The sequence below is a fragment of the Nyctereutes procyonoides genome, unplaced genomic scaffold, assembly GCF_905146905.1.
Source record: "Nyctereutes procyonoides isolate TBG_1078 unplaced genomic scaffold, NYPRO_anot_genome, whole genome shotgun sequence".
Classification (NCBI taxonomy): domain Eukaryota; kingdom Metazoa; phylum Chordata; class Mammalia; order Carnivora; family Canidae; genus Nyctereutes; species Nyctereutes procyonoides.
The window spans coordinates 19,544,467-19,659,793 of NW_026575125.1; the positions used below are offsets into that span (position 1 = coordinate 19,544,467).

The 115,327-nt window shown below is 40.1% G+C and overlaps 2 protein-coding genes across 3 annotated transcripts; one reads left to right on the top strand and one right to left on the bottom strand.

Annotated features, from left to right (window-relative positions):
- Nucleotides 1–1,641: 1,641 nt before the first annotated feature.
- Nucleotides 1,642–55,870, bottom strand: APOO (apolipoprotein O). Of its 2 annotated transcripts, XM_055338639.1 has the most exons (9): nt 55,628–55,870; nt 35,386–35,493; nt 34,182–34,301; nt 31,610–31,664; nt 28,485–28,580; nt 20,632–20,723; nt 16,537–16,617; nt 6,044–6,109; nt 1,642–1,902 (listed from the first exon to the last, which is right to left on the bottom strand). In XM_055338639.1, exons 1-8 carry the CDS (start codon nt 55,634–55,636, stop codon nt 6,074–6,076), a joined length of 597 nt encoding a protein of 198 aa, XP_055194614.1. In that variant the 5' UTR covers nt 55,637–55,870; the 3' UTR covers nt 1,642–1,902; nt 6,044–6,073. The 2 variants fall into 2 exon arrangements, with proteins under 2 accessions (XP_055194614.1, XP_055194615.1); XM_055338640.1 differs by lacking the exon at nt 6,044–6,109.
- Nucleotides 55,871–56,373: 503 nt separating this feature from the next.
- On the top strand, nt 56,374–81,473 carry CUNHXorf58 (chromosome unknown CXorf58 homolog). Its single transcript, XM_055338803.1, has 9 exons — nt 56,374–56,451; nt 59,194–59,329; nt 62,391–62,481; nt 64,971–65,065; nt 65,857–65,968; nt 73,014–73,145; nt 78,150–78,379; nt 80,521–80,683; nt 81,231–81,473. The coding sequence occupies exons 2-9, from the start codon at nt 59,214–59,216 to the stop codon at nt 81,405–81,407; spliced, it is 1,116 nt and encodes a 371-aa protein (XP_055194778.1). The 5' UTR covers nt 56,374–56,451; nt 59,194–59,213; the 3' UTR covers nt 81,408–81,473.
- The last annotated feature ends 33,854 nt before the right edge of the window (nt 81,474–115,327 follow it).

Below are 115,327 nucleotides of genomic sequence, written 5' to 3' on the forward strand. Positions count from 1 at the left end.
GAGTCCCGCGTCAGGCTCCTGGTGTGGAGCCTGCTTCTCCCTCTGCCTGTGTCTCTGCCTCTCTCTCTCTCTATCATAAATAAATAAATAAATCTTTAAAAAAAAACAATAAAAAGTATAAACATAAAAACAGAGTACAGATGTACTGATGTCAGGAATAAGCCAAGGAAGGAAAGATATAAACTAGTACTGTGAAAACTAGAAAGAGCTGGAAAAATGCAAGATCTTATAATATGCAAATTTTTTATTTTCTACAGTTCAGGGTTCATGGAAGGCAAGCAAAAAGTGATAAATGTAAAAGGTAGGCAGCATTGGATAAAAATCACCAGATAAGGAAAAGATTATATAGTATAAAGAGCAACTGAGTTAGCCTGGTTGGAAAGTGATGACCTTGCTGACCTAAACAGAGACCACATATTGCTCCGAGCCGGCTCTGTGACCCCCACCCCCATTCCCCCCACTTGGAGGATTTAAGAGGTTTTAAGGCAATGTTTCAGTATCATCTAAAGGATTAAAAATGGAAGTAATACTTTACAGTTAGGAGGCACTCAAATACCTTTTGATTAATGATCTCAAGAGCAATTTCTTCTCTAGATAAGCAATCTCAAGAACGAGGAAACTTGGGGAGTTTCTACTTTCTGTGGGTGATATAGGAAGCCAAGCCAATGGGAAAAGCCTGAAATAATAATAATATATTTATGAGATATTAAATTTTGGGCACAGTAACACAAAAGTATCTCAGCAATAAAAAGAAATACAGACTTCTGGGTCACTATGGGGATTATTCTAGGGACAAATTTGCTTCACCTCATTAGTCCGGTGATAATGCTGGAAACATTCTTTGCCATTTTGGCTCTATCATATGTATTTAACATTAACACGAGCACATTCCATTTGTGTACTGCTATCGTACCAAATGCTATCAAATCTGGAAGGTCAACAATTAGGGATTAAATTGACACTACAAGAATACAAAGGTACCTTTTAACTTCCAATCTCATTTCAATTCGGAAATTCTCAATTTTGCTTCAGAGGCCCCTCCCTGGCCATCGTCCCTTGCTGGCTGACATGTCAAAAGGGGCTCCTGCTGTTCCCATTGGCACTGAAAATACAAAGCTTAATAAGCTGCGCATTCAGGGGTCACAAAAGTGAATACACGGCCTACATACACAAAATCAACACACATGACCACATGTCATTCCTCCGCTGGCAGAGGACAGAGACTACTTCATTACGTATCTCCCACTGGCATTCAAGAAGTACAAGATCTGTATAAGCTGGGAGGCAACAGAATGCAACCAGGGGTCACGGTTACTGTTTTCTTTTGTATGTCTTCTAATCACCGTCAGGCCAACTATTACTTACAAGTTATGTTCTCGTGCTGGCCATTGAAGCATTGTCTGTCAACTCTAGAGCCACTCTGCTTGACTCCACACTTGTGGGGCTTGGATCTGGGGCTTGGACTGTGCAGACTGCCAGCTGGTGCTCCCCTGAGGGGAGTTAACGGTTTTCTTTAACACACACCCACATCACCCACATACATGTACAGGGAGACATAACACATGTACAACCATGCATACATACCACACACATGGGCACCAGATATGCTTAAACTGTCACTCAATAATACATATTAACAAAAACCAGAACAACTTTTTTTTAATTCAGAATTTTAATTATGTACATAAATAGCAACATGAGAACCAGGAGTTCTAATGCTGGACATTATCTCTAGGTGAAAGGATTTCCGATTAGTCCACTGGTAGTATGGTATCACCCAAGATAACAAAGAAGCCTGGTATAGTTTTTCCTGAAGAAGAAAGCCAATTTACTACATTCAGTACTGACTTCTCTGCCATTTTTCTGTAGAAAATGCATGGAGTTTCCAATGTTTACCTATAACTAAAAGAAAAAGAAAACCATAAGTAAATTGCCAGGAAAAAAAAAAGACTTTAAAATTTGGCTTTTTAAAAATTCACTAGGGTTAAATTGAGAAACCATATCAAATATTTACATTACCATTATATGACCATGAGGATCATAATGAGCCATAAAAAAACTTATTTCCATTTTACAGACACTTAAACTACAAAGCAGAAAGGTTTTGTGCTTCATCCAAAGTACATTCAGATTCTCAACTGGCTATGTACCTGAGCATAATTAAACAGATGGATGGATGAATAAATAAAAAATAAATGCTTAAATGGCATAGCACACACCACATGTCTCCCCTTCTGAAAAACCAAAAAACTACATTTCCGTCCATCTGCTGAAGGAGAACGTGATTATATCTCCGTCCATCTGACGTATGTATACCTTTCTTCATATCATCCCATTATTCTTCTCTGGAATGCAACACACATCATCCAAAGACACATCAAAGACAAACTGATTATTTTTTCCTGCCCCACCCCCTAACAAACTGATTCTTCTTCAGATTGCTTTTTCCCCCTAATATGTAAGTAATCTATTTAGCAGTTAGAGATTTTAGAGATATATTTTTAGACATAAATATATCTTCTATTTTTTTAAAGGTTTTTATTTTATTTATTCATGAAAGACACAGGGAGAGACAGAGAGAGAGAGAGAGTCAGAGACATAGGCAGAGAGAGAAGCAGGCTCCACGCAGGAAGCCCGACGTGGGACTCGATCCCATGGACTCCAGGATCACGCCCTGGGCCAAAGGCAGGAGCTAAACCGCTGAGCCACCCAGGGATTCCCAAATATATCTTTTAATATAAAACCAAAACTTAAGTTAAACATATACACCTCTAGCTTACCTTTTCCATCTCAGTTTATTGATCTGTTTTGGACTTATCTAAGAATCCAATACATTTACTGAATTGTTAAAACTGCAAAATGGAAATGACCAAGTTGATAAGGATTCAATAGGCCATGGTAGTCCATATTAGGAAGTTATTAAGTGGCTAAGAGGAGGAATGAGATAGATCTCTAAATACTATGAGAAAAAGCAGCACATAATATATTAAGTGAAAAAAGGCAAGTTACTTCATTTGTTCAACACAGCTAAACATAGCACTGTCTATGAAGTATCCTTACCAAAACTAAACCTAAATCTGATCGGATCTATCATCTTATGGGAAATGCAGAGAAGAGAAGAACCAAGAGATAAACAGAATGACACTAAATGGATGCCCTCAGCCAGCCAGAATATGGGATCTTCTAATGAATAGGCCTGTTTTTTAAAAAAAATAATGACAGGGGGGAAATGAAGGAGAAGGAACTATTACCGTTTATTTTTTTAAGATTTTATTTATTTACTCATGAGAGACAGAGAGAGACAGAGATGCAGAGACACAGGCAGAGGGAGAAGCAGGCTCCATACAGGGAACCCGACATGGGACTCGATCCCGGGTCTCCAGGATCACACCCTGGGCTGGAGGTGGTGCTAAACCACTGAGCCACCTGGGCTGCCCCACTGTTACAGTTTAAAAGGGACTTCAGAGACCTTTGGTCAACTGTAATGGGTAGATCTTGTTTGGATCCAGATTCAAATAAACCAAGTGCAAAAAGACAATCAGGGAAATCTGCATACTACCTGAATATGAAAATATTAGACAATTAGTGTTAATTTCTTTAGGTGTGATAATAAAATTGTGATATGTTCCTTCATGGAGGTTTCAGTGTACTTGCAAAACAATTCAAGAAATATGAGCTCATTCTGTCAAAAAAACAAAAGCAGGTATGGATGTGCACACATTTATTTACATAGAGAAAAAAAGTCAAATGGTATGCCAAACTATTAATAGAAATTAACCATGGAAAAGGAATAGAGGATAAGACAAATTTTTAAAATATTTACCTAAGAAAATTTTTTTCTTAAAGATTTTATTATTTATTTGAGAGAGAGAGAGAGAGAGAGAGAGCGCGCGCGCATAAGTAGGGGGAGGGGCAAAGCAGACTCCCTGCTGAGCAGGGAGCTGGACTTGGGGCTCAATCCCAGGACCCTGAGATCATGACTTGAGCCAAAGTGAGACACTTAACCAACTGAGCCACCCAGGCACCCGTAAACAAATTTCTTTACAGCAAATATGTATCACTTTTACAGATGAAAACTCCATCTCCGATAGAGAGATAAAAAAATAATCAAGAAATCAAGGTTGTGCATACAGTAAGCTGAAGTTTGGCCCAGAGTATTTTGGAAAGATGAAAGAGATATTTAAGTAGTTTCCCTATATTCCAAGTTTCATGGTTCCTGAAGAGAAACATAATATATTCAATGTCAAGTTTCTGGAGGACAATGTTGTTTCCTGGCTGCTCGTGTTCTAGTCTCTCTTCCAATAGCAGATCCATCCAGTGCACATCTGGCCCTGCTCTCCAGAGATGCTGGGGATTCTTGGGTGGGGCTTAGGCCTCTTTTAACAAGCTCCTGCGGTAATTTGTTTGTATAATAAAATTTGGGAAGTACAACTTGGGGTTACCATATGAAGGGCTGTGATGTGAAAGAGGATCTGTGTTTGTTTTCTGTGACCTCTACAGCAGGATCAGAAACACTGCACAGGAGTTAAAAAGAGACATATTTTTGCTTAGTGTAGCAAAGTGATTAGTAACGCTTACTGATTCCGAAAAATCAGAAGCGTCCCAAGATGGCTGCCCTGTGGGGTGAGCTGCCTATCAGTGAAGATGAAAGGTGAGACCACACAGGGCTACAGGGTATTTATGCTTGAGGCTTGCTAGGGGGCCAGATGACCCCTCTCAAATTCTAAGAGTATATGACTCTGCATCTCTAAAAATATGGAGAAAGCTTGAAAAAGAAAGACTTCACAACTGAGTGCTTTCATGGACTGTAAATAGCAGTCATGATTTATAATAAATATAGTGGTGATTTTAAAAAAAGACTATAAAAGAAAATTCATATTTGCTGCAGAAAATTTTAAAACATAGGACTTTACATAGAAGAAAAACTATTTTAAAAATCCATAATTCTACCATCCCAAGATATATACTTAAATTTTTTGTTGTATTTCCTGGTCTTTATCCTCTCTAAAAACGTATCATACTACCTTTTTTTTTCATTTAACAAGTTTCCATGCAATTAAGTATTACTGAAACATAGTAACATTCTTCTTCATGGATATACCAGAATTAAGCCACTTTTTAAGAAGATTTTTATTTATTTATTCATAAGAGACAGAGAGAGAGAGAGATGCAGAGACACAGGCAGAGGGAGAAGTAGGCTCCATGCAAGGAGCCCAATATGGGGCTTGAACCCGGGAATCTGGAATCACGCCCTAGGACAAAGGCAGGCGCTCAATCACTGAGCTACTCAGGCGTCCCAAATTAAGCCACTTTCTGCAGCTAAATATTTAGATTGTTTCCAAACTCAATATAATCTTATATAATGAAGAAATCACAAGTGCCATTATATAATTTTTAATATATAAAAACCAATATTAATATAACTAGGGTTTTGTACTTAGCTGGTACTCATGAGTAAATATTGAATAAATGAATGAAAATAGTGAATTGAGTGTGAGAAGGAATAATACTGATTTTTCTGACTTCATCTGGTATCCTAAATTTCTCTAGCCTCAGGTTACTCAATTTTTAAAGAAAGAATAATTATACCTATGAATTCCCTATGGCACTTATAATAATATTTCTATATAATCTTGAGCTTCTCTACAACCATCATTCATTCAATAAATGTTTATTTAATGACTATCAGATGAATACAAGGGTACCTACTATAGTAAAGTGCTATTAAAAAAAAACCATAAACCTAAGAAATAATGACACTTTTCAATTGTTTGAAACAGTTTTGTAGACAAATCCCAACTGCCAAGTTCTAGCTTGTCTAAAAAAAAATAAAAACAAAAAACCCAGGTGCTTAAGAATGAACACAAACAAGTGAAGGCACTTAAGTCCACAAATTAAGGATGGAATGAAACATCAACCCAGCCCTTTTATGTATCTACATGAGGCTGAAACTGATATAATTAATTAAGTTAAATTAAGGACAAGTCATTTCAGCTGATGCTAACAATACTAAAAATGACTATAGCGTTCTCTTGTTCTTTACCTGATTAAAATGGGCAGAGCATGAAGCATTCTACTTATTTCCAGGTGAATTCTTCACATTTCCTGGCTTGTAAGACAAAAAGTAAGAATATTAATACAGTTTAAAAAGGAAATAGTGAAACTTCTAAAGAAAGAGTGGAATGTCTCAAAGTGCCCATCTTTAGTATTTGGCTGAATACAACATTAAATATTCTTATAATGCAACCTGACCTACTTCTTAGTTAACTAAAGGAATTACTAGGGTTCCCTGGGGGCTCCACTGTAGACAGTGACTTAGGCTTGGAGTAGAGCTGGGACTAAAGCTTCATTAATCCTCACCACAGAGATTCAGCCTAACAGCTGATTCTATAAAAAAATCAAGAGTGAAAAGATCTCTTTACTATTTCATGCTGCTACCATTGTTCAAGTATAAAAAAATAAAGAATAAAGCTGTTCTGTGTGCATCATCCGCCATAGGGGTCAAATCACAAAACACGTTTACAATGAAAGTGGTTATAATTGGACCACACCCATTCCACCTGGCCGCATCTGGGAATGTATAATTAGGTCATGTCATCTACCAGAAGTGATGTAGGAAAGTTTCTAGTAGGAAAATTACATGTGCCAGATGTTTAAGGCTTTACTTCCTATATGTTTTCAATACTCTATTTGCGAAAACATGTTGGTAAGAACTGATATCCACCATGGACGTGAACGCTCATGACATGGCAACTGCAAACAGTAGGCTGCAAGTGAGTGGTCAATGGGGCTGGAATTCTGGAGTCTAGACTGGGCGCAGATTCTCTTGGTGGCCTTCTCGCAGTTATCCATGGGTGAAGGAGCAGGGGGAGTGAGAATGCAAGAATACATAACTAACCCCGTAATTTCAGAGCATGGTTTCTAAGCAACTCCAGGCTTACTGAAGTGATTGAAAACTGGTCTCTCAACACAGTGATCATATATCCCGGCTTGCCAAGTTATACTGGTTTATACCCACTGTCCTAGCATAATTAATAGCACCCCCCTTCACTTTCAAGCCTATCCTGACTTGGATGATAAATTATATGGTTACCCTATTCTACAGACCACATCCATTTGATGATGAACTTCTGGGCAACAAGGCCTTATGTATTACTTGGTGGATCATCATACAACACCCATGTCTACTTATTGCTCTGAACAGAGCTCTACAGAACTCAGTACTGTGTGCCTTGCTGTATTCTTTGAGAGCCACAATCACACAAACACAAACACACACCCAGAGGCCTTCTTGCTGTTGCTTTTCCAACCTGCCAAGCTCTTTCCTAGGATGAGAACTTAGCAAAATGTATCTCTTGACCTAGATTGGTCAATCTCAATTTCTGCCTAGCTAAATGCTATTCATCCTCTAGATCAAGGCTGTCACATGTCCTTCAATTTACGTGAGAACCTTTTATTCACATTCACAGCATCATATGCTTCCTGATTTGTATAATTCTTCCATTCATTTACTAATACATAAGTTGAATCATTTACTAATATATAGGCTTCATGAGGGCACAATATTCCTAGGACCTCCTAGCACATGGTACTTAAACATCTGTTGAATAAACAAATTAAATGCAGTACAACCTAGAGATCTGATGAGGTTAAAAAAATGTTTGGGTATGTAATTAATGAAGAAAAGAAATAAAAAAAAAGAGGCTTCATTTACGAAGCTAAGTGAGATAACCACGTCTGGCAGTGGGGTCTGTCATAAAAACCATGGAGTTCTCTACCTAGTTAAATATATTTTAGGTGTGAACTACCTTATGTAATGCTTGCCAAGTACTTCTAGTGATAGTCTTATATATTCTACTATCTATACTTGCCAGCATCTCAATCTCAAAAATATAATTCATAAGTTTTTTTATCTTTTGGACATTAAGAAAATGAGCACATGAAATATTCTGGTTGAGGAAAACAACTCTGTTGCTAGGAAATTTTTCTTGTTTGGTTATGTATCACTTATAGTATAACAAAACATGACAGTCAAATATCTCACTAGAGAAATATTGAGCCCATCCACCCTATTACAAATCAGATCTCTCTTGGCATAAACTGACATGATCTCAGAAAAAAAATAACATTCTCCAACTTCAAAAGACAGATTGTGATTTAGTACAAGCCAGAAATTATTTTTTTTGCATTTTTCAGACAGCTGTATTTGAAATATTTTATAACTGATTCTCCTTATAATTTAATTTTGATACCTATAAGGTTTCATTGTTTTTTTTTTAAGATTTATTTATTTAGGGGTGCCCTGGTAGGGCGCCTGTTCTCAGATTTATTTATTTTAGAGAGAGACCACACACATGACTGGGGGGGGTGGAGAGGGAGAGAATCTTAAGCAGACTCCCCACTGAGTGCAGTCTGACACAGGGCTCAATCCCAGGGCCCTGAGACCATGACCTGAGACAAAATCAAGAGTCCGAAGCTCAATTGACTAAGCCACTGAGGTGCCCAGGTTTCATAATTTTTAAGCAATTATTATATTTTATTTAACCCAACATATCTAAAATACTATTATTTTAACATATCAGTATAAAAATGAGATAGTTTACATTCTTTTTATTTGTACCATGTCTTCTAAATTTGCTGTGAATTTATACTTACAGCACACACCTCAATTCACACTAGCTATACTTCCAGTCCTCAATAGCTCATGGCTGCCATATTGGACTATATAGGGCTAGAGGAATAAGCTAAATAGCACTGTTATGGTTAGTTTGATGTGTCAACTTGGCTAGGCTAGAAAAGAAAATTTATTTCCTTACCACATCCATGAACATGAATGATCATTTCTATTAGCAAAATCAAAACATTTGTTTTAGTCTAAACATTTATTCCTAATTAGTATGCACTGCCATGTAAAGAGGGATTTCTGGACAAATCTCTGAGGTATAGCATCCCACTGAAATGTCTGAGCCCCTCACTAGTTGATTATTTTAATTACTTAACTTCCCCAAATGCAGTTTCCTCATTTGTAAAATGGGGATAATAACAGAACCTGCCTCAGAGACTCTTCGTGAACAAAGAGTTTAGTACCCAGGGCCAAGCTCACAGCAAGTGCTCGATAAACATTACTTATCCTATGTAAAAAGTCACTTAACTTTTTGACGAGGAAACAAAAGGTACAGATAAACAATCTGTTAAAGACCCCAATGAAATCCCAGTTCACTGATACTGTCAGCAGAATACTGCCTCCCCCAAAGATGTCTGCATCCTAATCCTGGAAACTGTGACTCTGTTACTTTACCTGGCAAAGGAGAGTTTATGTGGCATGGGGATTTGGGTTGGTAATCAGCTGACTTTCCAACAGGGAGATTAGTTTGGATTGTTACATGGGTTCCTATAGTCAAAGAGGGAGGCAGAAGACAGGGGCAGAGAAATGGGACATGAAAAGAATTTAACTTGCAGTGGCCGGCTTTGAAGATGGAGGAAGAGGGCTGTGAGCCAATGAAAGCTGCAGCCTCTAGAAGCTAGGAACAGCCCTCCGCTGGCAGCCAGCAAAACAGACCTTGACCCTACAACCACAGGAACTGAAATGAATTCTGTCAACAACCTGCATGAGGGGGGAAATGGATTCTCCCCTGGAGCCGCCAGAAAGGAATGCAGCCTTGCTGACACCTTGATTTAGCGCCAGACTTCTGACCTACTGAGTCTAAGATAATATAAATTTGTATTACTTTCAGCCACTAAATTTGTGGTCATTTGTTATGGCAGGATAGGAGACTAAAACACGGGGGGCAGGACTCTTGACTAATGGATATAAGCCCTATGGTTCCATTTCCCATCAGAGGATGTTATCTTCTCAAGCAGAAGCAAAACTGTGCAGTGTCCTGTGACATCTGTCATGGCTCTTGTGTGCTAGAGTCTGTCCATTTTATAAGTTTCTTACAAGGATAAACTCATTTAGTCCTCAAAGCAGCCCCTGAGGTCCTACACGCATTTCCCAGAGTGCCAGAGCAATTTCCCAAGGTTTCATGGTTTGTAAGAAGTGGGGACGGGGCGGGGTGGGGCGGAGCCTGGAGCACTCATTCCAGAGTCCAGTCTCTTGGCCATCAGGCTATGCTGCATTCTGCTTGGTCCACCTTTTCTGATACGAAAGCTTTATGCCTTTCGAAAAAGGAGATGCTCCCCACTGCCCCACTGCCCAGAATTTTTAACTTTTTATTTTGCTAAGTAATGATGTTAAAAAAAAAAAAGAAAAATCATTGCCTAGGACCTTGATTTTTTAAACAGCTAAAACTGGAAAGGGCACAAATTCAGAACAAATTTAGCTTTATGGAAAACCCACCACATTGTCCTTATGTTTATTTTTATTTTATTGGGTTAAGAACACTTAATATGAGATTTACTCTCCTGACAAATTTTTAAGTGTATGCTTTACAGTACTATTGACTTACAGGCACTATGCTGTACAGCAGATCTCTAGAACACATTCATCTTCCATGACTGAGACTTTACACCCATTGTACAGGAACTCCCCAATCCCCTTCCCTGTAGCCCCTGGCAACCAGCATTCCTCTTTCTGTTCCTATGACTTTGACTCTGTCAGATACTTCATATAAGGTGAATTATGCAGTATTTCTCCATTTGTGATAGAAATATCCGAGAGGATCACTTTGAAACCACGTAACTTATGGAGAGCTAAACTTGAGTGTGTTTAGCAAGCTGAGGAATTTGGAATGGAGGAAGAGAAAGCAGGGCATATTTACTCAGGGTGGTGGCTGCTGCTTCCCTTTCATTTTCCTGCTGAGCCAGCAGGGGCCTGAACACAACTATTAAAAGCCCAGCTTTAGAAGTTCTGCTCAGTTTTCACGTTAGTAACAGGTTTATATTTCTTCATGGATTTTCTTGCCCTTTAAAGACTTATTAAGATTTTGCTTTTTAGTTATTGTTGGCCTTTAAGAGTCATTCTGCAATTCTTTCAATAGTAACTTGTTATATTTTTTTAAAACCTAGTGAAAACTAAACATGCCATTTATCGAGACACTGCTGTGTTTGGCTAATTATAGGACAACTCCAAAAGAGCCATCTGTGACCCTGGGGCCCCACGCCCACAACTGGCTTCCATCTCAGATACTCCGACGTTGGGCTGATACTATTGTGAAAGGGTTTCAGATTAGCAATGGACAATCAGTAAATAGTTTCAGGCTTTTATTAAGCTCCTAGACTCAGAGTGAAAACCATAATGGAAAAAAATCAATAAAACCAACTACAATAAGAACTTCTGATGGTCAAAAGACACCCAAACTGAAAAGAAGCCATCTGCCAACACATGATGAACAATATTAGCATCTAGGAAAAAAAATAAAGAACCTTTATAAATTATTAAGGAACGAACAAATTACTCATGCAAAAAATGGCCAAAAAAAACCATGAGTAGGCGTTTCAAGGAGGAGAAACCAATAAACACGTGAAAAGATTTTCAACCTCATTAGTGATCAAGGAAATCTACATTACAACTACAATGAGAAATTCTGAGACTGTTGTGACATGCTAGATAGCAAGGAAACTATCATATTTAGGTCATGTCAAAAGGACTCAAAGACAACTTCTATCAGCCAAAGTGTGACAATCTGAATTTTAATAAGGAGTAAGAATCATGAAACATTCAAATCCAAATATGTATAAATCTACAAATTCATAGCTATATTTAAAAAACTAACTAGTGACCTTCTGAGGATGAGAGGGAACCAATCCATTATTTTGAAAACTGGATACATAGGAGAAAAAATAAAGCATCTATCCTGTCTCTCCTCTAACTGAATGAGTAAATAGTAGATGAGGGGAAGTGGTTCCTTATTAAAGTATTCCAGGTAATATGTGAAAAATGACATGACAGAGGTAGAATATAACCATTTTCTAACTCTCAGTGAATTAATGGATCTGGGCACTGGGCATCAATAACCACTAACCCCAAAACAGCAAAGTAAAAACCAGACTTAGGTGCCTACATAGATCTACAGCCTTGCCAAAAGGATCAAACACAAACCTCATCAAACAGTCATCTGAACCCAGCTGCCAATCTGCAGGAAATGCAGAGAAGAGAGGAACATGGTCAACTGCATCTTAAGTGTGCCATCAGCAAAGCTCAAACTAACAGAAAGTCTCTAGGTCCAATATGCTGGGTTCTTTTAACAAATACATTGTAAGGAAAATAAAAAGATAGAAGAAGAAACTATAGATTAAAAGTGACTTAAAAAGGGTGAAGGGAGACTTAAAAGGCATCTAAAGTCAGAAATAATAAGAGGAAATACTCAAGCGACAGGGATAAATATTTGGGTGAAAATAAAGAAAAATAAGGCTATTACTATAGAAGTCAGGGTAGTAGGTAATTTTGGATGGAGGGAGAGAACTGTAATTGGAGTAGGCTACATGGAACGGGTTCTGGGAAGGCTGGCAAAATTCTGTTTTTGTCCTTAGATGATGGTCATGAAGGAGTTTGCCTTATTCTAATTCATTAACTATAAAAAAATGAATTAAGAACTGGGGAAACCTGAATATGGACTGCATACAAGGTAATGTTTATATAAACAAGGAAATGTTACTTTTCCCTGATGTGATAATGGTATTGTGATAATAGTGTCTGCATTCTTTGGAAATACATGCTGAATTGCGTATGTGTAGAAATCACAATGATGCCTACAACTAAGTCTCACATAGTTCAGTAAAAGAAAATACATTGTGTGTATAAGCACCCACACATGTGTAAAATAAGGCAAAGCAAATGTAGAAAATGTTAACTGGTGAATCCAAGTGAAAAGGATAGTAACTGTGTACTATTTCTGCAACTTTCTGTAGTTTTGAAATTTTTTCAAAATAAAAATTGAAGAATAAAGCAAAACCACACACACACACACAAACACACACCTCATAGTGAAAAACTATTTTAAAACTACCAGAATGGCAAAATTAGAAATAACCACTTATTAAGTAAGACTATTTAACATCACCTAGTAAAACTGATGTGCAGACCCTATGAACCAGGGATCCTGCCCTAGGAACACTCTTAATAAAACAACTAGTCATCAACATGGCTAATTTCCCACAAAGGAATATTTTATAGGAGTGAAAAGGAATCAACCATAGACATATGTGGCCCATAAACATGTTAACAGGACAAAATGAGTTACAGAATAGTACAGATAGACTCTATCTAGATAAAAATCTTTATATGTGTATTTGATATGTTTATTTATATTTTCAAGACAAAAACCAGGCAAGCTCAACTACAATGTTTTAGAAGAACAAGGAAATGAGAAACTAAATTCTGGACAGTAGTTCCCTCTGGGGAGACAGAGGCGGGAGGAGGAGGGCATGAAGAATTTGGAAGGCACTGGTAATTTCCTATCTTTTATTTTTTATTTTTTTTAAATTTTTATTTATTTATGATAGTCACAGAGAGAGAGGCAGAGACACAGGCAGAAGGAGAAGCAGGCTCCATGCACCAGGAGCCCGACGTGGGATTTGATCCCGGGTCTCCAGGATTGCGCCCTGGGCCAAAGACAGGCACTAAACCGCTGCGCCACCCAGGGATCCCCAATTTCCTATCTTTTAAAGGTGGATGGATGATTGTATATATGTGGTCATTATACTGTTGGATTTTAAACTCTGCTTCTGTGTGTTTGTCTATAAACACAGAGGGTTTTTTTAAGATTTTTAAGTAATCTCTATAGACACCCAATGTAGGGCTCGAGCTTACAATCCTGAGATCAAGAGTCACATGCTCCACAACTGAGCAAGTGGGGTGCCCCTGTAAACAGAGTTTAAAATCCAACAGATATCTTCTATCTGAAAAAACAAACAAACCCTAGACCACACTAGGCTGACAAGATTTCTGGACACACCCAGCATTGCTTCACAGTTCTGACAAAGAGTTCATTTTAGCTGAAGCAGATAAATTTCTCTTAACTGACCAAAGACAATGACAGAACTGAAAGACTACCTCATCCGAACTTTATTGGTCGAAGACTCAGTGCAAACATTTAGTGTTAATTCCTAAAAGGGAAAAGGAATGTGGCAGAGCAGAAAAATGCCACTGGCTTATTTAGGGTCTTTGAGAGTACTACAGCTCCACAGAGCAAATAATATAATTGAGAACTGAGCCATCATTCATACCATTGAAAATTTCAGAGCCCTGTTTTAAACACGATGTCCACAATTTCCTTTTGACTATTTAGAAACAAAAGCACATACATTTGTTAGATCACTACAGTGATAACTACGAACCACCATGAGTTAGACTGCATCTAATTGAGACTGCTAATTTCAAGCCTGACTTGAAAACCAATTTCCAAATAAGCTAAGAAACAAACAAAAATCTCAATCATGAAGTGTCCTGTCCCCCAGGTCTCCTCAAAGAGACAGTTCCTGGGCCCCAAAGGACTCCTGTTCCAGGGTAACTTAAATCTTTGCTCTCATTAATAAAACAAAACAAAAACCACTGAAACCCACAAAATTCAACAAGAAGGGGGAAGAGCGATCAATAAAAAAACAATGGCATTTCACTATCAAATAATTCCTGAAATCTAAGTATATCAAAATTTGATTAGCGTTTTCTGTTGTTCTTCATTTAAAACTTGTGCTAAAGGTTTAAGTAGTCAACATCAATTTTATTACCTCCACCAAGAACACACAACCATCAGGAAGATTGTGCTTTCACAGTTAACAAATCAAAGAACATTATATTCTCAGTGACTGAAGAGGACAAGGGTGCAGAAGACTAAAGAAAAAAACTGCAGGCCAACCATGAGCTAATTAGACATCTTTACTATCTCACTCCCCAAAGACTCACATATAAATGTGAGTAGCTTTAATATCCAATGTTTTCAAATTACCATAAAATGCTACCCTGTTTAACTTACATCCCAACCACAGTCCTGTTGCTTCTGCCCTGGGCTGAAGTAGAGAAAGCTACTTCCAAGCTAGACGCTATGGAGGGATTCCCTCCCTGGTTTTCATGTGCAGCGGGTCTGAGCTGCCCACGGACACCACAGCAAGCACTCAGAGGCTCCAGGGGACACCTCCCAACTGGCTTTGGTGCACATGTGTCTGTGTTACCCCCACGGTGAGCAACTGGAACTGAGGATGAGTTTCGTTTTCCATGTTTCTTTCTAGGGCTCTATAGAGCTTTTCCGACATTCTATTTCCTTTCCCATATAAAACTCAGTGTGGACCTAAGGAATTCTTTAAACAGGAAAGCAAGCTTCCAAAGAAAATGTCAGAGGAATGAAAACAAAACTATGAGTGTTTATTCTTTAAAGGGGATTGCCAAAAGGTACTTGATATTAATGTCGAACTTCCTACTCAAAGCTAGCTTAAACAGGCTCCATAGAGACTAACTCCTTTAAATACCACTAACACAAAAATGAGTCTTTAAGATTTCATTGGTAGATTATTTATGTAAATAATGAGGAGGGCTTATGACTTTTTAAAAATTTTCATTTATCCATTCATGAGAGTCATACAGAGAGAGAGACAGAGACACAGACAGAGGGAGAAGCAGGCTCCCTGCAGGGAGCCCGATGCGGGACCCAATCTCCAGATCTGGGATTATGCCCTGAGCCGAAGGCAGAGGCTCAACCACTGAGGCACCCAGGCATCCCTATAATTGATTCTATAACATTACATCCAAATTCCAGTTCAAAATTCTGGATTTCAATTTTGACAGAATTCTTTGTATTTTTTAAGAGTATTTTGATTTGAGATGACGAAGTCAAAATGAATTTCCTTCAATCTATAATGTAGAAGGTATGTTAAATGTAAAAACCCTAATTCTTCCTTATTGAGCAGTGCCTCCAAGGGCTTGGAGGAGACATGTTGCTTTGTTCTATATTCATTCTTATCAGAGGAAAGAATGTTCCAGCAAACAGGGGCAACATTCAATCAGCTATGGGGCTGCAAGAAGAGATGAAAGATGACACCTTCTTACAATTATACAACGTTCTCCCTCTGCTGCTCATCCACCAGTCAGCACAGAGAATATGGTCTGTAGCTGGTGGCTGATTCCCAACACACCACGACACATGCCCTTAAATGGGCCAAGAAGGCTAGGGGATGAAGAGATACGGTCCTGCTAAAGGAAAGGAGGAAGGCAGTAATAAGTGAAATAGCAAGAGGAGGAGACTTGGTTAGTTTTCTTGCCTGGGAACACAGTATGTTCCCTATGAATCCAATTTTGATAAAACTTTCAGATAATATGCTACACTTTGAGCACATTATAAATACAATAGAGAGAAAATTATGACCTAAGACTACAGTGGAATGCCTTTCATGGTCACCACTTATTCAGCCCTGCTGATGATAACCAAAAGCACAGAGGTTCTATTGCTCCTCCAATAAAGGCCACCAACAGAGAATCTGAACTAAAGGTGTAATGAAAAACAAAAAAAGCAAGTTCAGGCAATAGGATTATCAAGAATCTTACAAAATCCTAGAGAAACCATATATTCAAACCAAAAGGAAGATAATGAAAAAGATCTTTCTCACCTTTTGAAAGTTCTCCTTCCACAAATCTTCTACGACTATGTATCCTCGTAAACCCCAGTCATATAATTTCTCCCCACTGACCTTGAAACAAAATATAAAAGATCCATTGCTATTCCATACATGACTGGTATGAATGAGAATATTCCACTTTCCTTTTTCCTGTTTCCAAAACAACTGTATTTAAGCATGATGACCCCAGAAGCCGTGGGACATATACATTCAGGCTGTGCAACATAAGCAAATAAAAAGATAATGAGAATCGCAGCATAAGAAGAAAACACAGTTTGGTCATGTAGTTACTGTGCAAAATAATCTGCCATAAATTATAGGTGTATAAGGAAAAAAAAAAGTAGTAGGTCAACTGGTGATATGTGAAACTCCTGAAAAAGAGACATAGAAAGAAGGCTTCCGCCTATCACATCTAGCACGTCAAAGCCAACCGAGGCACATTTGCCCAGCTGAAAATCAATCATTCATTTCAAGGGCCTGGGTAAAAAATACGTGAACCTAATGAAGATGTTAGTTTTCCCAGGTCCCCCAAAACATAAAGTATTCACGTTTCTACAGGGATTTTTGCCTCTTGACCAAAGATTCTTTCTACAATATCCTGAGAGGTAGGCCCCCAGGTCAGAGAATACTTCGGAGCCAAGAAGCTCACTACTTAGTATGATATTGTAATAGCACTGCACAGTGATGGATGGTAGCTACCCTTGTGGTGAGCATGGCATAATGTAAAGACTTGTCAAAAAAAAAAAAAAAGACTTTTCAAATCACTATGTTGTACGCCTGAAACTAATGTAATATTGTGTGGCAACTATACTCACATTAAAAAAAATTTAAAAATTAGGAGCGGCCCAGGTGGCTCAGCAGTTTAGCGCTACTTGCAGCCTAGGGAGTGATCCTGGGGACCCAGGATCAAGTCCCGCGTGGGGCTCCTGGCAGGGAGCCTGCTTCTCCCTCTGCCTGTGTCTCTGCCTCTCTCTGTCATGAATAAACAAATAAAATCTTTAAAAAAATAAAAATTAAAAAAAAAAACACTGGTCTACCTTTTGCTAGCTAACTTTAACTGTTGGAAATTTTTTTTAAGTACTGAGCTTTTTTTTTTGACAATTTTATTCATTTATTTGACAGAGAGAGCACAAGCAGGGGGAGCAGGAGAGGGAGAGGCAGACTCCCCACTAAGCAGGGAGCCTGATGCAGGGCTCGATTCCAAGACCCTAGGCTCACGACCTGAGCTGAAGGAAGACACTTAACCCACTGGGCCACCCAGGCACTCCAGTACTGAGCTTTCTTTAAAAAAAAAAAAAAAGAAAGAAAAAAAATGCTTCTAGTGGGGCACCTGGCTGGCTCAATTGGTAGAGCATTCAACTCTTGATGTCAAGGTCATTGAGTTCAAGCCCATGTTGGGCATGGAGCCTACTTAAAAAAATGCTTCTAGTAATTTGCATTCATTGGTTCTACATATGACAAACTATGGAGTTTCCACTTCACATTTCTGAAAGCAGTTATTATTCTCTTTCTCATTTTTGTAATAATTCATCTATGTATGGCATTTTAGTTTACAAAGCACTTTCACATGAATTATCTCTATTCTAAATAACAACTCTGTGCAGTAAGTACATAAAATTATAAGGAAATATTCAGAGGCTAAGTGACTAATCTAAGGTCATGGTGCTAGTAAATCCAGTGGTCATTGGAAGACACTGGTTTCTTACAATTTATATTCTTCCAGTTGTTCTGTTCTTAAAATATATGATTCTCAGATGCATTGGTAGACATAGCAAGCATTTACCACATATATGACACTACTCTTGGTGCTTTAAATTTGAGTGGAAAACAACATTTGCCAGGTTTTTTTTTACAATACTTCTCTCCAAACATGACTGAACAAAAAACAATGTGAGAGCAATTAAGTGGCTGGTCCAAGGTCAGGGTATTCCTTAAAAAAAAATGAAAACTGTGAAAATAGGAACTAAATGACAGTAAAACAGTAACAGAAAATCTCTTTTAATCACTGGTGTCTCTTTTGTTTTACTGTAGCAAAATATACATACAATTTACCATTTCATCTATTTTGAGGTGTACAATTCAGTGGCATTAAATACATTCACAGTGTTTTGAAACCATCACCACTATCCATTTCCAAAACTTTCTCATCATCCCAAACAGATCACTAATGTTTTATATCTAGTGAAAATAAAGTTAATTGTTGTGTTCTGGCTTACTCTGAATACAAAATAAAAGACAAAATTCCTTCCCACTGACTTTAAAAATAAATTAGAATACAACTCATAGTTGCATCCTACTATCTTGGCTGTGAATACAAAAGATCTTTTGCAACATATGCTGTGGAATATAAATAAAAAAGACCTCTCTACTCAGGGGGCAGCCACATATGCTTCTCAACCAGCAGCTAAGCCCACTCTCCACACCCTACCCATTTACTGTTTAAACCACAACACATTGAGATGATGTATGATTATGTTTATGATCCAGGGCAGGCAGACGTGATTCACTGTTCCTGAGCTGGGGCTGAAGGAGGCAGAGGGATATTAACTGTCTGCCTCCAGGACTGCTATAAACAATGTCAAGCCCATGCTATAAAGATCTTACTGGCATCTGCTAACCAAAGCCACCAATTTCTCACAGCTGGAGCCACTGGCCTCCCACATACAATGGCAGTGCAATCTAGGAATCCAGACTCAATCCTGTCCTAAGCGCTCCAGGGAGCTCAGCATTGGATCAGTCTGGCTCAGAGCCCCGAGGGCCCAACTCCAATGACGGCACTGCTGCTCCTCCTGGGACCAAGCCTCCGCGTGACAGAGTACCTCCAGTGACTGGGTCCATGTCTCCATATGCTGTCCAGGACTTCAAAACCTAGAGCTTGCCTTGTCCTTGCCAATTTTACATGGCACTCTGTGTCTAGAGTTGCACTAAGTCCAGACACCACTGCCCTAAGGAAGTCTAGTCTATGTCAGTGGTTCTCAAACATCAAGGACATCTGAATCCCCTGGAGGGCTGGCCAAGACACAGATCACTAGCCCTAATCCTCAGAATGTCTGAGTTAGTCAGGCCGAGCTAGGGCCTGAGAAATGTGCATTCCTAACAAGCCAAGTGATCCTTATGTTCCTGGGCTAGGGACCAGATTTTGCGAACAGTTGGTCACACTGAAATGTGTCCCTAGAAATGCACATGTTGAAGTCCTAACTCATAGTATGACTGTATTTGGAGATAGGGCCTTTAAAATAGTAATTAAGGCTACATGAGGTGATAAGAATAGGGCTCTAATCCAATATGACTGGTGTCATCATAAGACAAGGACGAGACCTCAGGCATGTCCACACATAGTGGAAAGTTGGTCACCTACAAGCCAAGGAGAGAAGCCTTAGGAGAAACCAACCATACTAACACCTTGATCTTGGACTTCCAGCCTCCAGAACAATGAGAAAATATATTTCTGATGTTCAAGACACTAAGTCTGTGGTATTTTGTTACAGAACTTTGAGCAGACTAAATCATTGCTTGACCCATCTTGCCTGCCAACTCTGTTCTCTGAATTGACAGGATGCCATCAAGCTGAGGCCTGAGGGGAAAGAAAGGAGCAGCCAACTGAGAGCCCTGAGAGGGGCATTCCCAGCAGAGAGGACCATACTCCTTGAAGGCCCCAGCAAGGAAAGTGAGGCTGGGACCAGGACCAGGGAGAAGGTGCAGAGGGCCAGGGCACAGGCCTACGCCTGCAACTCCAAGGAGGACTAGGTACATTCCAAATGGAAAATGACCCCTAACCATCAGCATTGGAGTCTAAGTCTTCATGTATTTGAGACTTCTATGTAAATGTGCCAAAAAAGTATCTTAATTTTCTTTGACTAATATTCAAATTAGTGTGCACTCTCTGAATACTGACACGATTGGAGGGAAGGCCAGAAGTGAGGCACATGGCAGAGAAAGACATTTAAATTTGTGGTGGTTAAGTACATATGCAAACAAACTTTAGCCTCATGCTATAAAAGCTGCAAAATAAAATATATTAAGCCATAAACCCAAACATGCATAAGCAAGAACAAGGGACACTCCAGCTTTCTGGGTCTAACTTACCTGGACAAATACGATGGCTTGTTGTGGATAATAAAGAGAGGCAGCTAGTCCCATGAACCCAGGTGTATACACCAGCTTCTTTATTTTTGACCCTATTAAATAAAAGGTTGTAGATACCATCAGACAATTCACTACCCTTAACATCACAGTTTGCCCTGGACACCTAACACTGAAAAAGACTAATTTTCTTTGGACCTAGATTAACAGAGAACATGCCTGATAATGTCATATGCACCAAAAAGAACCACCACTTTCACAGCTTTTGTGAGATAAATTCACATCACTCACCCATTTAAAGTGTATACTCAATGGCTTTTGGTGTATTCACAGAGATATGCAACTAGCACTACAATCAATTTTATTTATTTTATTTTTTTTAATTTTTATTTATTTATGATAGTTACACAGAGAGAGAGAGAGAGAGAGAGAGGCAGAGACATAGGCAGAGGGAGAAGCAGGCTCTATGCACCGGGAGCCCGATGTGGGATTCGATCCTGGGTCTCCAGGATCGCACCCTGGGCCAAAGGCAGGCGCCAAACTGCTGCGCCACCCAGGGATCCTACAATCAATTTTAGAATATTTTCATCACCCCAAAAAGAAACGCCATAGCCATTAGCTGTCACCCTCCCTACTCCCCCATTCTGGCATCCCTGGGGAACCACTAATGTACTTTCTGTGTCTACAGATTTGCCTACTCTGGAAATTTCACATAAATGTAGTTACATAATATGTGGTCCTTGGGGACGGGCTTCTTTCATCAGCACAATGTTTTCAAGAGAACCAACACTTGTAAGGGAGCAAAAACAAAGAATGTTTTGAAAAGAAGCACACGGCTGGTTTCTAAGGTTTATGTTCTTTTAGAGTAAACTAGCTTCCTCTTTAAGTACTCAACCCAAGCACTGCTCTCCTCTCCTTTCTAATACTCCATAAAAATAACAGTAAAAGGATAAAATACAGGTAATAAACCCAAGACCAAGAGGAAACGAGTGGAGGGGCCATGGGGAGAAAGAAGTCTCATCCAATTTACAGAAAGTGGAGAGCGGACAGAACCAAGAGGACACATGGCTTTTAGGTCCAGAGGAGGGGCTGCAGGGAAGGAGGGAGGAGAATGGCCCTGGCAGCCCAGAGACAGCAGGTGCTGTGGAGACCTGAGGGCAGCCACAGATCAAGGTGAGTGGAGGCGGGGAAACAGGAGGACTACCAACATGTAAATGCAAGTCCTGTGCAGAGCTTAGGTGATTTTCTCCTTCTTCTGTGCTATCTTAGTGCAAAACTGCCTGTGGCCAGGCAGTCTATCCAGCCAGAATTTTACAAAGGTGGACAAGTGTCTCTAAAGAGGGGCACCTGGGGGGCTCAGTCAGTTAAGCATCAGACTCTTGAGCTCAGCTCAGGTGTTAATCTCAGGGTGAGTTCAAGCCCTGCACTGGGCTCCACACTGGGCATGGAGTCTACTTTAAAAAAAAGAAAAGGGAGTATCTCTAAAGAAATGCTATCAATTTTCTGCTGAGAACCAAGACAGCTGGTGTGTGTGGTGCGAATGTTACTACTGAAGAACAGAACTTTCCTCGCACAGAGCCCCGACTGTAGGCACCTTCCATGTAAAGTCAGTTTCTTTTCAGCTCACCCTGAGGTAGAACCTGCTGGCCAGTAAGCCCCACCTGTACACAAAAAGATCCTGTTAGCATTTCAATCACCTTGCTCTTAAACATGACAAACATGACTGTACAACCAAGGATCACTAGTCATTTGAGGAAAGCCTACAACATAAAAGAGGAGATAAAGACTGGGATCCCTGGGTGGTGCAGCGGTTTAGCGCCTGCCTTTGGCCCAGGGCGCGATCCTGGAGACCCAGGATCGAATCCCACGTCGGGCTCCCGGTGCATGGAGCCTGCTTCTCCCTCTGCCCGTGTCTCTGCCTCTCTCTCTCTCTCTGTGACTATCGTAAATAAATAAAAATTAAAAAAAAAACAGGAGATAAAGACAAGCAAGAAAGGGGGAAAAATGACCCTACAGGAAACAAAAGAACTTAAAAACAAAACTATACCTGTTATTAAGTATCACTGAATAAATCCAAGAAGCTACTACCTTAAAAGAAAAAAAATGTTCTATGAAAAAGGAACAATCAAAGAATAAGAAAGAGCTACTTGGAAATGACAAAAGTAAAACAAATCAAAAGAAATACAACAAAATTATCAGGAAAATAAAAGAGACATATTAGGGTTGCTTAAACAGCTCCATTGCTAATTAACAGGAGTTCAGGAAGGAAAAAGAATAAGAGTAAATTGTCCAGGAAATACAAAACAGATCATCTTCCTACAGCTGAGGGCTGCAGGCCACCAAGATGCTCAACCAGGAATGAGATGTCTATGTGTTAGTCACAACACCCTGGAAGTCCAGAACACTGAAGATTAGAAGACCCTCAAAGCTTCTGGGGGGATGATGGAGAGGAATGAATCACTTCAGAAGGAACAAGCATCCAGACTGGCTGCTGACACTCACATCTGCAATGCCAGATGCTAGAAGACATGGACTTCAAAGTTTGGATGGAAAACAAATTCTATATCCAACCAACTTGATATGAAGGTAGAAAGTAATTTTCAGATTTGCAAGGATTTGAAAGTTTCCTTCTGACATGGGCTTTTTTTGAAAGTGACTTGAGCATGTAGTTCAACAACATGGCAGAGCAAACCAAGGAGAAGATGACATGGAACCCAAGGGAGTCAAACCCAAGAGAGTATAGAGTCCTGTCTCAAGACCACAGAAGTATTGAGCCTCCATCCAGATTGCAAGAGGATGTATGAAAGAGGGCTTCAACTACCTCCATTTTGACCTCAATCTGCACTTTTGCAAAATTTTTAAAGATTTTATTTTTAAGTAATCTCTACACCCAATGTGGGGCTTGAACTACAGCTCTGAGATCCAGAGTCACATGCTCTAAAGATTGAGCCAACCAGGTACCCATCAATCTGCACTTTCTGAAAGATTAAATTTCCCTTTCCAGCTTATCTCTTAACTCAGGCAAAAGACCCTGCATGCAAAACATCCCCTGATAGGAATCAAAACTACCCCCTCAAACAATAGGGACTGCCCTGAACCAGCAAGACTCCATGTGACTAATCCTATGACAACTATGGGCTTGACCTTCACTGACTACCTGCACTTGCCCACTGAACTTTGTCCCACATTTTCCTTACATAAGCCTGGAAATATTTTCGGCACTTTGGAGACTATCTCTGAGACGCAAGTCCACTGTCTTCCAGGTGCTGGCCTCACTGAAATAAATTCCTTTCTTGTTTCAACACCACTCCCTTCTTGGATTTTGTCAGTGACTACTGACCAAACCTGGTCTATTTAAGACTCCCAAAGACAGCTGCTCTTACACCCCTGTACCCCAGCTACATGTAGAGCCCTGGGAAAAGGGGAATGGGCAGAAGAGGCAGCAGCATGGAGAACTGGAGAAGCCTGAGAATGAGGTGAAGAAAACTGGTAGAGGGTGAAACAGGAGAATCCTCTATAAATGAACTTGGACCTAGAGAGTCTCTGCTGAGAGGCACAGGGTTTTTCACATGGGACACAGATGATAGTGCAATGTATGTTACTAACACGCAGTCAGGATAATCTAAGTGCTATCTATTGGTTTTAAACTTTAAACAGACATATCTCCAAAGATGGAACTGGGGTTACAGGAGACAAAACAAACGTTATCAATCTAGACTCTTCATAAATTTTTTTTAATTTTTTTAATTTTTATTTATTTATGATAGTCACAGAGAGAGAGAGAGAGAGAGAGAGAGAGAGAGAGAGGCGCAGAGACATAGGTAGAGGGAGAAGCAGGCTCCATGCACCGGGAGCCCGATGTGGGATTCGATCCTGGGTCTCCAGGATCGCGCCCTGGGCCAAAGGCAGGCGCCAAACCGCTGCGCCACCCAGGGATCCCTAGACTCTTCATAAATTAATATTTCTCTCTTAATCCTACTGCCTTGATTGAAAGGACAAAATTATTCTAGAAAACACTCTCTTATCCCTGGGGTCCCACCTGTACCCCTTGAAGCTTTAAGTTCCTGAGCAGCTCATACAAGTGAGGTCCAGGTGAAGGGCAGCACACCTGACAACCAATCATTTCTGGGTCATTTACAGAAAACTGATAAGCAGCAGCTCTTGGGCCTCCAGCTTCTAATGGTTCCTACAATGAGCTGGGGGCCCCAAAAATTCAGGAAGGAGGTGGGGAGGGGAAGAGCCACCAGAAGACAACAACAGTGGGCAACAACCACCTGCCACCCTTGAGTGACCTGGCTGAGTCTACTCTCTTTGAATGATCACTCGCTCACCTCCTACTAGAGAGGTGCCTCTTGTCACCACCAGTCATGGCCATTCTCATCAAGTGAGGAGGATTACCTTCGCATTTATGCTCAAGAAACCCTATCATATGATCTAGTAATCCCTCTTCTGGGTATACCCCCAAAGAAAATGAAATCAATATCTCTTTTTTTTAAAAAAATTATTTATTCATTCATGAGAGATACACACACACAGAGAGAGAGGCACAGACACAGGCAGAGGGAGAAGCAGGCTCCATGCAGGGAGCCTGACGTGGGACTTGATCCTGGGTCTCCAGGATCACACCCCGGGCTGCAGGCGGCGCTAAACTGCTGCGCCACTGGGGCTGCCCAGTATCTTTTTCTTTAAAAAAAGATTTTATTTATTCATTCATGAGAGACACGGGGTGGGGAGCACAGACACAGGCAGAGGGAGAAGCAGGCTCCATGCAGGGAGCCCGATGTGGGACTCGATCCTGGGTCTCCAGGATCACGCCCTGGGCTGAAGGTGGCGCTAAACTGCTGATCCACCAGGGCTGCCCGAAATCAGTATCTCAAAGAGTTATCTCTGCTCCCATGTTCACTGCACCATTAGTCACAATAGCTAAGACACGGAAACAACCTAAGTGTCAATGGATGAGTAGGTAAAGAAACTGTGGTACCTATATGAATGGAGTATTATTCAGCTTTAAAAAAGGAGACCCTACCATTTGCAACAACATGGATGAACACAAAGGACATCATACTATGTGAAATAAGCCTTAAACAGAAAGAACAAAAACTGCACTATCTCACTGATATCTAGAATCTTAAAGAATCAAAATGTATAGAAGCAGACAGTAGAAGTGTGGCTACTAGAAGCAGAGTGGTGGGGAAAATGAGGAGATGCTGGTCATGGGGTACAAAATTGCAGTTATGTACAATGAATAAGTCTAGAGAGTAATACACGGCAAAATGACTACAGTTAATAATACTGAATCTTGGAGATTTACTAAGAGAGATTAGAGGTGCTTTCATCTCAAAAAAAGTGAACTATGATAGAAGATATGTTAAGCAGCTTGACTGGAGTAATCATTTCACTATGCATATGGATATACATACATGAGAGGGAGCTGGGGAAGCTTTTATATATATATATAAATATCACATCATACATCTTAAATACATACCATTTTTACTAAAAAATAGAATTTTTTAAAAGTTAGACAAAAAAAGAAATGAAACTGCCAAGAGGAATCTTCTGAGCCCATCCTGCTGCTGCCAGCATAGGGGGGCCATCCACCTGGAGGGGGCTGCAAACCACTGCAGACATCCAAAAAACATACCTACCATCCTGCTCATCTTACTCAGTATCTTTTTTTTTTAAGATTTTATTTATTTATTTATGAGAGACACGGAGAGAGGGAGAGGGAGAGGCAGAGACACAGGCAGAGGGAGAAGCAGGCTTCACGCAGGGAGCCCGACATGAGACTTGATCCCGGGACTCCAGGATCACGCCCTAGGCCGAAGGCAGATGCTTAACCACTGAGCCACCCAGGGATCCCTCTTACTCAGTATCTTATTCAGTGACCAAACCTGACGTCGTTTATCTCAGGCCTTTCTACCCCAGCACCCCGAGGAAAAGACCCATAGTTGAATATTTGTGCATGAATGTGTGTGCACATACATACTTTTTAAAAAAAGATGTATTTAGGGCAGCCCAGGTGGCTCAGCAGTTTAGCGCCACCTTCACGCCAAGGCGTAATCCTGGAGACCCGGGATCGAGTCACGCGTCAGGCTTCCTGCGTGGAGCCTGCTTCACCCTCTGCCTGTGTCTCTACCTCTCTCTTTCTCTGTGTGTCTCTCATGAATAAATAAATAAAATCTCTAAAAAATTAAAAATTAAAAAATTAAAAAGATTTATTTATTTGAGAGAGAGAGAGCAAGAGAGAGAGAGCATGAGCAGGGGAATGGACAGAGGGAGAGAATATCCAAACAGATTCCCACTGAACTCGGAGCCCAATGCAGGGCTCGATCTCACCACCCATGAGATCAGGACCTGAGCCAAAACCAAGAGTTGGACGCTTAACCAACTCAGCCAACCAGGTGTCCCCATGTGTACTTTTTTGAAATAGAATTATTGGAGTTTTACATTATTTTAATGCTACTGAGTCCTCCGTGGAAAAGGAAAAGGAGGAACAAATAAACCAGCAAGCAAAAACAAAGGAATAGAACCCGCTGTAGTGGGTGTCCTTATATTACTGTTCTGCCGGGGAAAGCATAGTCCTCACTTTTTCTCAGGATGGTCACCCCAGTGGATGTGCAGGGGGATAAACACCAGACAGCACAGCAACGCACCGCAAGCATGTGCACACGCACAGCAGAAGCAGCTTTCTTTAGGGCCATGCTCTAACCCTGAGAGGAAGGTGGGGAAGCTAATTTCACTTGATTCCACATTCCTGGCTCCCTAACAGTAGCCAAGACTCCAACTCCCTGGCCTTGAGAGCTTCATAAATTTAAAACACTATCTAAATAAGATAGGAATGCTTTTTGGGACAGCTTTACAAAAAGGAGGCGAATAATGTTTCGAATAATGGGGCAGGGGAGAAAAGTTAGTTCAAGTCTTCCACAAGTTGATTAGTAAAAATGAACTCTAACTTTACTTCTATATTGTGCACAGGCTGGGAGGAGGGGCATAGAAACTATGACAGGAGGTCATTGTAACAAGTTGAGGGAGTGGCACCAGTGCCGCCTGGCTCCAGATTCTGAGATAACACTTAAGGCATGCACAGAAGAGCTTTTTAAAACTGGAGGAATGGGTACCAAAGCAGTCATGATAGTTAATCTTTTATGAGAGTCTGATCACAGCGTTCATCAATTCTCTATTTTAGGAATTTTTGTAAAGCCTGAATTTTATCGCCAGTGAAACCTCAGTAGTTTATAACAAATTTATGTCATTATAGTGAAGTACCTTGTCACCCTTTATCCTATAAATTTTACAATCCAGCAGCATAGTGTAGTAATATGTTTCAGTTGACATTTGTTAGCTTTTAAGTGTTTAAAAAATTTTAATATCCTCACTGATGACTGAAGCTATGACACATCCAGAAATTAATAAAATTTCTATGAAATCACTATTCTATTTACTGTGATTAATAGACTGATCTCAATAGTGAAACAAAGAGACAGTTTCTCAGGTGTGACAGACTTTAGTTAACAAAAATTTACTCTTTTTGTACCAGAGGGATAGTAATTTGATCAAGTAAATGTGCCTATAAAGGATAACTATATTCTATTTTTAACCAGGAGTATACAATTTCTTCCATTTCATATTTTTATAACTTAAAAGTTATATTTATATAACTTTTATATAACTTATATATGCTTAAAATCAGATATACCAGAGAAAAGAACCATATTAATTATATATTAAGAAGTCCATATTTCAGGAACCAACTCATTATTCTGACAGCCAGCAAATAAAAAGAAAGAACCAAGCATCCATCTTATCTTTCCCTTATGAGCTGTTTTTTAAAAAACCCACAAAATTGCACCTACCTCTAGCCAAAAGAAGTCCAACAATGCCAGCAAAACCAATAACACCAAGTCTTGGAAAAAATCCAGGAGGTGCATTTTGTAGATATTCATAGCTGTCTACAATAGAATCAGACCAGGAAACAGTTCTGTAAATTGCCCATTAAGAAACAAACCCCAAAAATCTTACACATGGCTAGTATATATAGTATCAAATGCTTCTCAAATAATGTGTTCTTTGCTCTATGCTAGTATGTTTATTTCAACATTCTTTTTACATGATATATACACATGGTTTATTATTCACATGGCAAGTAGCCAATTTCCAAACACTTCTGGTCTGATGACCTACTGACAAGAAAGTAATGTTAGATTATCTTCATATTCCTGAAAGCAACAGATCTGAATCTACGCACAGGGGGAGAAATACCAACACAGGGATTCCTTGCCTTCCAAACACAGAAACAATAGATTTGGATAGATCTGCCGCTATCTTGAAGCTTTGCTGTTTGTTCTCTGAAACTCAGGAACCAGATACATGAGGCTTGGGGGAAAAAATGTATCCTTTGCCATCTGAATTCATGACTCAAACTCGAGAACAGAATCAATCTGGAGAATGAAGGAAACTTGTAGCGCAAGTATATGTGGGAAATAGTCACCGGTGATAGATAAACACAAAGAAATGCAGCATGTCCAGAAAAAAAAAATAGAAATGCAGCATGTGAGCCTGTGTGCCATGCCTGAGCATGCCTTATGACCTCATCTGAATGATGACTCGTCTTCTGTCCGCTGAACCAATCCCACCAAGTAAGAGCCATCTGCATTCCTAACTTCCTCAGAAAAGCCTTTGCTAGACTTCTCAGCCCATGCCTCCCTCCCTCTCTCCCTCCCTCCTCTAAAGTCCCATTGTATTTCTTCTCTGTACCATCACTTGCAACATAATCCTATTATGTAATCCTATATAAATCCTATATCCTATATTCTATATGAAGCACCCTGTGCTTCATTCTTCAGGAGTGAATTTTATGTCTCCTCAAGGAGAACATATGCTCCTCAGTGGTACACTGCATAGACTTCTACATTATTTTCCCTCAGTGGGAAGAGGGGATGTTCATCTGACAGATAGTTACTAAAAGCACTGCTAGGTGTTGAATGTTTCAGAGAGGCTGTCACTGAAAAACCCTGCATGTCTCTCTCTCTCTCTCTCTCTCTCTCTCTCTCTCAAGCCTATCTGCAGCACTCTCAATCTGCTTCCAGTTTCCAGTGCGGGAAACAAAGGCACTCCTCTGAGCCGGGATTGTGCTGGGTCCTCCAACGTGGAATGCTGCCGAAGTTCCACCTTCATGTAGCAGCGTGGCTGACTCAACTCTAGGGTTCATCTCAGAAATCCTTCCCTGACTCTTCCCATCCCTCTGAACTCTATGAGACAAATATCCTTCCTCTGTACCTTCCACAGTGGTCTGGGACTTTCTCTGTATTTGTGCTCATGTTGAAAATGTGTCATGGGCCCCTCAGGGATCATGTGACCACGGTCTTAATCAGCCATGATTTTCCATGCCTGCCATGATGGTGACTTAACAAATGTGTGCAGAACTGAACTAACTTGAATACTCAGTAATCTTCTCCCCCAGAAATGAGCCAACACATGCTGGTTTATCATTTCCTGGGCTGTTTGGGAAACTCAGTGATCATTTTAAATACTTCTATAGGGCTTGTGCTATGCACACAAATTTCTGTCTGGCCTTGTACTTATTTTGCCCTTAACTTAGTTTTCACTTTCCATCTCTTTGTCTGGGTCATCTGAGGCAATTTTCTACTTCCCTTTATTTTTGCCTACCAGCACAGTGTTTTTGATTCAAGACGTGCACACAGAGCAGTTGATAGGAAGTCACCCAGATGGCCTTGGTGAACTGAGCTGAGGTGGGTAAATCACAGAGAAATGGCAAAGAAGATATGCTAAAAGGCTGCAATGAAGCCTAAGCCCAGCTTCTGGTAACATGTCCTGGCTGTGACTGCCGGGAAATGGACTGATTGCCTTGGCAGACAACAACACAACTCATAATGGAATGTTTCTTCTTAAGAGCTTTTGCAGTAACCAGTCCAAGAGAAGAAAGACAAGATTTAGGTTGCAAATAATGCCTACCGCTATGCATCAATGGGAAGTGATAGGTAACAATGAAGAGACCCCTCCTCCATCACACACGTACTGACAAGAGATCAGGAGTTCTTTAGTCTCTTCAGATTAAAAGATGAAGGTAATAAAAGCACTTTCCTGTCAGGGTTATGAGGATTATACATAAATTAATATTTTAAGGCACTTAGATTAGTTCCTGGCATGTAATAAAAATTGAATAAGTGCTTATGAAATTAATAAAATTAGGATGTTACTTATTAACATACATATTATTCATGGATGCTCAAATCCTGTATCAGCACATCAGCACGCAATGATCTTCAGAAGGAAATAAAATTTATTTATCTTTGTTTTATGTGGTCATGAAAGCAAACACTTATAAAAACATGAGTTTTTGTTTGCTGAGATGCCCAATAAAGGAAATTAATCCAATCAGTGTCCATTAATTCATCAGTTTCTGATGGAGACAAGTCAGAATATGGACTATGAACCCAGTTTCTGAGTGTATGGGATAAGTGGATGTGAACAACAGTCAAGGACAAGAAAAACCCAATTTAAAAAATATAAGAACACTACTCATGCAGTAGACTTTCCTGGGCACACCAGCCCAGTTCCTTCTTGCCTCTAAACTTCTGTAGCATGTATTAACAGCCATACAAATGAGCTACCCTGATTCTGAAAACCTACTAATGAGCTAGTAGGGGTGAGTATGTGTGAGTCAGTGTCACTGAATTTGGAAATTGATTTCAGAAAAAAAAAAATCCAGCATATCTGAACTTGTTAGCCCAAAAATCTTAATGATTGTGAAGAGACTTCCCAAATATTTAGGGACACTAGTCCTCTGAAATCTGATGAACACAACAGATCTTCTTTCGAAAAAAATCCACATAGCTCTAAGATTCTGCGTAAAATGTTAAGGAATTCCTGGATCTCCTGGAGCCCATCCATGGAACCCCTGTTAAAGAGTTCAATGCTAACGAAGAAACAAATTGTGTTTAATTAAAAATCAACTTACCTAACCCCCATTGAACCAAGCTCTGCATCTTGGGCTTTGTTTGTGAGTACATTTCCTAAAAAGGTGAAAAGAAAATGAATGAGAAGAATATGCTGATTAGAAAGCAACAATAAATATATTTGTCTTTACTGCATAAATTATCATGTTATTAACACTTTTTGAACAAAGGGATATACTGTCTATCTGGGGCTTTTTTTTTTGTCTTTTTCTCTTGTGTAAGTTCCCCTTCACCACAGATTGCTCAGTAGAACAGTTTATTATTGCCACAGGAAGCAAAGATTACAAGTTGAATGATTTCAACAACCCAGCCTTTTTATTCTTCTATTAAATTCAAAGAGAATGGACAAAAATCAATCCCTCTGATCATTAAAGTGGCAATCCTTTCCCCGTGAGATTAAATCTGTCTTTCATACTAAGTCTATTTCTTGATCTGTCATGATTTTAGAGTCTGTATCTGAAAACTGCCCTTCAGAAGCAGGAATGATCACCTTGAATGGGATGTAAGGAGTCTACATCCAAGTTTGAGAGACACTTACCCCAATCCCGGAGCAAATGAAGTATTAACATTCTCTTGACAATAACAACAATAAAATGGCTTTGTACAAGAACAACATATATCCTAAAGAAAACAACAGACTAGCTAGAAGGTATCCCACCTTCAAGAAGTCTACAATAAGGGCGCCTGGGTGGCTCAGCCGGTTGGGCGTCTGTCTTCGGCTCAGGTCATGATCCCGGAGTCCTGGGATTGAGCCCCATGTTAGGTTCCCTGCTCAGCGGGGAGCCAGCTTCTCCCTCTCCCTTGCCCCCCCCCCACTCATGTTCTCTCTCTCTCTCTCTCTCTCAAATAAATAAAATCGTCTTAAAAAAAGAAGACTAAAATAAAGATGGGAAAAGAGACATGTGGGCATCAAAAGGTTAGAACCAGTTGCCACTTGGAAAAGGATTTGTTTTATTTAATTTGGTCCAAGTCAGAATAAGTTATGCAGTATTGTTAAATGCCTTTAAACAACAAATAGTGAATTTAGAAGAGGACAATATAGAACATTAAAAAATTGAATACTGCTTCATTAAAATCCATTATTGGTATTTTATGCCCATAAAAAGAAAGAAAACCTACAGATAAATGTCTAGGGTGATGACCTATTTCTTTTGCTGGAATATCTTCTCACTAAAAAGAAAAATTAAATTAGTTATTAAAGAAAGGGGCTAGATATTATTGGCCTGAAAAAGGAGCCAGGAAGTAGAAATACATCTACTGAAGAAACATCATTATGTAGAAAAATAAAGCCATTGTAATCATAAAACTTTTTTTTAATTTAGAAGTAGTACAAACATGTTGATAATTATTCATTTAACGAGGTATTTTGCTGCACTGAGCATCATGCACGGATGAAAAAGTAAAAAACAAAAAGCAATATTAGGTTGAAAGGTTAAGAGACAAAGTGCTTTTATAATCCAAAAAAAAAACCCACAAAATAATAGCAGTCATACCTACATGACACATGTTTGCACAAATTTGCCGACCTTATCTTAACCAGCAGATGGTTTAAAAATCTTCTAGAATGAGACAATAAAGTCTAAGCTTTTTACAACACATTATGTAAAAGATAAAGATATTTTTAGATACTTGTAACTCAATAATATGGTTATGATACTTAAGTATACTGGCCTAATTTATATTGTTGACAGAGTCTATGCTTACTATTTTCTTCTAAATCGGTGACAAGAAGTTCAGCATTGGCAGAGACATTGAAATTAAAAATTTTAAGACAAGTTCTGGATGAAAATTCAGTTTGTAAATCTCAAGCAAAGTATAGCTAGACCATGTCACACACATCTACATGATTTTTACTAATCTGCCATCAATTTTTGAAACCCAGATCAAGTATGGCAAATACTTTATGTATCAAAGCCTACAAAAGCATTCTGTAGACTGTAAACTTCCATTTCAGGCGTTAAAAATTACAGAAATGCTTCCATGAACATAATAACCAGGGCCTGATCTAAAACCTGAGCAGTGACAGAAGCCCATCTGTATACGTAGCTCTTTGGTCACTGGGACAAATAGTTCAGTACTCAAATACATAATCCCATACTTTTCTAGTTATCTACTCTATTACAATATTCAAAATGTTCTGTAACTGTTCCTGTTAAAATGGTTCTGATGTGTAGACTCTCTGGGAGGAGAAAAACTTTCCAATTTTGATATAAATGCTTACATTATATCTTTTTCCTTATACTTGACTTCTAGCCCCAAGTCCTCTCCTGGGAAACAATCATGCTTTCATAGCTGTGACCAACAAGATAGTCACAGTCCACTCTCTAGTCTAGGTACCACACCTTGGTAGGTGCCTGGTAAAGGAAATTCTCTCTGCAGCTATGACAACAGCCACTACCAGGAAGCTGGGGCTCTCTGTTCCCCTCAGAAATGGCACTGATGACACTGTAAGTCAGGCACTCTTAAGCTGGTGCCCACTATCATGCCTTTTTCTGAAAACACGCAGCCAATACAGACTTTCCACTACTGACTCTAAAACAGAAATGTGTCACTCTACTTTTAGAACAGCTGTACCTGACACCAACTCGTATATGGCTCGCAATAATGTCGGAGATGTGAAATGCTTTCTTCAAGCTGGGTCCTTGGCTCCTCCACATATTTAGATTGACCCTCAGGAACCGAGTAGAGTGAAAGCTGCATATGTTAAAAACAAAACAAAGAAAAATTAAAAAGTAGATATAGTCATGAGATAATGTAATCAATCGTCAAATTTGTAAGCATCATTATTTCTAATAATTCATGAACTGCAGTGACTCTAAGGGTTTCATGTACCCTGAACTTACGTCCGAGGATCTTTGTACCTGGTTTATCAATACGGACAAGTCCAAGAGGACAGAACTATGAGGGGTCCTGCCCTCCTCCCACTCCTGTAGTAGCAGAGAAAGCAGCCCCCTTTCTCCATTTTATATACTGGCATTTGGTATTTCACCTTAGAGTCAGTCTGGAAAAAGGATTCTATTAAAGTGGTGAGGGGATGTAAAAAAAAAAAAAATTGAGTTTAAATGATTAGTCTGGTGCTAATCCAAGCAGGATAGCAAGTTTGTTCTCCACCCAGAGAAGAAATTGTTCAGTCACTACTGGCTGCCTTCTTTGCCCACAAAAAACACATTGCTACAAGGTCTGAGAAGAAGAGCATAAAGGGCAAAAGAGAAACTCATATTAGCCTTATGTCAACACCATTCAAGTAACCTGGTCCATGATCGAAGGTAGGTCTTTTGTCTACTTTAAGTCAAAAGAAAGCAAATATCCAAAATAATCAGTGGGAAGTACAGACAAAAAAGAATGTAAACAATGGAGAGAAGATTTCCTGCTTTATTTATTTAGTATTTATTAAGCATCTCCTTATGAGCCTCTAATCTGGCCAAGAAGAAGAACATACCCAGGTGTTTAATTTCTTAGAGAGGGAAAATGCAAAATGTTTTCTTGGCTTGAAAGCAGTCTTGGAATGAGGCAAATCACTTAGAGGTAATGAGCAGACTTCCCACAAAAAAATCTAGGAAATATTTAAGTATGCCTTTAGCTAACATCATTAATTAAAGTTTATTTATTGAAAAAGCTACATCTTAGTAGCTTCCCACGAAGAAAAACTAAGCAAATATATTTCCTCTTTTTAAATGTCTTCTAAACTATCTTGTCTCCTGACATACAATTTGTATACTTCGTATAGCAACTAATAAGCAGATGTTCAAAATATATCACAACATGAACGGCATGTTACCTCATTAACCTTCACAGAAGTTTTGTGAGGTGAGTCCCTTTTAGGTGACGCATAGACTTTAAAGGTGAGCAGACTCAGGCTGGCTGGCCCCACAGACCTCCGAATTACCTGAAACACAGAAGTAATCTTAAGCCTTATGTCAGTGCAATAAACTGGATGTGCATAACGTGAGCACATTTATAACCTCAGCGACTTCTGCCCTGGAAGGCTTATTATGGTTTATGAGAAACAGATGCATTCCTGAAGTTTTATGGAAGTCAGAAACTAAAAAGTATATAGTTGTGGACTTAAAATTTCAGGTCACCTTCACCTAAATGTCTAAGACAGTAAGTAGTTCCCAAGTTTTTCTACTTAGCTTGTCAAGTAAAACAGAAGATACGTGCACACACACATATACACATGTGTGCCCTTTTAAAAATAAGAGAAATGCTATGGAATGATTTTAAAAGTATAAAATAGTCTCGATCTCTCTCACACACACACACATACACACTCTCCCCCACCAACCAACAATGGATGAGGTTTCTTTCTAGTGATTCACTGAACACAGTGAAGATTATTTCTGTAATTCTAATAATCAAACTTTCGCAAGCTTTCCCTTTCCATTCCCACACAGAGCTGGTCTCCCATGATCTAAGTTCCCTGAGTATCTTTTTGTGCCTTGCTCTCCCCTACTGGGTCACACACACCCAGGAGCTGCAACCTGAAGCCAGTGCCTCCCAGATATGCAACCCCAGCCCAGAGCTCCTTCCTGACCTTCACTTATCCCATACTCTTGGACATTTCTACTTTTCTACAAGCCATGTCCAAAATCAACTCATCAGGATCTTGTCTGTGTCTCCAAGTCCACATTTGGCCTGATGGGTGGGTGTGTGCTATGGAATCAAGTCAGAAACTTTTTTTCAATAATAATCCCCTACCTTTACATAGCACTTGACCATCTAACGTCTTTACCCCAGACCTGGCCCTTCTTCCTCTACTTCCTCTCAGGCATGGTGGCACCATCCAACCAGACAACCCAGTCAGAAACTCTGAGGTCACATTCATCACCACCTTGTCTCATTGGTCATTAAGTCTTGTTAATTCTGTTACACAATCTCAATTCACTCTCTCCACTTTATCCCCTCCTGTACAATCTTCCCTTGGGCCCTCATTTCTTTCTTGGATTGTTTCTAGCGCATTCTAACTGCTCACCTGGCCCTCTGATGACTCGAACCACCACAATGTAAAAGAATGAGGTTTCTGAACTACAAACTGATTATCTTCTACCCTTATTTGAGAGTTTTTGTTATTTATTTTCTACTTATGTGGGCCAAAGAAGGCCCATTCTGAGGCAACTCCAACCACCTTCTTCCACCTTATCTCTGCAGCTCTGGCTTCTCCCACAACACACCAACTCCATAGATCTCTCCCATGCTATTGCCTGGCTTTATGGGTTTGTACATGCTGCTTGCTCTGCCTGGAATGTCCTATACTTGCTTTATCCTTCTGTACAACTGCCTAAGAGCAGGGAGATATATTGCATTTTTCTTTTCTTTTCTTATTTCTATCTATTTATGGATATCAAGTTCTCCCTACCAGATGGGAAGACCTTTCACTATTGTGTCACGTCTCACTATCTCCCTTGTGACCCAAATGTTCTGTAACCATTTACTGCCTTCATGAATGAATGGAACAGAGATGGAAAATAAATGAGTGGCTGATTTGTTTTAACTCTGTAGGCATGCTTTAGCATCATGGAAATCATATTACTGAGATCTGCAGTGCCTACAGTGTGAAATGCCATAATGCTCACAAAACATATAATGCTAAATAAAACATGACAAAAATGTCTGTTGAAATGTATGCCAGGAGTTACACACAAAAAGGGCAATTCCTGTTTCAGAAGCAAATAAAGAGCTAGAAGCTATTTTAAAAAGAGTGGCTATGACTTTAACTGGTTTAAAAATAATTAACATACCCTGAAGTAATACATGTTCATCTTGAAAGGACTTAGTTTCAAGGCAATATTGCTACAAATTTTTCATGTTTCTGTAGAGTCAAGGTTAACCAGCTACTGCAGACAGTGTGGCCCCTTCAGGCACCCGAGGAGAGGGCCTACTAGGCTGCTAGTACGTGGAGGTGCCAACTCAGTGCTCTCTGCCCCCTGGGTCTGTCCACAACGTACCGACAACACTGCCTTGAACTGGGGACTTTCCACTGAGCCAGCTGGCCCCACTCTGGACTTTCACTCTCTTCTTCATTGGCAAGAGCTGGCGTCTTACACCCTTTCCCACTCCTTATCCAGCACTGGAGCCCCCATGCATTGGAGTTCATTCTGTCCTTTGCCTCCATCCTTCTTTGATATAATGCTTTATGATGGCATTTTAAATTCTCAAGTCCTGCTTTCAATCCTTAATCCTATCTACCGCTCATATATTTCATTTTTCATCTTATAGCCTTCTGTTGTTTTAATTCAGATTTCCACCTTTCTGTTCTTAGTGATTATTTTCACTCCCTTTCATCTTTTCTTTTCAATCTCAACTTATTGACTTTTTAAATATAACATTTTATTGGACTCCTGATTACTTTTACTTTATTTTTCCCTCTCATCCACTTTCCTAATTGTAATATTAAGCAAAGCCTGGCCCTTCATTGCTCAAGTTGTTTTCTTCCTCTTCTCCTGCCAGTCTTCCACACCATCCAAAGCCACCCCCACTTTCATCCCACAGCAAGAACTGTGGCCACAAGGGCAGGAGCATCCAAGAAAGGCTCCTCCTGAAGCTGCCCTTTCAGCTTCCTGAAGACCCTCAACAAATAAAAAATAAACAAACCTCACAATAGGAGACTTGGGAGATCTACAGATTAACACTCTCTAGAACCACAATTCTCCCTGCAGAGAGTACATAATTTACTTCAGGGATTCTCATTCTCAACAATATTAACACTTTGGGCTGGATCATTTTTTGATGTGAGGGCTGTCCTGTTCACTACTGTTGGGTTGCCTTGTGTGAGCCTAGAACACAGAGGCATTCTCTTTCCATGAAGGGTCTTGACCTATTATGTTACAACCAGACTGAAAATACCTCCTGGGAAGTGAGATCGCCCCTGGACCTTTTCTGGTGAGAGGCTAGAACCTCTGGGCTGTAGCACTCCCTGCCCCACGTGACAGTCCTTGAGAATCATTGTTTGCGAAGTTCACACTCTACCCAGGACAGATGGCTTGGCTCAGAAAATGGGTACATATGTACCTTCCAAGAGCTGATTAGACATGCTCTAGTTCAGATTCAATGAGTTTGGCTTGATAGACCGAAGTCGAGCCCACTCTGTTGAGAACTGCATCTTCAATGAGGGGCTAAACTACAGCTAGAGAATAACTAGATTCAACAGCTTTACTGCTTCAGATCCAGCCTATCCTCTGAAATGTATCCTTCAGCTACTAGATGCCTCTTCTGGAACACAGACCGCTGGGGGTGTCAAAGTAAGGACTCCAATGTGTTGACTTGTCTGAGGTTTTGCATATAGTGGTATGAGACCCTCAGTCATAGAGAAAACTAAAATCGATTTAAAGGTGAGTTGGTGACCCCTAGGCTTTGAGTTCCCTGGCTCATGTGGCTAAGCCTTCTTTCCGTCTGATTCTATTCCCCAGTGAGGTATCCTAACCTTTCCCTTAAGGTATATTCTCCACCTCAGACATTTGGATTCTTTGCCTTTCAAACACCTATTTTTACATAGCCCACAGAGGGTTTAATCATCAGTGTAAACTGAGCACTAGGATTGGCAGGTGGTAGGATGGGGCTCTAACAAGGCATTTTGTAAATGGTGTGGGCCAGCAGTGTCTTCAAGGATTTGTGCTCCTTACCCTCTGCAGTGAAGGTCATCAGGGACTTGCAAGAGCAAAACAAATCTGGCTGGGGAAGCAGGGTTACATATGACAAAACAATTAGAAAAGGTCAACTGTAATTTTATTTCAAAAACAAGTATTTTTTGTAGACCTACTCCCATGTCGGGCTCAGTGCTAAATATGACACAACATTTAGGGAGATATGGTCCTTGCCCTTACAGAGTTTCCAGGAAGCTAATGAGTTTACTCAAAAGGACTCAGGTCATAATTAAAAAACACACAAAACACAACTCGGGCCTGAGATGGAGTTCAGCCTTTAGCTCCAGCAGCAAAGGAGATTCTTGGACACAGTTAACCAAGATATGAATCTAGTGAGGTCATAAACACTCAGCTCATAATGGGTACCCAGAAGGCTAACCTGTCCTTGTTTTGCAAATAAACACTGCCCTAGACTCTGTAGCTCCAGGACCACTTTCTGATTGTATGCCAGTAAAATTGCCTTCAAGACAAAAATCTCAGGCTAAACAAGCCATTTTCAGAATTACTCAAGGATGTTCATGAACGGCAGGGTTTAAACCCTGACAACTTGTTTTGTTTTGTTTTGTTTTTAACTTTATGGAGAACCCAGTATATAGTCTCTCTCATTTTTAAGTAGGGTGACCCTTTATTCTTCCCAAGTTAAAGATCTATTATCTTATTAGGCCTTTCATTTAAAATATATAGTTTCCTTGTGGATAAAATCTAAGCCTCACTTTGCAAACCTGCATACACAAGAGGTTTTAGAATCACCTGGGGAGTTCTGTTTTGTTTTAAGGAACAGAGATTCCAAATATTCCTCCCATGGTATCTGATTCAGTAAATCTATAAGGGGACCCAAGAACCTATTCCCACAATCAGCCAAGTTTAGAAAACCAGTATTCCACAAGCAGATGCTTGGGAAACAGTTATTCAGCTTAGGTTTGTATAAGCACTCAAACATACTTATTAACCTTTAAAAACATATGAAAGCATGAAATGAAAATTGCCCTAAACATAAAAAATAAAACAGCGACTGGACACCCACTACTAGAGAAGTTATGGGATTTATTTACATCCAAGAAAATCTTTCCCATCGTAAACACAACACAATCAATGCTCTCCACCCCTAATTCTCATTCTACCATCCCATCCTTCTATCTCCCTTCACTGATAAATTAAAAATAGACTATGGTTAGGAGGGAGAAGAGTGAATATCCTTGGGGTACCTGGCTGGTTCAGCAGGAAGGGCACGTGACTCTTGATCTTGCAGTTTTGAGTTTGAGCCCTACACTGAATGTAGAGATCATTTAAATAAGTGACTATTAAAAAGTGGATGCAAGCTGAGTGACAAGAAGGACCATGAGGGGTTCTAGAGTACTAGTTATGCTAGTATGGTAGGTTTGTAAAAATTCATTTGTGATCTGGGCACTTTTCTGTATGTGAGATCTCAACACAAAGTTAGAAAAATGGATTCTTACTTGCTTTACTTCATTCTCTCCTCCCTTCACTACTCAAGATACCTAAAATCATTCTTCCCAAGGCCACCCATGGCCTACCAATTGCTAAACTCCAATGGACATCTGGCATCCTGGCTGCACCCTGAAACTGGTGACCCCTCCACCATCTTCATACTCTCTCTTGCTTCCATTGCCAAGATTGTACTCTAGCTCCATTGTACATGCTTTGTAGGGCCCTCTTTCCCTCTCTTTTTGGGCCTTCTCTTCCTCTGCCCTTTCTTGAGTTGGTGAGTCAGAGTAGTCCTTAACCCTCTCCCCTTCTCACTCTAGAGCAGTTTCATTAAAATCTAAGCCTTTGACTTCCACCCTACACTACTGATGCCCAAATCAGTATTCCCAACCCCAGCCTCTCCCTAAGCCACAGGCTTGTGTGTGGAACTCCCTGTGGGCTTCCTCACTAAGTGTTTCAATTGCCACCTCATAATGAATTTCCTTTATCCAAAACCCTGTTTTTCTCAGTTTCCCTACCTCATTTCATGGCCCTACAAGCCACACAAAGGACAACATCAAAGCAACTCTTTGATGAAACCATGAAAATGGACTTCAAAGACCGTAAGATGTGGTTGCTGCTTCCATCGTCTAAAAAAGTGGACAAATAATTACACTGCTGTGATGAGGGCGCTAACCCACAGAGGACCAGAGTAACACAGAGAAAAGAATAATGAGCCACAACTGGAAATGCTGGCAAACAGCTGCAGGGAGAAGGCAAAATCAACAATCGAAAGTTTACGCATTTCTTTCTCTTGGCAGCCACCCAACAGACTGATGTTAAGACTTAAGTGTCACTAGGACTGGCCTCTGTAAAGAGCAGTAACAAGAGAAACCAAAGGTTTGGAACGGGAGGATGGTTTTTTGTTGTTCTTTCTTAAAGATTTTATTTATTTATTCATGAGAGAGAGAGAGACAGACAGACAGACAGAGACACAGAGACACAGGCAGAGGGAGAAGCAGGCTCCACGCAGGGAGCCCGACGCCGGACTTGATCCCGGGACTCCAGGATCATGCCCTGGGCTGAAGGCGGCGCTAAACCGCTGAGCCACCCGGGCTGCCCAGGATGATTTTTTGAAACACCACACTCTTTTCAGCTATACCCATGAGTAGGTACAATCTCTAAACACAGCAAATACAGAATCATAAACCATGGCTGCTGCTTTAATAATACCAAACATTCTCAATCAAGAAGTTTCCTTTTAATATCAAGGTCAGACAGGTTTGGATGATAACATACTCAAAATTATTTGGTATCAAAAACTGCATAAATAAACTAATGCCTAAATTATTGCATTTTAGCTATTATATAACTTAGTGGTCATATAATCTGTACATTAAAATGTGCAGCTGTTTCCAAAGTTATTATACAAGACCATTTTTATATCTGTCACTGTGGAAAATAAGTGCATGTGGGGACATTTTTATAGTAAATGTCATTTAAAATTAGATATTCTCCTATTTATAGGAAATGAGGCATAATTATATATTTTTCCTCCAAATGTTATACTGGTTCTTTGATCTTCAGTCAACCTTTCCTGTAATAATTTCCATCTGAAAGCATTTTCCATTAAAAACAAAATGGGGGGGGGCAGGGTGGCTCAGTCAGTTAAGCATCTGCCTTTGGCCAGGGTCATGATCTCAGGGTCCTCCTGGAATTGAGCCCCATGTTGGGCTCCCTGCTCAGCGGGAAGTCTGCTTCTCCCTCTCCCTCTGCCACTCCCCCTGCTTGTATTTGTGCTCTGTCAAATAAATAAAATATTTTAAATAAAATAAAAAATGTTTTACATATGATTCTTTTTAGTTATTTAAGAGATAAAAATCTGAAATGGATTTTAAAAAAAGATCTATGGAAACTGACAATACTTTTGAGGATATTCTTGTTCCAAAAAAAAAAAAAGAGGACATAAAATGAAAAATAAACTACATGTGGGCAGCCCAGGTGGCTCAGCGGTTTAGTGCCGCCTTTGGTCCAGGGCGTGATCCTGGAGGCCTGGGATCGAGTCCCACGTCAGGCTCCCTGCATGGAGCCTGCTTCTCCCTCTGCCTGTGTCTCTCTCTGCCTCTCTCTCTCTCTGTGTGTGTGTCTCTCATGAATAAATAAATAAAATATTTTTTAAAAAATAAACTACATGAAAGAATTTAGGGTCAAACAAAATGATGAAAACAATCAACAATTTTGCCCAAGTCTGGCTATACTGCTGCCCTTAGTAATGTATTGCACACTGAATCAAAAATAAAGATAAATGAGTCCATATTTGTGAAACACCAAAAAAACTATGCCTTCCTGTCATAATGATCGTTCAGTACAGTACCTACATTTCTCATCTGGAGGCCACATGCCAACCGGTAATAGAGGCTTTTCTTTCTCTGAGAAGGGGGCGAGAGGGATACAGACAACGGGAACCCGAAAATTATCTTCACTGTACTGTTTTGACTTTAAACAAAAAGTTGATTCAGTATTACTTACACACTATTTTTTAAAAATAGGTATTTTCTCGCCTCATATGCCTTAGGATGGCCACTATCAAAAAAAAAAAACAGAAAATAGCAAGTGTTAGCAAGGGTATATTATAGAGACAGTGGATTCCTTGTGCACTGCAGGTGGGATTGTGAAATGGTGCAACATCTAAGGAAAACAGTGTGGAGGTTCCTCAAAAAATTAAAAATAGAATTATCACATGACCTGGCAATTCCATGTCTGGATATGTATCCCAAAAAACTGAAAGCAGGGTCTTGAGGATATATTCACATTCACAGAAGCATTATTCACAATAGCCAAAAAGTGGAAGCAACCTGTCTGTAAAGGACATTATGCTAAACAAAATAAACCAGTCACAAAAGACAAGTACTGTATGAGTTCATTTCACAAGGCATCTAAAGTAGTCAAATTCATAGGAACAGAAAGTGAAATGGGGGTTACCTGGGGGTTAAGGGAGGAAGAAATGGGGAGCAGTTTAATGGATAGAGAGTTTCAGTGTCCCAAGATAAAAAAATTCTGGAGATTATTATGCATCAATGTGAATATATTTAGCACTACTGAACTGTACTCTTCAAAATGGCTAAGATGGTAAATTTTTTGTTATGTGTGGAGTTTTTTACTTCAATACAAAAAAGTGAAACTAAAAAAATGGTTAAGATGGTAAAAAAAAAAAGTGAATGCAGCCAGAGAGAAAAATAAATAGTACGCCCCCTCAAAAAAAGTTTTTTCTCTTCAAAGTAGTAACCTGGATAGATCAAATAGGGAGCCAGAATTTCTTGCAACTATTTATATAACAAAGTAATAAAGGGAATCTACTTTTAATATATGATGGCTTCCATTTCTAAATGCTTTCAGATCCAATTTTAAGCCTGTAAGAAAAACAGTCTCTGTACATTTGAAATACAAGTGAGAAAAGCAGATTAGGAAATGGTATTGTTTAAAGGGTAGGGGACTGTAAGTTTTCTGAAAATGTGAAACTGAGGGTATGTGTAAGTATACCCACAAACAAGTCTGAAAAGATGTTAACAGTGGCTATTTATAAAGATGGTGGAATTAAGAGCAATTCTTTAGTGTATTCTGTATTTCCTAAAGTTTTTATAACATACATTGATTCATTCTTTAATATGCAAAGAACAAAAGTGGCTGACTCTAGTGTATAAAGTATCTGTCACAAAGTATGAAGATAACTCCAAATGAAGAGAGGCTGAAATATTTTGATGAAGATATTTTTTGAATAAATCTACTGCTCAGTGACACCATGTCTAGGGAGAAATGTATTGCCAGGATAATTAAATCTGTCCTCTTAAAATGACCACCTGGATGGGCATTCATTTGGATGTCTGAATTTGGGAGCACTTATACTTTTATTTTACAACAGTCACCACAATCATTTCAATGTCTGTTTCATAGTAAATGGGTCATGAAGTCAGTATTTTAAGAGTTCAGACTTTAACCTACAAATAGAAAAATGGTCTTCCAACTATGATAAATATAGAACTATTTTGTAAGAAACTCCATTCTGTAATTCTGTGGTACAGTAAGTGATATCTCCCAGTTCTTTCTCATTCACGACAAACTGTGATCTAAAGAGATAAGGGAAGAAAATGAGGCTATCTTCAAGATAAACATTATCTTAGGCTTACATAAAACCAACTTCTATTTTATCTTTGGAGGGCAGAACTCACCACAGAATTAGGTCAGCAAAGCAACTACCTTTCATCTGCAACTGTTTCACATTCTACTCTTTAAAAACAGTCGCCAGTTTTTGTTAAATTCATGCAAAAAAGAATAAACGTGTCTGATAAACAGGAAGGAAACTTCAAGGCCAAAGAGTGAGATTACTGTTCCTTCAAGCACGTTTTGAGTCATCTGGTTGCGCTGTACTGGCGTCACAGACTTATAACACACGACACATAATCTACCACGTCTCAAATTCATCTAGAACTTCCTCATTCAGACAGAAATTTACTGCTGCTTACCTAAACTCCTATGCATCTCTCCTCTTTCTCTTTCGGAATGGCACCCCAAGATCCGTTCAATCTTTTCTGAGTTAAGGGAATACAGGGAGGAAAAAAATCAGAGGGGAACAACTTACCTCAAGAATTATCTTTCAAACGCTTTTTCAAGTAACTAAAAAAATCTACATTTTCTAAGAGGAAGAGCTATTTTGTCAAAGCAAAGTCTATCTAAACCCAGGTTTCATTTCCTAAGAAACCATTTTGGGTACAAAGAACACCAACTGCAACTGTCTCCAATCTCATCTCATCTATTCACAGATTTTTCTTTCTCAAGGAAAAAAAAAACTTCACAATTTTTCTAGAAAAAAAGTGGCTGTGTAAGGCTCAATTCAGATGATAATCCAGATTCATAATGAAAATCTCTGCAAAAATACAGCACAAAAACAAGAAAAGTCAATATTTAGACTATACACAGCAACTTCTAACAGTGCTCCCAAATGATGTGACTCCACAAACAGGCTCAGGGTCAATATTTGCCAAGTGAGGTAAGCCATCAATAGAGGATTCAGGAAACTTGTTGGAGTCCTAGTATCACTTGGTGCTTACTTACTCAATTGCCAGTTTTACCCATGTCATAACACAACACATGAATCAGCACCTCTAATGGGAGAGGAGATTCATTCCAGCAAGCACAAAGAAAAACATTCTGCTATTTCACAAGTACTGACGTCTATGGGATGGGGGAGAAAAGAAAAAGAAACCTTTACTATTTTCATATATCCTATTTTAAAAGACTAGTCAAAGTTCAAGCTGTATTACAAAGTTGTGATCATCAAGACAGTATGGTAATGGCACAATAAAGACACATAGATCAATACGACAGAACAGAAAACCCAGAAATGGACCCTCAACTCTACTGACAAAGCAGGCAAGAATGTCCAATGGAAAAAAGTCTCTTCAACAAATGGTGTTGGGAAAATTGGACAGCCACAGGCAGAAGAATGAAAAATGGACCACTTTCTTACACCATACACAAAAATAGATTCAAAATGGATGAAACACCTAAATGTGAGACCGGAATCCATCAAAATCCTAGACTGGAACACAGGCAGCAACCTCTTTGACCTCAGCTACGGCAACTTCTTGCTAGACACGTCTCTGGAGGCAAGGGAAACAAAAGCAAAAACAAACTTTGGGACTTCATCAAGATAAAAAGCTTTTGCACAGCAAAGGAAAGAGTCAACAAAACCAAAAAGCAACATATGGAATGGGAGAAGATATTTTTGCAAATGACCTATCAGATAAAGGGCTAGTATCCAAAATCTATAAAGAACTTACCAAACTCATGTTGGCAAGTTGAATTTCAATAAAATACTAAAAAAAAGAATTTATTAAACTCAACATCCAAAAAACAAATAATCCAATCAAGAAATAGGCAGAAAACATGAACAGACATTTCTCTAAAGAAGACATACAATTGGCCAACAGACACATGAAAAAATGCTCAACATCACTCGTCATCAGAGAAATACAAATCAAAACCATAATGAGATACCACCTCACACCTGTCAGAATGGCTACGATTAAAAAAAAAAAAGAAGAATGGCTATGATGAACAAATCAGGAAATGACAGAAGTTGGCAAGGATGTGGAGAAAGGGGAACCCTCTTACACTGTTGGTGGGAATGCAAGCTGGTGCAGCCACTCTGGAAAACACTATGGAGGTTCTTGAAAAAGTTAAAAATAGAAGTACCCTACAACTCAGCAATTGCACTACTAGGTATTTATCCAAAGGATACAAACAGTCATTTGAAGAGGCACATGCACCCCAATGTTTACAGCAGCAATGTCCAAAATAGCCAAAATATGGAAAGAGCCCAGATGTCCATCAACAGATGAATAAAGAAGATGTGGTGTGTACACACACACACACACACACACACACACACAGGAATATTACTCAGCCATCAAAAAGAATGAAATCGCCATTTGCAGCAACGTAGATGAACTAGAGGGTATTATGCTATAAGGGAAATAACTCAATCAGAGAAAGACAAATACCATATGATTTCACTCATATGGAATTTAAGATACAAAACAGATGAACACAGGGGTAAGGGAAGAAAAAAATAAAACAAGATGAAAACAGGAGGGAGGCAAACCATAAGAGACTCTTAACTCTAGGGAACACACTAAGGGTTGCTGGAGGGTAGGTGGTTGGGGGGATAGGGTAACTGGGTGATGGGCATTAAGGAGGCACATGATAATGAGCACTGGGTGTTATATGCAATTGATGAATTCCTAAATTTTACCCCTGAAACTAATATTATTATACAGTATATGTTAACTAAATTGAATTTAAATAAAAAACTAAAATATAAATAAAATAAAAAGATCAAATGAATGAACAGACGCTTCTGAAAAAAAGAAACCATTGGCTATCCCTCCCAACCAGAGCTATTAACACATTTGTGAATCTATCTCTAACTCCCACAAAGGGCTCCTCATCCTCACCCGACCAACCAAAGACATCCTTAAGTTGGAGCCAGTGTGGTCTTTGAATAAAACACTGTGTTGCTTCAAAGAGTCAGAAAGAAGTAGGAAGACAAAGGGTGCCCGTATTTAAAGTGCCTTTAGGGGAATCTGGATGGCTCAGTGGTTGAGCATCTGCCTTTGGCTCAGGTCATGATCCTGCGGTCCTGGGATCGAGTCCTGCATCGAGCTTGCCACAAGTGAGCCTGCTTCTCCCTCTGCCTATGTCTCTGCCTCTCCCTGTGTGTCGCTCATGAATAAATAAAATATTTAAAAAAATTTTTTTAAAGTAAAAAAAATTGTTTTAAAGTGCCTTTAAAATAATATTCATTCAAAATACAACTATACTATCTATAATGATATTATGATTAAAATACAGCTTAATATTCAAAGTTATAGGCTCTCAGCTATTGAAAACTCTCCAACCCTTGCTCTAAATTCTTGCTGCTGCCACTTTTAGTACACAATGAACACAGGTTTTAAAATCCACACATTAAGAAATTGGCACTGTTCAAGTTTTCTAAAAGAACTGGCATAAGGCCATGCAGAAATTAGGAAAAACTCACAGTGAAAAAGAAGTAACTTCCAAATTCTAAGATTTATCTTCAGACTGAGATTTTTTTCCCCTGAAAATATCTAATTGAACTTTCATGTTGTATGCACTAACCATAAAATTCCACTTACGCATTACTGGAGAAGATCAACTCTTTTAACTTTCATTTCAAAAATCTTTTGGCACTTTCCTGTCATAATATAAAAAAAGTCAACTGTCAAGTTTTGGAAATGGATACATTTCTTTGCTATAGAGATGTCTTATGCATCTGATTACTTGCAGTAACTTTAAATGTACCACACAAACAAATCTCAAAGTTCATTTGTTAGCCTCTAAAAACTCCCAGTCTAGCCTAGAAGAGTCAGAAGGGTCAAGCACGTATACATAAAGGTCCTCTAATCAGGAAAGTCTACAAATATGTACAGGCCTCATAGGGTAATAAATTCATTTATCATAAATATCTAGTCAACTATATGCTATTCCATTTGTCTCTGTTCCCCATGCTTTTAAGGTACAATTCATGTACATCTTCCTTTTCCAGTGTTAGTGGCACACAAGAGGCCATTAGCGTTTTAGATGGAAGAGCGTTATAGTGTCCTAAGAATTCAGTTCTATATGGGAAGTGAATTTATCCAAGTTGCATCTACTTTTGACAGTCCTAAGTCCAGGGTGCTAACCTGAAACTCCAGATCACTTCGGGAGACATGGGTGATGCAGAAGGAATCGAAAATAGCTTATATTCATACAGTACTTCACAGTTTATGGTTCTTTCCATATGTTATCACATTTGAACCTCCCAACAATCCTGTGCCAATTGGAGGGGCACGTTACTGTCCTCACAGTACCTTGATAAAAGGGGACTCTGAAAAATTAAGAAATCTCATTAAATTTGCTCAGCCAGAAACCAAAAACAAACCTGAGCCCACACTTTCTGACTGCATCCAGCCGGGCAGTTTTTCTTCTTTGGGATATACCACCCAACATCTTTGAAGGGTAAGAAAGGAAAAAAATCTAATTGATCCTGCACATAAATACATATGTATTATATACATATATAATAAATATATATACACAGTAAACATATATGTGTATGTATGAATGTATGTGTTCACTATAATTTCTCAAGAAGCCCTTTGGAGATGCTTACATTGTAGGGGAGAAATCTTTATTTCTTTCAAAATATGCACCATTTAAAATAATAGTCAAGTAAAATAAAGTTAGAGCACTTCTTTTGCAATTTACAGGTGATTTTCCTTTTTCACATAGCAGTGTTAGTCTTCCCTCAATTTGTACTAGTGATATACTATTTATGGTAAGTAAAATAATTTCAGAAAGTCAGACACGCAATAAAGGCATTACATCAAGACCAAACAGCCACAAAGAGTGTGTGAGGTAATAACACCTTAGAGCCAAGGACACGGTCACCTCAGGCTCCTCCGAGCAGGGAGCTCTGAGTACAGGTCATAGATAGCTCTGTCCTTCAGGAACGAACTGCCAGAGTTTTCTTCAAGAGGCCAAGTTTTCTCCCTCAAGGTGGCTGACAACTCCATCTCCAACCCACATCTCTCGTGAAAACGTCATAGCCTTGGGTTCCACGTCAGCTGATCACTACATGATAATATCCACAGATAGTTCAACGAGGCCAACTTGTTCAAAAGCAAATTATCACCTCCCTCCCCCCAACCCACCTCAGCCTTCTTCCACTTTCCCATCTCACCGAGTGGTTCCAAGAGCCACTCAATTTTCCAGGCTAAAAGCCCAGGCAGCATTCTTAAATTCTCTTCTCCTCTGCCACATACAGTCAACAACCCCATTTTGAAATTAAAAATACTTCTGGAAAGCCCTAAGATCGTGCACCATCATAATACTACTATAGCCGCCTCCTACGAGAAGCCAGCTAAAAGTAACAGCTCATGGTTATCCATCCCTCACTTTATCCCAAGCACTGCGAAGTTTTGGGTCTGAGTCAATTTAACCCACACAAAAATGTGAGGTCAGTGCTAGTCTCATCCTTGTTTCACAGATAAGGATGCAGTTACAGAGAATTGGAATATCTTGCCCATGGGAACACGGTGAAGCCTAAGGTCTTAGCAGAGTGTCAAATTCTTCTAGAACTCCTCTGTGTCCTCACACCCGCTTTTCTGCTCAGCTTGGAAGGGCCCCCGTAATTGTGTCCACCCAGCTTCAGAGGTCAGCACAGGCAGGTTCTCCTCTACAAAGTCTCCTCATGCCCCCTGCTGGCACTCACTCCTCTAAGTCAGTGGTTCTCAAGGTTGGCTACACACACTGCAAACTAGATCCCTACATCTCAATTCTAAAGATTGGCCTGCATGCAGCCTGGGCAGCAGGACTTGCTCCCTAAATGATTCTAACGTGTAGCCAAAGTTGAGACCCCATTGCTCTGTATTTCCCGCAACTCTTTCACATCAGAACACTTACCACGCTGCATCGGAATGGGCCATTTCTGAGCCACGGGGGCAGGGGGTGTCCCAAAACCAGAGGTTCCTGGACCTTCAGTTAAAAAAGAAACCAGGGGACGCTGGGGTGGCTCGGTGGTTGAGCATCTGCCTTTGGCTCAGGGCGTGATCCTGGGGTCTGAAGACAAGTTCTACACCAGGTTCTCTGTGAGAAGCCTGCTTCTCCCTCTGCCTGTCTCTGCCTCTCTCTGTGTCTCTCATGAATAAATAAATAAAATATTTTTTTAAAAAAGAAAATCAGACCTTTGGGCAGGGCCCTGGAAAATGTCTATCGAATAATTCTGGTGTGTGGCCAAATCTACGGACTCTCTCCTAGGTAAGAACTAGGACTTATTTGTACCCACGAAGGTGTAGCACGGTGCTCAGTCATAGCTGGACCTTGATAAGCATTTGTGTAATGAATGAAGTCTAGTAACATGAATCTGGGGACTGGGTGTATATATTCAATTCCAACAGCAGCACCTGGAAAAACTACTTCCTGGAACAGAATGCAAATTCAGACTGGGCAGCTTTTCAAATGTGTTTTTTAATCCACCAGTGCCCCCTACTGATCTGAAGATGGATAAATCAAAACAATGGTTACAGTTCAAATATTTTAATTGTATATGCACATAACTAACTAGTCACACACACAGTACACTTTTTCCACCAACACCTATACTATCAATTCCTTTCCGCTCCAGTCCTAGTTAACTTAGGCTCATAACTCTCAAACCTAGATCTATCCTACCATTTGTTGGTCCCCACTTCCAGGAGGCAGTCATGATAGAGTTCCAAAAGTAGTTCTCGGAAAAGTCCTCAGAGCCTCTCACTGATCTTTTTTGTTCTTTGGTCAGTGTCCCTTGCAAATCCCACCACACTCATAAAATCACCACCTTTTTAAAAACACAAGAAACCATGGGACACCTGGGTGGCTCAGTGTTTGAGTATCTGTCTTTGGCTCAGGGCTCAGGGGATCAAGTCCCACACTGGGCTCCCTGCAGGGAGCCTGTTTTCCCCTCTGTCTATGTCTCTGCCTCTCTCTCTCTGTGTCTCTCATGAATAAATAAAATCTTTAAAAATAATAAAATAATAATAATAATAATAATAAAGTAAAAACACAAGAATCCATTCACCTACCAATCTGTTTCAGTTCCTGCTATTCAAAGTATAATGGAGCACCAGCAGCATCTATATCATCCAGAAGCTTGCTAAAAAATGGACACCCTGAGGCCCCACCCCAGATGAACTGAAGCGGAGTTGCATGTACATTAAAGTTTGAGAAGCACCAGTTCTCAACGTTCTCAACTACTAGACCTAACACCACCATTTTTATGACAAATATTTGTCTAAGTAAGTGTTTTTGCTATGTTGAAATAAAAGTTATCACCCATCTACACAAGTAAGACCAAAAAAAAGAGAGACCACTATACTATCTGATGGAAATGTAATGGGAGAACAAAAGGGCAAGATTTATAGTAAGAATTGTATTTCGGCATATAAATGTTCAACACAACTAAATAAAAGACATGCAGAACAATCCAAGTTCCCAAAATATATCCCAAATGGGTGGTACTGTCTGGCTGAGAACTGCTGCTCTACTAACACTCCCAATCTTTTCTTTCCAGCTCACAGAAAGAAGGCAACATCTTTCTTCCTTTTTGAAGCTGAGGGATTGATTCTCTCCTGTAAAAGCCCCCTTCCTACATTCCTCCCTAAGGCAATAAACATTGCCAAATCTTGAACACCAAAACAACCACAAAAACAACTCTACAATCTTGACCCAACATGTCCCTCTAGTTACCATATTCTTGCTCCTTCCTTTGAAGGAGAAAGTCAAACTTATCAACCCTACCGTTGTATCCACTTACTCATGTCTCAGTCATCAACCCATAGTAATACAGCTTTTGCTTCCATCAGTAAATCCACATATATAAAGGTCATGAAAGCCTTCCAAATTGCCCAAATTAACAAACACTTCTTGAAATTCATCTAACTTATCTCTCTGTAATGGGCATTGCTGGTCACACATCCAAACTCCATTCCCCACTGTATTCATAAATTCATTTCTCCCATGTGACTAAGACAAATTGACCCCACCCCTAGCTGCTCCTGTTTAGTTCAAGCCAATCAGAGCATGGCATTCCCCTGGCACTGGCTATCAGGTCAGGGGCAGACACATGACCTAGGTTGGTCCAATCAGACTGAAGGAAGAGTGTAATCCAAGCGTGGGAGTTGTCCTCTCCCCTGCTTTAGTGAATGAGAAAGCATGTGTTACTACTGCCAGACAACCATAGGGGAATCGATCTTACCTTGGAAAGCCAAGAAATGAGATCAGGTCCTTGACAACACTGTTGATCCACTGGAGTCCACCCTTCCTCTAGACTTTGTGAGAGAATTCTTCTTACTATTTAAGTAACTGTATTTTCCCAGCTGAAAGCATCCTAACATGGCCTGTCCTCCTTGAAACGTTTTTCCCTTGATTTTCTAAACATCACCCTTTCGTACACCTACTTATCAGAAGTTGCTTCTCAAACATCTCTGGCTTCCCCTCTTCCTCTGCCTATTCTTTACATTTTGGTGTCTGGTAAGGTTTGTTGTGATCTCTTCTACTCAAACTACATGTTTGAATAATTTAAGCTAAGCTATATTAGCACTTCCCCCAAAGGAGTACCACTGCTGATGCTCCCCAGCTCATCCACCTATGGAACTCCTACTTGTCTTTCAAAGCTAAATATAAATGTTTCCTCTGTGAAGCCTCCCCTGAAGTTCCCAGGGGTTCATTGCCCCTTTTTTGTGCCATAGACCCTACGGACCTGTTCTCAAAATAATGCTTCTAACTGCATAAACTGCCAACTATACTTCAATAGTATAAAAACATTTTTAAATCACAACATATGATATAGTAATATATACTCATTACCTCATTAAATAAAAAGACCTAACAGTCTTACAACTACTATAATTTTGAAGTAGTGATGACCATAAATGATGCCTTGAGATCTGTAACAACTGTGATATGAAAATGTCTGTGACATGTTTTGGTCCTGTGACTTCTACTGATGACAGGTACTGTTAATATTACTGTGATTTATTGCTGTACTAGCTTATTAAATTAATTGCTCCCAATGAACCTCCTTATATCCATGCTCTTGTGTAGTGCCCCCATACTGACTCTGGGCTTGGCTATGTGACTTGTTTTGACATGAGCAAATGTGATGAAAGCAGTTAAGTGTTTGTGCAATCAGACTTGCCTTCTTGGAACCCAGTGGCCAGGTGAGGAAGCTTAAGGTAGGCACAATGAGGGGCACCAAGCCGCCATATATGGCAGTAAGGCCACCTTATAGTCTAGCCACCAGCTGAATTCACCCACTAGGGATGCCAGCAAGACTGCCCAGGCAACCCACTGACAGTGAGAAATAATAAATCATTGTAGTTTTAAGGCACTGGTTTTCACTGGCTTGTTATCCAGCAACATCTAACTGAAAGTTACCTACACTCACAACCGAAGTAAATGCTACATTTCAGCTCCAGATTGGTGAAAATAAAGACTTTTTCCCATCAGAGTTTAAGGACTGAATTCTATCTACAGGTCCTCTGAGGGGCTGAAGACCACAGGTTAAGAACCCCACCCAGTGCAGAAGGAAACCCCTGAAGCAGAGGACATCCTGCTCTCCTTTCTACTACCATAGTACATTATCGATACCCATATAAACTGATCACAGCATATCCTTTGCTGTTGCAACCCTAAAATTGAGCTGAGCTCCTAGCACATAATAGGTATTCACAACACAAATTTATCGAATGAATGCAAGTTGCTTATAGGATCTGCCATGGTAACTAAACTGGGAGCAGCCTGAAAGCAAAATAAAAGTAAATACGTAGATGGCACCTCTATATACCAAGGGCTGTTCCAAGTGCTTTACATATACTAACTTACTTATTCCTTATAACAACCCTATGAAGTATATGCTATTCCCTCCAATTTCATGGATAAGAAAACAGGCACAGAAAAGTGATGTGCCCAAGGTCACCCACCTAGAAAGTGGCAATAGCAGAATTGGAAGGCCAAATCCATGCTGATTTTATAACCTGTCCTAATGTGCCCAAAGCACATTGCAGACACACAATAAAACCTTTCAATGAGTAGTACAAATTTGAGATTTCATTAGCACTATCTTATGGGTGCGAGGCTTCTTGAAGACTCAATTTTGTAATCTCTGGTAGCTTGCAATTTCTCATGATGGAAAACATCATTTATTTTTTTTAAAAAAGTAGAATAATGACTTCAGGTTAAAAAAGAAGATTTTCGAAAATCTTCACTGTGAAAGGCGATTTCTTTCAAAAGACATAACTTCGCAAAATGTAAAGGAGGGGGTCGACTTGTTCATACTAAATAATGCCCACTCAGGAGGGGAACTAAGTTGTAGCTTCCCATCCTTCCAGGCATTCCCATACCAGCTTCCCCAAATCCTGCAGTAGCCTCTCCAAAGGTGACCCTCCCCCATTCACACAGCAGGTTTTGAAACCTGACTCCACCAGGCAACCAAAGCCGAACTCTGCAGTGCCCTGAGCTGGCCTCTCCTTACCCACGAACCCAACAGAGCACCATTGGACGGTGGGGTGGGTGACTACTTTGGGGGGTACTTTAACTTTTCAAAGTGTTTTATTCGAGAGTAAGACCCAGAGGGCCCACCCACCTACCCATCACGGGGTCTCACGCCTCCGCCCGCCAACCTCTAGCTCCCCGCGGACTAGTGAATGGACCATGAGGTTGGGACGCAGCCGCCCCGGAGGCGGGAAAAGCCTTGGGGCAAACTGGGCCTGCCCTCGGAAAAGCCCACGAGAGCGCAGCCAGGGCTCCGCGAAGCCGGGAGGGGGCGATGACAGCTGTGACCCGGCTCCACGCTCTCACCTTGAACATGTTGCTGGCAGAGGTGGCTCCGGCGGGGTCACCCCGGCCCCGGCCCCGCCCACTACGGAGAGGCGGCTACGGCGGCCGGGTAGGGCCCTGATTCCTCTGTCCCCTAGTGGGCCGTGGGGCGGGTGACTGCCGTACAGCCAATTCGATCCCGCGAAGGATTAGTTCGGAAGCCTGGTCTCGGAGCAGCGTCGCTGAGCCGTAGCGCGTAGCTCCTCAGGCCTCGAGCGAACGCAAGCCCCGCCTCCCGGAGACTCCTCCCCTGCGGCGGTCGTTGCTAGGCGGCAGGAAAGCGCCAGCTCAGTGTGGGCGGCCCGCGGGGGCGCCGGGAGGGAGGTGCCGGGCGTCGCACCGCGCTGGGAATCGGCCTTCGCTGCCGTGATTGGGCGCCCAGAGGCGTGGGCTGGGAATCCTGTGCGCCGAGGCCGCCGGGCGGGGGCGCTCGGCTGGTCTCGGGCGGCTTTGAAAGTCTCACAGCCGGAAGCAGCCGACCCCTGGGGCCTGGAATTATCTCACAAAAGGTTTTCAGATTTTTTTTTTTTTTACTGTGGGCTGGAAGTTCCTAAGGTTTTGAATTTAATCTAATTCGCCATGTCCTTTAGTCTCGAAAGGCCCTGGGTTTTTTTTTTTCCCTTTAAAATACTTAAACATATGCCCCTCTCTGGGAATCAGATGTCCCTTAATGCTACTAGAAAAGGCAATAATGAGAATAATTATCTAATTAACAAGAATAGCAAACACTAACACGGTGCTTACTATATGCTCAGCTCTGATCTAAACTCGTTACACATACTCATCTAATCTTTCCGACAACCCAGGTAGGTGAGTACGATTATTATTTTTAATATAGTAGAAGACGAAACCGAGGCACAAAGAACTAATTTGTACAAGGCCACATGGAAAAGTGGGAAGCCTGTGATCTCGCCTAAATAATTGTTATACTGTCTCATAATGGGGGTGTGTTTCATATTTCAATCTGTATTACACGTCCTCACCCCATAGAAAGTGTAAATTCATCCAGGCGAGCATCCGCAAGATTGTGGGGGCTTGTGTGGGGCCGTGTCTCTGCCCTCCAGCCAAAGACCACTGCGAACACATCTGTAGGTGAACAAGTTGGGTTTATTATGTCTCGTTGCTGTGAGGAAAACACGCAACTTGGCACAGCAGGGCATCTCAGTGAGTGCGTGCTAGATTTATTACAAGATTTGGGCTGATTTGCCTGGGGTGGCGCAGTGGGTTAAGGATCCAATTGTCCATCTCAGCTCCGGTCTTGATCTCAGTGTCTTGAGTTCAAGACCCACCTTGGGCTCCACGGTGGCCTTGGCGTTGCAGCCTACTTAAGAAAAAAGATTTGGGCGACGCCTCAGCAGCTCAGGGGCTGAGCGTCTGCCTAAGGCTCAGGGCGTGATCCCGCGGTCCTGGGATTGAGTCCCGCATCCGGCTCCTCACAGGGAGCCTGCCTCTCCCTCTGCCTATGTCTCTGTGTGTCTCTCATGAAAAAATAATATCTTAAAAAGAAAATTAATAAGAAAAAAGATTTGGGCTTTGGTTGGGTGATTTGGGGGCGAATTCAAAGAAGCCAGGCTTTGCCCTAGATTGGGTGTTGTTAGGAAGCCAGGATAGCACCAAAGCCAAGCTGTGAGTGCCAGGCCAACTCCCAGATGTTAAGGGCTGCTTTTTCTCTTTCTCGGGACAATTGTATATGCCAAGCCGTCCCCATTCCTATACCCAAGGACAAATACTGAGAAGACTCTGAAGGCTCTGCATTTGTAATGGAATGTCACATGTGTATAAAAGTGTGAAGTATAGTGATAAATTAGGGCAGGAGTTCTTAAATCTTTTTTTTTCCCCAAGATTTATTTATTTGAAAGAGAAAGAAAGCAGGGGGAGGTGCAGAAGGAGAAAAGTTTCAAGCAGACTCCTGGCTGAGTATGGATTGTAGTGGGGCTTGATCCCAAGACCAATGAGATCATGACCTGAGCCAAAAGCAAGAGTTGAATGCTCAACCTGACTGAGCCACCCCAGGGCAGGAATTCTTGATTCAAGGGGTATATGAACTTAGATGGGGAAAGAAATTACAACTTTATTTGCGCTCATCTCTAACTGAACTTCAGCATTTCTTTCAATTTTAGTGTAGGCAATAAAGCACAGAAGTAACAGCAGTATCTGGGACTTTGTCATCGGTAGAAAGCACAGATATTTTCATACAATGTTACACTCATGGCAGATTTCTTGACATACCATTTCTGCTCATTACCAATTCACAAATACAGGAGTTATTAGAGCTCTCATTTTATTTAATGCATAAAGAGGATAGATTCCTATAATTTTGTTTTTGGAAGTATTTTGCAGTGATTTCAATATAGAGTCCTTTGTGATCCTATGTGTTTTATGTTATGCATTTAAAAAACGTAATTCTTGGTAGTCGTCCATTAGAGTCCATCCATAGAAGTCCACAACACCAAAAGAAAATTAAGAGCCCCCGCTTTAGTAGAAGAGACTAAGCAGTGAGTAAGAATTTGGGAACCGCATCCAAATCAGAGTAAGGCATCAAAAGATAGAAAACCAAGGATAGAATCAGTTCATTTAGTACACACCCTTTTAACTTTACCACAAGGGGAACTGAGCTACCAAAAGGTTAAGGAACTTGCCTTAAGTCCCACAGCTATTCCATGATAAAACTAGGACAGAAATTTCTTAGACAAGCATGTAAAAATTCTCCACTCTCACTAGACATGGAGGATTCCATAGTTAGCAAGATGTTTCTGGCCCTCAATGAGCCTTGTTGGGGTGACAGCCAAGAAAACAGATTATGGCATAATATGAGAAGTACTATAAAAGAAAAACATGTACAGTATTATGGGACCTTGGAGATAGGGTGAACAGTTGTATGAAAAAGAGGATGGAAAACGTCAGAGAAGAGGCATCAATTAGCTGGGGTCTTGAAAGCTGAATTGATGTTTGCTGGCAGTAGGAAAGAAGAAAGAGAAGAGAGAAGAAATGGTGCGTCAATGGCACAGAGTTGAAAAACACTGATTTTGGTGAGAAGTTCTTGTTCTCACAGAGTCTAGAAGACGAATGCTGGTGAAAGTTGGTATTTTGATATTTGAAAGAGTAGACTGTAGATTGAGAAAAGTCTAGAACACCATTCTAAGGAGTCTGGACTTCAATGTGGAGGAAATGAAGTGTCCCTGAAAGACTTTAAGCTGGGAAGTAAGAAGGCTGGATTATTGCTCTACAGAATTAACTCCAGCTGCAATGTGGAGGAGGGCCAGAAGGACACAGACTAGAGACTGAGGGACCAGTTAGAAGACTATGGATAGATGCACTTGTCTTTTCCACTTCCCTCAGAATATTTTTAGTACCTAAAGCATGTAAACTGAAAAAAAATAAAAATAAAAATAAAGCATGTAAACTGTAAGCAACATTAAGACATCCATGGTGCCTTCCTTTGTAAAGGATTCTGGAAATAGCCCAACAATCATATGGCACTTGAGCCTTGTCCAAACGGTGCAGTAATATAGACTATGACCTCAAATGCTGAATCTATGTACTTTCAGAATACTTCATCATAAGGAAAATGAAGCACTCCTCAAAGGTGTCAGTTAGTGGTGTTCCAAAGTCAGATAATCCACGCTCAGGAAAAGACTACAAAATGCATTTGTCAAATATTGGAAAGAGAAAAGCAGTACAACAGTAAGTAGCCATCTTTCAACCTTTATCATTTTCCACAACTGGTCAGTTTCCATACCGTATTTGCCCAGCTAACATCAAACACTTTTTGTTTTGTAAATTAGAGGGCTTTTTATGTGTTTTAAAATTACTTTTGGGAAAAAAATAAATAAATAAAATTACTTTTGAATTGAATAGTAATTATTATAATTAGTTTTTCATAATTTGCAAAGCATGTTAACACACATTTCTTTGATCCTGACAACTCTGTGAAGCAGTCTTATTATTACATTTTATAAGTGAGGAAGCAGCAACTGGGAGAAGGTAAGTGATTTGCATAAGGTTAAACAGCTAATAAATGGCATCATCTAGGAGTTAAAGCTTTGTTTCTGTAAGTCAAGCCTTTTCTTTTTGTTTGTTCTATCTGTTAAATAGGACTTATTTTTAAAATTAAATTCAAGTAATTAACATGTAATATGTTATTGGTTTCAGGGGTAGAGGTCAATGATTCATCAGTCTTATATAATGCCCAGTGCTTGGTAATATAGACTATGCCCTCCTTAATGTCCATCACCCAGTTACCCTGTCCCCCACTTCCCTCCAGCTATCCTCAGTTTGTTCCCTATGGTTAAGAGTTTCTTATGGTTTGTTTCCCACTCTGATTTCATCTTGTTTTATTTTTTCCTCTCTTCCCCTATAATCCTCTGTTTTGTTTCTTAAATTTTACATATGAGTGAAATCATATGATAACTATTTTTCTCTGATTGAGTTATTTCACTTAGCATCATACCCTCTAGTTCCATCCACATTGTTACAAATGGCAAGATTTCATTTTTTTTGATGGCTGAATAGTAGTCCATTGTGTGTGTGTGTGTGTGTGTGTGTACATCTTCGTTATCTATTCATCTGTTGATGGACTTCTGGGCTCTTTCCATAGTTTGGCTATTGTGGACATTGCTGCTATAAACACTGGGGTATGGGTGCCCCTTCAGATCACTACATTTGTATCTTTGGAACAAATGCCCAGCAGGGCAGTTGGTGGGTCATGGGGAGCTCTATTTTCAACTTTTTAAGGAGCCTCCATACTCCTCTTTTCCAGAGTGACTGCACCAGCTTGCATTCTCGCCAACCGTGTAAGAGGGTTCCCCTTTCTCTGCATCCTTGCCAACATCTGTCATTTCCTGACTTGTTTATTTTAGCCATTCTGACAGGTGTGAGGTGGTATCCCATTGTAGTTTTGATATCTATTTCCCTGCTGGTAAGTGATGTGGAGCATTTTTTTCATGTGCCTGTTGGCCATTTGTATGTCTTCTTTGGAGAAATATCTTTTCATGTCTTCTGCCCATTTCTTGATTGGATTACTTGTTTTTTGGCTGTTGAGTTTGATAAGTTCTTTATAGATTTTGGATACTAGCCCTTTATCTGATGATAAGACATTTGCAGATATCTTCTCCCATTCTGTCAGTTGTCTTTTGGTTTTGTTGACTATTTCTGTTGCTGTTCAAAAGCTTTTTATCTTGATGAAGTCCCAATAGGTCATTTTTGCCTTTATTTCCCTTGGTCTTTAGAGACATGTCTGGCAAGAAGTTCCTGTGGCCGAGGTCACAGAGGTTGCTGCCTGTTCTCCTCTAGGACTTATTTATTTATTCATGAGAGACACACAGAGAGGCAGAGACACGGACAGAGGGAGAAGCAGGCTCCATGCAGGAAGCCTGATGTGGGACTTAATCCCAGGACTCTAGGATCATGCCCTGAGCTGAAGGCAGATGCTCAACCACTGAGCCACCAAGGCATCCGTCCTCTAGGATTTTGATGGATTCCTGTCTCACATTTAGGTGTTTCATCCATTTTGAGTCTATTTTTTTTGTGTATTGTTTATGGAAATGGTCCAGTTTCATTCTTCTGCACTTGGCTGTCCAATTTTCCCAACACCATTTGTTAAGAGATTGTCATTTTTTTCCATTGGAAAAAATACTCTGTCAAAGATTGGTGACCATAGAATTGAGAGTCCATTTTTGGGTTCTCTGTTCCATTGATCTATGTGTCTATCTTGGGCCAGTACCATACTGTCTCGATGATTACAGCTTTGTGATATCGCTTGAAGTCTGGAATTGTGATGCCACCAGTTTTGGTTTTCTTTTTCAACATTCCTCTGGCTATTTGGGGTCTTTTCTGGTTCCATACAAATTTTAGGAGTATTTGTTCCAGCTCTGTGAAAAAAGTTGATGATATTTTGATAGGGATTGCATTGAATGTATAGTTTGCTCTAGGTGGCATAGGCATTTTAATGATATTTTTCTTCCAATCCATGAGCATGGAATGTTTTTCCATTTCTTTGTGTCTTCCTCAATTTCTTTCATGAGTGTTCTATAGTTTTCAGAATACAGATCCTTTAGTCAGACCATTTCTACTCTACATCTTATAGTCTGCATTTTGCCAGCCAATGGTGACATTATACAGGAGTATCTTTCTTCACATGTAGCTTTGTGAGGGGTAAGGATGGGATTGGGGGGTTTTGGAGAGAGTAATCCCTACAATCTGCTGAGATGTGAGCAAAAGTAAAATGATTCTCTGACCTGACTGGAATGAGCCTGGTTCAAGCCACGATCAGAGAAGGGGGTTTCTTTTTTAGGGCCTGGTTGTCTGTTCCCAGAAAAGAATTGGACCTACTGTAACTTTGAGTATTCTATGTTCTATTTTCATAGCACTTGGACTAGTTGGACAGTGTTTTTAAGAACTAACTATAATGAAATCATTTTAGGTCATAGATGTTTTTAGAAAGCAAATTTGTCTCTTCCTACGTTTTTAGTTATAATATATATGCCTTTTGCTGATAAAGTTTTAGCTGGGACTTTTTTTATCTCAAGGGAAAGATTCTCAAATATCTTATATCCTCATTCTGACTAGATTCTGCAAATGGCCAGTTCCAATTACCACATCCAAATGTTCCTTATCAGATCAGTCTTAGGGTGGAGAATGGGAGGGTACAGGGGGAAGAAGCATAAATTGAGTTCCCCAAGATTTTAGGAAAATGAAAACTACTTCACTAATCTTAATCTTTTGTTTTTCTTCTCATAACTAATAGAGCTATTTCAGCTCGAAGGATACAGAGAGCTTGGTTATCTCATGTGAACAAAAGAATATTTAAACTCCTAAAGCACACAGTTTGTGCAGCGGTATGTATTTTGCTTTTTGTTTTCTCTGACACATCTAATTACTTATCAGCTAAAAGGTCTGTTAAGTAAAGATAAAGTATGTAACCTTTTAAAAATCTCTTCTATATGAATATAATAGTGCATGGGATTCTGAGATTGCTCCTTTGTTTATCCCTAAATGAATATTTCTGGATTTATTTGTAAATAATGTGGGTGACTGTTATTTCCTTTTCTGAAACTAAAATGATGTTTTTAAAAAATCAATTTCTTATTTGAAGATGTGGGACACTGATCTTCCAACCAGAAAAATCTCTGAATTAAGTGCCCTTACCTTCCACCCAGCAGTTTTACTTCTAAGAATCCATTCTCCAATATATGTACAACTTCATTGCAGTATTGTCTGTAACAGCAAAGAAAGTAAACCATAAAATGTCCACCAATGGGATGCTGGTTAAATAAGTATTGGTGCTTTCATAGTGTTTAACCTTGCAGCCTTATATGTGACTCTGCAATATAAAGATAGCGAAGATATTTCATTAAGGAAAAAAGCAAATATAGAATAGTATGAATAATATGGTCCTATTTAAGCAAAAACAAAAACCTCCAAAGGTGCATATCCCCTCACCCCTCTGAAAAACAACTCTGGCAATGCTAATAGAGTATATAAAGCTTTCCTTCATATAGTACCAAGTATTCTAATAAAATCACCCATGATTACAATAGTTTATAATTAGTAATAGCCACATTAAGGGAATTTTAGCAGCTCTGAAAAAAATCATGAAGTCTGAGCAGTTTATACACTTCTTCACCATCTGACCCACAGATGCATTTCTGATGCTAGTAAAAGCGGAATACCTCAGAGAAAACCCGCTCAGTAAAGAGGTGACATTTCAGGTCCTTTACCCATTGTCTTCACATATGGAACTTGCATTTAATTATCATAATACTGATTTTGTTATAACTTTAGATGTTTATAGTAACAGAAAGAAGGAAATTAATTCTTTTTTAAAAATCTCTTATCCTAACACTTTAAATTCCTACCTGACATTAATAATGCTTTGTCATTTTAAAAGCCCTTTGGTGTACATTTTTATGTGATTGTCATTGGCATAGAGGTTGGCAGGGTCATGTTGGGGGTGGAGTGGGGGCTTTATTTTTTTAACTTGCAAACACTATTTATTTATTATTATTTATTTATTTATTTATTTATTTATTTATTTATTGGTGTTCAATTTGCCAACATATAGAATAACACCCAATGCTCATCCCATCAAGTGCCCCCCTCAGTGCCTGTTACCCAGTCATCCCCACCCCCCGCCCACCTCCCTTTCTACCACCCCTTGTTCGTTTCCCAGAGTTAGGAGTCTCTCATGTTCTGTGTCCCTCTCTGATATTTCCCACTCATTTTTTCTCCTTTCGAGTGGGGGCTTTAGAGTCAAATAGATCTCTGTTTGTATCTTGGCTTGCCCATGTACTACCTGTATGCCTTTGAATAAGTTACAGACACTCCCAGAGTCTCAGCCTGCTCATTGGAAAGATGGGAATGGGGATCCCTGTGTGGCGCAGCGGTTTGGCGCCTGCCTTTGGCCCAGGGCGTGATCCTGGAGACTCGGGATCGAATCCCACGTCGGGCTCCCAGCGCATGGAGCCTGCTTCTCCCTCTGCCTATGTCTCTGCCTCTCTCTCTCTCTCTCTCTCTCTCTCTCTCTGTGACTATCATAAATAAATAAAAATTAAAAAAATATTTAAAAAAAAGGAAAGATGGGAATGATAATATTTGAATAATACTGCTGAGCTGTAAGGATTAAATGAAGTTATGTATATAAGGCATGTAACAGAATATGCGGTATATAAAAGGTGCTTAAAAACTAGTAGCATTACTATTACCATCCTCATTTTACAGTTATTTTTTTTAGATTTTATTTATTTATTCATGAGAGACACACAGAGATAGGCACAGACACAGGCAGAGGGAGAAGCAGGCTCCATGCAGGGAGCCTGACGTGGGACTCAATCCCGGGTCTCCAGGATCACACCCTAGGCCAAAGGTGGCGTTAAACCCCTGAGCCACCCAGACTGCCCATTTTACAGTTATTTATTCAATATCAAATACTTGCTAAACCTGCTGTGTTCCAAGGACTGTACTAGATGCTAGGAGTATGGTAAGGAAGAAAGACATGATCAGTACTTTCACGCCACTTACAGTCTAGTAGAAGACACAGATTAATTCATAGTTAGTTATAATACGTGGTGAAAAGTGTTGTCATAGGGAAATACCAGTGCCTGGGATGTCAAGAAGGGACACCCACTCAAGCTTGAAGGCTAGAAAGATAAAGTAATTGATTCAAGATTACACAGGTACTAAATGGAGGAGCCCAGACCAGAACCCAGGTCTTCAGAACTCCAAGCCTGGTGCACTGTTCACTTTACCATGCCACCTCTGTTATTCTCAGTAAGTTACACCTGGACAGAGTACCATTTTCCATTTATAGCATCATCATCTATTTCAGGAATATTGTGTGACACGTGAAATACTGAAGAAAGTGAGCCCCTTAGAAGCTGAGCTTGTGAAAGATCCTAGCATGAAGTATAAAGTTAGATTCAGGTAATATTTCTATACTGGTTTATTTCAAGAAGCACTTAGTTAAAATGAAAAAAAACCTTATAAATGTATTTTCTTTTTTTTTTAAAAGATTTTATTTATTCATGCGAGACACACAGAGAGAGGCAGAGACATAGGCAGAGGGAGAAGCAGGCTCCCTATGAGGAGCCCGGTGTGAGACTCGATCCCAGGACTCTGGGATCACAACCCGAACTGAAGGCAGACGTTCAACCACTAAGCTACCCACGTGCCCCTAGAAATGTATTTTTTTAAGTCCTCATAAGTTCTCAGGGTTGTTCTTAAATTTACATTTATTGTGTGAGGAAACTGAGGTATGACTCTTGGGCTAAAAGTTGGCTTGAGAGTGGCTCATCTCCCATGATGTGTCCAGTCTGACACGTGAATGAGAATAGTTTTGAGCACACACACCCCAATGTGGCTCTTTCATCTCTGTAATCGATTTCATTACCCATTCTTTTTTTTTTCTTAAAGATTTTATTTTTTTATTCATGAGAGACACAGAGAGGCAGAGACATAGGCAGAGGGAGAAGTACGCTCCTCGCAGGGAGCCTAATGTGGCCCTCCATCCCAGACCCTGGGATCACGCCCTGACCCGAAGGCAGACACTCAACTGCTGAGCCACCCAGGCATCCCTTCGTTACCCATTCTTTCTGTGCTCTGGCATAGACTTTACCCTGCATGCAGGAAACTATGAGAATAATCTTAAGTAGAGGAGGAAAGTAACTAAGCCCTAACCCTGATGCCAAACGACTAATTTTTGGTCTTTATTTCAGATTCAGTGGTGAAACATTTCCACCTTTCATCGTATTTAAAATTTTTCTGCATACTGAAGGCCATGGTAACAAGTATTTCAATGGAAAAAATTTTTTAAAGCCATCAAGTGAGGTGATGTTTCATGATGTACACTTTATGTTACTTTATTTTTTAAAAGATTTTTGTTGGGATCCCTGGGTGGCGCAGCAGTTTGGCGCCTGCCTTTGGCCCAGGGCACGATCCTGGAGGCCCGGGATCGAATCCCACATCGGGCTCCCGGTGCATGGAGCCTGCTTCTCCCTCTGCCTGTGTCTCTGCCTCTCTCTCTCTCTCTCTCTCTGTGTGACTATCATAAATAAATGAAAATAAAATAAAAATTAAAAAAATAAAATAAAGATTTTTGTTTATTTATGAAAGAGGGAGACAGAGATAGAGCATGAGTGGGGAGGAGAGGGAGAAGCAGGCTCCTCTCCCCAGGATCATGACCTAAGCCAAAGGCAGACGCTTAACCTACTGAGCCACCCAGGCACCTCCATTTTATGTTACTTTAGCTTCTTAATATCTGCGTAGTATCTGAATTGCATTCAAAGTATACAGACTAAGTGATTTCACCATTGAACATCCCAGCAGCCAGGTAGCATTTTTTTTAATCTCATGTTTCAGGGTGTCTCTGTTTATTAGCTAAAAAAATATTTGGAATGAATTACTGATAGAGGCCCCAAAAATACTTATCAGTTTTCTTTGTATTAAAATTTTGGTTTAAAAAAATAAAAATAAATAAAATAAAATGTTGGTTTGTGGGATGCCTGGGTGGCTCAGCGGTTGAGTGTCTGCCTTCAGCTCAGGGCATGATCCTGGGATCCAGGATCGAGTCCCACATCGAGCTCCCTGTGAGGGAAGGGCCTGCTTCTCCCTCTGCCTGTATCTCTGCCTCTCTTTCTCTTTCTCTCATGAATAAATAAATAAATCCTTAAAAATAATAAAATTTTGGTTTGTTCATGAGAGACTCTTTATTTGGTATATTTTTTATTGGAGTTCGATTTGCCAACATATAGTATAATACCCAGTGCTCATCCCATCAAGTGCCCCCCTCAGTGCCCGTCACCCAGTCACCCCATCCCCCTGCCCACCTCCCCTTCCACAACCCCTTATTCATTTCCCAGAGTTAGGAGTCTCATGAGAGACTCCTAACTATGGGAAAGAAACTGAGGGTTGCTGGAAGGCAGGTGGGTGGGGGGATGAGGTAACTGGGTGACTGAGGTAACTGAGGACACGTGATGTGATGAGCACTGGGTGTTACATGCAACTGATGAATTAGTGAACTCCAAATCTGAAACTAATGATGTTCTATATGTTGGCTAATTTAATTTAAATTAAAAAAAGAAAAAGAAAATTTTGGTTAGTAATGGACTAAAGTGGCCTATTAGGGCTTTTAAATTATGCAGACCATTTGATGCCATTTTATTTGTTTTAATGGTATTTTATCATTGTTTCTTTAATTCTGGTAGCATATTTAGAGAAAAGTGAGCTGGACTATTGAAAATGAACTTTTAAAATATTTTTCTTTATATGAGTTCTCATACTTTTAAGTTTCAAGTATATTTACCATAATTGTGTCTACAGGATAGGAATCACCTGAAAATATTGTTAAACAATATAGTTTCTGATTCAGTAAATCTGGGATAGGACATGAGAGTCTGCATTACTAACCGGTTCCCAGGTGTTGCTGCTACTGCTGGTTCTTGGACCCCACGTTTAAATCTTTTTTTTTTTTTTTTTTATGATAGTCGCACAGAGAGAGAGAGGCAGAGACACAGGCAGAGGGAGAAGCAGGCTCCATGCACTGGGAGCCTGACGTGGGATTCGATCCCGGGTCTCCAGGATCGCGCCCTGGGCCAAAGGCAGGCGCTAAACCACTGCGCCACCCAGGGATCCCGGACCCCACGTTTAATAGCAAGGATCTGCAATGCTACTACAGCATAGATTTTGCTCCTTTGGCCCTTATACATGACTATAATTGAGAAAAAATGCATGCATTCTCATTCTCAGCCTTTCATAAATCATACATCAAAGGTTATTTTCCTGTAGCCTTCTGGAGATATTTTATTTGAAAATATGAAAAGTATGGCCCATCTTGAAAAGTATGGCCCATCTGAAGTCATCAGTAATGGTATGTGTTCAGAATAGAAGACCACATAGCCTGGGAGTTTCTGATCAGATCCAGGATGTACAGCATTTATTCTCTGAAGAATGTTAGAAAAGAAAAAGAGACTGCCTTTCTCTGTGTTCTCAGGCAACGTCAGAGAACATTTCATTCAGTTTCAGGATATATCAAATGGACTATGTGTTTTCATATGGAATATGGTGTTCCAGAGTCATTAATATTTGTTCATTTATATAGAATGACTTCACATGCAAAAGTTGATATTTATCTTACATTCAGGGAATAAATTCATGCCACATTTATGTACAGAATAAGCTTATCATACCTATAAAATATCATCAATTGTTGCTTTTCTGAGATTACATGATGAGACTTTTCCAGGAACAGAAATTCTCCTGGGTCTGCTCCCAGTGGCCCCTGCTGTCTGCAGGCTAGAGCAAATGAGAAACTTAGAAGCCATGACTGGAAAGGACTCTGTGTATATTAAAACTCATTAAAATGCTGCATAATAACTTCAGTTTTTATTTAAATTACAAAGTAACTTGGGGAAAAAGGAAATAGCACAGAGATTTTTTTAAAAAAGGAAACTATGCCTCATGCCTTTCTGTGCTGTGACTTTCACTCGCCTGGGGTTATCACTGTTAATAGTTTATTGTGTATCCTTCATTTTTTTGCCCATAAAAATACACAAACATGTTTTTAAAATTTTTTGTTTTTATTATGAAAATGTAATAACACTAGTTTGAGTATTTCACTAAACATTCTGAGAGGATTTAAATGATCAGAACATGAAAGAACAGTTTAGGATTCCTTTTTGAGCTACATAACAAACTCTGGTAACACCTGGATTCATGGTTGATAGAAAACCTATAGAATTATTCTTACTATAAGTTTACGCCAGTCCTTTGAATATAGAAATTGTGTGTTTAGCAAGCCGATCCAACTTTCCTAAGTTCATTTCTTTCTTTTTGTTTATTTATTTATTTTATTTATTTTTAAAGATGTTATTTATTTATTCATGAGAGACACACAGAGAGGGAGGCAGAGACATAGGCAGAGGGAGAAGCAGGCACCATGCAGGGAGTCTAACGTGGAACTCGATCCCAGGACTCTGGAATCAAGCCCTGAGCCAAAGGCAGATGCTTAACCGCTGAGCCACCCAGGCGTCCCTCTTTCTTTTTTTTTTTAAAGATTTATTTTTTTAAAGTAATCTCTATACCCATCTTGGGGCTTGAACCCACAACTCCAAGATCAAGAGTTTCACACTCTACCAACTGAGCCAGCCAGGCACCCCCCACTTATTTCTTGGTATGAAATAAATAAGTCAGTTTTAGTTCAGACATATAATCTAAGTTCACTTATGAAGAAGGGAGTTTCACAGTTTTGTTGTTGTTCAGTCTTTTCCCTGGTACTTATTTCCGTTTCTAGTTTCATTTCCTTATCATTTCCCAGTAGCGTTTCTCATGTGTTCACACTTCGCGCGTGCATGTGCGCGGGCACACACACACATACACAAAGTGAAAACAAGTGAAAAGATATAGAATAGCCTAAGCCATTTTAGAGAAGAACAAAGATTTACATTAACTGATTTCAAGAACTAAAAAGCTGCAATGATCCCACAGTGTTGTGATGGCCTAAAGACAGACATGTAAATCAATGAGATAGAATAGAGAATTCAGAAATACACCCACTCATAGATGATCCATTGATTTTCATCAAATGTCCCAAGTCAGTTCAAATGGTGCTCGAACAATTGGATAGCCAAGTGTACAAAAGAGAGATCTCATTTCAGTTACCTACTTCGATGATCTATTTTCAGAGCAATGCTTATTTACAGAGGGTTGTCACTATAGTTCATCCTCCAACTATATTTAGAATATTCTAAAGCCTTGCTACTCAAGAGTGTGGTCTACAGACCCACAGCACTGGCATTCCCTGGAACTTACTAGAAATTCAGACTATCAAGCCCCTCCCCAGACCCACTGAATGAGCACCTGCATTTTAACAATCCCCCCAGATGATCCTAGGCACAATCTAGTTTGACAAGCACTGTCTTACAGGTGCCCCCCCCCCCCCGCGCGCGCGCGCGCGCACACACACACACACACACAGCGTGGCCTAGAATGCCTCTGGGTAATTGACAGTTCTTAAACATGAACATCCAGCAACCATTAGTTTAAATTGAAGATCCCTGTTCTTTTTGAGGATTAGGCATTTATGTAAAAAGAAAAAACACCATTATTAATAATAACTGCCCTCATTGAGCACCATTGAGTCCTGTGTTAAACACTTTGTGTGCATTATCATTTAATTCTCATAAACTCTAGAATGTAGATTCTGTTATCTTCAGTTTTAAAAGACCAAGTAACTTGCTGAAGGTCTCAAGCTAGAAAGGGAAGGAACCGATATCAAAACCCAGTGATCCTGACTCCAGAGCCTGTGCTCATAATTAACCACTCCTGAGCCAGGACGCCTGCTAAATATGTTCCCTTATACAGGCTCCTGATAACTCCAGCACAGTCCATGTTATTCCCATTCAGCCTGTGAGGAAGCCAGGACTTGGAGAGGCTTGCCAGGGGCAGAACTGACACTTGAATACTTCTCCATCTATCCACTGCACTGTGCACACTTCGAGGTTGAAACCACACCAGCAGCTGTGCTGGTTTCATTAATTCTGAACTCACGTATAATCGAACTGTTCCAAACTGAGAAACCCTGTTCCTGTGCAGAATACCAGTTCATGCTACCTTCGTGAGAATTTCCAGCTGGGCGGGGACGTGACTTGAGATAGTCGCTTGACAAGGGCAGGTGTGGATCTAGGCCAGCATGTACCTGTGGGGCCGTGGGGGCTTCTGGGCCACAGTGATGCCAGATATCAGGGGAAGTGTCAAATTTAGAGATGCCTGCCTTTGACCTTTTGTTTGAGTCACCCACTAAGAATGGAGCCTGCCTTTTTTTTTTTTAAATGTCTATTTATTTATGATAGTCACAGAGAGAGAGAGAGAGAGAGAGAGAGAGGCAGAGACAGGCAGAGGGAGAAGCAGGCTCCATGCACCGGGAGCCCGACGCGGGACTCGATCCGGGGTCTCCAGGATCACGCCCTGGGCCAAAGGCAGGCGCCAAACCGCTGCGCCACCCAGGGATCCCTTGGATCCTGCCTCTTGAATCCTAGTCTGATTGGCTGCTGTCCTGGGCTCTTCGCCTCATTTCGGCCCTTCCCTTTCACCTGGGGCTGGGCACTTCTTTCCCATCCCTTCCTACCCAGAAGTACTTTCCTGAAGCTAGCCATACAGCAGATGCCTGAGAAAGAAAGAATGGCCTCCATGCTGGCCATTGGAGGGCAAACTTTTTTCAAACCCCTGTCGCAAGTGGGCAGCGAACCCTCCCCGTGCTGCCCGGCATAGGGATTTTTGGCTGGATCCTGGAATGGGCCTCACACAGCTGAGCCACACAGCTGAGGCAGTGTACAAATAAGGAAACCGGGGCTTGGAGAGGTTGTGGGTGGTGGCTGAGTGGAGTAGAGTGGGGAGGGACTGGCAAGAAATACCCTTACTAAGTAGCTTGAGCTAAAGTAAAATACAGTTATATCTAAAGAAATTCTCAAAGCAGAAATTATACAGCTTTCAGATGTGTTCACTGTATAGTTTATTTGCTTTTACCTTTAGCGTCACCATGAGGGTAGTTAATGAGAACCCACGGGAAATTAATTACAAGAAAGCATAATGGTGACACGTGCCAATACTGTCTTTTCTTTAGATGCGTAGTATATAAAGAAACTAATGAAATGGAAAACAGAGATGATCTGCCTAAAGGAAGGTTCATCACAGAAACTGTTTCTGTCCCTTCCATGTAGTACATTAGGAATAAAACTACCACCATTTGAATATTCTTTAATTTTCCATGTATGTCCATGTGCTAAGCTTTGAAATTAGAAAAATAAATAAAAAAGGAATATTCTCAATAACAAAAGTGAAAATTGAAATGGAAACTATATCCTCCAGGCTCATTGTCGTATTGTGTGTTAAGTAAAAAGAACAGATTCCAAATTCTGATCTCATCTCAAGCGGCCTCACATCAACATTATAACCTGGAGTTCCCATGTTTTCACAAATACACATTCTGAGATTCAGAGGGAAAGAGAAACTGATCTGGAATCCAAAGATATTTGAATTTTATTCTACGCCAGTCTCCATTCTCATAAGCATATGCTTTGTGGCCAGAAGCATAGATATGTAATATAAATATGTGTTAGAAGAGTCAGCACATACTTATGGGGGGTGGGAACGAGGGTGGGGAGTACTTAAGTCTCTACTCAGTCTATGTATAGCTCTTAGCAAAGGATGGGCGTATGTGGAACGGTATGGTACAGACAGGGCCAGATGAGATTTGGGCCTCCATATTTTCTGGCATTCTTCTACCTCTGCCCTCTCAGGTATTTTCCTTTAGTACAAAATGCCAGCGTTTTGGAGAGAAAAAAAAATGCTTCACTACTCTTTGGCCACAGAGAATGAAGTCTGAAGGAGAGGAAGGTCTAAGCAATGTGAAACATACATGTTTCCATTTGGGGGTGAGGTATTAACTAGCGCATAAAAGAGAGTTGGCCCAGTAACACCTTTCACTGCAGTTCCTAGGGCAACCTGTTTAATAACCAAGGAAGTTTTCTCTGCCTTGACAGCATGAATGACGCTATAGATTTGTTTTGTTAAGGGAAAAGAATGTTTTTTAAGAGGGGAAAAAACATTTTTAAAACACTGTGGTTCTCTGAGGGTTGGAGACTCAGCTACATTACATTTTAAAACTATGTAGATATGGTTACGGAAACGAATTTTAAGCGGTTTAAAAACTCTTATACAATCTTTTCTTTGTAAATACAGTCTTTTTATTGAATAGCAAGCTGCTAGAAGAAAGGAACAGTATTTGATGTGTTTGTCAGAAGAAATATGTAAAGTGTGCACTGATAATTATTGCTATTATACTACTGTTTTAAAAATATGTTTTCTATTCTCTTTATAGGCAGTGGCTGATGCTTGCAAAATTATGGGGAAAAAGAAGTTTTACCATCAGGTTATGGAAGATGAATGTCTTTTCCAGAAGTTCAAAATAACTGATAAAATAGATATTGTCACCCTGAAAGACTACATGCAAGTAAGGAATTGAGATTTAGATATTAGAAACAACAATTTTTAAAAAAGCTTTCTGTGGGCACCTGAGTGGCTCAGTTGGTTAGGCGCCTGCTTTCAGCTCAGGTCCCACATCGGGCTTCCTGCTCATTAGGGAGCCTGCTTCTCCCTCTGCCCCTTACCCTTCTCGTGCTCTCAAATAAATAAGTAAAATCTTTTAAAATAAATAATCTTTAAAAACTCTTCTGACCTTATCCTCCAAGAGGAAAGGATCATACATTTTTTCACTATAGAAAAATAAGCATAATATAAAATTTGCCATCTTAAATGGTATAATTCAGTGACATTAAGTATATTCACAGTGTTGTTCAGACACCACCACTATCTAGTTCCTGAACTTTATCACCCCAATAGGAAACCTCCCTTGTATTAAGCTGTCACTCCCTGTCCCTCCATCACTCCAGCCCCTATCACTCACTAATCAGCTTCCTGTCTCCCTGAATTTACCTATTCTGGATAGCTTGTATTCATGGAATCATAAAATATTTGGCTCTTTGCATCTGGAGAATGATAGCTAATGAATGTGGCTTTTCTTTTGGGGTTGATGGAAATGTTTTGGAATTAGATAGTAGTGCTATGTAGAGTTAATTTGCTAAATGCACTGAATTGTGTACATTTAAAATGGCTAAAATGGTGAATTTTATATTTTGTGCATTTTATCTTGGTAAAAAGTAAAAAACTCAAGTACGTGTTGCTAAGAGAGTGCATGATGGAGATTTGACCTAGTGAGAAGGGGTTATTATTATTATTTGGGTGCTTTGTGGTACAAGTGACAGATTATTCCCAACCACAGGAGGCTTAAACAGCAAGGGAATTGTACTGTCCCATGTCTGAAGTCTACAAAGAGGTGGGTCTCAGGCCAGCTAATAATACAGCAGCTCAAGGACATCAGGGTCCTCTACAGTGCTCTTGTCTTCCTCCACATGGTAACAAGATGACTATCACATTCTTAACTTCCTTTAAAGTCAGGAACAAGGGGACTCTTAAGCACCATTTTCATTTTTATCTCAAGAAGAAATATCTCTGGGAGTGCTTGGTTGGCTCAGTTGGTGAAGCATCCAATTCTTGATCTCAGCTCAGGTCTTGATCTCAGGGTTGTGAGTTCAAGCGCCCCATGTTGGGCTCCATGCTGGACATGGAGCCTACTTTAAAAAAAAAAAAAAAAGGAAAGAAAGAAAGAAGAGAAAAATCTTTGCCAGAAGTCCCCAACAGACTTCCCCTCAGATCCCATTGATCAGAATCCTAACCTAATTGCTGATAAAGGAAAATGAGATCATTTTCCACCATTGACTTAGAACCATCATGGTTCATGTGCTGGGGCCCTCCTTCCTAGAACACGTGGCTGCTCCATACTTGAAAAAAAAAAAATCAGGGCTCTGGAGGCAAAGAAGAAGTGGGAAATGGTTGATGGGCAGGCAATCAACAATGTGTCACAGCCTCAGTCTGGGGCTGAGCAGGTGCTGTGCCCCAGGCAGAGGCTCTGTGGCAGGAGGAACTGCAGGTCTGTGGAGCTGGAGAAGAGAGAGCAGAGGTTTGGGCAGGCAGCTTGGAGGGCTGGCAAGAGAGCATCAGACAGGCCTTTTGACAATAGCAAGGTATTTTTCTTTTTCTTGATCCTGTGTGCAGGTAGAAGCTGGTGCTTCTTAATGTGTTAAGAAATGAGATGATCTAATCTAATGAGTGAAGGGATCTGTCTGGCTGCAGTGTAGGGAATGGATTAGAGTATAGCAAGAGCCTTCTCCTAGTTTGGATGTTCCTGCTGTATTTCAGGAGAGACGGTGGTATCTTGGCTGAGGGCTGTGAGGCTGGAGACACAAGAGATAATTAGAGAGTAAAAGCAATGGGCCTTGGTGACAGACAGCAAGGCAGGCTAAGGGGAGGTGTCCGGCATGGCTCCTAGGTTCCTGGTTTGCATAATGGATTGGACAGCAGTACTAAGTCAGGAACCTTAAACTAGATACCTGAATAATAATAATAATAATAATAATAATAATAATAATAATAGCAAATGCTGGTGTAGTACCACCTCCTTTTATTCTCACAATAACTCTAAGAGGTAGGTACTATTATTACTGCCATTTTACAAGTTCTAAAAAAACAATGGATACAAAATTTCTGGATAATAATAATAATAATAAATGGCCTTAACTGTCCACTCAGCTAGTTCATTGTGACACATGAAGTTAATGCAGTGCCTTGGAGACTCCCAATTCTGTTTTCTTTCCTTTAGAGTCTTAACCTGGAAAATGAGGGAATTCAACCCTCATTTGAAATAATAGAAATAAGTAGCACTTTGGGATGCCAACTATCTTTGCAAAGGATGTGGCTCACATACTTGGAGCATAGGACTGTGCCAAGGATTGGTGTCTTAGGAAGAAGTCCCCGATAGACATGTTGGGAGAGAGAAGCATGGTGATTGCTGACAATCATTTTATCAATTTATTGAGCCCCTTATGGACACAAGCACTATTGCTGGCTCTTTTTATGTATAGTATATCTCCTTTAATCTTCAAGTTTGTAGATTATGTGACCCTTTAACAGATGAGAAAAATGGAGTTTAATAAGATTTCTTAAAACTTGGGACACCTGAGTGGCTCTGCAGTTAAAGCATCTGCCTTTGGCTCAGGGCGTGATCCCTGGGTCCTGGGATCGAATTCTGATCAGGCTCCCTGCACAGAGCCTGCTTCTCCCTCTGCCTCTATATCTCTCTGTCTCTCTCATGAATAAATAAATAATTTAAAAAAACTCGCCCAAGTCACTTAACAAAGTGCAGAGCAGGTCATTGACAGTTCTGAGATGTTTACTCATTTTACTACTACACTCTCAGCAAGTAAAATATGTAGTCAGTCCTCACTTTGCACAGTAGTGCAGGGTCATGAAAATGTGCAGCAGTACTTCGCTGGCTTGGTTGGTGGAGCATGCCACTCTTGATCTCAGGGTTGTGGGTTCAAGCCTCACAATACATGTAGAGATTGCTTAAAGATAAAATCCTTTAAAAAAATGACCGTGCAGGCAGCCCCGGTGGCCCAGCGGTTTGGCGCCACCTTCGGCTCGGGGTGTGATCCTGGAGACCCTGGATCGAGTCCCACGTCAGGCTCCCTGCTTGGAGCCTTTTTCTCTCCCTTTCCCTCTGCCTCTTCTCTCTCTCTCTCTCTGTCTGTTATGAATAAATAAAATCTTTTTAAAAAATGACCGTGCAAGCTGAAACCATGCAAATCGAATTTAATAATCAATGGGAAAAATCATGATTGTTCCATACCTTTAAAAAAAAAAGTTTGTCAAAACTAAAAACTCTCTGTCTGTTATAAATATATAGGAAAATGAAAAACAAAACATTTACTACATGATAATTTAAAACACTGGAAACGTTGAGGATTAAAAGTGTTTTATTTCCTTGTGAAAACTTTATCAACGATAAATATACTAAAAAACCATTGAACTCTATACTTTAAGTGGGTGAATTGTATGGGATGTGAATCTCAATAAAACTTTAAAAAAAACAGTTTATGAGGAATAGTTTAAACAGCGCTTACCTTCTTAGTCTTCTCATATAACTTAAAATACATAGTAAACCTCTTTTCTATGCCTTAGTGAATCGCCACACTCCTTTCTAAGTTCAGATTACCTACCAACATTTTATCCTTTGCACTTTAAATGTTATGAAATCTCTCAAAGTTCCTTTAATGTGAAGAGTCTTTTGTCAGCGTCACTTCCTCTGGAACAGCTGCATCCTTTTCGTCACAACCACTTTCCTCATTTATGCCGCTAAGTTCACCTTCACCACTTTCCTTCCTCTTGCTGCCCACCCGCAGTCTCTTGAATGACGGCAATGTCAATATCCCTTATTTCTTCTAACTGCATTTACGTTTAATTTGAATTTCATTTCCAACATTATCACTTTTTTGTTTCTCTGTTGGCCTATTCTTTTGATTATCTTTTTTTTTTGGTAAAATGGCACATGTGTTTATTACTGGGAAACAAAGAGGTGACACAACTACATACTTTGCTCTCTGTGTGTGAACTGAATAACAGATCATCAATGGCCAATCACTGACACTTTGGAAGAAGGGACATGATTTGTCACTATTCACTACACATATCTGTTATTTCTGTAGTGATCTATGGACTGGAAAGCTATCAGCAAAGTTTGTACTTCATACAGTTATTGAGTTATACTGCAGAAACTGAAATTTGAGACATGTTGAAGGACTGGGGTCATTCAGTCAAATGGTAGTAATTAAAATCTGTGCATGCCTAAATGATACAAAATAAAGACTGCTTGTGGGGGTGTAGGGGTGTGTGTGCATGTGAGAGAGAGAGAGAGAAAGAGAGAGAGAGAGAGAGAGAGAGAGAGAGATACCTTAAATACCTAGCTGATATTCTGTCCCAGCATTGTAGATCCTCTAGCCCTATTCCTGCCTCTTAAATGAATATTTTATAAGGTTGATTATATATATATGCATTTTAACATTCCTAATTTGTTATTTTAAATTTAAAAATAAATACATGAACGTGGGATTTCTACAAATGCTCCAAATGAAAATAGTGAAATTCACCACTTGGTACCAGAGGTGAACTCATTATTTCTTGTGCAAATGTCCTCTCGATCCAAGCATATTATGAACTAGCACTACCAGGTATGCAGATCATGTATTTGGCATTAAAATGTTTATTCATTAAATTAAAAAATATTTATCATTAAATAAAGATTGAGTGAGTGGGGTACTATGTGTGTGATGCTGTATGACAAGGATCCTGCCTTGTGGTGGGGGCGCTAAGTACACAGAGAGCTAAAACATCAAGTAGTCAGTAATAAGCCATAGAAGAAAGTTGCTGATTAATTTCAGAGATGGGATCAAGGAATACTTTTTGGATGAAGTGACATTGGACATTGGAACCTTGGGAAATGTGTCTAAAAACATTCTGGAGTACCCACAGCCGATCATTCTTACTTGTTTTTTCCATATAGTATTCCAGTCTTCTGGACGAGACCCCTGCATCTTCTGGTGGTAGAAATAACTACTGGCGAAAATTAGACCTCAAAAACATCCCCAGGACAATGATAATATATGACATAGTTGATTATGCAGAGTCTGGAATAATATCAAACCGTCTACAAAAAGAAATGAAGTATCTATTACAGAGACCACAAACAGAAGAGATGCGTCAGCGTCAGCTACGGATTGTTTCTGAAGTTAGGTAAAAGTAACATTTTCCTGGGGTTACAATACTAGGGGTGTTTCTGAAAATGTTCACATTCTGCCAAATAGCTCATGAAAGATAATAATAGGGCATATGGGAAAAATAGGGTTGGGGCAGAATGCTCAAAACGTACACATCTTTGTAAGTAGAGCACTAACCAAAAGGACAATTGGAACCTGGGGAGATAACTCGCACCACCAGACAGGCAGCTCAGGATGGCTAGAGGGGGCCACAGCAAATATTAAAAAACGGACAATAGAGTTGAAACGCTGGCAACTCTTTAATTGGAGTGGGTAGTCAACACAGAGGTAATGCAGATGGAGGTGGAGCCCTGGGCTGGCATGGCTGCCTTTTCAGGGTATGTGAGAGGCAGTGCAACCCGCCAATAACCAGAAAGCCCCCCCCCAAGGTGGGGAGTATGGTGGGGGCAGCAAGGGTGGACTGTGGGGTGGGGGGTGCCTCTGGGGCAAGAGCCCTAGATGCAGGTGCTAATTCTTGTTTTCATAAATACAGCCCAAAGGGCCCCCGTTGCCTATGCAACACAGAGCTGAGGACCTTTTCCTTTTCTGCTGAAGGTTATAATTCTACTCTTGTGATTCTGGCTCCCCTTGCTGAGGACAAATTGCATATAAATTACAGTGACATTATTCTCTTCTTTAGCAATAGCATGTGAGCCAATTCACATTATAGAAGCTCCTATTGTAGCAAAAGAGACTGTATTATGATCTGAAACAATGCGGACAGAATATGACTGCTCCAATTATATTCCTTTTTCTTTCCATTATAAGTCTCACCTAGCCCATCTTATTTACAAGCTTTCTTTCTTAAGAAAAAGAGGTAATCAGATTGAAGAGCATCTATTGGTAGTCTATTTCCATGGAGTCATATTTGAAATGAAAAAATACTCCTTCGGTACACAGAGGAGACACTGGTCTTCTTGTCAGGCAAACACACTGGGTTTTTTTAAGGGCTAGAGATGAGTGGTGCTGACCCAATAATATAATTTAGCCCATATATTTTATGATCGAGGCTATACATTTGCCAGACAGATGGCCTGGTGTAGGGTACAGTCTGTCATCATGAAATAGATTTTCTCTAACTCATCCATATAGACACTGAATATAGAACTTAACCCTATTACCACCAAGGTCAAATAAATGATGCAATTTTCCCTGCCACCATATATAACCCTAGGCTCCCTGCTATTTGGACTCTTGCTACTGATTATCTAAGAATGAGCCACTTGAAGAGCCAAATTAAGTAGCCAAATTCTAAATCAATTAAAGAGGGAAAAGTACTTTCTTACAGATTTCTTTGAATGCGGTGTTTGGGATCTCTCAGGAGATCAAATATTTGAGTATGAGTAGTTTATTTGGGAGGTGATTCCCAGAATCACTGATGAAAGGGAGACAAGGAAGGGCAGGCAGCCAAAACAGCATGTGTTAGCAAACAGGTTACTTCTGCAGGTGAGGGGAGCTTAATCTCTCCTGGGAGTATCCAAGCCATTACAGAACATGCACCTCAAGTTATCTAGTGGGGGCAAGGAAGTTGGGATATTTATAGGCTGATGTGCATCACTCAGTGGCTAAGGACTGTTTCTGAGGGAAAGTGTTAATTCTCAGGCACTTTCCCAGAGCATGGGCTCTCATTTCCACAAGAAAGCTGTCATGCCAAGAGAGGCCAATGCTGGCAGTTGGAAGTTGGGCCTATGTACTTCGTGGTGGTAAGGCCTAGGGGACTGTGGGCATGGTACCACCTGTATCTGATCCCAACACTGATAAAGACAGCTTGTTTTTTCAGCCATTATGAAATTTAATACTCTTTTGTGTTACTATGACTACTACATGGTATTTTCCAGGAAAACTGATTTTAAATTGATACCATGTTCTATAATTTTCATCATCATTGTGATCCACATCATCATTTATACACCTTCATAAGTGCCAAATAAAGAGCTATGCCCTATAATTTAAGCAGAAATGATGCCTTTGGCCTAAAAACTTACATACAGTATTGCTCCAAATACAGAGGCCTATGATCTAGTTGCTAGAAGACGCTTTAATAAAATTTGCAACTTCCTTTACATTTAAATGTTATTTTGTGCATTTTTTTCTGTCTACAATTCAAATCTTTTCTAGATGCCCTTCATCCGTTTCAGCTATCAAACCTTTATATCGGCCCTACCAACAGCAGAATCAAATTAAACATCTGGGTCGTCAATCCAAGCAAGCTCTAATGAATGTGGAAAAAATGAAAAAAGCTTATAAGATGGCTAAAGAAAAAAATGCTTCCGTGGGGACTGTAAGTTGAACTCGTACTGAATTCATTGTTTTGGACACTAGTCAAACTGTTAGTAATTCTTCTTCTGTAAGTAGAATTTTCCTAATTTACAAGTTCAAGGCTAAAACACCTTTGGTATATATGTGGATAGTATAAAGCTGTGTTCCTCTTGGTAACACATGTTTTAAAAATTCTTCAACAATATAGCTAAACTGATAAATACCAGCTGTTTTGGCCTCACATCTGTATAAAGTGGCAAACAACAGTCATCTCTGTATGTTGACACTATTGATTCAGCACATCTCAAATAGTGCTTTTCTCAAAATAAAAGTCATTTCTATCTAGACTTATTTAAAACTATATGCATAAAGTCTGCCTCAGTATATTCCTACATTGTAGGAATATTTACAACTAACATAGCTATGTATTACTTTGTAATTCTTTAAAAATCTATATGTGGTATAAATTTTTTGAAATGAGGCTAAGTATAAACAGTCCATATAAAAACAGAAAGTAGTAAAAAACCAAATGTAAAATCCTTTCCTCTTTTATTTATAATTCTACTTAGGAACCACAAACGGACAAACCAGGCACAAAGCAACAACAGTCAATCATCTTCTCTACCCCATCTTTTGACATTGTGAAAGTTGATGAGCTTGTGTCAGATGAGGAATTGAGAAAAGAAGAAAAGGAATTATTTGCCTGGTATCAAGACTTGTATATTAATAGTTCTCCATCATGTTAATATACAGCTAACTGATAGAAAACCAAATTATTTAACAGTCTGTCTTGCTAATATGCGTATTAAAGGAAAATGAAATATAAACAAGCCTTCAGAATGCTCTCTTAACCAAATGTGTGACCGATTTTTAAGCCATTTTAGTCTTACCATAAGCACTAATATTTTTTACTGACAGAATTTTAATCTGAATAAATTATTTCTACTAGATGCCCTTGAACTAGCTGTATATAGTTTTACTCAAGAAATGATTAGTAAATTAATCCCTGGAACTTTTACTCAATTCTGATTTTCCTTCATTTTTAAAAACATCTAAACAGGCCATGCTTAACATAAATATTAGAATTCACAGAATAAAAGGCTGCTCTTGCATCAGCTTTTTTTTAAACTGGCATGTTGTTTTTACAAAGCACCTTTTGATTGACCTATTCTAAATTATAATACAAATAATAATGAATTTGTTACTACAGTAGACACAACCTAGCATACCTAATCATTATCGAGGATTGTAAGGACCTGGGGCAGAATGTCTCATCTGCTTCAATGTTGTATTGGGATATTTTTCAAGTATAAAAAAGGTTTTGAGTAATATTTACTGATCTCCTTTTGATCTGATCATCTTATTCCTGGTATAGTACAAATTATTGATATTTTTTGTGATCTAGGCTGTTAGATTATATCAAACCTTACCAGGAACTACGATAATTAAACAAAGTACGTTCTTTTTTTTTAGTTTTTTGCCTTTTTAAAATATTTTATTTATTTATTGGAGAGAGAGCAGAGCTAGAGAGAGAGCATAAGCAGTCGGGGTGGGGGCCCAGAGGGAGTGGAAGAAGCAGACTCCCCACTGTGCAGGGAGCCCAACGTGGGGCTTGATCCCAGGGCCCTGGGATGGTGACCTGAGCTGCAGGCAGACACCTAACCAACTGAGCCACCCAGGCACCCCAACAAAGTGCATTCTTTATTGAACTTTAAAAATACAATTTTTGATTTTGTTTAACATTTAAAATATGGAGGTTGATAGCTGATTTAACTCAGGCAAAGCAGTCTATAAATAGATCTCATTCTCTATTAAAACATTTTCTTAAGTGATAAGGAATATTGGAGTAAATGTGTATGATTCCTACTAGAATATATTTAACATAAGCATGTACTCTTCCATATTAATGTATTATTATTTGATATCCAAAATTGGGATGGATAATCCCCTTGTTTTCAGAGCTTGTACTGGGCACCAGTTGAATAGAAAATATGTATTTATCCTCATGAGTCATACATACTCATTCATTAAGTTGGGAAGCAGTCCCTCATCCAATCAAATTCCATTCAGGTTCAGTCTACCCATAGTATGTGCAATAACAAAGCTAGGGAAGATTTCAGGTAACAGGTTGAACGAAAAAGACAAAAGAATAGACTCTACATTTCAAGGCACCCACTTCTCATATTTCATTAGCTCTGACTTTGTCCCATTGTAACGCCTAGCTACAAGGGAAGCTGGGAAATGTACACTTGTTTTAGGCAGTTATGTACCCAACTAAAATTCTATTGTTATAAAAGAAAAGGATAATGGATATTAAGGCATAAATAGCATCCACTGCCAGACAGAGATCAGGTCTTCTATTGATTATTTTAACTCACATTAAACAGTGTAACCACATCACAGAAAATCTTTTTAAAGGTAGAATTACACATAATCTCATCACTGTAAAATAACAACTGTTTTCATTTGCTTATATCTTTCTAAATACATACATATTTTCACATGGTTGTAATCATAAGTAACAGATTTAAAATTTTCACTTAATATATCTTAAACATAGTCCATTAAAAATTAATTTTTAATTTTTTAATTATTTATTTATTTATTCATGAGACACACAGAGATGCAGAAACATAGGCAGAGGGAGAAGCAGGCTCCCCACAGGGAGCCTGATGCAGCACTCAATCCCAGGACTCCGGGATTGTGACCTGAGCCAAGGGCAGACACTCAATCACTGAGGCACCCAGGTGCCCCAATTTTTATTATTTTTTTTCCAATTTTTATTTTTGAAACATTTTTTTTACTTTAAATTCAGTTAGCCAACATATAGTACATCATTAGTTTCAGATGTAGTGTTTGAGCACCCAGGTGCTCCAGACGCCTGGGTGGCTCAGCGGTTGAGCATCTACCTTTGGCTCAGAACGTGATCCCGCGGTCCCAGGATCAAGTCCTGCATCGGGCTCCCTGCATAGAGCCTGCTTCTCCCTCTGCCTCTCTCTGTTTCTCATGAATAAATAAATAAAATCTTTTTGAAAAAATAACACCCAGTGCTCATCACATCATGTGCCCTCCTTAGTGTCCATTACCCAGTTACCCTCTCCCCCCCGACCTCCCCTCCAGGAACCCTCAGTTTGTTTCCTATAGTTAAGAGTCTATCATGGTTTTTCTCCCTCTCTGATGACTTCCCATTCAGTTTTCCCCTCTCTTCTCCTATGATCCTCTGTAAAAAAATAATTTTTAATGGCCACATGATAGCCCATCGGGTTGATGTGGCATAATATACTTCAGTGATTCTAATTTTTCATTTTTGTTGCTAATTAACACTAGAATGAATATCTTCATACAGTCTTTTTCCTTTGGTTTTATTTCTGATACTTATTTTTGACCTAATTGCACTGTAATCAGAAAACATGATTTGTACGATACTGATTCTGGGAAAATTGTTGACTTTATAGCCAAGTATATGATCAGTTTTCATAAATGTTTCTTGAACTTTTAAGAAAGAATGTACATTTTCTTTAGCTGGATACAAGGTTCTACTCATGTCCTTTTGATCAAGCTTGTTAATTATATTATTTCTGTTTTCTATATACTACTAATTTTTGGTCTATGTGACAAGAGTTAATGAGGAAGGTATATGTTCTGTAAGTTTCTCCTTGTGTCAATTTTTGCTTTTTGTTTTTTGAAGATATCATCAGGTACATACATAGTTTCGGAATTAATGTCTCTTGAATGTTATCTTTTTGTGGTTACTGTCTTTATTCCTAATAACCCATTTTGCCTTGGAGACTATTTTGTCCAATATGAACAGAGCTACTCTAGCTTTCTTCTGGTTAGTGTCTACCTGGCGTATCCTTTTCCATCTCTTCATATTTTCATCCTTTTTATGTTTCAGAGACTGGCTAGATGCTCACTAATTCCATTTCTTCTTCCTGGAAACTCAGGAAGAAGCCCAGCTCTTTGCAGTTATGTTGGGACCACCGGAGAATGTGGGTAGCAGCGATGTATGCCACTTCAAGGCTTGGCCCTTAAAATGCCATCCATACTCTTTATATGTTCTCTCTCCCGTGCTCACGTGGCTCAAGGCAAAGAACTCCAAGACTGTGGAACTAGGATCAATGGATCCCAGATTCCTATATCACTGATTGAAGGAGTGACAGCCAGAGCAGCAGCCTGACCTGATGAACTGTGATGTGAGCAAAAATTAAACCTTGTTATGTTAAGCCCCAGTGATCTTAGGGGTCGATTGTTCCAGCAGCTAACATTAATCATTCTGATATACTATGTCTTTGTATTTTAGGTTTTCTCTACGGTACCACAAATATCTGGATTGTTTTGTTTTGTTTCATTTTAGTCCAATCTGAGGATATCTTTCTTTTGACTGGTGAGTTTAGAACATTTACACTTTACTGTGATTTTAATTGATTGTTGGCATGTGCCATTCTCTTTACCATTTTATCTTGTGATATCTATCCTGCTTTTTCTATATCTTCTTCCCCTTCCAATTTTTTTTCAGATTATTCTTTTGATTCCACACTGTTCCCTCTATTGGTCTATTTCTCTTCTTTGTGATTACTCTTAAATTTTAGCATGTGTGCTTAAAATCTAAATCAATAGCTCCAGCCCCCTCCCAAACTATCCAGGGGCCTTCAGATGGCTAATCACCATCCTCTTGGTCTTAAAAGTCATTGTTTATCCAATGTTTGAGCGCACCATCTTATTTTTAACCTCCAAATTAGATGTTGTTTTATAAATCTCCAACTTTCCTTCTGGGATCGTTTCTCTTTATCCTAATATGTACTCTTAAAAGTTCCTTTTTATTTATTTACCCATGAGAGACACACAGAAAGGCAGAAACATAGGCAGAGGGAGAAGCAGGCTCCCCACAGGGAACCCAATGTGGGACTTGATCCCAGAACCCGGGGATCACGACCTGTGCCAAAGGCAGACACTCAACCACTGAACTACCCAGGTGCCGCTTCACCCTATTCTTAAATACATAATTTAAGTTGGTATCAAATTCTATGTAGATGGTGGTATTCTCTCAGCAATCTGAAGTTAATGTTCCACTGTTGCAGCCAGGCTAGTCGTTGCCTTTTACCTGACCGCTCTTTTCTGACAACTTTTAAGATTTTCTCTTCCCATTTTGTGTTCTTCAGTTATGTAGAAGATTGTCCCACATTCTCTCTCATCTACCTCCATTTTCTTTCACCTTACTGTCCTGTGAGAGTCTGACTTTATGCAGATGTCTCAGTTCCAATTCCCTACTTTCCCTGTTCCAAGATCTTGTCTCACACACATACATGAAGTCATTCAAACCCAAGACTTAAGGTTCCTGAGAGGTGATGGATATGCTTAGGTCCTCAGTCACAGACCATAGTTAGTTTGGAGCTCCCTCTTTATTTCTCACTCCTGAGGATTTTCCTACTTAGAAGTTTAATGATACCTTTTTTTTTAAAGGTTTATTTATTTGAGAGAGAGAGAGAACATGCACGGGGCGGGGCAGAAGGGAGAAGGACAAGCAGATTCCGTGCTGAGCAGGGAGCCTAACACAGGGCTCAGTCTCAGGATGCTGAAACCATGACCCAAGTTGAAAACAAGAGTTGGACTCTTAACCAACTGCACCACCCAGGCAACCCTTGATGACACCTTTTATTTATTTTTATTTTAGAGATTTTATTTATTTATTTGAGAAAGAGAGAGAAGGAGAGAGTGAAAACAAAAGAGCACAAGCAAGGGGAAGAGGCAGAGACAGAAGGAGAACCCGATGTGGGGCTTGATCCCAGGACCCTGGGACCACGACCTGAGCCGAAGGCATAAGCTTAACTGACCGAACCACCCAGGCACCCCAAAACAACACATTTTTTTTCAATGACACATTTTTTAAAGATGTTTTTCTGTATTTTATTTAGGGTTTCTGTGGTTTTTGCAGTGGAATGGTTTTTCAGAATATTTAGTTCACCATTTTCTCATCATAACTGAAAGTCCACATTGTCGCTTCATTCTTTTGAATTATATCCTCAGGATTAAAATCTTGAGTGGTACTACTTACTGCATCAGAGAATTTAAACATTTTTATAACAGTTCACATGCATTGTTGAACTGCTTTCCAGCCGTTCTCTTTTTGAGGGGTAAGTACTATTTGTTTATCTACTTCATGGAGGCAGAGTGGTATCGAGAGACTATGGGCTTTGAATCAATTGAACTTGGCTCTCCCTCCCCCTACCCCATCTCTCTCTATTTTTCCACTCTTCACATATATAGAGATTAGAGAAGTATTTTCCTTAAATGTTTTGTGGTTTGAGATGTCAGAGAATTAAGAAAGAAGGCACCACTTGAGAGGCAGAGAATGAAGATACATGTAGAAGAACTTCTGGCTAAAAATGTAGGCTTCAATACCTTAGTTTCAGCTGCATGCTCAAACTCCAATAAAATTACAGTGAAGAGATTTTTTTTAAAGGTATAAGCCTTCAATGATAAAGAGAACAGAAACAGAATTTTGTCAGTTGGAAAACTTCTGAGTGGTAGTTGACGTAGCAGGTCTGAGAACCTAACTTAAACTGGCCTTGAGGAAAGCTAAGAAACCACTTTACTCCATGGGACCCCCACAAGACTCGAGAATTGGCAACAGCAAACAAGTTACCTTTGGAAGCGAAGGGTGAAGGAAAAGGATTTGGCTGAAAATCTGTGTAAGAAGTAATTAGAACACCAAATCCCTTCCCCACTGTTATGGGTTGAATTGTGTCCTGTCCTCTTCCTGGGAAAAGATATTTTGAAGTCCTAACCCTCAGTACCTCGGAATGTGACCTTATTTGGAAATAGAGTTGTGGCAGATGCAATTAGTTAGGATGAGGTCATACTAGAGTAGGGGGGCCCCTAATCCATTTGGACTGGTGTCTTCAACAGAATTTGTTAAAACAGGAATTGAAATGGTTGCCTCTAAGGATCAGAAAATGGGGGAAAGAAAGGCAGAGCCTAGTGGATTTTATAATAATCATTGTAGAACCATCTGACCTTTAAAACTCTGTGCAAGTATACATTTGATTTTAAAAACAAAAAAAAAAATTTAAACACAAGAAAACAGGAGAATTGTTGGGACAGAGATACAAGTGTGCCAGAATAGACCATGTTTAGCTTGCTCAAGCTGGTTGTGAAATTTCTGGAAATTTCATGTGAACCACTTGTTAAATACAGCAGTTATTAAAACTAAAATTGTATAACCTTACAATTAAGTAAACTATTATATTAAAAGCACAGTTAGTTACTCAAAACTCATCACTTCTGGGGCACCTGGGTGGCTCAGTTGGTTAAGCGTCTGCCTTTGGCTCAGGTCATGATCCCAGGGTCCTGTGATTGAGTCCCACATCGGGCTCCATGCTCAACGGAGAGTCTGCTTCTCCCTCTGGCTTGTGCTCTCTCTCTCTCTCTCTCTCTCTCTCTCTCTCTCTCTGTCTCTCTCAAATAAATAAGGAAAATCTTCAAAAAAAAAAACACCTCACTTCCTAATTACTTTACATTTTACTATGATCCTGTGGTCTACGAGGTTATTTTTATGTATTGCATCTGTCTGGTAGAAATGCCGAATAACAGTGTGCTACTGGACATCTCTGCTCACCTCTGTGTTGTTTTTTTTTTAAATTTTTATTTATTTATGATAGTCACACACACACACACAGAGAGAGAGAGAGAGAGAGAGAGAGGCAGAGACACAGGCAGAGGGAGAAGCAGGCTCCATGCACCGGGAGCCCGACGTGGGATTCGATCCGGGGTCTCCAGGATCGCGCCCTGGGCCAAAGGCAGGCGCCAAACCGCTGCGCCACCTAGGGATCCCTCACCTCTGTGTTGTGATATCATGCTGGTTGTTTATTTCTTAAACTTTTTAATTAAGTATAACACACTTACAGGAAACCATATAAAACAAATATATAGTTTAATGAATTATTGTAAGGCAACAGACCTTTGTAACTACCATCCATGTCAGAAAAAGCAGCAAGGCCGACCACCGCAGAAGCTTTCCACTGGCTCCCCCTCCCCTAGGAGTACCATACTTCTGATCTTTATGGTAACTGTGTCATTACTTTATAGTTTTATCACCTAAGTATGCATCCGCAAACACAAACACTACGGTTTCGTTTCCTCTATTATTTTTATATGGCTTTTACCTCTTTTTAATCTGTAGGTTCCCGCCCACTTCTTTTGTTCCTCCTTACAATTTGTTGACAAACCGGAGTGTTTATCTGTCGCATCTCCCGTGATCTGAATTTTGCTGATTGAATTCCTGTGGGATAGTTTAATATGTTCTTTTGGCCTCTGTGCTTCCTGGAAATTGGTGGAATAGGTGGACCTAGAGACTTGTTCTTTATTATCAACAATAATGACAACAACCAAAATACTAATTGAGCAACTATGTATTGAACATTTAGTACACGCCTGAATGGGATGCTATAAAAACACGAAGTAATTTTTGAAGAACTGCCATTAATTCAAGGCAACTGACAGAATGTCCTCAAGGGACGAATTGCTCTGGCTCACTCTGTAACATTAGCTTGGTTGCCAACTCAGACGGCATCTCCAAAAGTGTTAGGCCTTATGGGTGAAGCATATATGAACTGACAAAGGGGACGTACTACTGATACTAGTGCAGCCATGCCTTCCTGAAGAAAGAATTAAATGTAGAACCACTTGTACAGAAACCTCTGGTTTTCAAGGCTGGTTTTAACACCAGTACATTTCCCAAGCGCTACTGACAGTGATCACAAATTTCATAGGGACAGTTTGTAGGAACTCAGCAAGAAGGGGTTTTTTAAAAAGAAGAGGAGGAAATATCATTAGATATTTCTAAGTAATCAGAGCCTTAAGTTAACAAAAGCGCACAGATTAATATGATGTTATAACTTGATGCTCTCTACAACTTCTTCCTATGATAAAGCAATAATAGTCTCTCTAATTAATGCTAATGACTTTTAGTATAATACTGACAACTTGAAGAAATATTGATTTGCTGAAAAACCAAACATCAAGGCTTCCTATTCATGAACAGTACTTGGCTGGCTAAATTGTTTTAACTGGTTTAATTTAAAAGAGTTTTGTGGCTTATTTTCATAGTGTACTAGTGAACATTTTATGTTACATATATATTATGTTTATAAAATGGGGTTTTAGGAACATGAATTTAATTCACCTCTACTATTAAATCTTTGCTTAGAAGTAAGGTAAGATGTTCAGATTTGTGGACCAACAAGATAGGAAAGAGTGAAGATTGCCCCAAACCTCAAAATTTTCAACCCTACTCTATAATTTTACAATATTATATTCAGCTATGATTCATAGAAATGACATTAAGTTTAAAATATTCATGTGTATCATTTTTTAAAGTTCTCCAAGAGGAAGTCATTTCCTTCTGTATTTTTGGAAAAGTGAATATTCATTTCTCCCTCATAATATTAAATTATGACAATCCTTGGCATTCAAATTAACCTGTCAAATTATATGCTTCAAAATTCTCCAGGATTTGCAGAGATATGAGAATTTCTAAAAGTGAAAAATATCAAGATATAATGGCTATCAGCCAGACTAAAAAAATAAATATGAAAAATTATACCATCCCATCATGGAATATTAAGAATCAAACACAACCTGAGCTTATTTTGGATCAATAATTATAACGGGTTTCTATAAATAAAAAGCCTCCAGTGTTAAAAGATGTTGGATCAGCATTTCCGGAAATCTATGACTAATGCCATTATACTATCTGTCCCAGGGAGTTTTATTATGACATCATCTCTTCAGAAACTTTAAATATTAATCCATAAGTTATTCTCAGCATGCAACCCATTGCTTTTTTTTTCTCATTCAGAGTACTTTCTCATTTAGCACAAGCAAGTTAATGTAATTCTTTCAATATTCTAAAGAAAATAGGATCAGATCATGATATTCAGATTCATGTCAATTTAAAGTAAAAATGCTCGATGCAAAGACTATGCATTGCCAGTCCCTTTTTGCCTTCCCAGATTATTTCTGAAAGCACAACATCAAAGGAACATTATTTCTGACAAAAATTTTACAGTGTCACTCCCAGGAATATATTTCTACAGTTTGAGCAATTTTGGAATAAATTAAATCATGATATTCCTATTTTCCTGCTTAAAAAAAAAAAAACAAATCTTTCTCTGGAAGGTAATTTTTCTCTCTGTCTCCAAAATGTGATTCCCCTACCCAGCTGTGGCAGGTGCTGTGGACGTCCTGCCATTTCCCATTCGCCTTTACTGCTTTGCAGCAGGCAGCCTAACTGCCAACTAGCAGCCCCTCACCACCTTTCTTTTCTTATTCATAAAAATCTCTATTCATATTTAATGGTATCATTAGGAAGACCACTGCAATGTGCTGATGATAAACAGCTTTTCACAATTAAACCTGAAAGAGTGCCTGGGTGGCTCAGCTGAGCTTCTGCCTTTGGCTTAGATCGTGATCCCAGGATCCCCGCATCAGTCTCCCTGCTTGGCAGGGAGTCTGCTTCTCCCTCGCTCATCTCTCTTGCTCTCTCTGGCTCAAATAAATAATATCCTTAAAAATAAATAAATTGAAATCTGGGAAATTGTGATTTTGTAAATGTCAGTATAGAGAAACAGCTGCAAAAAGAAGAACAGAGGGCAGCGGTGGCTCAGCGGTTTCACACTGCCTTCAGCCCAGGGCGTGATCCTGGAGACCCGGGATCCAGTCCCACGTCAGGCTCCCTGCATGGAGCCTACTTCTCCCTCTGCCTGTGTCTCTGCCCGCCCCCCCCCTGAGTCTCTCATGAATAAATAAATAAAATCTTTAAAAAAAAAAGCAGAGTGGATTGAAAGACAAATGCAAAACCTGGAAAAGGAATATTTATTCCTTTCCTACTTGGAGCAACAGGTAAAACTGATGGTTTTGTTTTTGTTTTTGATAAGCAGACTGACTTTGTTCAGGGGGCTTTTCTGCTGGAGCCCACCGCTGCTAGTTTTTGCACTGCAGGCCCGGAAGTGCCAATTAATCCCCCTCCTGAGTGACCCTCACTCGGCTCCCAAAAGAAGTTGGTGGATAAAGATCCTGGCTCCTGTCTCTGGTAGAATAACTGAGGTGTGTGTGTGTGTTCTCAGAACCTCCCCTGCACAAGTAAATCCTGGTCACCCTCAGTGGTGAGAAACTTAATAACACACATTATTGGCTGGCTGGTCTTCCTTGTCTTACTTCTCTAGTAACTTCCTCATTCTCCTACTGAGATTTCCATTCATTTGTTTGTTTTTGTACCTTCCAGATAAACTACTTGCCCTGGAATCCTTAGAGTCAGCTTCTGGGAAAGCCAACCTAAGACAGACCAGTTCTTACTGCTTTGGTTCATTCTTTCCTCAATATTTGAATTCAGTTGTCATTTCCTGATTTTATAGTGCAGTGAAGACAGCAAATGTCAACCGTAGTTAGGAAATGAGTCTTCCACTCCTCTGACCATCCAACTTCTTTTGACTCTGTCAAGGATAGTCACTTTAGTTCCTTTGCTAATGCTCCAAAATGATTTGGGAAGTATTCCCTCCTTTTCAATTTTCTGAAATAGTTTCCATAGAATTGGTGCTACAACTCATAGAATTTTAAGCCTGGAAGACACTCATGAAATTACCAAGTACTGGCTGGGACCTTGATTTGACTATAGAGACCCCAGAGACCCCCCCCTCCCTTTTTTTCTCTACAATTGAATATGGCTACCTGGAGAGAAGAATCATTTTGAGCATAACTTAGTACCCCAAACAGACAAAAGCAGTACAAAAAAGAAAACTACACAATGGTATCACTCGTGAGCTTAGACACCAAAATCCTGAAATACAGTTTAGCAAATTAGGGATGCCTGGGTGGCTCAGTGGTTGAGTTTCTGCCTTTGGCTTAGGGTGTGATCCTGGGGTCCTGGGATCGAGTCCCACATCGGGCTCCCCGCAGGAAGCCTGCTTCTCCCTCTGCCTATGTCTCTGCCTCTCTCTCTCTGTCTCTCATGAATGAATAAATATTTAAAAATTAGCAAATCAAACCCAGGAATATGTAAAAAGAACTATACCTCATGACCAAGTGGAGTTTATTCCAGGATGTAAAGGTTCAATATCCAAAAGTCAGTGTAATCCATCATATCAACATGCTAAAGTAGAATAATCACATGATGATATAAGTGAAGCAGAAGCATTTAACAAAGTTAAACACTCATTCATAATAAATACTCTCAGCAAATTAGGAATTAGGGGAAGTTCCTCACTTTGATAAAGAGCATCTAAAATATATTCTATAGCTAACCTCAGACATAATGGTAAAAGACTGAATACTTTCCTCCTAAGATCAGGAAGAGGACAAGAATGTCCACTTTCACTACTCTTTTTTGTAAGTTTCCATTTCAATTCCAGTTAGTTAACACACAGTGTACTATTAGTTTCAGGTGTACAATATAGTGATTCGGCCCTTCTGTACATCACCGGGTGCTCATCACAAGTGCCCTCCTTCATCCCCATCGCCTATTTCCCCCATTCCCCCCACCTCCCCTCTGGTGACCATCAGTTCTTTATAGTTAAGAGTCTGTCTCTTGGTTTGTTTCTGTCTCTCTTATTTTTTCCCCTTGTTTGTTTTGTTTCTTAAATTCCACATATGAGTGAAATCATATGGTATTTGTCTTTCTCTGACTGACTTATTTTGCTTAGCATAATACTCTAGCTCCATCCGTGTCACTGCAAATGGCAAGATTTCATTCTCTTTTACAGCTGAAAAAATATACATTCATTCATCAGTCGATGGACACTTGGGTTGCTTCCATATCTTGGCTATTGTAAATAATGCTACTATAAGCATAGAAGTGCATGTATCCCTTGAATTAATGTTTTTGTATTCCTTGGGTAAGTTGCTGGATCATAGGGTAGTTCTATTTTGAACTTCTTGAGGAACTCCATCCTGTCTTCCACAGTGGCTGCACTAGTTTGCATTCCCACCAACCAACATCGCCCAAGTGTTCCTTTTTCTCCACATCCTCACCAGCACCTGTTGTTTCTTGTGTTGTTGATTTCAGCCATTCTGACAGGTGTGAGGTGATAACTCATTGTGCATTTGATTTGCATTTCCCTGATGGTAAGGGATGTGGAGCATCTTTCTATGTGTCTGTTAGCCATCTGAATGTCTTTTTTGGAGAAATGTCTGTTCATGTCTTCTGTCCATTTTTTTATTGGATTATTTGTTTTTTGGGTGTTGAGTTATATCAGTTCTTTATATGTTTTGGATACTAACCCTTTATCAAATATGTTATTTGCAATTATCTTCTTTCATTCTGCAGGTTGCCTTTAGTTTTGTTGATTGTTTCCTTTGTGTGCAGTAGCTTTTTATTTTGATGTAGTCCAAATAGGTTTTTTTTTTCCAGTAGGTTTCTTTTTGCTTTTATTTTTCTTGCCTCAGGAGACATGTCTAGAAAAATGTTGCTATGTCCAATGTCAGAGAAGTTGCTGCCTATGATCTCTTCTAGAGTTTTTATAGTTTCAGGTCTCACCTTTAGGTCTTTCATCCATTTTGAATTTTTGTGTGTGTGTGGTGTAAAAAAGTAGTCCAGTTTCTTTCTTTTGCATATTGCTCTCCAGTTTTCCCAATATCATTTGTTGAAGAGACTGTCCTTTTTCCATTAGATATTTTCTCTTCCTTTGTCGAAGATTAATTGACCGCATAATTGTGGGTTTATTTCTGGATTTTCTATTCTGTACTGTTTATCCATATGTCTATTTTTGTGCCAGTACTATAGTGTTTTGATAACTATAGCTTTGTTATATAATTTGAAGTTCAAAATTGTGATGCCTTTAACCTTGCTTTTCTTTTTCAAAATTACTATGGCCATTCGGGGTCTTTTGTGGTTCCATACAAATTTTAGGATTGTCTTTTCTAGTTCTGTGAAAAAAGCTGTTGGTATTTTGATAGGGATCGCATTAAATGTGTAGTTTGCTTTGGGTAATATAGACATTTTAACAATGTTTATTCTTCCAATCCACGAGCATGGAATGTCTTTCCATTGCCTTATGTCCTCTTCAGTTTCTTTTTTTTTTCTAAGATTTTATTTATTTACTCATAGAGACACACACAGAGAGAGAATGAGAGGCCGAGACACAGGCAGAGGGAGAAGCAGGCTCCATCCACCCAGAGAGCCCGACGTGGGACTCGATCCAGGGTCTCCAGGATCATGCCCTGGGCTGTAGGCGGCGCTAAACCGCTGCGCCACCGGGGCTGCCCCTCCTCTTCAGTTTCTTTCATCAGTGTTTTATAGTTTTCAGTCAGGTCTTTCACCTCTTTGGTCGGTTTATTCCTAGGTATCCTACTGTTTTTGATGTGTTTGTAAATGGGATTGTTTACTTAATTTCTCCTTTTGCTGCTTCATTATTAATGTCTAGAAGTGCAACAGGTTTCTCTACATTGAGTCTGTATCCTGTGACTTTACTGAATTTATCAGTTATAGCAGTTTTTTGGTAGATTCTTTAGGGTTTTCTATATATATGGTATTATGTCATCTGCAAATAGTGAAAGTTTTACTTCTTCCTTACCAATTTGAATGCTTTTATTTCTTTTTTTTAAAGATTTGTTTATTTATTTATTCATGAGAGACACAGAGCAAGAGGCAGAGACACAGGCAGAGGGAGACGCAGGCTCCATGCAGGGAGCCCAATGCGGGACTCGATCCCGGGACTCCAGAATCACACCCTGGGCTGAAGGCAGGCACCAAACCGCTGAGCCACCCAGGGATCCCCCGAATGCTTTTATTTCTTTTTGTTGTCCGATTGCTGTGGTTAGGACTTCCAGTACTATGTTGAATTGAAGTGGTGAGAGTAGACATGTGTCTTATTCCTGACCTTAGGGGAAAAGCTCCCAGTTTTTCCCCATTAAGGATGATGTCACCTGTGGGTTTTTCATATATGGCCTTTATTATGTTGAGGTATAGTCCCTCTAAACCTACTCTGTCGAGGATTTTTACCACGAATGGATTACTTTCACCATTCTTATTCAGCATAGTACTGTGAGTCTTAGCCAGTGCTTTATTGTAAAAAATAAAAAGGCAAAGGGGGAAAAAGGAAATAAGATCAGAAAGAAAGATTGAAAACTATCCCTATTTGCAAATGGCATTATTGTCTACATAGAAAATCCTAAGGAATCTACAGGAAAAAAAAACACAAAACTTGTAGTACTAACGAGTTCAGCAAGGCTGCAGAGTACAAGATAAATACACAAAAACCCATCCATTCCTGTAAACTAGCAATAAACATGTGGAAACTGAAATTTAAAACAATACCATTTAAAATCACTATCCCCCCAAAAAACTAAAACAAAGTAGGAATCTTAAAAAAATGTGTAAAGGATCTGTATGCTGAAAAATTCTAAATGTTGCTGAAGGAAACCAAAGATTTAAATAAACGAAGAAACACACTGAGTTCATGAATTGGCAGACAATATAGTAAAGATGTCAGTTCTCCCCAAACCTGATATACAGGTTTAACACAATTCCTATCAAAATCCAGCAAGACTTTCTTATAGACAAACTTATTCTAAAAGTTATATGGAAAGGCAAAGGAACTCAAATAGCTAAAACAATTTTGAAGAGGAATAAAATGGAAACAATCACTCTATCAGAAGTTAATACACTCTATAGCTACAGTATAAATGACAGTGTGATTGATATTGGCAGAGAAAGAGACACATGGATCAACAGAATAGAACCCAGACCGAAACAAAAAAACCAAATTGATTTTGGATAAGCCTGCATAAGCCATTCAATGGAGGAAGAATAGTCTTTTCAACAAATGATGCTTAAATAATTGGATATCCATAGCAAAAGAAGAAGAAGGAAGACGGAAGAAGAAGGGAGGGGGAGGAGGAGGAAGAAGAGGAGAAGGGGAGGAAGGAGGGGGAGGGGGAGAGGTAAAAGGAGAAGAAAGAGGAGATTACCTTGAACCTTACGCCAATGTTTCTCATTTTTGGAGCTTGTCTCATTCTGGTTAATTTTTCGTATGCCATTAATAGTGCTTCCAGTTATCTTTTCCTTAAATGTCTGAAAAATGTTTGCCCTTGCACAGGAAGAAGAGCTGGAACAGGGGCTGAATTATAGAGTCACTTTCCTTTTCTGACAAAACTGCATTTTTTTCTCTCCTTTGGTTCCAGACTTGAAGCTCCATGGTGGTGAAATTAATGGTACCAATATTCTGGTCAGATTGAGATGAGAGATCAACAGTGATAACAGGCAAAGCAGTGTGAAAAAAAATTTTAATTTAAGTTTTATGTTTTCTTACCTTTTATTTATTTCCTCCCTGACTTTCCTAAAATGGTTCCCATTTTGGCCAAATGTTGAAGTACATTGATTGAAGAAGTTTAAATCTGCAAGTAAAAAAATGAATAATTTTCAAAGAGGAGAAACACAACAGCCTTTTAATCCCTGTTTTTCTGCTTCTGATAACTAATAAATGGTAGGTGCCCAGTCAAGCATGACTATGATTACAATCTTCACATAGAAAATTGGGCCAGGGAAAAATATTCTCAATACACAATGCACAAATTTTAATTTAAAAAAATTTCAACTGCTTTGTTGAGGTATAATTGACACACGATGAATTGCACATATTGAAAGGACAATTTGATAAGTTTTGACATATGTATGTACCCGTAAAACCACCGCCACAATCAAAATAGTGAACATATATCCTCCAGCATCCACAGAAGTGTCCTTGTGCCACTTTAGACCCTCCCTTCTGCCTTTCCCAGCCCCCGTCTCCCAGCAACCACTAATCTGCTCCCTGTCAGTATAAATGAGTTTGCAATTTCTAGAGTTCTGTAATAAATGGAAACAAATAGCATGTGCTCCTTTTTGGTCTGGCTTCTTTTACTCAACATAATTATTTTGAGATTCCTCATGTTGTTGCATGTATCAGTAGTTCATGTGAGAGGCATTCCATTGTTTGGATAGATCACGTTTTATTTATCTGTTTATCAGTTGATGGATATTTGGATTGTCTTTACTTTTTGGCTCTTGAGAATAATGCTGCTATAAATACTTGTGTGCAATATTTACTCCCTACCTCTGGAAACCACTGATCTCTATTTTATCTTTATAGTTTTGCCTTTTTCCAAAATGCCATATAAATGGAATCACACAGTGTGTAGCTTTTTGAGCTTTGCTTCTTTCGCTTACCATAGTGCATTAGACGTTCTTCCATTGTTGCATTCATCAGTATCTCACTCCTTTTATTTTTTTTTTTTAAGAGAGAGAGTGAGCACCTGAGCCGGGTGGTGGGGGAGGGGCAGAGGGAGAGGGAGAGAGAGGATCTTAAGCACCATCACAGGGCTTGATCTCCTGACCCTGAGATCATGACCTGAGCCAAAATCAAGAATTGGATGCTTAACCAATCGAGCCACCTAGGCACTCAAAATTCATTCTTTTTAAACGATTAATATTATTCCATCTTATTGATGTACCACCTTTTGTTTACCCACTCACTAGTTGAAGAATATTTGGATTGTGTCCAGTTTTTTATGATTCTGAATAAAGCTCCCATACACATTAGCATGCAGAGTTTTGTCTAAACAAAACATAACATATGTTTTCATTTCTCTTGGGTAAATAGGAGTGGGATTGCTGAGTGGTATGGCAAGTTATATTAGTTTCCTATTGCTGCCAAAACAAATTACCAAAAACTTAGTGGCTTAAAACAACTCAAATGTATTCTCTTATAGTTCCAGAGGACAGAAGTACAGCATGAGTCTTATGTGGCTAAAATCAAGGTGTTACTTTTGGAGGCCTAGAGTAGAGACTCATTCTCTTTGCCTTTTTCAGCTTCTAGTGGCCACTTGTATTCCTCCTTCAGTTAGAATAGAGGAGGATGGATGGAGGCCCCTTTTTCCATCTTCAAAGCATATCACTCCAGTCTCTACTTCCATCATCACACCACCCTCTCCTCTTACTCTGAATCCTTCCGTCCCTCTTAGAAGGACCATTGTGATTACATCATCCCACCCAGATAATCCAAGATAATCTCCTCATTTCGGTATCTTTAATTGAATCACATCTGCATGGTCTTTTTTACCATAGAAAAGAACTTTAACAAATGCCAGGAATTGGTATGTGGGCATATTTGGGGGGCTATTATTTAATCTATGTATATTTAACTTTATAAGAAACTGCTCAACTGGTTTCCAAAGTGGCTGTAACATTTCCAATTCCCACCAGCAGTGCATGAAATTTCTAGTTGCCCCACATCCTTGCTTTGCCCTTGATACTATCAGTCTTTCTAATCTTAGCCATTTTTGAGGGAATAGAGTGGTATTTCATTATGGTTTTAATTTGCAGTTCCCTAATGACCAATGATGTCGAGCAACTTAACTTTTGCTTTTTTTTTTTTTAGTCATTCAGACATCTTGTTTAGTGAAGTGCCTGTTAAAATTTTTTTGACTATTTTTTAGTTGGGTTGTTTGTGTTCTTATTACTGAGTTTTGAGAGTTCATCATGTATTCTGCTTACAATATTTTTTATCAGATATGTGTTTTGCAAACATTTTTTCCCAGGCTATGATTTGTCTTCTACCTTATTTTTTCCTTTTTCCTTTTCTCAACAGGGTTTTTCCAGGAGTGGAATTTTGATGAAGTCCAATTAATCAATTTTTTGTAGATTGTCTTTATAGTGTCAGAGAGAAGAAATCTTTGTCTAACCCAAGTCACAAAGATTTTCTTCTAAAAGTTTCATTGTCTTAGGTTTTACATCTGGGCCTATGATCTATATTTAATTCATTTGTGTACATCATGTGAGATATCCAATGAGGTTCTTTTGTTTTGCATATGAATGTGTTTGTTTTGCATATGAATGTTCAGTGGTTCCAGCAATATCTGTTGAAGATATCATCTTTCTAAAAATTGCCTTTTCGCCTTTGTCAAAAATCAATTGACCAGGGACGCCTGGGTGGCTCAGAGGTTGGGCATTTGCCTTCGGCTGAAGGCCTGATCCCAGGATCTGGAATCAAGTCCCGCATCGAGCTCCCTGCGAGAAGCCTGCTTCTCCCTCTGCCTGTGTCTCCACCTCTCTCTGTGTGTCTCTCATGAATAAATAAATCTTTTAAAAATATCAGTTGACCATATAAGTGTGGGTTTATCTCTGGGCTCTCTGTTCTGGTCCACAAATCTATCAGTCTACCTTTTTACCAATACCACAATGTCTTGATTACTCTAGCTTTATTATCATATCTAAAAATCAGGCACTGTGAGTCTTCCAGCTTTTTTCTTCTTTTTCAAAACTGTTTTGACTATTCTAGTTCCTTTGCCTTGCCGTATAAATTTTACAGTCTGCTTGACAATTTCTACAAAAAGTCTTCCTGGGATTTTGGCTGAGATTGCATGGAGTCTACCTGTCAATTAGGGGAGAATTGACATTGTATTATCTATTACTGCATAACAATTTAGCCCCCAAATTAAGCAGTCTACAACATCAAATATTTATTATCTCACAGGTTCTGTGCGTAGGGAATGTGGATGCAGCTTAGCTGAGTAACTGCCTGAAGGCTTTTCACAAGGTTGCCATCAAGTTGTCAGCCAGGGCTGAGTTGAAGGCTCAACTAGGGGAAGTTCTGCTTCTGAACTCACTCACATGGTTATTGGCAAGATTCAGTTCCTTGCAGGCTATTGGATGGAATCCTACCTCAGTTCCTTGACCTGTGGGCCTCTCTATGGAGCAGCTCACAAGATGGCAGCTAGCTTTCCTCAGAGCAGGAGAGTGAGAGAGTGCTAAAGACCAAAGCCACAGAGTCTTTACAATCTCATCTAGGAAGCAACATCATTTTTGGCACTTTTTAAATTAGAGGTGCATGACTAGGTGTTGCCCACACTCTAGGGAAGGGAATTATGCAAGGGTGTGAATACCAGAGGCAGGGACTATTAGGGGCCATCTTAAAGGCTACCTACAACAGACATCTTAACAATGAGTCTTCCAATTTATGAAGACATTATATATCTAGGTCTTGATTTTTTTTCATTGATGTTTTATAAATTTCAGCATACAGATCTTGCACATAATTTGTAAGAATCATACCTAAGGATTTCATGTTTCTGGTGCTTTTGTAAATAGCACTATTTAAAATTTTAAATTTCAAATTGTTTATTGCTAGTATACAGAAATACAGTTGATTTTTCTATATTGACCTCATGTTCTATGACTTTGGTAAAGCCACTGACTAGTTCTAGTAGTTTTTTGGTAGACTCCTTGGGTTTTTCTACATAGGCAAATTGTTTGTCTATAGGTTTTATTTCTTCTTTTCTGATATGTGTGCCTTTTCTTTTTCTGGCCTTTTTCACTGGCTAGGACTTCCATTACAATGTTGAATATTGCACGCTATTCCTTCTTATGTCCCAGATGTTCTTCCTAGAATCATTTTTATCCTTCTGGGACATGTTCTTTAAAATTTCTTTTAATAAAAATAAATAAATAAAAGTTATTTTAATGATATCTGTTTATGAAAACACATTTATTTCACCCTCATTCATAAAAGTTTATTTGCTGGGTATAAAATTCTAGGTTGATAGTTACTTCTTTTGCCACTTCAAAAATACCATTCCACTGCCTTCTGGCTACTGTTATTTGAAAATCTTCTGCTAGTCTTTTGTTATCCTGCAGTTTTGTTACTATGTGCCTAAGTGTGGATTTTTTTTTTAATTACCCTGCTTGGAATTCTTGGGTTTCTGAATCTGAATATTGTCTTTCATAATTCCTGAGACTTTATCTCTTTGTATATTGACTTTTCCTCTATAATTGTTCTTCTCTTCTTCTGGAACATACATTGAGCCTTCCCTATGCTCTACTTCTCTTAACCCCTAATTAATATTTTCTATCATGCTATCTTTTTTGTCTTATTGGTAATTTATTTAGATCTATCTTCTAATTCTTTAATTTTTCCCTGAGTTCTATCTGCTATTTATAGCATCCTCTGTGTTTCTAATTTAATTATTACTTTTTGGGGTACCTGGGTGGCTCAGTTGGTTAAACATCAGCTCAGTTGGTTAAACATCAGCCTCTGGCTCAGGACATGATCCCAGGGTCCTGGGATCAAGCCCCACATTGGACTCCATGCTCAACAGAGAGTCTGTTTCTCCCTCTGCCTCTCCCTCTGCCTCTCTCTCTCTCTCCCACTTTCTCTCTCAAATAAAATCTTTAAAATTTTTTAAAAATTAACTCTTACTTTTTATTAAACTATTTGATTTTCTTCTGAATCTGTCCAGTCAGTTCTCACACTCTCTGCACCCTTATTCCAGTAACCCTATCTTTAATTCTTTATACACAATTCACATCACTGTTTTATACTCTGTGTTTGAACGTCTCACGATCTATAGTTTGGTGTGTGTGTGTGTGTGTGTGTGTGTGTGTGTACGTGTGCACAACCTGATCCTGAAGTTTGATGTGTATGCTGATCCTTGGGGATTTAGTGTTTTTTAAAATTCTGATTTTGTAACTTTATGGTAATTCCTTGAAATCTGTCAAGGTATTCCTCCAAAGAAAAAAATTATTTTCTTCTGGCAGTTTTCTATGGGTACTACCAAGATCCACTTTGAACTCTGTCTTTAGCACAGGGATTATTTTGAGTCACAGAGATTCAGGTTTAGATCTGGCCCACACTCATGTGAGTTCACTTGTACTTGGCTGTTCCCATGGAAGTCATGTCTTCCAGCTCTGTCTGCAGGGTGGGCTTTGTCCAGTTGAACTTCTTGAGGCTGTTGCTCTTGGGCTCTCCTGCCTTTATGAAAGGGTCTCCAAACTGACCTCTTATGCTTCTTGGGCTCTAGGCTTTGTCTCCTGTCCCCCACAGCAATGACTCATTAGAACTTGGCTCTAGGCTGTCAGGAATCAGCAGATACCTTCACAGTACATATGACCTCTAGTTCTTGTGGATTTGTGCTTTCCTATCATTTCTGTCCCTCACCCCATTACTTACCCACCACTACTCTACATATTGAAGTATTAAAACTGCTTTCTGAACTAGGACTTTCTCCAAACATCTAGCCAGCACATTCTTGAAAACATAAGTCTTGCTGTTAAAATATTAGTGTTTTCCCTTGCAGAAATTTTTCCTGTGTTGATGTATAATCTAATAAGAAACCACGTTTAGTGTGGTTTTGTATAGTGCTTCCTAACCTGTATAGTGCATGTATAGTGCTTTCTAACCTGTTGTTATCTTTTAGCAACATAATTTCAAACAACTTTTTACATAAAGAAATGTGGTCAGTGATGCTGTGGGTGTAGAAAGCAGACACCCAGACCAAGATTTGAGTGCAGGGAGTTCGTTAGGGAGTGCTTTTAAGATCAATACCATCGGAGAAGAGGGTAAAGTAGGTTTAGGCAGAAGGAGGACTTCAGGCAGAAGTGTAGTTGTCAGTAACAGGGCTTTGGCTCTGGAGCTGGGAGGGCCATACAGAGTTGTCCCAAATTGAAGAAAGAAGACTGGGCCTTTATACTCCTGTGAAGTTTGATGTGGGCTGCCTCTGGGAAGGGGATGTGACACTGGGCAAGGCAGCCAACCTCAAGTGAGTGCAATTCCTGGAGATAGCTGGCAGATGAAGACTGTCAGCCCATAGCATTCCCAATATCTGAAGTCCTAAAGGGGGATCTTGGGAAGCACATCATAGTATCCGCCACCATGAGGTACACTTTGGGGTCCAAATAACAGAAAATCCAACCAACTTTTGCTTAAGAAATGGTTAATTATTCTCAACATAAGATCTGCAGTGGATACATTTTTTTTTCATCAACAGCATCTTTCCTTTTTATTAGGAAAGCAAAACAAACAAACAAACAAAAAACTTTCTCAAAGCTTCCAGTAGACTTCTTATATTTCATTGACCGGAACTGGATCACATGGCCACTTCTAGGCATGAGGGAAGCTGGGAAATTGGGAACTGGATTTTCATGATTTTGTGCCTGGAGTGGTGAACATTGATGCCCTTAACAGTATCTGGGTTCTGTCTGTTAGTATAAAAGAAGAGGGAAAGTATTTTAGACATGCATCTAACAGCCTGCCACAAATAGACCTCTACAAAATTATTTTGGATAATACATGGAGATAACTTACTGAAAAAGACCCCATATTGCTGGAAATTTTTATTGTTGCCAACATTTTGCTATTATCCACGGTGCTACAATAAACATCCATGTTTGCCCATATCCTCAATTCTTTGCTCCGGATAAAATGCCAAATATGTAATTTCTGGGCCAAGAGAATGTACCTTTTTAAGGATTTTGATACAGATTACCATGATATACCAGGAATAGTTCTATAAATGTATGTTTGCAGTAGCAGTGAATGAAGAGGCCTACTTCCCCTAGATCCTTGCTGATGCTAGATATTAACATTCTTATTAATTTTCATCAGACTTACATTCTTCAAAAAGTATCTTGTTTTAATTTGCATTTTGATTACTTTGTATTCATCACATTTATTCATTTTTTTGAGTTGTGGTCCAAAAATAGAGTTTGTGTGGTTTCAGCATTTTGGAAACTATTGAAATATACTTAGTGTTTTGCTACTGCACTGCAAAGGTTAATTACAGCAGGTCTGTAATTAACCTGAGTTGTTTGCTTAAAGTAAGGCCCCTGCTTAACACTGACTCCTGGTCAAAGCATGAATAGTCGATGTATAATGTCTCTGTGACCACAAGTCCAGAGTTTCAGAGCAGTCTGACACAGCTGGTCAGCACTGTTTCTTAATAATGATAAGATTAAATACTTGTACCTGTATCACTTGGAGTGATACTCCCCAGTCCCCACCCCAGGGTTCTCTTGGTTCTGTAGCCAAGATATGCCTAGGTGACCAGCAACATATAAACAACCTCAGCAACTACTTCATTTTAGTCTCCCTGCTTCCAAAGGGTTCTGTGAGCACATCAGTGGCTCCAGATCCAGGAGACATCTGGCCGGACCCTTACAGAAAAGGGACATTAGGAGCCTGCACCTGGCTTCTGCAAATGCCTACTGTGAGTCATAGGCTGTGATGTATATTCTGATATTCATGCTCTTGCTATAGCATGTCCTTTCCCTATAATAAACTATACATTGGGATCCCTGGGTGGCGCAGCGGTTTGGCGCCTGCCTTTGGCCCAGGGCGCGATCCTGGAGACCCGGGATCGAATCCCACGTCGGGCTCCTGGTGCATGGAGCCAGCTTCTCCCTCTGCCTGTGTCTCTGCCTCTCTCTCTCTCTGTGTAGCTATCATAAATAAATTAAAAAAAAATAAACTGTACATTTGCAGGCTTTGTTCTTTTGGGTTCTGTGAGTCTTCTTCAGCAGTTGAACCCTGCTTACATGCCTCTGTTAATAGAGCTATACAGACAGTGTTTGTACATGTTCCATGGACTTTGGGGGAAAAGTCATAATGTCTAGAATACATACACATGTTTCTTTCCAGGAAACTATTAAATGAGACATTAATTATATCATTAATTGAATCTCTGCCCTTCATATTTTGATTGTCTACATTTCAGTGCCATTTCCTGGATTTTTGTCTCAAATTCTTCTAACTTAAGTATTTTGATCTTAGGTTTTCTTTCATTTGTGTCTGCTTCTCATCGTCTACCTTCCCATTCTCCTACATTGATCTTTTTGTGTGCTTGTGTGATTGTTTTTAATTAACATAGAAATGATTTTTTTAAAATCTAGTCTGAGAAATTTTATTTTTAAATATGAGAGTAAGTTCCATTTATACTTCTCATTATAATGAATACATTTAATGAATTATGTTTCATCTTCTATGCTATTTTTAAAAGCTTCTTTGCCATTTCCTTTGTTTGATGATTTGTTTCTCTCTTATGAGTACTGGCTTTTATCTTCTTCATTGCTTTGGAAGGCATATATATTCCTCTTAGAACTGGGATATATGGACTTTAAGCATTCCTTGGGTCTTGTTTTGATAGCAATAAATCTATCAGACATATTAGGATATGAGAAAAGGACTCAGGGGCCAGCTCAAACATCCCCTTACCCACAGTTGGAATAATTTGAGCATTAATAAGCATACTTGCAGTGGCTAGAAACACATCAAATACGTGTGAATCTGTGAGTTCATATTACAAAAAAAACCCAATTATCTTTTTAAAAAGACAAAAACCTTATTGTTTTCCTTTAGTGGATATTATGGCACCAGCTGTAGTTGGAAAACTGCTAAATAAAATATTGAAGTAGGACAACAATTTTAAAAGGCATTCTGTGGCCTGTATTTCTTAAATTATCAGAATTTTAAAAAACAATCATCTTTTAGTACCTACTGATTTGGCCAAGTTGAGCTTACTTTTATTATCCTTCCTCCTTCTTCTCTCTATTACTAAAATCTTAGATTCGGATACAGAGTAATCATGTAGACTTTTAAAAACTGTCATTTTGACACAATTTTCTCATTTTTGAACTTGGGTTTTTTTAATCCCTTGTTATTATGGTGTCCATTAAATTTTTTTCAGGAAATGTGTGTTGACGATATGAATTTGAACCCTGGAAGTATGGAAGAGCAGTTCACAGCACAGGCTCAGAAGATCCGATTGCCTGGGCCCCAGCCCGCCTCTTAGGTAAGTTACCGAAACTCTTAGTTCTGTCATCTCTAACATGAGGAGTGGTGGTAGAGTGATTGAGTCAGTATATATAAAGCACTTAGAACAGTTCCTATCACACAGCGTGTGCTTAATATTTGTTAGCTATTATTGTAAAAGACTATTTGGCAGAGTGTGTGAATCTTCAGTTAGCAATCCTTTTCTCTAAAAACTCGCTGTGGCTCCATTTTCTTCTGAAAGCTGATGCTACAGAGAAGCCTGAAATCAAACTGACTTTGTTGCCTTATAGGTTGGTGCCTGAGAGCTCTAGATGTGTCACCTCGGGCAACTTATTGGACCTTTCCAGCCCTTGCTGTCATCATCTGTAAAGTGGGGCAACTCAGAGACCTCCCTGTCTTGGGCCCTTTGCATTTGCTGGCCAAACCATCCTTCCTCTCTTTTATTTGCTAATTTTTCCTCACTCCAACCTTTTAATTCTGCCTGGGCTTATAATCATAGCACCCTGAGGCTCTAGCCACTTATCTCACTCCATCCTCTTGGCCGCTGCACTGGACTCAATGACGAGCACATGGCCCAGGGACAATGGAGTCCTTCTGTGGCAAAACCAGAAGAGAGACTCTCTCTTTCTTCCAGGGGGACTGGGCTGCGATGACCTGAGCCCAGAGCTGCCTGTGCCCATCTAGAAGAAGCCTGTCTCCTCCATCGTGGGCTCGAAGAGAGCCGAGGTAGCCAGAGAGCAGAGGGGTCCTGACCAAACCGTTGGACTTTCTGAATCCAGTCCACTTGAAGATGGGCATCATCACTTTATTGGGATGCCATGAGGTTTAGATGAGAGAACTCAGGGAAAGCACCAAGTAGTGTGCAGAACACAAGGTGAGCCCTCAATAAATGATGAGTTTTTCTCCTGTCTTAGTGATCGCAGGGGTTTTTGTAATGAAAAGTTGTCCTTAAAAATCGTTGCCCGACTTTGTGGATGTGCAGGTGGGCGATTTTCCCTGAGGCAGGGTGAGTTCTTTCAGTCTGCAGATAGAGATGTGTCTCAGGCTGAGGAAAACCTTTTTCCAGAAGATCTTCCATTATGGCCTCTGTTGGCCAGGAGCAGCAAGTACCTGTGTGTTGGTGTTGGCTGTCTGTTCTCCGTGTCTACCATCTCTCTCCTCCCCCTCTGAATGTTGAGCTCCCCGGGGGCGTGGACACAGGTGATGGTATTCATCTCCACAGCGGTTGCCCCTGGCTCTTCCCCCACCGCTCTTGGGCCACAGGAGACCCAGGCAAGGCCTCGGAGCCACTGGCTGCCACCAGCTGGGCCGCATTGGGAACGAGCTTCTGGGCCTCCCGGTCCCACTGGCCTTGTAGCAGCAGCGTCCGGGAGCTGCGAGGGAGGCGTGATGTGGGGCTTGAAGCAGAGTGAGCAGGAGGAGCCACTGAGTCCCTGGGTCCCAGGAACCCCCTCTGCTCAAGATGGACCCAGCTCGAATATAAAAGGGATTAAAGGGAAAGGAGAGAAAACGAGTGGGAAATATCAGTGAGGGTGACAGAGCATGAGAGACTCCTAACTCTGGGAAACGAACAAGGGGTAGTGGAAGGGAGGTGGGCGGGGGGTTAGGTGACTGGGTGACGGGCACCGAGGGGGGCACTTGACGGAATGAGCACTGAGTGTTATGCTATATGTTGGCAAATCGAACTCCAGTAAAAAATACACACACAAAAAATGGGCAGAATATCTGGGTAGATGTCTTTCCAAAGAGGACATGCTGATGGCCAACAAAAACATTAAAAAATGCTCAACATCACTAGTCATCAGGGAGATGCAAATCAAAGCAACAATAAGATATCACCTCTCACCTGTCAGAGTGGCTAATATCAAAAAGACAGGAAATAACAAGTGTTGGTGAAGATTTAGAGAAAAAGGAACCCTCATACATTGTTGGTGGGAATGCAAATTGGTGCAGCCATTATGTAAAACATTATGGGGATTCTTCAAGAAATTAAAAATAGAAATACCTTTAAAAAATTTTTTTAATTTGTTGAGGAACAAGGGGAAGTGGAAGGGGAGGTGGGCGGGGGGAATGGGCTGACTGGGTGACGAGCACTGAGGGGGGCACTTGACGGGACGAGCACTGGGTGATATGCTGTATGTTGGCAAATTGAACTCCAATAAAAAAAATAATAAAATAAAGCTGCAAAAAAAAAAAAAAAAAAGGATGGACCCAGCTCTTCTCCGGTACCTCGTATAAGCACTTGTCGTCAGGCTGTGCCAACAGTAACAGTAACCTCCGGAGGTTGTCGGAGCGCCACCCACTCCGCGGCCGGCGTGTCAGCCACCACCGTTGCCCTAGCGCTCAGTCCCCTTCACACTGCCCTGGCCCCTCCTGGCTCTCCTGCTTCCCCCTTTCAGGGACCAGACGACCTTTTAAAACGTAAATCACGTCAGCCCCCTACTTAGAACCCTTCCATGACTTCCCATTTCCCTTAGAATAAAATAGAGACTTCTCACCCAGCCTCAGGTGGCCTCGGGGGATCTGGCGCTGGTATCTGCCACATCGGGCGCCACATTCCCGCCTTCCCCTCCTCAAGCAGCCGGCGACACAGCCCTGCCCGCTTTCTGCTCTGTGGGTTTCTCCTACTGATCCTTTAGCTCCAGCTACATGTTCCCCCTTTAGAGAGATGCTCTCTAACCACCCAATCTGACCTGGCTTCTCCCAGGCAGCCTTTCTAGGACCAGTTGTTGGGTGTGGCCACCGTCATCATTGGCAGTGGCGGTAATTTGCGCCGCCGGTTCGAGGGCTGCCCCTCGCACTCCGATGGTACCGCGAGGGCCTTTAGATCCAGTGCCTAGGAGTGACCGGCGCGTAGTAGGTGTTCATGAGGCATGTGGTGAAGAACTGAATGTCTTTTTCATTTTCACCTGCATTCTGGGAAAGGATGTCTTTTTTTTTTTTTAAGATTTTATTTATTTATTCATGAGAGACCAGAGAATGACACAGAGAGAGACAGACACAGAAGCAGGCTCCATGCAGGGAGCCCGACGTGGAACTCGATCCCGGGTCTCCAGGGTAACGCCCTGGACCAAAGGTGGCGCCAAACCGCTGAGCCACCGGAGCTGCCCAAGGGTGTCTTTTCTTATCAGCAGGTGAATTTCCTATAAGAGCCTCTCTATTCTTTACTGACTGCATATGGATTTTAATTCTGTTGTTGCTAGAGGAATTTCCTTACAATCTTCCTTGAGTCAACTACCTTTTAGACTTTTGCTCTTCATCTACCTGGGACCTTTTTGCTTCTTGTGCACAGAGGTCATTGGTTTTTTGCAATCTTTGAAAGATGCCAAATAGTTTGGACTTTTTCTTCCGGATCTGAAAGCCAGGAAATTTCCAGAAGTATTTCCTTTGAGTCTCCCATAATTTCTTGTATGCCATAGTCTTTGCTTGTAGATCCCAATTTGGTTTTTTGTTTAATCCATACATAAGTAGGGGAAGACCCTTCCTGACCCAGTGTGTCAACAGAACGTGGGCATGGCCGTTAGTCCCAACCTGTTATGCACTCGGGTAATATTCCCACCCCCTCGATAAATCTATAGCTGGGAAGTGGGTTAGTTGATGGGCATGGCTTCCTGTCCACACTCCAGCTTCTAACAGGCTTTCCCTTATTGTACCTCCTTATGCTATTGTGGTTTATCACCTTCCTCTTGTCTTCATCTGTGAGACTGGAAGCCAATGACAGCAAGTGAGACGGTTCTTCCTATGTCTGTGGTCACCTACTGTGAGTAATGAGGGAGGATACGTTTTATACCACGGCCAGTCTGCCCTTACTTCCTGCCTAGTTGATTAACAGGGTTGTTCTGTTTCTTTTTTTTTAATTTTTTTTATTTATGATAGTCAGAGAGAGAGAGAGAGAGAGAGGCAGAGACACCGGCAGAGGGAGAAGCAGGCTCCATGCACCGGGAGCCCGACGTGGGATTCGATCCCGGGTCTCCAGGATCGCGCCCTGGGCCAAAGGCAGGCGCTAAACCGCTGCGCCACTCAGGGATCCCGGTTGCTCTGTTTCAATGGAAAAATGGAAAAAGGCAGTGGGTAGACTAGAGGGGGTGGGGGTTGAGGGGCGAGAGCAGGGTGGGTAGAAGACACAGAGGGATTTCAAGGCCAGGGGCAAAACTCAGGAAGAAAACTTCCTGCCTCATAGTATAGCTCCTTGGGATCAAGAGCTATGAGTGCCCAGGCTTCTGGCTAGTAAAGGCCCAAATTCCTGCATCAGGGCACAATTGGTGTAGCAAGAACAATGTACCTTTAAAAAAAAATCTTTCTCCAGTTGCTCTCTTTCATGAAGAGAAGCCTGAGTATCCCATAAGGTGAAGTATGCATCTCTTCTCAGTCTATTTGCCTTAAAATTATTTTCAAGGCTGTTCACAATTTTATATCATGTTGTCCATCAATCTCTCATCATTTTAATGGATTTTTATTATTTTTCTATAAGGTCATGGGACGTTTTAATAAAAAGTTGTGAGGAGTTTTACTGGTGGACTGTAAGATCCAATTTTTCTCTTATCCTTCAACAAAGAAATCTGCAGATCCACAGAATATTCATGAATATGATTTTTTTTTTTTGCTTAACATCTGCTCCCATAGCTCTGTCAGTAAGGAATTCATCATTCCCAAAGCATTCCATATGCTTTTCCACTCTGCATTTACCCATGCAATTTCCCCTGGCACAAAACCTCTTCATTTTTTGGCCTCTAGCAACTCAAGAACAGGATGTTTCGATCCTCTTCTTGTTTTGAGCCCGAGGACACTGTGACTCCATGTTTGTTAGTACAAACATTCTAATCAGAATCATGCCAACATCGAAGAAATTTTATGAAGAACATATTTTCTCAAGCAAACTCATCACTTTAATTCCTTGATATCAATTTTCTATATAAGGCAGATAAAATGTTTCTAGTATTTTTATTTGCTTTTATTTTAATGCAATTATTTTCATCTGGACAATTCTTATTCATAAAAATGTCACCATGATTAGTTTTAAAATTCGTCCAAACAAAAATTTTTACATTTTAACCTCTTTTGTAAGAGATAAACTCACTTGTGTGAGTTTACTTTCACGGCAATTAGGTCTGCCAGTTTCTCGTGTTGCAAATTTTATGGGCCTAAATTTTGTCAAGAAAATGTGGTTCTTCCAATTGTCTTGAACCACTAACAAATAGCCAATAGTAGTGGTGACTCACCCGTACCCCCCTGGCATTCACCCTTCAGTACGGAAAAATGGTAGTTGGCCCTTGAGTGCAAACACCTGCAACTGCCCCCAATCCTAAACCAATGACAGATGGGAGTTGGAGGGTAAATACCCTAGCTTCCACGTCCTCTGGTGGGATGACTCCCAGGTTTTTCCTAGGATCGAACCCAGTTACCTCCAGTGGAAAACTGCTTGAAGATGTACCCTTTACTGGCTCATCCCTGTCTTAACTTCCCCCTCCCTACTAATATGCTTTCTGGAACGACCCCCTGAGTAAATTCCTTATACTCTCATTCTTCTCTAGGAGTCAGTTTCTAGGGATCCCAACTTAAGGCTACAGATGTGTAAAGTCTTGTCATTGTCAGTTTTATTGTGTCATTTTTATGCAGTCTATGTTTTCCATTGTCAGTGTTTTTTTTAATTCTCAGAGTTAAAAAAATGTTTTCATGAGTTAAAATGAACTCACTTCTCAGCCGTTTTTTTTTTTTTTTTTTTTTGCATCCAGAGCAAATATCCTAGGTGCTGTTTTATGTTGAGTATTTCTACCAGTACTAGAACGCACTTGGATAGAAGATTGATAGACTGGATCTGGGTGCATGCTTCATGTGACCTCCTGTACTTTCTCTGCACATCCTTTCTTGAAACTCTTGTGTGTATTCACCACTTTGAGAAATCTTAATTGCCGTGACCAAGTAAAAATGCCAATAGCTCCATGAACCTTTCCTTGACTCTCATCAATAGTAACTGATATGGTATAGGCATACTATGGAACACTAAACAATCATGAAATATATTTTCAAAGAAATTTTAATGAATCTTGAAATTATTTCTAATACAATTTTATGTGAAATACAGGACACAAAGCTATAGTCATAGTGACTTCCATGAGCACTCTGAGCCCTTAGATGTCTACTGACTCCTTATCTTCCTGTCATGGCTCAGACTATCCTGTTTCCTTGCAGGTCTCATCATTTTTTGTTGGAAACTTGACGTTTTGGATATTATATGGTAGCAGCTCTGCATTCCGTGGGGTGTTTTAAAAAAATTTTTTTAAAGATTTTATTTATTTATTCATAAGCGACACAGAGAGAGAGGCAGAGACGCAGGCAGCGGGAGAAGCAGGCTCCATGCGGGAGCCAGACGGGGGCCTCCATCCCGGGTCTCCAGGGTCATGCACCCGGGCGAAGACCATGCTCAACCGCGAGGCCACGGCCGCCCTCCATGCGGCACTTTTGCTGCCTTGGTTCGTAGGCGCTCTGTGATTTGCCTGCTAGATTTCTACCAAGTCTCTTCCCCCCCCCCCACCCCCGTGTGTAGCCCCTGAGGACTCGGCTCAATTTTTTTTTAGTTTTTTTTTTTTTTAACTTGGATTCCCAGAGATCACCCAGGTCAGCAGAGCTAAGCAGCCAGCGACCAACCGGAACTTACACTTCCATCTTGAGCCAGTAAGGCCTCCACTCTTCGCTCCGGAACCTGGGCAACCCCGGGAACGCATTCGAAGTTGGAGCAGCTTGCTAGGGCCGTCTCAGGCCCCCCTTGGGTGCACACAGCCTTGTCCGTGAACACCGCCGTCTGGACCACCAAGGTCTGTTCAAGTTTCTGGCTGCTCCTGTCGGCCAATCTGCTAACACCAATCACTGCTGAGACCTCAGGCTAGCGGCAGCGTGGGCAACGGCGTGGGCAACCACGACAGGGGTTTGCCCATGCTCCAGGTAAGGGCAGGCCCCCGAGGGCCCCGTGAACCTTTGTGCCACATGGGGTGGGGGGAGCTGAGATGGGAGTAGGCCCTGGCTCAAATAGCAGACTCCCACCGCTCTTACAGTGGGTCTGCACATCTTGCATAAATGTTTCTCCGATTTGAGGTATACCTTTGATCGATCTCCAGAATTTTTTTTTACTAGTTTGCTCAGTTTTATCATTGTTTTTTAGGGAAAGGATCTGCTGACCTCCTTAATTGGCGACTCTGGAAGTCCTACTCTGTAAAACCATTAAAGTTGTACAGATTAATTATTATACAAACTCATCCTACTCCTTGGGAGAGGAAGTGGAACCTTCCTTGGGTTGTCAAATCCCCAGGGTAAGGTCACCTTAGCAAAATGTCGACTTCAGCCTGGAAACTAACTGGATCTGCAGGAGGAAATCCAATTGTACAGACCAGAGCACCTGAATTAGTGGTCCTCTGTACTTGTTTTCTTCCAGTTATTCCCTAGCCAGATTTTTTCAAGAGCACTCAAGGATCATATACATTCCACACAAAAAAAGAGTTCTGTGGTCAACAATTTGATTTACACTAAGCTAAACAAAATCAAAAGGCGTTAACATCAGGACTTCTCAGAGCTTTTAATATGCTGCTGAGATTTTCTAGGAAAAGAAAAAATATGTGTACTGTTTTCTCGACATTGTGACCAATGAACACTTTTAACCCCACAGGGCATTTCAAGGGATTAATGGTCTTTGAAACACCCTTTGGTTTTACTTGAAATTTTCTGCCTGGATCAGAAATACTGAGATATTAAGGGAAGAAGTATGTTCACAACTATGATAGCTGTATGCATCAACCTTCTAGACACGGGAATGGTTGGTAGTGGAAATGAATGGAGGAAATCCCTTAGGGAGGTTAATTTCAGCAGCCAATCAGGCTCTCTAATACAGTGCCCCTGCTCACCAGGAGCATTTCATTGGTAACCTTCCAAGCTTCTGTTTTTCTTTAAGGAGGACTTCCTGCATGCCTGGCTTAAGTCAGACTCTTGGAAAATAGAGACACGGTATCTGCCCTCAAGGAGTAAAGGGTGAGATAGAGAAAAGTCACAACCCAGGCCTCAGAAGGTGCTGGGGTTACGACCAACAGCACAGTGAACCTGGCCCAAGGCATTAAAGACTTGGCAAAGACTGATGTCCAGGCTGGTCCTTGCAGGTCAAAGGCGGCTTAGCCAGGAACGGCAAGGGGGAAGAGCATGTGCAAAGGCAGAGAGGCCAGAGAAAACCATGTTCAGGGAGCTCCAAGTTGCTTATGTAGCTGGGACATGGGATGTAGAAGACTGGACAAGTACTAAGGGAGCAAAACGAAGGGCCTTGTGTGGCATGCTGCTGAGTTTGGATCTTATTCTCAGGGTGAAGGGAGATTATGAAAGGCTCTTCGATCTCAGGATGATTTACCTTTTAAAAGCTCCCTTGCGCGGCAGTGTAGAAAGGGGATCATAGAAGTAGATCAGAAAGCCAGCTCAAAGAGGCCAGTAAGCATTAACCAGGGCCTGAACAAGGGCAGTGCAGATGGGCGAGAGGGCAGCAGAGAGTCGAAACCGACAGGGCTGGATAAGCAAGATGCTGGGGCGACAGGGAAAGACGCAGAGGCAGACTGTTGCCAGGCTTCTGACTTGAACAATCGCAGGCAACGGTCTGGCCGCACAATGGAGGGAACACAGGACAAGGGGCAGGTGTTTGGGAAAGACATTATGTATTCAGGTTTGCACGCATTCAGCTTGAAATTGTGATTAAAAACGTGAGATGTTCAGGAGATGGCTGGAACTGTGGGTTAAGACATACAGATTTGACAGGTGTCAGGATAGAAGTTGTTGAAGCCACAGGTGTGGTGAGGTTGAGCAGGGAATGTGCAGACTGAGCAGCAGACAAAACTGGCAGGGGACTCTCTATTCCGAACACCTACAGCATCTGCCTGTAACTCAGATGGAATCTGTCACGTGCTGCAACATTTAGCTTGTGCCTATTGTGCACAAAAAGTATCCTGCTAGAAGTGAAGGTACAAAGGGGAATAAAAGAAGGTCCTTTCATCCATGGAGACTAGGATGTTGTTGTGGAGAAAGAATTACACCCCAGTGATCATGCAAAATGAAATGAAGAGCTATAAACA

What these genes read in the sequence shown, in the direction of transcription:
- APOO (XM_055338639.1), bottom strand. An exon ending in CTTGGTTCAATGGGGGTTAG is followed by an intron (nt 28,581 to 31,609) that starts GTAAGTTGATTT and finishes ATTCTATTGTAG; the next exon opens with ACAGCTATGAATATCTACAA. An exon ending in AAGCCATCGTATTTGTCCAG is followed by an intron (nt 16,618 to 20,631) that starts GTAAGTTAGACC and finishes TTTTGTTTCAAG; the next exon opens with GTCAGTGGGGAGAAATTATA.
- CUNHXorf58 (XM_055338803.1), top strand. Translation starts at nt 59,214, where the DNA reads ATGAAGCACTCCTCAAAGGTGTCAGTTAGTGGTGTTCCAAAGTCAGAT. An exon ending in AAGAGAAAAGCAGTACAACA is followed by an intron (nt 59,330 to 62,390) that starts GTAAGTAGCCAT and finishes CATAACTAATAG; the next exon opens with AGCTATTTCAGCTCGAAGGA. An exon ending in TTTTAAAGCCATCAAGTGAG is followed by an intron (nt 65,969 to 73,013) that starts GTGATGTTTCAT and finishes TTCTCTTTATAG; the next exon opens with GCAGTGGCTGATGCTTGCAA.